A 138222-nucleotide genomic window follows, 5' to 3' on the forward strand; every position below is an offset into this window, starting at 1 on the left:
AGAAGATTCTCCCTCAGTGTCGTGTCCATGATGACGGCCACGGACATCAGGACTGGATCGTTTTCTCATCAGTTGTTTCTTGTGAGATTTGCAGGCTTCACATGTTGGTAACAGGGCATCATTCCTCTGTTGGAAAGGAGCAGCTTTTCTTTTTAAGGACCGAACATCGAGTCCTGGACTGGCAGACGTGCAGATCCTGCACTTTGACAGACATCTGGTGCAAAGTCGCTCCCTCTTGGACACATAAGGGGTAAATGCATTTTCATTGAAACTTCTGCTGAGGCAGCATTCATGGTCAGAGAGGCTTCGGCGATCCACGTTCCCTTTGGGTTTGTACCGCTCTTTTGGCTTGCGATCAGTGGATTGTTCTTTGTACTCCATCTCGAGTTTTCTTCTTCTAGAAGGAACATCTAAACTATAGCTGCTCGGAGGTTTGCTCTGCTTCTTGGGAGTTGGTGGCAACTTGCTACAGTAGTAGACATCGTCAAAGTCAGCTAGCCAGTTGGTTGAAGGCAGGTAGGCAGGCAATGATTCGAATGATGTGTCCTGGTGATCCTGGACATTTGTTTCCCGTCTATGTGGGTTTCTATTTGCCTTCAGAGGGGAATTATCCAACAGCAACAAATAAGGTGCATGAGAGACCTCTGCTGTTTGTGTCAGCTCTGTCATAGGAGTTTCCTCTGCAACATTAGCATCCATGATGGGGCACATATCAGCTTCAGACAACGTCTCACCCACGGGACACTCTGCAGTGGGGACCATGTCCTCGAGTTCATCCTCAGTCAGAGGAGGCATCTCAATCATGGGGAAAACCTCTTCTGTAAGAGCCTCCTCTCTGACCGTCAGCACATCTGTTGAGGGCTCTTCAGCTACAACAGCCAGAGTTTCATCGTGAGAGTCTGTGTGGCCATTTTGGATCAGCGGTTCAGGGGAGGGAATCAAAGTTTCCTCCTCTGACCAGATTGTGGATTCCATCTTCCTCAGCTCATTCAGGTACTTAGGGTCAAAGGGCATGTGAACATCTTTGAGGTGAAAATTCTTGCATGTCATACTCAGATCTTTCTCACTGCTTGTCTCCTGAACATCACCATGAGTCACAAGGTCTGTCTGGTTCCTGGACTCTTCCAAAGCAGGGATCTTCTCACTGCTGTTGGGTGTCCCGACTAACAGGATGTCCGGACAAGCATTGAGTGCCTTCTCTGACTGGTCTGCAGGAAGGCACAGACCCTCATCCTGCAGCACACTGCCCTGGATGGAGCTACACTGGACCATATCTTGGGAGAAGCTGTGGGATACTTCTGTGGTCTCATGAGAGTGCAGGAGTTGTAGTCCCACTGGCGTGGTGCAGCATTCAATCCTCACTTCCTCAGTCTGAATCACATATCTGCCATTTGGTGGTGTCCTGGTAGTGGAAGGGGGCACCATGTCCTTTAGCTCCAGAGAATGATCCCCCTTCTGCACAGCCAAGGCCGGTGAGAGTAGCTGACTGGCGAGGACACTGGGGCTGCTGTTGTTGCTGCTGCTCCTGACTGGAAGGTCACAGGAGGCGTCAACATTGCTGGAACCTGGTGTGCTAGTCCTCTGGGTTGCAGACAGTGGCTCAGTTTGAACCTCGGAGCTGGTCGTTTCTCTGCTCTGGCTGTTGTGCTGGTAGCGGAACCTGCGGGAGTGGTAGGCCATGGTCTGGTAATGCTGAGGGTTGAGCATCCGTCTGTAGTCCATCAAATGGAGGTGGGTATGGGGCATAACAAAGCCTGGTGGCTCCATGTACAGATTCGGCTGATAGCTGGGCATCACTGGCATGCCATAACCTTTAATGGATGAACAAAACAACGACTGCATAATTTCCAAATGTTATTTCAATCAAAGCACAAACCTACTAAACAGTCGCATAATACTACACTACAGTTTTAAAGAGAAACTATATGCAAAATGGGGTCACTGCTGCTGCAAAACAGGATGTAACAATAATAATCTAAGAGACTGGTCTACAGCCACCATTTCAGTTCTGTGAGGCTGTATGTAGGCAGTGTTGATTTTTGTTAGCAGGTGTAATGATCTATGCAACCTGTGTACTTGACACAGTGAAGGTACATAAAGAACATAAATTTCAGCTAATATAATATGTGAAATAAGCAATAGTATTCACATTAGCACTGGCTGCAGGAAGTTGTACATGTTACATAATTAAAGTACTGAACAGAAAGGAAGGATTCAGATGTGTGCAGGTGGGGGATCACCTCACCAGAAACCTGATGCAAATGTGAGCACATTCATATTCATTTAATGTGAAGATTGACAATTGTCCAGAGATACTAACAAGAAATAAAAGTAATACAGAAAAAGAATTACAGAAAAAGCAGAAACCATGGCAGACCTTGGTAAAAAAAAAAAATGTTTCTAGATAACATGTATTATAAGTATTTCCAGGACCAGACGTTGAGGTTTGGGGGTTTTGGGCACTTACCTAAACCCGGGTAGCCACCATAGTATGGGTTGTAGGACACAGGCATGGGCACTGGCACATGCCACTGCAGACTCTGCAGGGGCAGGTACGGCTGTGAGGGCTGTATGTAGAAGAAAGGTTTGTGGTGCTGCTGGTGCTGCTCCTCAGGACGTGAAGCTCCCGAAGGCCCGGTGGCTGGCTGATGGGGCCCCTGGGCCTGCTGAGCTCCATTTGGTGGGTTTGGACCTCGAGGGCCCAGACCACAAGAATGTTGCATGGTAGATGCGGCTGCTTCCATATCTGGCAAAGAGACAAGACCTAAGTTACAGTAACTGTTTTAATCTTTGTTAGCAAATTCACTGCAAGATGCCAGATGGTTTCAGAAAAAACACTTGCTGAACAATTGTACTTACATGCAGAAAGATTACCACTGACAAATGGATCTCAAAGTATGTTTTCAATTGGAAATCAAAGGTGTAGCCTCATGAGACTGCCTAACCTACAAACACTGCACTGATTGGCTAGATTTTGGTTCCAGGTGACCAATTAGAGATTAATGACCTTCTTTTAAAGCCAATGAAAAATGTTTGTTTCTGATTCACTGATTCCCGCCCTCTGTGGTGCATCAGCTCACCTGAGGACAGGCAGACAATACGAAAGTAGTGCCCTGAAGGTAGAGGAGGTAAGAAGCTGATTGGCTGTAATTAAGGACAACAGACCTGCAGCTTGTCAGAATCACTGATACTGGTTTTACATATGTGACTCAAAGCAGCACATGTTTTCGTTTTTAGCATCGTTGTGGAGCTCAAGGCTAATTTTCTTGAGTGTCCCTCATTTGAAGGTTAGCGTCCCTAAACGCAAAACACATATGCACACGGCCTGCGTTGAGATGCAGATTTGACCCCTGAAGAGCCAATTATGAGGTTTGATGATGGCTTGCTTGGTAGCCTGGAGGAGTATTTATTGACTGAAGAATACAACATGCTCTGAGAGACCAATTTGTTGGCTTGACCAGTGAGTTTAGATTAGTACTGCCGTTCAAAGAGGTCGTCTGTGTTTGGATTCTGCTCAGTGTGCTTTCAGGACAAAACATCCCAAAAGAGGTTTTTTACAGTTATGTTCATTAAAATCCTTGATTCCTAAAATCACATCTACTTTTGCTGTCAACAACAGAACATGCTGCAGTTGCATCACTCAGTAGAATATATACCCCTGTCTAACGCAGTACTACCATACATGTGATGCGTAAAGAATAAAATCTGAGGTGGGTAAGCTGTTTGAAACTGAAACCCCTGCCTGGCATTACTCCTCGCTTACACCACATGTAAATCTGAAAACCTGCTGGATTTCAAACAGTGTCAAGATGCATATCACCTGAACAATTCACAAGTCTAAATCTGAGCACAATGTGAACTGTTGCAGGATGTTAGGATGTAAAATGATTCAAAACAAAGCTTAAATGATGACAATACTTTATTGGACTGGCCCCAAACAGTGGCACACCATCTGCAACACAACCTTTCAGCCCATTCACCTGTTTGTGGAATTCATAAATCACGAACTGTGTCACTGCATTAACTTGAGACATTTTTTTTTCTCTCTAACAAAAAGAAGCTTCCTGTGCAGTGCATTTCACCTGGTGCTCTAAATATTATGTATTGGATTATCCTGGAACAATTACACCTTTTGGGGGGGACCTGAGGAGGAAAGCAAACATTTCGTTAAAGTATATTTGCAGAGACAGAAGTTTGAACATACTGCAGAGTGTGTTGCTGTGTGAAATCGATGGAGAGTAATCATCTCGTGCAGTGCTGTGTGTATTTCACCTACAGCTCAACACACTTTGTCCGAAAGTCTTTCCAGGAACATTAACATCTCGGCTCTCCTCTCATCGTAGAACCTGAGAAAGGCCAAACGTTAAATAAAAATGTCAAAGAAATGCGACAGCCGGGTCAGTGTTAACGGTGCTGCAGCAGAAAATCCAATGTTAACCTCTCTCCCAGGGTAACGGTGGCGGCTCGTCGTCATCATTGTCCTCATCTCTTGGCCTGTGGTACATCACTTTCCTCTGAGTGCTCATGTCTGTCCGGCGGATGTGAGTGGAATAAAATACCCGGAGCATAACAGGACATAGCAGGAAATGTAACATGAACAACAAAATAAAACCAAGAGGCAGCGTTATAAAGCCATCACTCACACATTAAATAATTGATTTTCACAAATTACATCCTCTCAGTTCGGATTTTCAGCTGCATTTATCTTAATTTGTGTCCTGTGACATGTTGTAAAAGCAGTTCTCTACACATTTCAAATGCATGTTAATCATTCTGTGGCAGAAATCTCTTCGAATTCAGTCACTTGTGAACTAAATGTGGTGCAGTTGGTACCAAATATGGAGCGACTTTGGACCCTTTTTTGGCTCCTTTGCCAAGATAATCTTTGAAGCTGGGTGTCCTTTATATTGTGTATTGTGCTCCCAACTTTGGACTATGTGGTGCCATCTCAGTTTTTCAGGAACATAAAAGGCGTAAAAAAATTAATTTGGAAAAGAACCGCTCAAACTTGGCTGCAAAATTCTAATTACGCTGCTCAAGCTGTCGGGGCAGATTGATAGAGATGTGAAATGGTCGGCCCTGAAAACTTTGCTGGTGACATGTGAGCAGCTAAACTGAACCTTGTCGTTGCAGGGGGGGTGCTTGTCTCCTCCTGGGAATCACGTCTCCGTCTCCCCACCTGCTTTGATCTGACGTGGTGAGACTGTCTCTGCAGAGTCTTTCTACGAAAGAGTTCAAACCTTCAGTACATATTTCGAACATGACGACACAACTAGAGTAAAAAAGTAGAGAAACACATGAAGTGAGCTGAAGATGGCAGAGACTTACCCTGACATGGTCTGCACTGCAGCTCACTGCTCGTCTCTCCAACCTCACCATCAGCTGGTTCCTGCTTACAGAGATCATGACCCTCCTCCTGGTTCACTGGATCTGAGGGATCCTTGTACTGGCCTCTTTTATACCAGGGCTTTGCAGCGTGTCTCAGGGGGACAGAATGAGGCTTCCTGGGTGCAGAATGCTTCCTAACAACCACTCTGACGGGCTGCTCGCACCCTCTTCCATATCTGCAGTCCTCCTCGGAGTCCCCGGCTTCCTCCCTGTATATCTTGGAGCTGTGGACTTTGCTCCTACTCGTCCCCTTTGCAAGGCTCTTCCCACAGCAGGCGCACATGAACCTCTTTGAACCTGGCAGCCACACTTGCTCTACTTCCTCAGCAGCTTGCGGAGACCCACTTACAACTTCTGCGAGCCTCCTGCCTGCATACACGTGTTTTGGGAAAAGATCCACATCGTCCAGATCTGTGGAGAACATCTCATCTCTGGAGGACAGCTCGTCCAGGGATGGGCTGAGAACGCTCATGCGCTCATGGGTGGTGTGCATGGATAGGTAGTTGTAGCAGTAGGGAGCAGCAGGGGAGGAGAGCTGGCTGGCTTTAGCATCTCCAGGTGTCAAAATGCTCTCAAAGGGCAGCTTGAGGATCTGGTAGTTTTGATCCTCTTTTTGATGTTCTGTCTTGGAGACTTTGTCGCCGCTTTTAGCATCTTTGAGCTCTGGCTGACTGGAGGTGAAGGAACAAGGTGGCATTGATGGCGATGGAGGCAGGACTGGGTCCAGTCTCTGCTTCAGAAGCTCTTCAGCGCCACACGTGGGAACACTTGGCTCGGCCACTGAGGTATCTGACCGGATATCCGTGACCTCTACCTTCCCAAGAGGGAGGAAGTGTTCATCTGCCGCTGGCTGCTCGACCTCGGAACACTCTTCATTAACAGAGGAGCTATCGAGGGGCAGCTCCTCATCCAGTCCTCCTGACCAGCATCGCTGAGGGGTCAGGACATCCAAGCTCCGGTGGCTGGAGTCACCGTCGTACACCGCTGTCGTGGAGTCGCTGAAGGTCACAGGTGGAGAATCCAAATGGCTGCTGTCAGGCGCTGAAGGCAGGCCACAGCTCTGCTCTTCACTTTTCTTCTCTTCTCCTGGAGAAAACATCCCTGAGGACTGCGAGGCAACACCTGAGTCCAGCTCTCTCTCTGCGCCCTGCGCCTCACCACCTTGGATCTTATCCAGGCATTCGATGAGTTTGGTTATGGCATCACTGGGGTCGGTTTGAGCCTCTGAACAGGCCATTTCTCGGCGCCCGTGAGGCTGCGGGTGATACTGCTGCCGAGGCACATCATTCCAGGTAGGAGTGAGGAAGCGGGGTTCAAACATTCGCCTGCAATCCATCGGATATATCGGGGCATGTGGCAAAACAAACCCAGGATACTGCATGTACTGGTAAGGGTGCAGGCAGGGACGGCCAAAGTTAAAACCTGGGAAACATAAATACACACAGGGAGATTTCAGCCAATCAGAGTTGTTTCACAACAACGAAAAAAGAAGGTTTAAATAGCTGGGTACCTCCAGGCAAACCATAGTGAGTGTACGGGTTGTTCATCTGCCAGTGCTGGTAGAGGTAGTAAGGTTGAGACGGTGGCTGGACATAGAAGAAAGGTCTGGGATGGTGAGTTCTCTGCTGTCCGCTCCCAAATGTGTGAGGCTGTTTGCTTCCATCTGCAATTTCAACGTGAAAAATATCATTTTCAAACTAAATTCTCGACTGATAGAGTTCATTAAAAATGTTCCTAAACGAGTGAGATGTTACTAAACTAACATTTGGATATGAAATATAAGGAAATCTTTACCGTCCATTTTCTTTCACGTGTTCGCTCAACCTGTCAGAAATAAAACACCGCAGAGGGACGAAAACGACCAAAAAAAACATCCACCTGCTTCCAACTGTTAAAGCAAGTCAGTTCTCTGATAAACAAACAGAAGCAGAAAGTCTTCACTCTCAGGTCCACAAGACGTCCCACTAACAAAAGCTGCAACATCTCCGCTCATCAGTCAAATAGGAAACACCTGCTGCCTTACCTGCACCTCTGCGCTTACAAGCGGTCAAATTAGTGTTTGGTTTCAAAAGCGTCCGTTTAGGCAGCATAACAAGAAGAATTTGTGTTTGATGTTTTGCAGCAAAACCTTGTGCAACGCCCCAAAGTGCCAAAGTGAAAACGAGAAATAAAGAGAATTGAAATGATTCAGTGAAAAAAATAAATAGCTCAAACTATCTTTTCCTGTCGTCATTTCACCTCGGAGCACACTGTGTGGCTACTTATGAAATGCTGAATGCATGGATTTCAGATTTTAAAAAAAAAACAACAACAAAAAAAACGTCTATAGTTTTATTGTTCTGCCATTTTTAGCGTGAAAAATCCAAACAGCCATATTTTAAAATGACAAACGTGACGTCAAATTTCTTACTTGCATTGCTTACATTAATCAAACCAATACAGGTTTAAGTACAACCTGTGAGTGTGGACAAACTGTACATTATTGACAATTTTGTCTCGTTTTTCTACATTTCCTTGAGTGTTGATATGTTTAGGAACGCAAATACGGTGCAGAAGAGTGATTTATGTAATAAGTGGCCAAAGTGCACACCTGGCAATTTAAATCTAAATAAAAAGCAAAAATATCTAATAATTTTGTTCGGCGGACTCGCGTCTTCATAAACATCCGTGTCTTCTCCATCTGTCCAGCAGGGGTCTCTGTTCCTTTCTGAACCGGGACAGGCTGCTTGGATTGGGCGCATGCGCAGTATCCTCATTTGGCCTCTGGTCTTTCAGGCGCTTATGATGCGCTGAAAGGTTGTCCGCTGCTCAGCGCTTCTACACAACACTTTAATGTCTAAATTCGGCTTGAGGAGCTTACTTGGCACTTTCTGCTGACGAGAAAAGCCATCACGACGGTTCAGTGCGTGGAATCTGCCTACACTTAATGTAAGTAAGCCCGGATTTTTGGTTGTTGAAGTGGTTAACTTAAAGAGTGTCTCATTCAGGTAGCTAGCTTACGTTTATTTAGCTCTTTTAGCACGTAGCCTAGCTATGTTTCTGCTAGCGGCATGACCGCTCTCCAATTTTGGTGCTGCTTAGGTTTGTGCCTATCATATCATTTCTGAAACAGATTGTCCATTGACCTGATGATACCAGACGCTTGTCTTTTTAACAGCCAGCTAGTACACATCAACAGACTGGCTACCTCGTTAGCTAACTATTACGTTAGCCCGGAACTGTGGAGCGCAGAGAAGCTAAAGTTGCTAACTTACCGCGGGTGGCAATCAAGCAAGTGTCGCTACTTGAGCTAGTGTTATAACATTGCATCGAAGCTAGCTGATTAGGTGTATTGGTCATTTGCTCAAAGACAAGAATGGCCACCTCGTTGATTGTGTGCTACAAATAAGCTACAGGGATGATGGTGATGTAAAGGTTTGTCTGTCTGGGTTAGCTAATATCAGCGAGATGTGTGTTTTGCAACAGGCCTGCCTGTCTGTTGTTACTGTGGCATGTTTTAGATAGCCGACGGTTTGTTTTGGATATGGAGGAAAGTGGATTGGTGGTTAAGTTAACGTGCTAACGTAGCTAGCCAGCATCAGGCAAGTCCAAAGAGGGGTAGCAATAAACACTCTTCAATTGCCAGCTTTTACTCTCTGAAATACCCCGTTAGATCGCAGGTTTTTGGGAGTAAATACATCGTAAATGGACTGTCGTTAGCTCACCGTCGTTAGATAGCTGACCAGCTATTTATGCGGGTGCTTTTGAAGTTAATGGCCTAACGTTAGGTGAAGGATGTGCCATGCAATGACCGATGGTGCAAGCTCGCTAACATCTATTTATCTATAACAGTACATCTGTACACATTGTTGGTAAACTACACCCTTAATCACACAATGTAATACCGTAGCCTGACCGGGTAACGAATGTTAACGATTCCATTTGGCATTTATCTCCTTGTGTGTGTGGTTTGTCAGCTCTTAAAATGTGGTATCGCTAACGTTAGCTAATGCTAGCTGTGGTAGCTAAAACGCTAGCTAGCTTCTCGCGCTAACGTTAGACATCAGAGTCAACAGAAATTGAAGATATGCCGAATCTCATGTTGACAGCGGCCACAGGGCGTGTTGACTGCAGAAGTGTCAGGGCGAGAAGACGACACCAAATCAGAGGTCGCTCGGGTGGTCGCCGGTATCAGCACCCAGCAGACCTGGCTCAGTGTGGTAAAATCCACCACAGCCTCCAGTCTGACAAAGATGTTCAGCTGAGCGGTTGATGAAACACTGATGAGATTATTAGTATTTCCTTGTTTTTTCCCCTCAGTGCCGCGTTGAATCAGACTGATATGGCCGACTGTAGTAGGAGTTGTAGTGTCATTGGTGCTGTAGCTTCAGGCTGTGCTGGTTGAAGCTAATGAAGCCATCGGCGGTAATGGTAACGTGGCTTAATGGCTTTGTGTTGTGGTAACCTGCCAAAAAGCCTAAAGTCATTTAGGATGAGCGGTGGAGCTCGAGTCTTACAGCCAAAAGTACGCTGTGTTTTTTTGTCTGTTTGATTGAAACGCTAATTATTTTACTCCTGGCCTGTTAATATCTGCCCACCTTTAGCGCTCCTCTTAAAGTCAGCTGCTTTAGGTCATCGACTGGATTTCATGTTCTCTGCAGCAGAAATTGTCTTAGAAACATTGTTGTCTGTTTGATATAACCTGTAAAAGATCATGATCAGAGAAAGCAGAATTGGTTTAAGAGGGAAAGACTTTTTGGCCCGTTATTGTGAAACAGAAAGATCTGGGCCCAGAGATCACGATCGGCTCACTGAAGGGAAACTGTGGAATAATGTGACGCGAGAGCATCTTTGGTGATGAACCAGGCTCTGCGCTGTGGCAGAAACCAGAGTGTGAATCGAGTAGCTTTTATTCAGCCAATGTGAAAGTGTAAGTTAGATGCCGTCTTATTAAATGTAAGGTCAGTCGACAGATAATTGCAGTCCTTGTAAAACAGTCGTCCAGAGGCAGTTGCCACTTGCATTCAGGCTCTCTTCATGCCAACTGTGGAGCTGTCGGTGCAGTTTCTGGAAGCGAGGCATGAGGGTGGTGGAGGGTGGTGGAGGGAGGGATGGCAGCAGGTGACCTGCAAAGGGAGTGGAAGTGCTGTTTTTGCATCTGAGATGGTTTCAGTATGTTTGCTGCTCTGACACAAACCAGAGTGATAGAGTTTAAGGGTTTAGGAATTAATTTTTCTTTACTGCTGCTTCCTTCGACACTGGGCTCATGATTGTGCTTTTTGTTTTCCTCCTGTTTTCCAGACAAGCGCTGATGTAGCAGTGTTGCGACAGTGGTCGTGCTCTCCCTCTACCTCCGGTTACCCAGTGCCTCACTGCATGACCTCATACAGCAGACAGATCCACGAGGGGAAGCAGCCCCTTCCTCACCCAGGACCCCTGGACTCCTGACTTGACACTCGGTAGCCGCAGCAGCCGACCTTCTCATCTCATCTTTCAGCTCCAGCGGAGGAAACGGTGGGAATCTTTCCACACAGGAGCTGAACACCTCCACTTGGGCCGGTGGAGGTGTTGAAGAGCTGCCCTCCCCTCCCATTCATCCTCAGTCTTGTAAGAATATTTTTTCTCCTGGTTGGCTTGAGTCCGGTTCTGCCGGCCTTGTGACTTTTCAAAACTGGGGCGCGATTCATGGGATGCAACCATGTCGGATCTCAGTGAGCGCAGGCCGGTCAACACGGACTACGCTGTCTCCCTGCTGGAGCAGCTCAAGTTCTTTTACGAACAGAAATTACTGACTGACGTTGTGCTGCTGGTGGAGGACACGGAGTTCCCATGTCACAAGATGGTCCTGGCCACATGTAGCTCCTATTTCAGGTGAGTGCGCCACGCCATTGTCAGAGCAGTGCTGCGGGTGTGGAATAACTGCTGTTGCATGTTGGGGGTTTGTGTTTTTAACGACCTCAGGCTGATTGTGCTTCATGTGGTGTAGCTATTCTGAAATTTTCTCCTACAGTTTCAATAAATAATGCACCGATAACAGGGCCGGCCTTTTGTGTTTAGAGGCAGCAATTACTCCCCTCAGCCTGCTTGTGATGAGGTGTAGGTATGCTGTCATTATGTAGCGCGCTTGTTATGTCTGTGCTCACCTCCTACAGTTAGAATGAATAATGCACCACGTCGTAGAGCGAGCGTTACTCACTCTATACGTGGAGGATGGAAACCAAGGGGATGGTGTTTCCTTGAAAGCTGGAGCTCGAGCTGATATATTTCTCTGCGTATTAAATGAAGCCACCTCTAACCCGTAGCTCTTCAGTCGTATCCCTCACGGCCCCGGGGAGGCCTCATTTGTACGCACAACATTGCATAATGAAGTGTGTGCACTGCGGTGAATGTGACGGAGCAGCAGCAGCAGCAGCAGCAGCCTCGGCTCTGGGAATAGTCCATCTGTGCATGACAGGAGCTCATGCTGCATTTGAACACCCTGTCTGACTCCCCCCCTCAGCACTCCCTCCTTCACTGCACATGCATTCCAAGAAAAGGTCCCGACAACTCGATGCCTCCCTCTCGCCCACCTCTCCGCGATCTTCCCCACTGTTTCCCACGCACTCATTATCTGGTGTGAACACGCAAAGCATTTCCCCTCCAGGGTTCAGAGGTGTCGCAGCGCTTCCTCTGAACTGCTGCTCCCTCCTTCTCCTTCTCTGTCTGCTGCCTCTCCTTCCACCTCACGCCTCGCTTCAGAGGAAAGGGGGGACCGCGAGACTCTGGAGAGAGCTGGTGTTTGGAGGGGAAAGTCTGGTCACGTAGGACTTGGTGAGAGATGGAGAGAAATGGAGGGAAGGCAGGGAGGGGGTGCAGGGGTAGGCCTGCAGGGTTGCGTAATACAGCCTGGCAGGTTTAGCCCCTGCTGCGAGGAACACAGTCACACCCCCAAAACCCTCAAACAGGAAGACAGAGCTGTGCTGCAGAGTTGCAAGTGACAGATATTCCTGTCATTGACTAATCTGCTTTTTATTTCATCGCTTATAAAATCTCACAGCATCTCCAAATTGATTTATTTATTCATTATCGATTAATCTGCAGATTATTTTTATTTTTTTTTTTTTCTAAAAAATGTCAGGAAAAAGTCTCCTATACCAATCAATCTGCATATTTGAATCTGTTTGAGGAGATTACTTGAAACAAACACGTTTAATTCACATGATTGTTCCCATCTCTTCCCTCGGAGCTGTTTACTCAGATAAATGTTTGGCACACAGGAAGTGATGCGTTTGTACATTCCTCAGCAGCAAGTGTGTCTTCTGTGGAATAAACAGAAGAAGAATTGTGTGGAAGTTGGCGTGAGCGGCGATGAGCACCGTAGATGGTGCCACCGACAGAAACTCGGTCAGAAAGTCCAAACACAGACAATGGAAAAGCAGCGTCGCTCCGCCGCTCACGCTGGGTGTTTGACGTGTTGGTGACAGCGCAGCGCAGACGTGAGCATGTGAACCAAAGACATCACCAGAAAACATGCAAATTACCAGTTCAAGCCTGCAGCGGTTCTACAGATGCATAAAATGTGAAACTGAAAGGGGTCAAAGAGGCTCTGACTCACTCTGATGAATGACAACGTGGAAAGGCAGGCGGCCCGCCAAGGCTGCAGCAGCATGGGAGTCAGAGCCGAGAGGAGCCCAGCTGGAGCGAATCTGTGCGCCGTTAGCCACCAGACAGGTGCTCACTGTCGCTTTCTGTCATTCAGCGTGAGGAGCCGCGGCGGTGGACACGCTAATCAGTGTACAACAACTGTCGAGCGTCGAGTCAGAAGCAACATCTGCTCCGAATTAACCAGAGGCTTTCTGTCCGGCTCCGTAAGGCCGAGAAAACGTCCGGCGCTGTGTGCCGTGATAGGCCAGTTTGGACAAAAACAGATGACAATGTCCCCCGTGAACGATGTCAGTGTCGACCCTGATGAACAGTTTCGAAAGGAAGAAAACCTCATGAGAAATCTGGAAATGAAATCCACTGATTCACTTCATTCATAAAATGAAAGCTTTAGAGCCTGAACGATCAACTTGCAGCTTTTGAAGCGATCCTTGAACGTGTCACAATATTCTGATTGATAGAAGAACATGTCTGGTGTCGTGTCACATGAGCTCCTGATGGTTTTAGGAACGTTTTCGTTGGATTTTGCTTTTCTAACGACCTGGAAAATGCAGTCCAGTAGCAGCCAATTACAGGTCCCCTGATTCTGGTTGGTAACTTTGTCTGTTTTTACAGCCACTTTGGCGAGAGGCCAGCTGTCATTAGGAGGCTCTGTTTATTTATTAAAAGAGAAAGTTTGGATAGAAAAACAGCAGGACTGAATTTGGAGTTTATCACCGACTGGACTGGAGAAGTCGACCTGTTTTATGGCTTTATTATGAAGTCAGCTCCTTGTTTACTGGAAAAGGTTGAGCAGAAGCTCCAGATATCTGCAGGGAAGAAGGAATATACTGTGGATTTAATATAAAATGGGGATTTAGTGGTCTTGACATTCAAATACTGTTATTGTTTAGTATTAAAACACTCATTTCTGCTGGTAAAGTACTGTTTATCTTAGCGTCTTTGTCACTGTAGCCTCTATCAGCTCTAATCTGCCGCAGTCATGATTGTGATGATGCTGAAGTTATTAGTTTGCTTTTTGCTGCTGAGTAACTTCATTGAATATGTTTGTCACTAACTTTGCTCCTCTGGCTTTTTCTCCTGAATTCAGAATCTGAAGTGATGTTAAAGTTACTGTGAGTCCAGTTTCAGGTCGAGATCTGACCTGGTTAACTGGTTAATATGACAGCACAGTTCAGGCCGGATGCACCAGGTGTGCAGTAAAAGCCTGCACGTGCTTCTAACGTAGACTGAGCTTGAGTTGCTGGATTTAACTGGATTTTAATCGTTGTCAGATCTTGACGTTCACTTCCTCCCGTGCTGATGCGTCGCTGTCTTTGTTCCTGCAGGGCGATGTTCATGAGCGGCCTCAGCGAGAGCAAGCAGACCCACGTCCACCTGAGGAACGTGGACCCAGCCACGCTGCAGATCATCATCACCTACGCCTACACGGGCAACCTGGCCATCAGCGACAGCACGGTGGAGCCGCTCTACGAGACCGCCTGCTTCCTGCAGGTCTGAGAACCACCTCCTGGCATCCTATAAGAGCCACATTTTACACTGACTGAAGACTAAAACCAACAAATAACAAGTGTTATGTCCATGGAATATTTTGCTCCTCCATGCTGATGAATGTGTATTAATCCACCACAGAAAATAGTCCCCAGCTAATTTCATAATATTATTAGTGTCATAATAATAACTTTATTTTTAAGGGAGCTAAAAACATTTGTCTGACAGACCTCTGACGTTGTCTTGTCCTCTGTCCTCGCTCAGGTGGAGGACGTTTTGCTGCAGTGCAGAGACTATCTGGTGAAGAAGATAAACGCCGAGAACTGCGTCCGCATGCTGAGCATCGGCGACCTGTTCAGTTGTAGCGAGCTAAAGCAGAGCGCGAAGCGCATGGTGGAGCACAAGTTCCCTGTGGTGTACAGGCAGGAGGCCTTCCTCCAGCTCTCCCACGAGCTGTTGATAGACGTCCTGAGCAGCGACAACCTCAATGTGGAGAAGGAGGAGACGGTGCGCGAGGCGGCCATGCTGTGGTTGGAGTATAACATGGAGGCGCGCTCGCAGCACCTGTCCTCCGTGCTCAGTCAGATCCGCATCGACGCGCTGTCGGAGGTGACGCAGCGCGCCTGGTTCCAGGGTCTGCCGCCCAACGACAAGTCCGTGGTGGTCCAGGGCCTCTACAAGTCCATGCCCAAGTTCTTCAAACCGCGGTTAGGTATGACCAAGGAGGAGATGCTGATCTTCATGGAGGCCATGTCGGAAACGCAAGGCGACGGATATGTAATGTCAGGGTCCATGCCTACCGCGGTCGTGTGTTACAGCCCGCAGGCGGAGAAAGTCTACAAGCTCAGCAACCCCCCAGGAGACCTGCAGAAGGTGGGAACCCTCGTGACGCCGGACAATGACGTGTTCATCGCCGGCGGACAGATCCCTCTCAAAAACGCCATCACCAACCACGGCAAGAGTGGGAAGTTACAGGCGGTCTTCCACTCGGTCGATAGCTTCTTTTGGTTTGATGCCCAGCAGAACGCCTGGGTACCCAAAACCCCCATGCTGTGTGCCCGAATCAAGCCCTCGCTGGTCTACTGCGAGGGCTACATCTATGCAATCGGGGGCGATAATGTGGGAGGAGAGCTGAACAAGCGCACGGTGGAGCGCTACGACTGTGAGAAGGACGAGTGGAGCATGATGAGCCCCCTGCCCTTCGCCTGGAACTGGAGCACCTCCGTGGTGGCGCACGACTGCATCTACGTGATGACCCACGACCTGATGTACTGCTACTTCCCCCGGGCCGACACCTGGGTGGAGATGGCCATGCGCAAGACCAGCCGCTGCTTCGCCTCTGCGGCTGCCTTCGGCGACTTCATCTTCTACATCGGCGGCCTCCACGTGGTCAGCAACTCCGGCATCCGCCTGCCCACGAGCACCATCGACGGCTCCTCCGTCACCGTGGAAATCTATGATGTCAACAAGAACGAGTGGCGCCTGGCCGCCAACATCCCCGCCAAGCGCTACTCGGACCCGTGCGTGCGGGCCGTGGTGCTGCTCAACTCACTGTGCATCTTCATGCGCGAAACCCACATGAACGAGCGCGCCAAGTACGCCATCTATCAGTACAACATGGAGCTGGACCGCTGGTACCTGCGGCAGCCCGTGTCCGAACGCGTGCTCTGGGATCTGGGTAAGGACTTCCGCTGCACGGTGGGGAAGCTGTACCCCTCCTGCCTGGAGGAATCCCCCTGGAAACCCCCAACCTACCTCTTCTCCCCCGACGGAGCCGAGGAGTTCGAGGTGGACGGGGAGCTGGTGACCCTCCCTCACGTATAGCTCTTAACCTCTGCTCCCCTACCTCGCTGACTGAAGCAGGAGTCTGTGACGCTGAGGGATGAACATGCAGGGGGGGTGGTTGACGTCATGGGTGTCGTGGGGGGGGGGGGGTGTCTCTGGACTCGCATTAGCTGCAGCTGAAGAACAACGCAGCCCGAAACAAGCTCGGAGAGAAAAAGATGCCCCTCAAAAATACTAGTAATCTGAAAATTTCAATTTTTTGTTTCTTCTTCTTTTGTCAGTTGTGACATCTGTTGGATATTATTACAAGTCTGTCTTACTGTTTCTACAATGTGATAATCTAAACATCAGCAGATTTTTGTGATGATGATGATGAGGGTGATGATGCACTTAACTGGTAAACTTTCTTGGAACGACAATGGCAACTGTACCAAAATCCCCCAGCCCCCCCCACCCCTCCTCCAATCATGTCCCCCCCTCCTCTTCCTCCTCCTCCTCTTTTCTCTCACCACTGATGAAGACAAACTCCGCTGATAATCTGTCATCAGAGTGTCAGAAATCTTCTCTGGGGGCTTGAAGCGAGGCTCTGAAAGGTTTCAGCTGGCTCTTTTGGGGGAGGACGGGGGGGGGCAGATCGGCTTTGATTCACAGCAAAAAGAATACAAAGTGATGTGTAAAAACCTCTAAATGCTCCATTTAGGTGGAGCTTTGGCAGAAAGTTTGGGTTAAAGTGCTGTCGAGTTAATTAGTTGATGGTCTCAGAGTTAACATGTTTCACAAGAAAACACAGATTCTTCATAGTATTTAAATCTTACTTCTGCTCACATGGAGGAATATCAGCGTATTTATTCATTAATGTTTCTGTCAATAAAATGTTAGAAAATGGTCAAAAGAGCCCTTAAAACATCATTAAATAAGTTGATCGATCTGAGCAACAGTCCAGATCCAAAAAGTCTGACGTGGATCTAAAAGAGTGAAAGAATCTGGACCTGGAGAACGTGAAATGGGTTAAATGTAGAAAGAAATCCGTCTCTGGTTCCAGGATTAGATGTTTCCTCTGTCTTTATGGGAGTGTGAGGAGGTTTTGGGCCTTGGTTTGGACTCAGAGCTTAGACTCATTGATCCTGGTGTTGCAGGTTTAGGCCTGCTTCAGTCGTCTCTCTGAGTCTCCATTGATATGAATTCTAATCAGGGGGAATCCAGGTTCACTGCCGTCCTCCACGAGGGAGCCAAGAGCCTTTCAGAGCCGCCGTTAAAGCTCACAGGTGCAGAAGCATTCGACCCTCTGCAGGCGGATTTCAGGGTGTTCCTTTCAAACAGGATCCATGTCTCTCACGCGGCCCCGCGGACGACAGGGACGGAGGCCGCGGTCTGAGGGCTGACGGGGGAACGAGTGAGCGGCGGAGAGGGTCCGAAAGAGGGCGACTGCAGGTCCGGTCACCCGCCACCTCTCCTCCCTCACCGCCCCGTCCTCCACCCGCCTCCACGCTGGCCTCCGCAGCCCGTCCGCACACAGGTCTTCCACACAGCCAGCGGTTCACACCTCACTCCATCCGTCGCCACAGGATCGCCATCCTTTGTGTTTCTTTCCACGAGGGTCTCTGCAGACACACTCTCAACAAACAAACATCGGTTTCAGGCTCATGCATTTTTTTTATTTCCAAGCTGCTGAAATATATATATAATAAAATATATATTTTTCATAACTGTTCTAGTGTGGGGAAAATAACCAGGTCTATTTTGTATTAGTGTCTTTTTTTAATTTAATATCAGACATTACTGTAGTGTGATTGTGGGTAGATATCCATTTTCCTATCAGATTTAATTTTTCTTGCGTGAATATTGAGGAATCTTGCTGCTGATTGGTTGTGAGAGGAGAGGGCTGGCCCACGGCTGTCGCCATGGAAATCGTCTCAGCAACCGCCAGCAGTGGTGGAGAGGGCGGGTTGGGGAGGGATGGGGTCTTCCTCCTACCTTAAAAACATGAGCACAGGTGCTTCATGACAAACCTTACTAGCATGTTTGGCTGCATCATATTCCTTTGGCACTGTATTTTGAATGAACGTTAATTTATTAAAAAACATACCAAAAACGTTCCCGAAACTGACTCCCCGCTTCTGTTTGTGTTGGCTGAAAGGTGGAGGTGTTTGGACTGCAGCCAGGTGTAGTTTTAGGTATGCAGATCAGGTGTTGAATCTCAGGACTTGAAAGGTGGTTTTGAATTTCCGAACGGATTTGTTTTTAAAGTTTGTGCGAAGAGTTTGCTCTCATTGAAAAATGCAATATTTATTTAGACAGTAGAGTTTCAGGAGTTTGGCTGCTTTTATCAAATAAAAAGTTTTCTGGGTTAATTTTATTGTTCATTTTTGCAGAAATCCAGTGAAAAGTCATTGCAGCAGAGTTTGCTCGCAGCCAATTTCCATCTGTTGGCCTCTTCTAGAAAAACATGCTAGTATTTAAATATTTATTTAAGTGTAAGGTGTTGGAAAAATCGTCATATTGGCAGCAATGAAACGACCGCAGTGACAGTTGAGCTTCACAAATAACTCCTGAATCCAGATTTACCTGAAACATCCGCAGCTCTAAAAGATCAATTAAGAGATGATTACTGATTCATTGTTAGGTTGCAGAATTCATATTAATAACTTATTGCTGGACAAAGTTTATTTTTGGTATGAGCATATATTAAAGTACTCATTCACCATTAGCTAGCTGATAATTAGCATGCACATTATTAACATATTGGCTCCTTATTAGTGATTATAAAGTGTTTATTCATGCTATTATTTCTCATAATTACTGCTTATTGATAGTAAGTAAGTTGTCTTACTATCAAGCAGGAAGCTGTCATCCTGTCACATTCTGGGATTTCTCAGTGTTGCAGCTCAGGATGTGAATGAATGAATGAATGAATGAATGAAAGCAGTCGTGGTGGCCGTCGCTCATCACGGCTGTGGATTCCTGCCGGCCTCGGCCTGAGGTCTCCGGGTTCATGCCTCTCTGTGATGCTGCCGCCGAATTGTTTTTGGACAACACATGGGTGCGTTTTTGTCCGGCCACGTGCTCCCGCCACAGCAACAACCCCTCCACACACACACACACACACACTGGCCACCAGTTTGCTTGGCTGACCCACATTCAACAAGACGCAAACCCAGAAAATTGTTCCTAAAAATAAAAAAGTCTGCAGCACTTTTTCATTATTTTTTAATACAGCAATATAGTAGAGTATCACTTTCTTCTCAAATACATTAAAAGCATCTGTCAAGAAAATATTCTGTGAGTTTTAGTTCACAATACATTCATATCTTTTAAATACAAAATGAAAATATATCATCAGAGGATAAAAAAAGAAACCAGGAGCAGCTCTTAACAGCTGGTATTTTCACACTTCATCCACAAATCAAAGGAAATTCCCGTAATGAGACGACAGCAGAAGAAGGTTTGAACGCGTGAAGAACAAAAGATATTTAAAAGACAGAGCGATGACGCTGCTTACAGCTGTAAAACTGCACTGGACAGCATGCTCAGCGGACCACTTTTAATCCAACTGTTGTGGAATATTTGTAGCGTGGAGGGAAACGATCCTGTCAGCACCTCAAAAGTACAGTTACACCAGATCAACAGTCACATAAAGAGAATATTATGGCTGCTTTGTGCAAACACACACAGTGGCCCACAGACTCGCACTTGTTCCAGTGTTGTCATGACAAAACATGGATATTCATGAGATTACAAGTTTATACACGACAAATAAATAAGATTAAACTACCTTCAGATTCACTAAATATACTTCTCCCAATATATACTGTATATTCTGACAGCAAAGTTGGAAAAGGCCCGGGTTAACATCGCCCGGCTGGGTTCAGGTTCCTTCATCGGGGAGGGAGGGTATCACGAAATCAGGCATCAGGTACACAAGGATTGGAGTAATAACACTGTGGTTCTGTTAGTAACAGCATTCATACTCGGTAGTTATACTGTAGTCTACAATAAGCTGTAGCTATAGCATCTTCACTTCAATATTTTAGGAGTTTTGGACGGTTGGTTGCACAATATAAGTGACTTGAAGACATCTGTGGAGCCCAGAAACAGATAATAAAAGGTTATCAGAGAAGTCAAAAATATAACTGAAGGCATCAATAAATAAAACTGTTGGTTAAATCCTTTTACACTTTTAAAAAAAAAAAAGTGTAAAAGGAAAGCTTTAGCTTTTACGTTAAGATCTCTCCAGTTGCTAAAAAAGCAGCAAAAGCTTTTAATTTTCTTTCTTTTACCAGCAAACAGTTGATAAAACTAATTCAAACTTACCTAATTTTACTGTTGCCACATTATTTTATCAATTATTTATCTTTCCTGCCAACATTTCTTATTTTCCTCTTTGTGGCTAGCTAGCTTAACTGAAAACACTGTTAGCTAGCACAGTGTTAGCACAGTGAGCACCAGCTAACGCTAGCTGCATCCCTGAAGCTAACTGCTCTGATAAAACTACAGCAGCCAGTGCCGCTAATGCTACTCATCCATACACTGTACTGCAAATTTTGAAAGTATCACTCTTGTAGTGGTAGCAATAGCATTTTAGCCAGCAAGCTAACGCTAACAAAGCTAGATTGCTAACAGTACAGATCCAACAGCAACGCCTGTCATCATGACATTAACAAGTTTTATTGTTTCATCCTTGATGTTTTGTGAATGTGAATGATTTCTTTTTCTCATAATGTCAAAGAAATTCAACTCTTCAAAGTAGCATTAGCACGCTAATTTTGTTAGCATTAGCCAAAACACTTTAGCTGCTGTTACAAAGAAAAAGTAAAAGTTTTTGCTTTATTTTCATCCAACTGATTGAAGGTTAAAAGTGAACATATGAAGCTTTCTACATCTGTTTACAAAACATTTCATTTATTGATTAGATTTTTGACTTATCTGATTACTTTTACCACATTTTGTCAGTTTCCATCGGCTCCACTGGGTCATGCTACACTGATGGGAAACTGTGAGAGACATTTGTCACCACTTTCTGATGCTTCTTAATAACCTTTAAAAATAGTTGATCAATAATGAAAATAATTGTTTGTTGCACCCTAAATGTGAATTTTTAAACAGTTAAGTCTAAACGAGGACCTGATGCTGTTACCATGATAACCCCAGTGTTACTGCAGAGGCCTCACCGAACATGAGCTGGACTGGTTTAAAATCGGAGCTGTTAAAATCTCTAAAGTGCCACAGATCATGCTGCGACACTTTTTCTTTACATCATTTCTCAGTAAAATAATCGGCTATATAGAGAAACTCTGGAAATATGCAGCAAAGAGTGAACACCGCAAACCCGACGACAGCGTCTTCAGGGTCTCACAGGAAAGCATCCAGCAATGCAAACTGCAGCAGTGACAACAGGCGCTCAGACAGGACGCAGCCGCGGACACTTCTGGGTTTTGATTGGCAGCCTGCGCCTCACAGTGGATATGGGCTGTACAGTTAGTCTGACGGCAGCGCTGACGTCCCGTCCAGAGCGGCGTCCCGCGTTTTATGGTTCAGACTTAACACTCCTTGAGGACGAGGGCCGGTGGGTTTGGTTTCAGGGTTTGACCTCCGCGGCGGGCTCCGGACAGGCCGGCGGGGCGTTTGCAGCAGCGGGCTGGGCCAGCGTGGAGAACCAGGAGGACATGGCCGACTTTGCGCTGGTCAACGCTCCGCCCACTGACTGACCTGAGAGCAGAGGTGAACAATTACCCAATCAACTGACGGACAGTTAATGGACCGCTCATCATCTAAGTCATCGTACCATCAGAAACACCAAACATTTGCTGGTTTCTGCTTCTCAAATTTGAGGATTTGCTGCTTTCCTGTTTTGTGTTGTTGTGTTTTAGAGCATTTTTCACTATTTTCTGAACACAATGACGAACCAACGCATAGAAAAAATAATGAACCATGATGAAAATTACCGACAGCTCTAGATGAGATCACGATAGGAAATCTGTGACTGAAAACCACCAGGAAGTCTTATTTTGAAAAACCTCCCGAGCGTTCTTACCCACGACCTTCCCCGTCTGGACCACGCTGCGGCTGGTGGTGATCATGGCGTTCCCGATCTTCTTCCCTCTCTCGCTGTTCTGCACCGAGCTGCAAAAAAACAAAGGCAGAAGGTTCAGAAGCCTGAGTGCACGCGCTCCCCTCACCTCCCCGTCTCTGCTGGGACATTGTAGGAATTCTTCCTCCTTTCCAGGAAACAAACGACACCAAAGTGGCGTTCCTAAATGTTGCACCGGCATGTTATATTATGTAACAGCAAAGCAGCTGCAGGTGGAGCCTCTGATGATCGCAGCCAATCACATTACGGAGGTATTTTATGGGACCTTTAACGCTAAAATCCAGACTAATGTGCTTTAAAATGTGCCATCGACATTCTCGACAGGCTAACGGTTTCCCTCTGCTTCCAGTCTTTATGCTAAGCTAGGCTAACTGCCTCCTGACTGCAGTCCTGAGAGTGGTGCTCCTCCAAACGTCTTCAAGAAGGAAAATTAGGGTGTTTCTCAAAATGCTGAACTATTCCTTTAGGACAGAGATATTTACTGCTGTCTGTCTCGCTGCTCTGGGATCAGCTTGCTGCACTTTTTGGCTTACAATGCCTGTAAATCCACCATTTTTAAGAGCGCGAGTGGTGGAGGACGCATTCCCACAGCTGGATTTTACATTATGTGACTATTATTTCTATTAGTAGCAGGTGTAGTTGGAGATTTTATATTATTAAACATATTTATTTAGAGCGTTTTCAAACAAAAACAACAAGAAATAACCTAAAAACTGAACACAGAAAAGAGAAAACTGAAGAGTTGCATTCATGACAATCTAAAGGCGAAGCAGCGTCGATGTGAGGAGACCTCCAGCATGTGGAGTCTGTGCATGAAACCGAAAACCAAAGAGAAAGTGAGACGTGCGTGTGTGTGTGTGTGCACAGTCCCACACACAGCAGACAGATACAGTGTTTATCTGACCACAGCATCAACATGACACCGCTCTGTGCACGGCAAGCCGGCCGAGCGTGAACCGCCACCTCGACTGGCCGCCTCAGACGGACGTCCCGCGGCGCCGTCGCTCACGGGACGCCAAGCGGATCCACCAAACAGGCTTCGGTTGCTAGGCGCTTGTTGCTAGGATCGATAATCCAGCAGCTCCGTGGCCGCATGTCCACCAGGAATCTGCCCTCGCTGTGCCAACTTCCTTTTGTCTTTACTTTCAAAGTAAGAGACCGGCTGTTGTGCATTCCCGGCAGGGCTGGGAGGCTTAGCGCGTCAGTTTAGAGCGGCGGTTCTCAAAGCGCGGTCCGCAGGCCACCGGCAGGCCCAGACGCATTCTGAGCGGTCCCTGAACGCAACATGAAATGCATGCAATTCATTTTAGCTGACTGCCTGCATTTAATACACTACTCTAACATGATTCTGCATCAAACTACGCTCACCTCACACACTCAAAAAACATCACTCTATAGCGCCACCAGTGGTCAGAAATTCCATTTAAAAGTACCTTTAAACACATACTGTTAATGTAGAAAGCTACTGAACATCTGAACCAAATTCCCTCACTGAGGTATTTAAATAAGTCAAACAACTAAATCTGCAGTTTATCATGTGTTTGCATCACTGCCTGTAAAACGTGTGTATATATTATGGTTTGATGAGTAAAAAAACACTGATTTACCAACTATAATGCAAACTCTTCCATAAAGCTTCCATATTATTTAGGTAGTTTTGTATTTCTGTTATACTTTAAATTTATTCAATATGATTTTATTGGTCTCGTTCAACATGTATAGTTAAAAGACTCCAGAATAGATCTTAAAGCTTCCACACGTGTGAACTACATGTGCATAAACAATGCAAAACACGTCTAGAATCACGCTTTGCTCCGTGTATCAGTGAGCGTGAGACACTCCAGCATGGAAAAAATGAAGCTGCTGAGGGGAAACGTGGGCGGAATAATGGAAACACTGTGGTGAAATGATCATATTTAAACCTTTTTCAGATGCCACCCAACAATCTCAAGGCAGCAGGGAGGAGAGCGGCGTCTCCCCTGAGCCCGGCGGACTCTCCATCTCGCCGGCTGACCCAGATAAACAGCTCCTCACGCAGCGCCGTGCGCCTCGCCGACAATGAAGAAAGATCCTTGAACAGCCGGAGTCCCCCTGCAGCCCTGCAGCTCGTCACATGACTCTGTTTTCTGAGAACATCTCTGCCACCGGCTGCTCTTTGTCCAACACTGATGACACATGAAAAGGCTCGGCTGTGTTGCCCCCCCACCCCCACCCCCTCGCCCCCGAGTGCTTCCACAATACACATGCAACACAGCACATTCACAAGGAAGTCATGCGTAGGGCCTAGTTTTTATTTTTTCCGGGGGAGTATAAATAGAGGGGAGGTGGCAGGGCAGCAGCAGAGGGACAAAGACTGATGAGCTGAGACTCAGCTTTCCTCTTTTGATTTCTCCACCAGTACATCAAACCAGTCTGTCCCATTAACCCCAGTTTCCCCCCCATCGTCCAGCCTCAGGTTGCAGGAAAGCAGTTTTCCACTGCTCCTGACGGATGAGAAAGCAACAAGGCGACGCTGGGGGGTCAGAGAAACGTCCCAGAACTGATGGAGACGGAGGAAAAAGCCCCAAAGCATCGTAAGCAGATGTGAGAGGAAGGCAGCAGGCGACACGATGGACGTGAACCTGCAGCTACAGAGAGGCCAAAAATATGTTTGAAGTTTGAGATTATCCACCAACAACTTTTCAACGTCTCACAATCTAAAAAACTGAGGAGAAATGAAGGGATGCAGGTTTATGTTCACACAATTCAATGAAATCCCCAAATATATATCAGCTTCAAACATCCAGCGTCAGTCGGAGCTGCACTACAAAGCAGATCTGCTTTACGGTGTGCAAACGGCACCAAAGTCTACAGAGCAGAGCCGTCACACTGAGCTGTGAAGGCTAAAATAAAGCCTTGCTGCACCGCACATTCCTGCCACTCCTCCACGGATCAACAGGTGGCGCTAATGAGCAGCAATGCAACAAAGGTGGGATCTGAGCATCCTTTAGCGGTGTTAGCCTGCGAGGCTCCGAGCTCCTGACAGTCAATAAACACTCGTCTCCGATGTTGAAGACGGAGCTGTTTATCTGCCGCCATGTCCTCACGCCTCCGCTGAGGCAACACGCAAAGGAAAACACACACACAGACACACACACACTTTTCCAGAGCAGCTGACACAAAGCTGAGGCAGGAAATGAGACGTGTTTATTCCTCAGGTGGCAGGAGGCCAAGCTTCCTGCCTGCAGCCCCACGTCACCTCTCAGCACCACCACGCCTGATATATCCAGAGTGTTACAGCGCAGCGGCGGCCGGCGTGACCCTTTAAACCCCCGCCAGCCCACGAACGCACCGACACGACGTGCTCCCACCTTCAAATCCTCTCATACGACCAAGACTCTCATCCCTCCATCACCTGAGATCTGACAGGTGCAGGATGGAAGTCAAGGCTGGATTACAGGTGTGTGCCTCTTTCAGTAGTGACAGTCTGTGTGTTTCCAAGTTAAAGACAACTATTAGTGCTTTTCGGCAGTATTTGGAGGTGATGCTATAGCTGCAATTAACATTTAAATTAGGCTGTGATTATGATAATAATCAATAATAATGACATTTATGATAATAAAGCGCATAAACCAATAATTCTTCCTTTCTTTCCTTCTTTTCTTGTAACATCTTCCATACGTTCTGGCTTTTCATGGTCACATTTCGTCACAGAATTTCTTCATTTCTGGCCTGAACGTCGTACAGACGAGCTGAACTGAACGCAGCCTGAAGTTCCTCCACAGTTAGTTTATTCTGCCAGTTTGTTTACTGAGGATTTACGACAACGTTCACAGCGACCGTGTCACCAAACACCCGGCGGTAAAGTGAGAGCTCCGAGTGTCACAGCCAAGCAGATCCGGCCCGGCCTCACTGTAAGGCTAAGTAAGGGCTGTGTGTGTGTGTGTGTGTGTGTGTGTGTGTGTGTGTGTGTGAGACGTGTAACAGGAGAAGCGGCGCTCCAGCTGTGGACGGAGTCGCCTTTCATCCACTCTCTCCTGGTATGAAACCGGAGCTGGAGCTGAAGGAGTCTCCAGCTCTGTTTTTGAGAATGAAGCTCGCTCATTATTAATGACTTCAGCCAATACGAGCCCCTCGCTGCCCCCCCACCCCCACCCCACCCCCGTCCTATTCACTGCTTTTCTTACTGATGAATGCAGACTTTCTAAACAAGCTTTTTGTCTTTTATTTTGAAATTAGTTGTTCAGGGAGTACGGAGTCAAGAGAAGGACAAAAACCAACTTGTGCTCTTAAACAGCTGAACTCTTGATCTCAGGTTAATACTTTTAACAGATATTTAAGGGTTTAAGAAAAGTTTTTAATGGGCAAATTTAGGAAAAGCACATCCACACACTCTGAGGCTCTTCAAAGTAAAAGCACAGTCACATGTTGGACAGCAAAGCGCTGAGGAAGAGCTGAGCGAAATGTTCTTAAATGACTGAATTCAACTGGATTTAACACTAATTTAGAGGATTGACACTAACTTTTTACAGTGTATTTTTAAAGGAGCGGGACACTGAATTAAAGTTAAAGCCACATTTTGTTTCACTGCTGAGCTTTCAGTCAGTGCTCACTGGCGTCTTGTCACCACTGGGGGGCAGCAACGTGCACGCCTTTAAACACAGCAAAGCACCTGATCCAATGAACTCTGAGACCAAAAAATCAACCGTCACAGCGTGTGAGCTCTTAATGTTTTACAGGGTGTGTTTTCAATGCTCTGTGTGTTTCGTGCTGCAGACGTGTGTCCGAGCACAGATTTCCATCAAAGCAGTCATACAGTTAAGCAGGAAATGAAGGAAAACTCACTGTGAGAGTCGTAGTTTCACATCAGCAACACTGTACTGGCCTGTGAACGGGTGTCTACAACAGAGAGGACAGACCATTAATCAGTAACACACAGAAGTTAACCACAGAGGAGAGGAAGATGACAGCATGTAATGCAGCACTGAGGTGATGCAGTGAAAACTAATCCAACTGATGCACAGTTTAAATGTGTGTTTCTCTGTGCTGTTCACCAGCGAGCGAGCAGGAAGTTGATGAACAAACTTTACTGAAGCACAGAAACACAAACTCAGGTTCATCTAAAGTGTGTGAACTCTCCCTCCAGTGACAGCCAGAGGGGGCTCATATGGAAAACCTGACAGTGAGGGCTGAACGCCGAATTAAGAGATTCACAGGATTAAATGAGATGATGTTTGTTTGTTAAACTCTCCTTCATCGGTTTCATCATCGTAAACACACGCGGGCAGCAGGCTAATCCAGCGAAGGCGTAAAGCAATGATGAAATAACGATCACGCCCTTTGGCTCGTTGATGCCCGACAGCCTCGTTAATCGCTTCGTGTGTGGCAAGACAGAGAGCCTGCGACATGAAAGCCTCTCAGAGTCTTTGGAGGTCTGTCGTTCGCTCTGGGTCCACCTACCCCGGGGTGATGGCGGTCATGGCGGGGTGCTTGTTGCTGTACCACACCCGGTAGTTGTGGGTGATCTTCCAGGCGGCGACGAACAGAGCGCCGTAATCGGCCAGCAGCCTCTCGTTATCTGAAGGGAAAGAGGAGCGAGGAGTCAGCGAAGGTGGCGTCTGGATTTACCATCAGGTAAATGTTTTAGCCCGTCACTCCTTCTTAATGCTGCTTTCAATTCATTTTAATGGCTTCATGGATCACACACAGAGCTCTTAACGAGCGCTCTGGAGCGTCATGCCGTCACCTCTAACTGATGGAACATGAGGCCGTACGTCTCCTCTCGTTCAGCTTCTGTTTACATCCTGTTTCATGGTTAAAAGAAGCCTCATAAAGATGTTTGTTTACTTATTAAATTTAAAATATGCCACACACTGAAGTGCAATGACAGCCAAAACTCATTTTAGCATGAACAAACACATGCATGCACACAGCCTACAGTTTTTTTCTTCTTCTGCTCAGATTATCAGAGGACAGATAAGATTCAAACTGAAGCAGCTTGAGAATTAAACCATCAGCAGCGAACGTCATTATGAGCTAAAGCTCAATGAGACTGTACTTAAAAGGATGCTTAAATGTAGGTCAGGTGTATTTAACAGGCTGCAGATGCTCTGGATTAAACTTAAATTAAAGGGTGAGTAAAATAACCCCTTAATGCAGACGTGAGAGCGACAGGATGAACGTCTTCACCTTGCTGGAGCGCAGAGGACAGTAAGGAGTGGAGGTAGAGGGTGAACTGGGCTCTGATCCACTCGTCTCCGCCCTCCCAGCCCGTCCCGTCCAGGAAGACGTCGTCGCGGTTCTCCGTCACGTGTTTGACCAGGTAGTCTGCGAAGCGCAGGTCTGCCGTGGTCAGGCTCAGGACCTTGCGGAGCTCCGGGTCCTGGATCTGGATGCTGGCTTCGTCCACCTGCGGGACGAAACGCGTGTTCAGTGTTTAACTTTCAGCTCGCAGCGTCTCAACCTTCCCGTCAGCTCCGGTTTGACTCACATCAACGATGGCGTCGCTGAGGTGCCTCTGCTGGCGGAACAGGATGTTGGTCGCACCGGCTACGAAGCCGCGCACCGTCACGTCTGACAGGAGGTGGTGCTGCTGCAGGGCCATGTAGGGCAGACACAGGTAACCCTGGCGACAGAGGGCAAAGGTCACCAGGTGGACAAACACACCGAGGACAAAGGAGAAGCTGTTTGAGCCGATGCTGACTTCACTGATGATTTATAAACTAATATTGATCTTTTAACTGGTGTTAGCTCGTGTAGCTTAGCATGCATGTCTCAGTGGGAGTTACCTTAGTGAAGATGGGGAGCGGCAGGCCGTACTGGTCCTCCTCCAGACCCGACACCAGACCCTGGCTGACGCCTCCCTGACCGCTGACGGCTTGCGGCTGCACGGTGATGGGCGTCCCCGGCTTGGAGTCGAAGGCGTCTGGGAGCTCCGACCCCGTCTCCTTCCCCTCGGCTGCCTCTTTAGGACCACCTTCTTCCAACACGCTGGGGTCCAGAGTCTCCCAGTCGCTCTCGGAGGACTCTGGGGAGGTGCGTGACGGGGGTTTGAGGAGGTGGCTGTCCCCCTCCGTGCTGTTCCCGGAGGACACAGAGTCTGCGGCGGGCTGGGCGGCCTCCACCCCCTCCAGCGTGGTGTTGGCGATGTCGGTGACGGACACGGAGACGAACTCCTCGGCTCCGGAGACGCTCTCCACCAGACTCAGGTCCTCCGACACGCTGCTCTTGGGCCTGTAGTGGGACGAGTCCACCAGGCCGTGCTCCATCATACCTGCACGGATCAGATCAGATCGAACTAAAACTCATCACTTCTGCTGGCTTCCTGTTTGACATGTCGCAACGTTTCTACAGTTCCTGACCTGAACGTGAGACTTTTAAGAAGAAATAAGATTACTGATTGATTTGTCTTTGTCTTTTTTGGAGACGCTGACCTGGAAACAGCGATAAAACTGTCATCAGAGCTCCGACCAGCCTGTTGACAGGAGACACGTAGAACAGGACCTGCAAACACAAGAAACAGCAGCGTCAGCGTCATCGTTCCAAAGCTCTGAGCTGCCTGAAAGGACCACAGACTAACGTTTGTACCTTCTTCTCCAGCAGAATGAGCTTGAAGAGGATGAGAACCTGTGAGGGTGAAATGAAAAGAATGATTTCAGACGACTTTTACACGATCGGCATCGACATCACTGTTCGATCTGTGGTCTTCTACCTTGTGTCTAAAGTGCAGAATCAAATCTCTCGGTGATAACCCTGAAGGAGAAAACAGAGTCAGTTTACTCCGTTACAGACAGCTGAGGCGTGTTGCAAAACACAAGGAAGTGAGCATTTATGTGATATAAGAAGCGACACATGCACTCGAATTTTACTGCAGCCCTTTGCAAAAAAAAACCTGGTAATACTGATAACACTGCACATGCAACGAGAGTTTAACCCACCAAGATAAACCTGCGATCCCTCCAGAGCCGAGCCCCTCAGAGAGCCGTTCATGTGGTCGTACAGCTCCTGCAGCGTCGGGGGAGGAAGCAGGAGGTGAGCGGAGCCGACGGCAGCGAAGCTAAAACGCTAACAGTTCCACGTTCTCACCTTTAAGATGGAGATCTGCGAGAAGTCCTTCTCCTCGAAGTAGGCGTGCGTGATGAGCTGCAGCTTGGCTTGAAGCAGGCCGTAGAGAGGCTGCAGGGCAGAGCAGAAACACCGTCAGCGTGTAGCTCAGCAGCTCCGTCGCGTCTCCTGCTGTCCCTCAGACAACACCAGCTTCTTCCAGCGTTTTCATTTTACGCTACTTTATACTTCACTGCGCTGCACTTCAGAGGGTAATACTGCACTTTTTACTCCACTGCCTTTGTTAGCTACCTTTGGTTACTTTGCACATGGAGGTTTTAAAAGCCCGCGATGAGCTCATGAGATAAAACACTGCAACACATAACTTAAATCATCCAACGGTATAAAAATTAGTCAAATTAGCTCCACTGCAGCCAACAACATGAAAGTGCAACGTTTACTTCCAGCATGAACTCTTCTTCTATGGTCTTATAGTAAGATAGCGCTGACCCACCACTCGGCTGAGGACGCAGACGCTCTTCTGGACCGTCTCCCTGGTGACATCAGCCTGTCTGACCTTTAGGGCCTGAGGAGGGATCAGAAACGTTAAGTTATGTACGTCTTTATATAAGAGCGCAGAGCAGACGCGGTGACTCATCGCTCCGCGGCCGAGCTCCTGAACGCACCACGCTGATGTCACACAGACAGAAAGAGACGATGTCAGAGTGCTTCCTGTTCGCCTCTAATCAAATCAAGAAAGCAGATGAAGAAGAGAGCAGTGTCGCTTTGTGTGAGTACACAGCGTGGCCAAAAGTATGTGGACACCTGAACATTAGTTAAAGCGCAATACAATTACGTGGGCCGTTCTGCATAATGAGTACTTTTACTTCTGGTTGCGTATTTTGATGTGAATGACTGCAACCTTTAGTACTACTTTCACCACTGCTGTCCACAGACTTTTGGCCATGTAGTGCAAATCTCCTAACACAGTCGTTTATTGCGCTAGATGATGAAATCAAAGCTCTGTGGCGCCATAACTAAAGACATAAACGACTGACCTTTGCTTCTATTTGGCGATAGCAGGAGACGCCGTAGACGCACTTCATGTCTCCGTGGCTCAGCGGCGGCAGATGAAAGTACACAGTGTCTGTAAAACATGCAGTATTAATACACAGCATCACGTTTTCCTTCACACACTTTTACTATCCAGCAGCCGTGAGATAAGCTCCACCATGAGAGAGCACAGCTCAGCTTCACTTCACAGAATAAACTCCAGCTGCTGCGAGCGGCTGACGGGAAGACGAGAAGCTTAGAGAGAGGACGGAGCATTCAGCTCAAAGACGACAGCCATCACCGATCACTCCACCACAGCGAGCCTCCAGCGCCGCAGCCTGTCAGCTGCCAAACTGGACGAACTGGACGAAATGACAGATTTTCATTCCCAGCTGTCGACCAGCAGGTTATCTTTCACCTGAAGCATCGCAGACATCAAGTAGAGAAACGAAGGAGATGTTCTGCATGTTTACATCATCAACTGCAACCAGAGCGAGTGCATCTACGCAAGTACACGTGTTTGATGTACTTGTACTTCACTCAGTCCTTTTTCTTCATGCCTCTTTCTACTTGGACTACCACACCTCAGAGGGAAACACAGTTCTTTTTACGTTATGTTATCCAATAACCTGAAACCTGCTTTTATTTGGAAAATGTCTGAATTCACTGATCAAAGTTAAAACCACAGACAGGCTGAAGCTCAGCGAAGGACGCGGCACGGCGACCGGCCTTCCCTCCGTGTGATGAATTTTATAACGCGGTCACGGGTCTCAGAGGTCAGACTGCGGACGTCAGAGATTAACCACAGACGGGTCAGGGGGTCCAGGCTGGGCGGCGACGCGGCCCCTGGACCGAGGCCACGGCTGCAGTTTGTCAGAAAAACAGGCGTCACCTCTCTGAGACCAGGCTGAAATAAAGATATTCATCGTTTGATGCAGGACTGTTCAACCAAGAGGACGTGCGCCTGCTTATAATTCACGTGAGAAAGAAGAGCTTCAGTCCAGCTTCACCTGCGTGGAGTCATATGACGACTCTGTTAATCTTTAGTAATACTCCTGCAGCGCGGACAGCAGAATAAGGCTATTCCTCTGTACTCCCGGTCATATCAGCTGTTTTTACGAGCCGCAGTGCAGAGGGAGTGTTTTTTTAATCAGCCAACAGTCTGCGAGACACACCGGCAAACCATTAGAAAACACACAGCAGGGGTGGTTTCACATCGCCCTCTAAGACTTCTCACATTTACAACTGAGAAAATGGGCACAGAAGCCCACATGAGGGACCCTGCGGTGCTGATTTTGAGGCTGATGCAGAGATCATCAGCTCTCGTGCTTCGTTCTGCATCAGGAAAACCTTTATTTTTCTCTCCTTAGACAAACACTGAGCTGTCCGACAGGAAGCCGCTGACAGAAGCTCTCCCGTCCCGTAACGTCGGTACAGTAACGGCCTCGATGGGCGCAGTTTCAGCTGAAAGTCTGGACGTGAACTCTGACTCAGTTCCTGCTGTTTGCCTTCGCGGGACAGGATGAGCAGCAGCGGTGAACCACAGGACTGTCACATGACGGCAGCCACAACACAAGGACGGCTTGCCAAGAGGACAGCGAGCGTCCTGTCGCTGCAGGGACGGCAGAGTCCAGCTTTCTCTTTACAGCCCACAAACTGCTGTGACACCTGCTTTTACAGCAGCAACAGACCGAAAGTACAAACGATTTTCCATCTTTAACAACTCAATAATGGACTCAAAGTCGGCTTTTTACACCAAACAGAAGCAGAAAACCTTTCAGACGCACTACACAAATACAATTATTACTGTGAACCTACTAAACAGTAAGTCCAGGGCTTTGCCTCACAGGCTCAGTGCAGGCACGGATATTGTTTAAGGCGATTTAAGGTGACGATCCAGAAAGTCCAGTTTGAGAAGCAGATTACTGAACTGAATCACAGACTTGACACAGATTTTACAACAAAAGTTAATCTTTTGTCTGCAAAGTAAACAAACAAACGGCGTTCACGTTACAAAGCGATCTAACAGGAAGGTGCACTTGCATGAATGTGCCGTGTCAACAAACGCAGAGCTCAAGTCGTTGTGAACGAGGCCTTCAAGGACGCCTGCAGACAATAATCAGGGCAAAACAAACGCCGTCCTATCTGCGTTTCTCAGGTAAAAAGCCGATATTCTCTTCAAAAGACACCAGAGTTTAACAGCTCTTCATCACAAAGAGGTAACCAATAACCAGTTTCATTATCTACCAATCATTTTCTCAATTAATCAATTCATTCATGCTCCATAAAATGTCAGGAAATAGCAACAAAGCCCTTCACAGTGTTCATTCATTCACTCATTCATTCATTCATTCATTCCCTCTTAAAGCACACGCGGTGCCGTACCTTCCTGGTAGTTGTGCGCCCCGTCAGGAAGAGCCAGGAAGGGGAGGTACTTCCACTCCTCTGGCAGCAGGTTGCTGTCGTGACCCTCATCTGGCATCAGCGGCGGGTAGGAGAATTCAACCTGATGGACGACGACACAAAGTCAGAAACTTTCACTTCGAATCATTTCATCAGTTAATCCCAAAGGAAATGTGGCTGAATCCAGAGCAGCAGCCCAGAAGCTGGTCAGGAATCAGCGTCTTGCTCGGCGGCACTTCAGCACAGAGTGTGACTCTTGCTGGACGAGCGTGAGGAGCTACATGCTAACGGCTCCATGAGGCCGTTTGTTTGAGCTCCAGTATGTGCTGATGTGCTCACAGGCACCCTGATAACATGCTGATGTTTGGCAGGCGTGTTTACTGTGTTAGCCATCTTAATCTGACGTGTTAGCATGCTAACGTTTGCTAATCAGCTCTAAATACAAAGTAGAGCTGCGGCTGATTTACTGAAGATTCAACCTCATGGTGGCGCTGAAGAAAAAGTCAGAGCATCATCAAAGTCAGCAGGTAAGAGCCTCCGACCAGATTAACTCAAACCTGCAGGCCCTGAACGCCACACACACACACACACACACACACACACACACACACACACACACACACACACAGAAACAATGATTCACTCTTTGAGGATAAACTCCTGTGACTGACTCTGGAGCAGAGATGCTCTGATAGAAACGTGCCCACATCGCTTCAATAAGCTTCCTGCCAGAGAAACAGATGGGAGGCAGGTGAATGAAAAGGAGGTGGGCGGGGGTCCAGGGAGGCATTCAGACTGTAAGAGAAGACGGATTAAAGAGCCGGGAACCCAATCTGATACCCAGCGGGAGACTGCTGACCCCTATCAGATAACCTCCACCTCCAGAAGCAGCAGCCTGAAGCTAACAGTGCACGCCGTCTGCTTTGTCAGCCTCATTTTCAGAGAAAAGATGGTTTTTCAGTGTTCGCCCGGAGCAGCAGCTGCTCGCAGAGCCACTGAGTCGAGTTAAACAGGCCACAGAGAGACCGGCCCTCCATCTTTTAGCAGCAGAGACAGATGGAGAGCAGTGACAACAAGGAGGCACAGTGTTGGCATCATGGCCGCCAGCCCGGCCCGCAAACCCAATGAATTTTAAAGAAGAGGAGGAGATAATTAGACGACGCATTGAAGGCTCTGACGGTGAACTTTCACTAATTAGCAGGTGTGAAACGCTGCAGGAAGACCAACATGTCTGTGACTCTTCACAGAAACACCAGAACCGACATGCGAGATGAGTTTCTGTTCAGTTTGAGCAAAAAGTCACCGAGCAGAGGCAGATGAGTCAGGTCAGTCCTGCCTGGAGGGGCCGCTGTGACGTGACAGCAGATTTTAGACTTCAGAACAAGCGTTTCCTCACAGATTCTTCAGGATTTGAACAGTATTTTTCTAATTTTGTGTTTAATTTGGGCACAGCTGTTGCTCAGCTGCTATGCGAAGTGTATTTGTGTTCACGTGGGCGACGAGTTGCTGCACACAGCTGGCCGAAATAAAGCTGAAAGGAACAAATGTTTCACCAGTTCCAGCTCTAATCACAGCAACAGACATCAGGCAGAAATGCTGCTTTTTTCCTCTGACAAGCGTATGATTTTCTGCACTCATCTGGTGGTTTTCAACTGGAGTCAGGAGATAAACACAAGGTATGGCGAGATGAAACACTCTCTCTGAATGTCTCGCAACAAATCTCTCAAATGAAACCGACGTGTGAGGAGGCGTGGCAGGAATCCATCTTTGTTTTAGGGTGTCACACGCTGAACATCAGGTTTGTTCAATGACACATTCAGGAAGCCTCAATGACACTGAGATCTGTGCTGTGATGGAAACCACAGAACAAATTACTACAGAAGAAAACACATTACAACCAAGTCAGCCAACATGAGATAAGGGCTGCAACTAAAGGCTATTTTAATAATCTAATTATCTTATTTTCTCAATTAGCTGATTAGAAAATAACTGTTGAGATTATTACACTGTTTTAAACTGTCTACAATACAAAACCAACATCCCAAAACACACAGTTGAACTCAGATTAAATGCTGCATTGAAGCACCAAGAGTCCAAAAACAGCCTCGCATTGTTGACATCCGGGTGCTGAATGAGCCAGACAAATTAATAACAGGCAAATTCTGTGCAAAGCAAAGACAAATGCTGCGTCCAGGAGCACGAAAGGCGAGCTGAGGGCTGGAATAAAAACAGTGTTCAATGAACTGAACGAGAAGATGTCCAAGTCGGCAGCAGAGCACATGTTATATAACCCTGAGAGCCCAGAGCCAACAGCTGATGTTAATACAAACTCTCCTCAGTGCATCTCAGCCAGGGAGTGACTATTATGGTCCCTGCAGGGTCATCTGTGCGCTGTCAGGGCCCCGGTTAAAAGGGACAGACGCTGTCAGTCAGCTGGGTGGCAGTACGGAGGCAAACCAAGCGGGAACACGGTGGAAACGGTCCTTTTTTAACAGTCCATTAGGAAGGGCTAGCTAGCAGTTAGCTCCGCCAGCATGAAGCAAAGGTTCACATACCTGACAGCCCTTTTTGTGGTGAAATCCAACCACCACGATATGCAGCACGGGTCCCTTTAGCTCGTCTCTGCCGTGAGAATCCATCCCCCCTGGTTTTCTGGCAGTCCTGCGCTGATTTTAACTCGGGGGTCGGATGTAAACACAGCAAACAACGGCGATTTTCTCCCCCCTGAATCGATACCGTCCGCTGCGGACAGACAGGCACGAGCGCAGCAGCACCACCGCGGAGACGATTTCTCTTCCGCTTCGTCCCGCTGTGCCAGAGGAGGGAGCGCGCGAGAGAATTCACCGCGGCGCACTTCCGCCTTCGTCATCAAGACGTGCGCAGTGTGACAGCTCCTCAAAGCTTTGTGAGGCATATTTCTAAAATGATCTGGTGGAAAAAAGTACGGCGGATGGTGTAAAATACAATGAATCATTGTTCTTATTCAATTGCGCAAATATACAATTTTATTGATTTATTTATTTATTACTTTATCAAAATTATAATTAACAAAATTATGTGTGTGTATACAACTAAACTGAATGTGCAAGAGATAAAGCCAGTGTATAAATAGATAGTTCTAGACTGAATAAACAAATACATAACAAAACAAATGCGTGTGATACCTTACACCGATATTATTCATCATAACACGCATGAGTTAATGTCAGTTAGGGGATGTAGCTCAGTGGTAGAGCGCATGCTTTGCATGTATGAGGCCCCGGGTTCAATCCCCGGCATCTCCAGGCAATTTTAATGTTGATTGTTACTGTCCAGGAAAAAATAACAGACTGCAGGCAGCAACCGCTGAGGTCAATGTACATGAAACTGATTAAATATACAGGACAAATTAATCAGCCGTGATAGTACTTGTCCCTAATTTCCTCTGTGACTGTTAATAAACTCTTCTCTTATCTTACTCATTAGGCAATAGCAAGGCCCCGATTTTCATAACTGATGGTAGTTAAATCTGTAACAATTTGTTCGATTTTATGAGTATTTTTTTATGATTTTATTTATTTTATGTGAAAAGCGTTAGAAAATCGAAACATCTAACTGAGACCACTGAACCTGGCAGCCTACAGAAACTGTGGTATGAATAATCTTGACCTTGTCTCTATTCTCTTTGTTACAGTAAAAGAATGACGTCATGATTTTGCAGCACAACCAGCGCCATCATGTGGAAATAGATTGATTGAATAACATAGTTTCATGTTGGAGCTGTTCCATGTCTGTTTTGTCTCTTCAGTTATGTCTTCTGTTCAGTTACTTAATGTATTTACTCCGTAGCTTTCTGATAAACGCTCAAATGCACACCACACTGTGATAATTGCGGCTCCCGAAAATCGATCGATTGCTTTAGCCTGGCCTCTGACGTTCTTCTGTCGATTGCTTCTGACTGTGCGCGGAGTCCATTGATTAAACATGGCGGCTACTCCGGCAACAAATCCGTCACAGCTGCTTCCACTCGGTTTGTAAACGCTAAATAATTTTGAGTTACCGTTTTTGATAGCTATTAATTGACTACTACTAAATCTCAGAGTGCGGTGGTTAAACCTCGAGACGGTAGTTCAGATATTTGTGATGTTTCGTTAGCTAGTTAACGTTAGCATCATGCTTTCAGGTACATACGCGTGAGGGACCTCATTACGAGCTGATGTCTTTTCTAACAGCGTTATGACCATAATTAGTAAAGTTAACCGTCTTATTTAGTTGTTTAACTGATATATAGTTGAATTCCTTAAATTCATATTTTATAAGGCACATTCAGTAGTATCAGTGCGTTACGGTTTACTGAAAAGTTTGCAAGCATTTACCAAATAAAAACTAAAAAATCTACAATTTTGTGTCCAGTTGAAGATTATCCGTTGATCTGTGATTTTCTCAGTTCATTTACTCTATAAAATGCTAGTAAATAGTGAAATAAAACGCACATTATGTCCAACAGTCCAAAGCCTGAAGATATGAAGTCTGCTGACATGTATGAGAAATTATTTAAAAACGATGCACTCAGCAAACGTCTTTGCTTGAGAAATGTCTGAAATTATTTATCCAGAAAGAAACTAGAGTCAGCTTTAATACAGACAGGGTTGCCTAACGAAAGGTCCAATTAAGAAACTGAATATTGTCCAAAATAGGAGCCAATAGGAAGCTGGCGCATGTCTAACGTCACGTTGTTTTCCACCTTTCAGAGCTTGTGGACAAATGTATCGGCTCCCGAATTCACATCGTCATGAAAACCGACAAAGAAATCGTCGGCACCCTGCTGGGTTTCGATGACTTCGTCAGTATCCTTTCCGGGTTAAAATCCATGAACAAACCCGTGTTCTTGTGTCTCCTGTTTGCTCTGAATATTGTCCCAGATCTCGTCCTTAACGCTGTGTTTTAGATATGGTCCTGGAGGACGTGACAGAATTGTAAGTAAGCTTCATGTTTTTGCATTAAGTACACTTAAACCCGTAAACCTGTGTGTTGAATCAGTTCATTCTTTCATCTGTGTCTCAGTGAAATCACACCAGAGGGAAGGAGGATAACCAAACTGGACCAGATCCTCCTCAATGGCAACAACATCACCATGGTGTGTAAACATCCTGCGTTTGGTCCATTTATTTCACTTTACAGCCTCACAGGTCGTCTTTATATCCACGTTTTTTCTTCTCTGCAGCTCATACCTGGAGGAGAAGGTCCTGAAGTGTGAGCGTCGTTGCTGACAGCTGACACAGTTTTGTGTTGTGGATACGAGCCTTTTCCTGTGTTGTGTTCCTGAGTTGATTATTACGTTATTGTCGTTAATGGATTGTTCCTTTTTGATCCTGAGGGAAAATATTTTTGTAAGATTCCTAATTAAATGTTTGTTTGAAAAAAAAAAAGTTAAATTAGAAGTGTGTCAGGAATCAGACCATTTTTTAACAAATAAATGAGAAACAGTTTGAAAAAACAAGCTTTTCTTTATTTTTTTTATCACTTTTACAACTTAAATATCCATTGTGAAGGACTTAGTGGCATCTAGTGGTGAGTTTGCAGATTGCAACTGACTGCACACCAGTGTTTGGTTTATCCTTTCTGGTCTACTGCAGAAACATGGTGGACTCTGGAAGAGGACCTGCTCCCTCTCGAGATATAAAGAGCTCGTTGTAAAGCAGTTTTAAGGTAATAATACACTGCTGAAAACATAAGTGTGAATTTTCCATTTCTGCCAGTAGATCCCTCTAAATCCTTCACACTGGACCTTTTCCATTTAGTGCAAATGGTGGTACACAACCAAAGTGTCATCACACGGCAGCAGTGGCAAATCCTGGATCCAGTCGTTGTTTTATGTTTGAGAAGAAAAAGCAGAATTGAAAACTGATTCAGATGAACATGCAGTGACTGAGCGGACCGACGGAGCACCAGAGGCTCGTACAATCAGCTCCACCTCCTCTCCCTCCTCTTCAGTACATGGAAGGTTTCTCCTCTCCTTTCGGGTTGGTCACCTTCTCCAGATTCTTGCTGATGATGTCGTAAAACTCGGTCTAAGGCAAACAGGCAGATTTTAGTTTTCCTCAGTGTCACAATGGTGATAAAAACAGTTCGACTCGGATCGGTCAGACTTACGTAGAAGCCGCGAATGTCGAGAACAATCACTCTGATCTCAGAGTAGATGGCCTCGTCCTTCTCATGGACGAGCGAGCGGTAGTCCATCTGCAGGTGGAGAACACAGAGAAGCTATTTCTAGTAGTTATCAAAGCTGTTATTCTACATTTTTCTTATTGTTAACAAATCCCATGAAAGCACCCAAAGCAACAGTGTGTTCATCTGTTGGATAACAGTCACATCATAGCTGGATTTGGTCTTTTCATGGGATTTTGTTGATGCTCAGAAAATGTAGAAAATCAAGCTTATCCTTCAATAAACACATGAACACTCACCACATGAGTCTCTTTGGAGGCTTTTGCAACAGCGTCTCCCCTCTCTGTGAAGTACCTGGATGATACAACAGGAAGAGGATTTTTAAGTCGCAGCCAGGAAAAGATAAAAGATTCAGACTGTTTCTGATTTAAGAAAGAGTCTAAAAATACTGCACTCGTAATAAAACCACTGTTAACTCTGTTGTTAGCTGTTAAACCCTAACCCTAACCCTGTCTGGAGGGAAAATGGTGGAACTTTACACCATTACTTTAACACAGGCAACATTTATATCCATCCTACTTATTGATGTTGGTCTGAAAACCATCCACTTTGGTCCTCACTGCGGTGATCCTCTCCAGGATCTTCTCCTGTGGTGAAAAAGTAGTTTGAAAGTCATTAAAACTTTGCACAATTCCACCAAAGTGTCACCATGCACGAACAGGATGAACAGGAAAACGTACCTGGATGGCAACACCGAAGTCATTTCCGTCTTCTATCTTTGGGACGAGGTGCTGAATCCAGCAGGAGGCCTGCAGCGACAGAGGGGTTTAAACCAGGTCGAATCCAGGAGCTTAATTCTGTGTTTTAGGCTCAAAATGCATCTTCGCAGTCGAAGTGATTCACTTACAGTGATGATGGCCTCTCTCAGAGCCACGATCTCTGGCTTCACCTTCTCCAGAAGCAGCATGATCTTCTCATTGCCCTTGATGAAGCCACATTTTGGAGCTGCAGGACGAAGAGCGGAAATGAGGCATTTTTACCGTCACAGACATTTTGCTTTTGCACAGATGCCTCAAAAAAGAAAACACTTCACCTTTCTTCTTTTTCTTCTCATCCTCTTCGTTCTTATCCGTCTCCATTTCCTGTGGGATCAGGTGGACACAAAGGGACGATGATTAAAGAGGAAGCCATCTCTCAGACTGGCCTGCTGATACGTTCTCATGGCGTATAAAGCTAGCTGCCGTATCAGGCCATCCTGTCTTTATATGCTCAGAGATCACTGACATGTTCTCATGGTATATTAAAGGTAAGTCCAGTGCGACGAGGATGGGATTCGAACCCACGTGTGCAGAGCACAATGGATTAGCAGTCCATCGCCTTAACCACTCGGCCACCTCGTCATTGATGTGCAGTGCTGGTGACGAACACTCAGCCTGTCAGCAAACTCTGGATCTGGATGTTTGTCACTGTGATAGCAGGAGTTCACAGGGGAACGAGGCCGCAAGTAGGAAACAGGATCAAATCCCCACAAGTCTTAAGCTCCTCTCTTCAGTTGAGGACATAAGACAATAAATACATGAGAAAAAGTAACATGCGGGGCAGGGAAGACATTAGCGGATGGTCGGGCATCCGCAGCCAGAGGACTCTGATTACCTGCAGCAGCAACACCAACAACTTCCTGTCTAAAGCTAGCTGCCGTACCCTGCAGGATCAGAGACCGTCTCGTGGGACCGGCCGTCTTGCCTGCCTGCTTTGTACTCTCATAGAGATCGCTGACATGTTATCATGGCAGCGATGTTATGTCATGGGTTAGGGTTATTAAAGGTAAGCCTACTGCGACGAGGATGGGATTCGAACCCACAGCACAATGGATTAGCAGTCCATCGCCTTAAAAGACTTGGCATGCTGTGCACGCTGCCTCTTTGTCCTGCAGGGCCTCATGGGAGGCTGTCGGTGTGTGCTGTTGGAGCTACAGCAGGGCAGACAGTGGAGGATGGTTGGGCCTCCGCACTGCCTGTACCCTCATAGAGATCACTGACACATTAAAGGTAAGTGCACCACGACGAGGATGGGATTCGAACCCACGCGTGCAGAGCACAATGGATTAGCAGTCCATCGCCTTAACCACTCGGCCACCTCGTCGCTGGTGTGTGGTCTCTGTGGGGACTGAAACCGAACTGAACCTGACTCACCTTCTGTTGAACTGAAATTAACTCGCTGTGGATCTACTCACAGTGTTGTTAGTGCTTCACAGTACTTTCTGAGCCAGTGATTGGTTCACAGGGCGTCACACGTATATTTCCATTTTTGGTCATTAATAATAGACAGCTTCCTCCATGGTCCAGGCGAGCAGGGCCCGTGATGGCGAGAGGCTGCCTTCATTGGATGTCAAAGATAAGGTAACCACGACGAGGATGGGATTCGAACCCACGCGTGCAGAGCACAATGGATTAGCAGTCCATCGCCTTAACCACTCGGCCACCTCGTCGTTGGTGTGTGGTTTCCATGACGACCACTCAGCGTGTCAGTATCAACAGTGATAAACTGGACCTGACTGAGTGTTTGTCACTGTGATAGCAGGAGTTCACAGGAACAAGGCCGCAAGCAGGAAACAGGATCAAATCCCCACAAAATCTTAAGCACCTCTCTTCAGTTGAGGACGTAAGACATTAATTACTTGAAAAGACTTAACATGTTGGGCAGGGCAGACAGTAGCAGATGGTTGGGCCTCTGCAGCACCAAGGAAGCCTTCTTGTCTAAAGCTAGCTGCCGTACCCTGCAGGATCAGAGACCGTCTCGTGGGACCGGCTGTCTTGCCTGCCTGCTTTGTACTCTCATAGAGATCGCTGACATGTTCTCATGGCATATTAAAGGTAAGCCTGCTGCGACGAGGATGGGATTCGAACCCACGCGTGCAGAGCACAATGGATTAGCAGTCCATCGCCTTAACCACTCGGCCACCTCGTCGTTGGTGTGAGGTTTCCGTGGCAACCAGTCAGAGCATCAGCATCAAAAGTGAAAAAAAACAAAAACTGGACCTGACTGTCGCTGTGATAGCAGGAGTTCAGCAGGGAACGAGCTCAAAGGGTAAGAGCTCTCGTTCAAAGAGAAGCTGCGAGAGGGAGACTGCAGGCGTGAGCTTCTCCCCCCTGCAGTACCAACCTGTCCTCACATCCACCTACTCCCATTATTTAGAGCTAGCTGACATATCAAAGCTCGTAGCTCTGTACTCCCATAGAGATCACTGACATGTTCTCATGGCATATTAAAGGTAAGCCCACTGCGACGAGGATGGGATTCGAACCCACGCGTGCAGAGCACAATGGATTAGCAGTCCATCGCCTTAACCACTCGGCCACCTCGTCGTTGGTGAGTGGGTTCCATGGCAACCAGTCAGAGTGGCAGCATCAAAAGAGAAAAAAACTGAACCTTACCAAGCGTTTGTCGCTGTGACAGCAGGAGTTCAGCGGGGAACAAGCTCAAAGGGTAAGAGCTCTCATTTAAAGAGTGACTGCAGGCGTGAGCTTCTCCCAACTGCTGTGGAGCTGCAGCTACCTGCAGTACCAACCTGTCCTCACCTCCACCAATTCCATTATTTAAAACTAGCTGACATATCAAAGCAAGCTTTACACTCTCATAGAGATCGCTGACACATTCTCATGGCATATTAAAGATAAGCCCACTGCGACGAGGATGGGATTCGAACCCACGCGTGCAGAGCACAATGGATTAGCAGTCCATCGCCTTAACCACTCGGCCACCTCGTCGTTGGTATGTGGTTTCCATGACGACCACTCAGCATGTCAGTATCAACAGTGATAAACTGGACCTGACTGAGTGTTTGTCACTGTGATAGCAGGAGTTCACGGGAACAAGGCCGCAAGCAGGAAACAGGATCAGATCCCCACAAAATCTTAAGCACCTCTCTTCAGTTGAGGACGTAAGACATTAAACACATGAAAAGACTTGGCATGCTGTGCATGCTGCCTCTTTGTCCTGCAGGGCCTCATGGGAGGCTGTCGGTGTGTGCTGTTGGAGCAACAGCAGGGCAGACAGTGGAGGATGGTTGGGCCTCCGCACTGCCTGTACCCTCATAGAGATCACTGACACATTAAAGGTAAGTGCACCACGACGAGGATGGGATTCGAACCCACGCGTGCAGAGCACAATGGATTAGCAGTCCATCGCCTTAACCACTCGGCCACCTCGTCGCTGGTGTGAGGTCTCCGTGGGGACTGAAACCGAACTGAACCTGACTCACCTTCTGTTGAACTGAAATTAACTCGCTGTGGATCTACTCACAATGTTGTTAGTGCTTCACAGTACTTTCTGAGCCAGTGATTGGTTCACAGGGCGTCACACGTATATTTCCATTTTTGGTCATTAATAATAGACAGCTTCCTCCATGGTCCAGGCGAGCAGGGCCCGTGATGGCGAGAGGCTGCCTTCATTGGATGTCAAAGATAAGGTAACCACGACGAGGATGGGATTCGAACCCACGCGTGCAGAGCACAATGGATTAGCAGTCCATCGCCTTAACCACTCGGCCACCTCGTCTCCTGCATGGTATTTTTTTCTTTTTCTCAGCTGCTGATAGCAATCAAACTGAACACATTTCAACCCCATTGTTGCCCCCCCCCAGCATGCATGCCGCCCCACCTCCCTTTTTATACAGAACAAACTTGTCAGCAAATAACCCTCTCCCACCCCCAGCTCTGTGAAAACTCTCTGTTAAAGAGGTGCTGCGTTAGGACTGATGGACGGATGGAACCGGTCTCACCTCGTCCTCTGGGGACGGGGGGTCAGGTACGGGGATGTCCAGAGGAGCCCGCAGCGAGGTCATGTCTGTGACACTGAAGCCTTCATCCTGAAAACACAGACAGGAGGAGGAGAATGACGACATGGGTTAAAGGTCACAGAGCTGGTGTGTTCAATGAGTTCAAGCTGCTGACCCTGAGCAGAGCGTCCAGCTGTGCGATCTTCAGGGGGATGTAGCTGGAGAACAAATTCTCCGCCTGAAAAGCGTAAAAACACACAGAGATCAACAGTGAAGCCGCTTTCTTTGAATAAACGCGTCATTTAACATCATGAAAACAACAGAAAAACAAACGTGTGGCTCGACACACCTCGTGGTACAGAGACTGGCGGAAGATTTCCACCTGTGGGAAACAGAAAACAGGACAAAGTGAAGGAGAGCTGCATACTTCTGCTGACTCATGTTATCATTTACTTTCGCTTTCCTCTCAGGAGGGGACTTTCCGTTTCTCAGCCGAGCGAACCGGCTCTCTTCTCCACCATGTCAGTGCTTAACAAAGACTATCTGAATCCTCATGAACTGTTCGCGTTTAAGTCTTTCAGCATTTAGCCCCCGCGCGCAGCCTGCTGCACCTGAACGCAACACCGCCGCGGACCCACTCACCTTCTGCGCGCTCGCGCTGCTGATCTTCAGAGTGGATGTTTTTGACATGACGGAGCAAAAAAAATTCAGCTAAGACAGAAATAAATAACGTCTGTGGAAGTTTTCAAGTCCAGTCAGAGGTGTGCAGGTGCCGGAGGGACAATATGTCTCCCGAATGAGACTTTTTATTTCCTCATTCAGATTACTTTCGATTTCGGGCGGATGATGCATTTGCGCCTCCCTCCGTCTCCTCCTCCTACTCCTCCTCCTCAGAGCCCAAAGTGACTCCTCCACAGTTTGTTCAGTCCCAAATATAAAATACAACATTTTCCTCTGAAAGGAGTAGAAGAAAGAAAAGGTAGGACTCGACTAACGTACAAATACTTCAAATGTGTGTGATTATAGTAGAGTGTATAATACACACAATGTGTACAATGACAGGAACTATTCTGCTGCGTAATGAGTGCTTTTACTTTTGATACTTTGACTGCTTGTTTTTGCCATTACTTTTGTACTTTTATTTGAAATTTCAATGCAGGACTTTTACTTGGTGTTTTACAGTGTTTGTTGTACTTTTACTCAATGGTGGACATACATTTGCTCAAGTACTGTACCTACATATAAATTTAAGTGTCTTGTAGCCTACTTTACTTGAATATATCCATTTTACATACTTCTACTGCACTACATCTCAGAGGTAAAAAATTCTACTTTTGTCTCCACTACATTTGTCTGACAGCTTTAGTTACTAGTTACTTTACAAATTACAAATTTTCATTCCCCTCCTGTCTGATGAAAACCATGTACCTCCAGATTTTCTGACACACTGAACGATGAAGTGTTTTTTAAGGTTGAGAAAATTCTCCTCTCTTTTTGCTTTTCATATTTTAAATTAAATGTGCTGATCGCACCTACATCATTTTACTAATGTAAGCTTTTGAATGCATGTTTTTTACTTGTAGGAGTACACTCATGGTGTGGTATCAGTACTTTTACCTGGGTTTGATGTCTTGTTACTGTGACTGCATGTCTGTCTCTCTGTCTCTGTCTCTCTCTCTCTCTCTCTCTCTCTCTCTCTCTCTCTGACTGCTTTTCTGTCTGTCTGTCTGTCTGTCTGTCTGTCTGTCTGTCTGTCTGTCTCACTCTCCCTCTCTTGCTCTCCCTCTCTCACCCAACCGGTCGAGGCAGATGGCCGCCCACCCAGAGTCTGGTTCTGCTCGAGGTTTCTGCCTGTTAAAAGGAAGTTTTTCCTCGCCACTGTCGCCAAGTGCTTGCTCATGGGGGAATTGTTGGTTTCTTTGTAGATAAAAGAGCTTGGTCTGTACCAGCTCTATATGGAAAGTGTCCTGAGACAACTTCTGTTGTGATTTGGCGCTATACAAATAAAATTGAATTGAATTGAATTGAATTGAATTGAATTGAATTGAATTGAATTGAATTGAATTGAATTGAATTGAATTGAATTAGTCCATCATTTATTTTTCTTAATTAAAGTTAGGTCTGCATACTTCGTCTACAATTGTTCATTTTAAGCGGAGATTTGAAATTTCCGGTTTTATTTTGGAAAAAGAAACCTGACAGGAAGTAGAGCCGGAAGTTGAAACGTCAAACCAGAGTTCCGCATTTAAAGCTAGCTTCAGAGAGTCGCAGACGCTACAAACCCAGTCCAGGTGAGGTTTTAAACGCGGATACGAACAAACGATATTTTTTTAATTAATGGCGACTTAAAACCTTTCCAGCTTCACCCGGAAGGACGGAATAACCGCCGAGACTCGTGAGGACGATAACTTAAGTGAGCAGGTTTGTGGCTGTTTCGCCGTTTTTCAGTTACTTAAAGTTTCGGTTCGTCCTGTTGTTGTTGTCTGGGTTTGTTTGCTAGCATGAGCTTCAGCGCTCACACCTGACACCTGTGACTGGTCCTGGGTGAGACGTCGCGGAGGAGGAACGTCGCTAACGGTGTTGTCTGCTCGTGTTTTCGGTCTGATGATCGGCTGGTTTCTGGTTTGTCTCTGCACCGTCAGAGAAAGACGAGATTAGCCTGGACTTTCCTCAAGTTGTCATGCGGTGAATTAAAAGTGAAATTGTTGAGGAAACTTTGTCCTGAAGAAACTCTGCTTTGCTGACAACTGATCCTAAAATAAACGGACGATCTTTACGTTAAAACGTGTGTGTATGTGATTAAAAACCACCTCAAATGTCTTAAATTACTCTTTTATAAATATTACTTAAACACATAACTGCATTAAGTTGTACATGTATTTGCTTTTATTTGGGTATATCAGTATTTGTTGTGTCTTGGTTGGAGAGTGGAGAATGAAAATTACTGTTCATTGATTGATTATTGGCTCCTCAGTTGATGGACTTATCAGTAAAGTACAATGCCAGAAATTTAAACTTGGATGTGATACTAGTATACAAAAACAATACCTGATACCTCTTTCCATATAAAGAAAAACAGTCTTAGACACACATAATATATATTTTTTGGCTTTTTATTGACACAAACCAACACGTCGGTTATCATTTTAATAGGACTGGTTTCCGATCAGTTGATTTTCTTCCTTGTTTTTTAATCTGTGCATCCTGAGATTTAAATGTAATTGTAGATCATTGATCGACAGGTTGTTTTACTGATGTCTTCTGATCTGCTGTTGCAGGATACAGAATAAACACAGTCACTCATAACTGCTTTGACCATAAGGTTTAATGTGAGAGCAGCTTTTGTTCTGGGATTTATTGATAATCACAACCTTCCCCTCTCTGACAGCGATGAGCGGCAGCCCTGCGTCCGTCCAGATGGACGAGGTCCGGAGGAGATCCCAGTCCCTCCTGTCCTTCTCGGGTTCGGCCCAGGACGTGAAGGCCGAGGTCCAGACCATGGCCGGCATCCCTCTGCCTCTGTCGGAGAAGTACCGGCACCTCGGAGCGGAGGCCATGCTGAGGGAGAACACGGCCGGCCGCGACAGACAGGAGGTGAACATACAGTGTAAAATATGCTGAATATTTCGGCAAACTGTGAAGAGGAAAATGTCTTGAATCCGTTTGTCCACGGTGTGAAGATCTTTATTGAAAGCTGAGTGGTGTCAAACCACCAGGGGGCAGAAAAACCCAAAATAACACAAAGCCTCAGCTACACAGACAGACTGATGTGGGGCTGGAAAAGGTGTTTTCTGCTTTTTCAGACTGTAATTTCTTCTATTTTATTTTATTTTGGTGAAATGAAGGAAAGCTCAGTCTGATGAATACGTGTCAGGTAGCTGATCTCCTGGTCTGCAGGGTAAATATCAGCTGATCAGTGACAGACTCGTTGGTGGAACTTGGATTTTGGATTGAAGTCACTCCTGACTGATCGCACTGATTGTACCTTCAGGTTCTGGAGTCTTTGAGTCGCCTGGTCAAGGCCTTGAGCATCCTGGAGAAGTACGGCTGCAACCTGACCAGTCCCACCAGGCCCCGGTACTGGAGGAGCGTCAAACACAACAACCCCGTCTTCAGGACCACGGTGGACGCCATCAAGGTGAGCAAGAACCGGACAGGTGAGACGGTTCTGCAGCTTGGTGCAGGTTTCCCTTTTCACGTGGGTTTTTCCACCCGCAGTGATGTTTCAAGATCTCTTTCTTGTCCACAGGGAGGCCGGAGAGTCCTCTACCTGTACGGCTACACCAACCAGCAGATCGACGGCCTCAGCTTCCCCGATGACGTCGCCGAACCGGACACTGAAAAGGTCGCCGCCGTGACACTGGAGGTCATGATCTTACGCACGGAGGTGGACACGCTCATCAAGGTTCGTATGCGTTTGTCAGCAGGTTTTTTATTTCAGCTGCGTTTCATGAAGGAAGCTCGCCATCATTCGTTTGTTATGTCTCTGTTTGTGTAGGGCACCCATCCTCACATAGAACACTTCAAAGACGTCATCCCATTCATCACCCAGCAGGTCTGTACCAACACATCCGCTGTCTGGATGCTCAAATCAGCCTGAAAATGCTTCGTTAAACTGAGAGTGTCTACCAATGAAAGCTGGTTCATATGCACTTCTGCGTCTGGTGCTTTGTCGAAAAGTCAAAGTACCAGACGGAAATCTGATTTAAATTGTGTGTCCAGAAGAAAATGAGATCAAATACATCTTTCAGCGTTGATGTCCTCTCATCGTCCGTCCTCACGCAGTTATTACTGCATGTTTGAGCTGTGAAGTGCTGACAGTGACGCTGCTTTCTGCAGGACAAGCTGGTGAGCGACACTGCGGTGATCCTGCCTGGAGACGAGCCGCAGGGGGACCAAGTCCAGCCTCTGTCTCCTCCGCCTAAACCCACCCAGGGCCCCGGAGGACAACCCCTGAAGCCATCGACAGGTGAGCTGCCAGCACACCTCACAGCCCACTGTGGTCACTTTCCATTATTTTCTTTATCTGTCATTTATAAAACATCATTAGTTTAGAGTTTAGATGTTTATTGTCCTGTTGAACGCATCTTTAGCGTGACGTGACGTCTTCTGTCTTTGTGTCCAGGCTCTCCTGCAGCGAGCGACTGCAATTTGTGTGGCGGTCCTTCGTCTCTGGTGTGCCCCTCATGTGACAGTCAGCCTCTCTGTGACGCCTGCGATGACCTCTTCCACCGCCACCCCTCCAGAGCCAATCACAAGAGAGACAAGATACAGAAAAGCAAACAGGGTAAAAGCTCTGAAACAGGAACTCATCACCACCAGCGGTAAAAGATGAAACGTTGGTTTTGATGCTGTCTTGTTTTCTGTGTGTGTGTGTGTGTGTGTGTGTGTGTGTGTGTGTGTGTGTGTGTGTGTGTGTGTGTGTGTGTGTGTGTGTGTGTGTGTGTGTGTGTGTGTGTGTGTGTGTGTAGACACCTGCAGCATCTGTGGGATCTCCTCCGTCTACGCTCAGTGCTCCACTTGCGTCCAGCGTTTGTGTCTGAACTGCGACAAGCTTTTCCACTCTCACCCGGACCGCAAAGGACACAACAGGACTATTTTTAGCCCGGCCAAAACATCCAGGTGAGGCGAACAGGAAGTTTAAACCGGCTCACCGCCAGCTTCACTTCCTCATTTGGTGGCGCCGTGGTCTGACGATCGGTGCCGCGGTGAGACCAAAACCATTCGTCCTGTCAGGCTGATTAATGAAAGAGCTCCAGCTACATAAACGTTATCTTGAACCTTTTATCTCCCAAACTCCATCTCTAATGTAAATTAGGACATTCATCTGGGAGACATTGTCCAAGTCCAGAGAAGAGCTCTCTGTATTGAGCCTGTGTTGATATGAACGATCTGCAGCAGCACGTTTCAGCGCGGTGCCTGGACTCGAGCGTTAACGTGACTTCTTTGCTTGCAGTCCGTCTTTGTCGCCTTGGGAATGTGCTCACTGCACGACGGTGAACGAGATGCGAGCCGTCCTCTGCACGACCTGCGAGCGGCCTCGGCTCGCCACGGCTGCGTCCACCGTTCAGGAGAGCCCGATGTCGCCCAACACCGGTGAGACGTGTAGATAATAACAAGCTTTATTTAACAGAGCCGTTCAGAACAATGTCAACAAGTCATTTAAAAGGGAAAAGTCAGCACCACTGAGTACAGGAAATGAAAAGCATCACTACGTGTGCTGTGATCTCATGTTATTGCAGCGTATTTCAGCACGATTTTAAACAATGAGCAGTGAACCTGCTGGATGTAACAGTATGAAGACAAACTGTGGTGAAGCAGAGTCTCTGCATGAAGCCGTGCAGCGGTCTTAACGTCTGTTTGGCCCTCAGAGTGGCAGTGTAAGAGCTGCACCGTGGTGAATCAAGGCAGCAGCATCCTGTGTGAGGTGTGTGAGCGCCCCCGTCTGGCCACTCGCCCGCCCGTCGCTCCGGCGCTGTCCAGCCCAGGATCGCTGTCCGACTGCGGATCGAAGGTAAAGAGCCAGAAAAAACAACTGCTGGATGTGAAAATATGTGAATTTAAATGGTGATTATATGTCAATGCTGTGTTCACAGCTTGTTTCTGCTTCCCCCTAGTGGCCATAAAAGGTTATTACAGCTTTAAAGACAAACTTGGACTGTTTCCTGACATTTTATAGACTAAATGATTATTAGATTAGTGAAAAACTGCTCCTCCAGAGTGACAGAAGACAATCATACCACTGTCTTCAGACGTCCCTTTATGAGCGTCCTTTTCTGTCTCCTGTCACAGTGGATTTGCCAGTTCTGCACCTACGTGAACACCAAGCCCACTCTGGTGTGTGAGATGTGCAACTTGTCAGGTAAAGACTCTGCGGGAGTTTCTCTGCCTCAGTCCCTCCAGCAGACGCCGTCCAGCGCCAAAGATCCGCCCCAGTCGGGCGGGAGGCCCCAGCCGAAGCCCAGAGTCAACCTGGACCTGAGAAGACAGAAGACGATGAGGGAAGACGGCCTCGTCCTCATCCACCAGATCAGAGTAGGTCGACGATGATGAATCTCGCAAAGCCCCTTCTGATTGGTCCAAACACAATAATTGTAATTTATCAAGCAGAACTTTCTCATAAATGTGAGAATTTGCTGCTTTTTTCAGTTTTATATGATTGTAAATTAGTATATTTGGGTTTTCTACAGATTAATTAGACCTTATTTATTTGCAGTGGTCAGCTCGGAGGATATATTTTGGGTTCATCCGCTAACAGGAACTCATTTCGACCTAACGATTGATTGATTGATTAAAAGAAATAAAAGGAGTTTAAACTAATCTTTGCTCTGCAGGTTGCAGCCCTAGAAGTAAATAATTTAACTTCAGTCAGACGTAAGGCTTTAACTAATTATTGATTAATTGTCCAGTTTATGAAATGTCCTAAAACAGTGAATCTCGTCTCCTTCGCAGGAAGCGGAGAAGTGCGGCATCAGTCCTGAGGAGGTGTACGCCGCCATCCTGTGCTGCGGCAGCAACACCAAACCCTGCGATTGGCTGTCGTCGGAGCTGCCTCACCGGCTGGATGAGATCTGCGCCATTGCGGCTTCCGTCCAGCTAAACTACAAAGCGGGGGATTCTGGGATAGAAGCCGTGGTGGAGAGAGATGGCGAGGAGCAGAGCGAGCCTCGCCTCGCCGGTGAAGGAGCCAAGCTGTCCAGAGCCGAGGCCAAGCTGGCCTGGCTGGCCGCGGGAGGAGACACTGACAGAGCTGTGAGACAGGTGCTGAGGGACAGACAGGCCAAGGTAGGAGGACGAAAACACGTTCTTTACTGCTTTTATTCTCCCAAAGTCCAAGTCTAACCCTACCCTAACCCTAACCCAAAGATGTTCAACTTATAATGCTAGAAAACAAAAAAATACCACAATTTGAGAATGAACAGAGTTCGTTTGGGAAACAGATTTCCAAATAAAACCAAGTTTCCCATCATGGAAAAAACAAATGAGAGAAAAACTCATATATCCTGTAAACTTTTGTGTCGTCCTGCTCAATAAAGTAAAAAGTCTCCTGTTTTCCGGAGAGTGATCCGCTGGGCGCACAGATAACACCTGAAAGGCTCCGTTCAGCGTCGTATCAGACAGTGTTTGGCAGCATTTTATCTCGACAAACAGCTAAAACTGTTCATTCAGTTTACAGTTCATGTAAAGATAAAGAGCTGCAGCAGCTGCAGACTGATGTGAAACGACCCTTTCTGACTGTTATTGCTGCTGTTGGGTCACGGCGGCTCACCTGGGGGAGCTGAGGTGTCAGCTGAGGTGAGGCCGATAAGCAGATACTACAGGTGAAATAAATACGTGAGAAAACAGGACGTCTCCTGACCGTCTGACCTTGAGAGATAGCAGCGAACAAAGACGTCCTGTGGCACGTTAGCAGCGATATGGAGGAGTGTCAAGGGATCCTCTTGACCCCGGTTTATGAGTGAAGGGAAGAAAGTCCAAACTGCTCTGAGGAACAAAGGAAGCTTTCAGCCTGAGGGTCGGAAAGACGAACACGTTCACGTCACCAGCTGAAGCTGAGAGGGTTAACTGTGCATCATAAGCCTTTGAGGAATGCTCTGTTATTATTGGCTGTATCAAGATATAAATGCATCCAAACAAAGCTTCATGTTTGGGTTCTTGTTAGCAGAGGTCGTCATGCTAAAAGTGCAAATAAACTCCCATGATTCCTGAAAATAATGCGTACTGTAGAGGTTAATCTGTTAGTGAGGACATTTATGTTCCAGCATTCCTTTTAGCTTTGTGCCACTGTTATTCTAATATCCTCAAATGATTATAATTATAAAATAAAGAGAGTTTAATGTGGATCTGTTCGTGTCTGTACCCCCTTTTTTGTGTTATTGCTCCTGAAGTAACGTAAAGATAAGACTTTATTGACCCCTCGCTCGGCGTGTCGCTCATTCGCCGCCTGTCGTCTGTGTGCAGATGAAGGAGCTGCACTCTCTGGGCTTCAGGGACGCCTCCCAGTGCGAGGAGGCTCTGCGGCTGAGCGGAGGAGAGGTGAAGGGGGCTCTGTCTCTGCTGCAGCGCCCCCTCCTGGAGCCCTTCCACCAGCGGATCTGGAGCGAGCAGCTGGAGCCGCAGATTGATCCCAAACACCCGGACAAACAGGTTACACTGCTCAGCCAATCGCCTGAGGGCTCACAGCGTGCACACCTGCTACCTGTGCTGCCATGGGAATAACATGCTTTTGTGTCATCAAAGGAAGCTTCCCTGTTCATATTTAGGCGTGGTGTCTTTTCCTTGTCCTGGTTTGCTCTCTGCAGAGGACGTGTAGGCGTCTGCTGGCGCTCTACGACCTGCCCAGCTGGGGGCGCTGCGAGCTCGTGCTGTCGCTGCTTCAAGAGCCGGACGTCAGCTACTCTCTGGAGGACGTCGTGCAGGCGGTGAAAGAGTCGCACGACAAGGATTTCATCCGGCGTCTCCTCAACAACGAGTGTCCCTGCTGTCTGTGCATCTTCCCCCGCAGCAAGGTGGGTCAGGCACTCACCTTTACACACCTTTACACACCTTTACACACCTTTACACACCTTTACACACCTTTACACACCTTTACACCCTTATGCTTACTTCTTCTTCTCTCCGTGCTGCAGATGCAGTCTCTGACTTCCTGTCAGTGCTCCGTGTGCCATGAGTGCTTCAGGCAGCACTTCACCATCGCCGTGAGGGACAAGCACATCAGAGACATGGTGTGTCCCGTCTGCAGCGAGCCGGACATCAACGACCAGGAGCAGCTGGACAGCTACTTCTCCACGCTGGACATACAGGTGTGCAGAGAGAAACGCTTCTGATTGGCTGCTCAACAGAATCGTGCCCTCTTGAATTGGTCTCTTTTCTTATGTCCAGCTGAGGGACTGCCTGGAGACGGACGTGTACGAGCTGTTTCATAAAAAACTGACCGAGCACGCTCTGATGAAGGACCCGAAGTTCCTGTGGTGCTATCACGTGAGTCCTTCAGTCCGCTTGTCGTTCCCTGTCGCTCCGTCAGCCCTTACAATCTGATTTCCTCCACCTGCAGTTTGCATACTCTGCTTTTCATACCGACTTCCCTGATGTTAGTTCTGCTTGTTTCACTTCAGTGGACGTTTTTCACGCTGTGGCTGTACGCTGCATAGATGACAGACAGTCAACGAGCTGAGGAGGAAAAACATTAAATATATTGTCTTTGTGCTGTTTTCAGTTGAGTTTATGTCAGTGGCGATTAGCAGGTTATCACATGCTGTTTTGTTTATGTTTCACACAGCGTCAAATCAGGGTTGTAACAGAAGACACCAGAATACTTGAATTAGATATAGACATATAATACAGCACATGGTGTAACATTAATATAGTACAATGTAGCACAGTACAACATAACATTGTAGCGAACTGTAGCAAAGTAGTCTAACATAACATATAATAAAGTACAGAAATAAAACATAGAATCTAGAATATCTAAAATATAAGAAACAGTATATATGTCCACCTGACAGATGCACGTTAGCATAAAGTCTGGTCTAAAGGATGAAATGTCTTCCTCAGTGCACCTGTGGGTTTATCAACGATGGAGACCAGCTGAAGATCACCTGCCCGTCCTGTCGCAAGAGTTTTTGTGCTCAGTGTAAAAAATCTGTGAGTAAAAGTACTGCGCGTTTCCTTCCATCCCCACATTTCGAAGTCATACGACCTCCCGTCAGATAAGACATTCAGCCTTGAAACTTCAGCTGGTGAACTGACCCGTTAACTCCCTCTCTGGGCTCAGTGGGAGCCTCAGCACCAGGATCTGTCCTGCGAGCAATTCCAGCAGTGGAAGAGGGAGAACGACCCCGAGTACCAGAGGCAGGGCCTGGCCGGCTACCTGAGAGACAACGGCATCAGTGAGGCCACACGTCTCCTTTCACTTCTTTCAGTCCTCTTTTCAGTTTGTAATTGTGCAAAGAAATGATGAATGAAAGCTGCAGTCGGCAGTGGTGGAAAGTTACTTGGTACATTTACTCAAGTACTGCACTCGGGTACAATTGTAGGTATTTGTACTTGAGTATTTCCATTTTATTACACATACATGATGGAACGTGATGCACTGACTGTATATTCAGAGTATATAACTGCATCGCTGCATCTCGACTAGTACAACTAAATTGCTGCTTTCATCTATAACAATGAAACAGTTATATAATTATATTTGATCTTAATCAGTCAGCTGATCGGCAGGAAAATCATCTGTTTTGATCATCTTTTTATCATTAAAGTCAAACTTCCAGCTTGTAATAAAGCATTTCTCTGTGATAATGAACTAAATATCTGCAGGTTTTGGACTTTTAGTGGAACACAACAAGCAACTTAGGAAACGATGCGTTTAAGTGTTGCTTGGAATTAGTGGCTTCAGCGGGATGTGTCGTCTCTTGCAGCTTGTCCTCACTGCAGGTTCCAGTACGCTCTGACGAAAGGCGGCTGCATGCACTTCAGCTGCTCCCAGTGCAGGTACCAGTTCTGCAGTGGCTGCAATAACCCCTACCACAAGGTGAGACCAGGACACAAGAGAAAGGACACAGTTTGAGAGTCCAGAGGACCAAAATACATGTTTTTGCAGTACTCTTGCTTCTGGATTCTTGAGTGGACTTCTTCCTCGTGTGTTCATACTGTACTTGTTGTCTTTGCAGACGGCCTGTAAGACGCCTCACTGCAGTTACACCGGTCTACACGCTCATCACCCCCGAGACTGTCTCTTCTATCTCAGAGACTGGGAGCCGCCCAGACTGCAGGCCCTGCTGCTGGTACAGATCCTGCTGCTTTTAAACGCTACGCTGTCGTTACAATGATGGGAGGAAATTTGCCTCCAGTAATTGTATAACTAAAAATAGACTAGTTCACCTCATTTAGCACATTGTGCATTTGAGTAATGTTGTTTTGCTAAAAAATTTTAATCATTATTCATTATTGTATAATTATTGTTTTTGCTTTCAGAATACTCGACATCGCAATAACATGAAACTGTAGAAATCAGCTACAGTAATATATATATATATATATATATATATATTTATTTATTTTATTTTTTTTTTTAAATGCCCCAAATTACTCAAAAATAATTTAAAACCTGTCAAAATAACTGATTGGTGAATGTAATGTAGCATCGTTTCTACATTTTTTCTAAGTGAAAGATTCGACGGCATACTTGGCTAACATTGGTAGCATGCTAGCGGTAACATACAGTGTATGCACAGTGGTTCATATACTTTAAAAAAAATAAATAAAAAAAATTGTTGGCCGCACAGCTGGCAGGCTTACCTTCATGTGCATATTCTTTCGGATTAGAGGGCGAAAAACAAACAACAAACCAAAAAAAAAACCCACATTTGCGCTGGAGTTTCTATCCATCCATAAAAGAAATGTATTTTCTCACACTGAACACTAGGGGGCAGACTCTGCACATTACACGGAATTGCAAAACTGCGGAAACCAGGTTTTATGCTTTGAATAAAGTGTTTTCGCTTCGTAACTCTGCTCTGGATTTACCAGCTGATGCTCCGGAAATTCTAAAACTACGTTTTCAGGCTGTTAACGAAAAAATCTCCAGCAAACCAACTCTTTGTTTCAGGTTGTTGAAAACTTAAATTCAATTAAAGACCAGACAAACATTTAAATAAATACAATGAAACTGTAGGAACGTCAGTGAATGGGATGTTTCTGAACTTTCTTTTCTCCTCTCAGAGGAACGGCGTGGACTTCAACACGGATCCTTCGACTGGAACTCAAACTGGTAAAATGGCTCAACTGGTTCATCAGCTGAAAACATGTTTCCTTCTCGTCTTACTCTCTCGTCGTGTTCAGGAAGTAAAGAAACACAAAATGTGTCTCCTTCCTCCATCCTGGAATTCCTGGAATTCCTGGAATCTGAACAAAAGTTGCAGTAAACAAAAACAAAAATGAACCTTTTCATCTGTAAGGCAGCGAATGTTTCCTTTCTAACATCTGTTCTTCATTCATGTATGAACCTAAAACAACACGAGCATCAGATGTGTCACTGACTTCGCTCCTCCTCTGTGACTCAGACGCTTGCTGTGTGATGGAGCAGAAAGATGAAGGAGGTCAGCAGATCGATTCACCGTGTGGCCTCCAGACGCAGCCGGGACAAGCCGGACTCTGCGAGTGAGTATCTGACCTGAGAGCAGCTACAGTCCAGTGAACGCCAGTCTGGGTTAGCTTTGTCTCACGTACACAGAAATGTGTCCACACGTGGTTTTAGCGCTGCAGAAGGAAAACACAGGAAACGCTCTGCCTTCGTTATATTTCCTTAAACCAATCACAGTCGCCTCAGGCGTCCCAGCAGAACATCGTCTCTGCTGTTAAAACGGCTAAATCTTCAAAGGAAAAGCTAACAGCTGCTAGCTGGTTTGTGTTATGTTAGCGACCAGGTTAGCATTAGGCTAAGTTGCCATTTTCAGCTAGATCAGCCTGCAGGTTACCTGCTCAGAGGTTGTTGTTGTTGAAACCAACAGACAGTGGAAGGACCTGTGATTGGCTGCCTCCAATAATCAGCTGGTGGCGGTCTTATACCCACAGTCTGCATCCAGTGAGTCACGCTAATGTTAGCCTGCTGGACAAGGTCCGGGGCAATAAACACAGGTGTCTGAGATCATGACGTACAGTCCACTCTCCTCTGGAGCGAACCTGGAAACATAAAGCTCTGATGTTTTACCAATACTAGTGTTTCATGGCAGTAGATTTTCTTTATTGGTCCCTAATAAAAAAACATACAGAAAATACAAAAAAATATGACCTCTTATCTCCTCTGTGCTCAGGATGAGAAGGTCACTGTCCCTTAACTTTGGCTCTTACTGTGTTAAAGTCACAGCTGCTCATTGACCCTCAGTTCTTTCTTGGTACGAACCCAAGTGTGTCTGCAGCATCGACTGCACAAACTGTCACGTACCAAAGCTGATAAAGGCTTGTTTACTTGTCCTCTGATCAGATAGTGAGAGTGATGCAGAAGCTGCATCTGAACTAGTATCAACAACAACACTAGAGTTCCTCAGTGGTTCTTCTCATCCTGAGCACAGAGGAGATAAGAGGTCATATTTTTTGTACCTTCTTCGTGATCGCAGTGTGTGTTCAGGGACCAATAAAGAAAATCTACTGCCATGAAACACTAGTATTGATAAAACATCAGAGCTTTATGTTTCCAGGTTCGCTCCAGAGGAGAGTGGACTGTACGTCATGATCTCTGACACCTGTGTTTATAGCCCTGGACCTTGTCCAGCAGGCTAACGTTAGCGTGACTCACTGGATGCAGACTGTGGGTATAAGACTGCCACCAGCTATTGGAGGCAGCCAATCACAGGTCCTTCCACTGTCTGTTGGTTTTAACAATGACGACCTCTGAGCAGGTAACCTGCAGGCTGATCTATGCTGAAAATGGCAACTTAGCCTAATGCTAACCTGGTCGCTAACATAACACAAACCAGCTAGCAGCTGTTAGCTTTTCCTTTGCAGATTTAGCCATTGTAACAGCAGAGACGATGATCTGCAGGGACGTCTGAGACGACTGTGATTGGTTTAAAGAAATATTAAGAAGCAGAAAAGGAGTTAAGAAGGCTGCAGAATGAAAACTGTGCCGTTAGATAACATTTGTGGCCGAGAAGGAAGGAACAGAGCTGTCTCTGGGGGACCCTGCGCTGCTGACGTTGGCTGCTGTCTCTTGGACTAAAAACAAACGCATTCTTTCCTCGTTGGGTCACTTTGGGTTTCAGACTTTAGGTTTAAAGTTGTGCTGCCTCTTTGATGTGGCTTTAGTTTGTTAAGGAGATCCTGTGTTGAATTAAGTCTGTCTGAACGAACCCTAACATGTCTGAGTCCAGGCCTGAAGTGACATGTTGTGGATATTTCATATTATACTCGGTGCACAACAATAACAGCACAGTGAGCACAATGACTGCAAACAGCCCATAATAAATATCCCAAATATGTCCTGTGTGTGTTCTGCAGGAAGCACTACAGGGAGTACCTGGTGAGCCTGATAAACGCTCACTCTCTGGACCCGGCTCTGCTCTACGACGCCCACGAGCTGATCCGGGCCTGCGAGAGATACCAGGTGGACACGCAGCGAGGGGAGAACGAGGAGGACAACGCTTACCACGCTCGACTGCTCAAGGTGAGATGCATCTGCTCGCAGCGTCATTCAGCCCAAACGTCTGCACAGAAAGAGGACGGATGAGACTGAGAGAGGCTGAAGGTCACCGGATTAAAAAGCTCTGTGGATACGTTCATCTGTGTTTTAAGATAAAAACATGACGTGTGTGTTTTTGCCTCACAGAAACTGATGGAGGTCCCTCTGGGAGAAAAAGTTCCTCGTAACAAATGAAGGTTCCTCAGCAGAACGTCACCAGCCACCATGTTTTTCCTGTTTCTGTCATGAAGTTAACCTTTTCTTTCTGTCGGTCGTCACAAAAAACTGATCATCTGTTTCGTCTCAGTTTCACAAATGTCTGTTTTGAGAGTTGGGTCTTGTATGAATGTGACAGTTTGATGTTTTATCTTTTGCACTTGAAATAACTTTTATGTTGAAGATTTCTATCTGAACAATGTAGCAATAATGCACAAAACGGCCTGAAAACACAGAAATGAAACACATCCTCCATCTGAATGTCAACACTTTGTCAAAGACTCTTTCTGCTGTCTGAGTTTTTCTGTGATGGATGAATAAAACTCAATAAATACATAATACGAATACTCTGAAATGTGGATTTATTGATGCGCTTAAAGCAGAAGTAATAATAAGTGAAGCAGCACTACTCTAAATCATTTAATGTCAGATTGTTTATGTCACACTTAAATACGTATGCTTAATACTAATACTTAAATACTCTGTGTAGTCTTTATACTGCATGAACAGTGGTGGAATGTAAGTATTTTTGACTTTAAGTGCTTCTTCCATTTTCTCCTCCTTACACTTCAACATAGTTTAGCCTGAGTTGTACTTTGCACTTCTGTTTGTAAATCAAATCAAACAAATCTTTACTTTTTTATCAGAAGGCTCATGGCCTTTATAATTAAACAAAAAGGGCATTTGAGGATTTTTATCAAAACCACTTCAATGTAAATAAGTAATAGACTGTAAGATCTTGGATAAATGAATGTATTCTCACGTTAATAATCCTGTGATTAAGGCACAAAAGGCGTTTAAAATCCCATAAATGCTTGAGCTCAGAGGAGTAAATCCCTCAGAAACATATTACACAACATGAACATAAGATTGTAAGTGAAAACTATAAAATAATGAATGAATTGAGGACTTAATGAGGACGTCAGCCTGCTCTGGTCGTGTAGATGTAATTGGCCTGTGTGCTCTCTGTCGCCCCTGGCGGCGGCGCGCGGACAGTTTCCGTAAAGTCACGTGATTTCTGGGAAAAGGAGCGTCTGCTGAGAGGCTGCAGAGTCCGGAGCGCAGAGCCGGAGAGCAGACAGCACAGTCCGCACGCATCACGGAGGAAACGCAACCGAGGTAAACGAAACTCAGCTCGACTTCCTTAATTCAACACCTTCACGTCTATATTTGATTAACCTATAAATATGACCAACGGGTGAGCGCGGGGTGATTTGTTGTCCTAAACCAGACTGCCTTTAAAAACCTGCTGATTTTAGAAACAGAGTTTTTGCGTAACAGTAGTTTGTTTGACGTCTCGGAAGCATCAAACTAAAACTGTGAGTTTAAATCCGATAATCACATGAAAACAAGTCGACGTTTAAACGCTTTTTCTTCTTCTCACTGTTGTTTTTTAATGTTAGTGATGAAGAAAGTGTGATGAAGGAGGCAGAGGAGGGACGTGTTGTGACACGCAGCTGATGGTGCTTGTTTGTTGTTGTCTGTTTGTCTTTGTGTTGGTAGTTTTTTAAGAGTCATGGCAGCAGGGAGAACGCGCTCCACGCGCAGACTGCGCTCCTGGATCGTCGAACAGGTGTGTGTGTGTTGGGGATGAGGGAGGGGGTGAGGAAGAGAGAGAGGGAGGGGGAGAAGGAAAGGGAAAGAGAGAGAAGGGATGGCCTCCAGCTCTACGCTGCTCATCAGGGGTGAAACGATGCATTCACATCCTCCACTGCAGTAAAAGTACTCGCACCACACTGAAAATACTGCTGTAAAAATGTATTCAAAGTAAAAGTACTCAGAGGACAACCCTGTTACACACGACATCATCAGATCATCACGTTAAAGCAGGATTTTATATATATATTTTTTTTTATACTCTGGATGAATCTGATTATTATTTTCTATATTTGTCGATTTAAGAAGAACTCTAAGGATTATCAGAGGAGTTTTAATTGATGCATCAGTTAACTGTCATTTGATTGGCTAATCGTCCCTGCACTTGAACATTTTTATGTTTTGTGTGCAAACGTCTGTAAAGTATCTGCAGCTGTGGTTGAGTGTGGAGGAGTGGAGTATGTCCCTCTGAAACGTGGTGACTGGAGAGGAAAACACCAACAGAAATCTGAAGTAGATGAAACGTGAGGATGGTCGTCAGCCCTGGACGCCGTCTCTCAGGCGGGACGGTGAAGACACTGTTCAGATTTGTGTTTTGTTGCAGGTCAGCAGCGGGAAGTATCCTGGTCTGGTGTGGGACGACGAGGCCAAGACCATGTTCCGCATCCCGTGGAAACACGCGGGGAAACAGGACTTCCGTAAGGACGAGGACGCCGCCATTTTCAAGGTCACGATGCACCTCTCGCCGAACTCCCACAAGACGACACATCCGCATAGCTAAGACTCTCTGAAACGACCGTCTTTCTGTCCCCTGCAGGCGTGGGCAGAGTTCAAAGGGAAGCTGACCGACGGGGTTCAGGACAACCCGGCGTCCTGGAAGACCCGCCTGCGCTGCGCCCTCAACAAGAGTCCGGAGTTTTCGGAGGTGATGGATCGAGCCCAGCTGGACATCTCGGAGCCCTACAAGGTCTACCGGCTGGTCCCCATCAGCGAGCAGGGTGAGACTCCGCCACATCCACCCAACACACTGCAGTCAGGTGTAAAGACGTCCGACACGGAGCTTTCCTGAACTCTTCACGCAAGCAGAAGAGCTCTTACTGAAACATTATCACATTAAAAATTTGCAATTGGCAGCAAACGTTTGGCTGGAAAAACACAGAATCTTCATACAATAACACCTCCAAGTCAAATATTAGGTAAAACCAACAAAAACAACAGTATCGTGCTGCGTTTAAGAGCCGACAGAAAGCTCCGACATCTGAGATCCAGCGAAGTCAGCTTGTATCTGAATGTGGCTGAACTCAGTCTGTTTAAAGACACAAGCAGGAAGTGAGTTCCTCATGAACGGCATTTCAAAATAAAGCAAACTCAACCCGAAACCCGACTCCAGCAAACACACACTCAGTCTGCAGAGCCTCACATTTCACAGTTAAAAGCCCACAGGCTGTACGGCACTGTGGTTTCATCACGCGTTTGCAGCTAATACACGTTCACTCGGAGGTCCGTCAGCATCTCTGCTGCAGTATTAAACTAATCGTCATTTATTTCCTGCGTTTGTGATGAAGAACGAGCGGCGGTTTCCACAGACGCCCTGACATATTCTGATAAGTCTATCAGCAGCAGCAGGAGGATTTAAACGCAGCACAGAGCCAAAGAGACGCCTCGATGTTCGACGGCGGCTCAGTATTAATCAGATATCACAAATTGTAACATTGTGCTGCACGTGTAACATTTGTAACAGTGTAACAAACATGTGCAACATATCGCAGTAAAATGGTGTTTTAACTGCGTCTCGGGAGACAAACCTCAGCAACCTTTCAGTGCTTTGTTTCTGCTGCACTGTATCATCTGACTGTGTCAGCCTGGCTGATGTCAGCTGGGAAGTATTCACAGGCTTTGCTCTCTGATCGCAGTATTTCACTGTTCCTGGATACTAGAATCACTATTACAGTACTGTGACTGAGTGTAACTCCTGTCTGAGGCTTTCAAACCCGGTTTACTGTGTGCAGGACTTACATAACGAGCCCAGCCTTAATGTAGACGCTGACCCAGTGAGACGAGGCCAAAGTGCAGCTCTGACACAACAGATCAACACACAACAGTACATTCACTGCTTTGAAAGTACATGTAGTGCAATGAAAGTACATGCACTGATGAAATACTGTGATGTAAGTACATGTACCGCGGTGGGAGCGGCCCTTCCTGCGTCACGGATCAGCGTGTGTTGCGTCTGCTCAGGTGTGTTGATTCCTGAGAAGAAGTGCAGAGTAAAAGCCACCAAGAGGTCGAAGAGGAGGAGGAGGAGGAGCAGCAGCAGCAGCGACTCAGAGAGCGACGAAGACGTCAGCCAGGTGAAGCAGATAAAGACAGAGGAGGTGACGTCACAGCTGGTGAGTTTGTGGTCACATGACCGAGGGGAGGGGCTAAAAGAGATCAGACTTTTGGGGGCTCACTCAAAAACCTTCGTCCCCTCAGAGCGCCGAGGACACTCTGCTGTGGAGCAGCGCCCCCGCCCTGACCGAAGACCCGCCTCACTTCACCGCCACCATCCACGCCGACGGTGAGTTCGACCCCTGCAGCGGTTTTCCCGCTGAACCCGGTCTGATTTAACCAATCACATGATCCCAAAACAATCAGCTGATCTGTGGCTCTTCTCCCTCCGTCTGTCGCTCCGCAGCGGTCGATGAGATCACGCTGGACGTGCGGATCGAGGAGAGCGTCCCCGCTCCGACGGAAGGTAATAAACTCAGCTCGTTATTTCTTATTAAACTGAGCTTTTATTTTGAAAGGTCAAGCACCTGTTTGCCTCTTCCTGCTTTGATCCTCTGTGTGTCCGTGCCTCCAGCCCAGGACTCCTTCAGCGTGGTGGTTCATTATTTAGGCCAGGAGGTTCTGCGGCGTCAGATCCAGGGCGCAGACGTCAGGATAACGTACCTGCCCTCCTCCCTCGTCCCGCCGACGCCGGCCGTCCTGAAGGGCAGGTTCCCTCGTATCCCGCTGCCGGAGCCGTCCTCCACGCTGCCGGCCGGCCCCGAGCTGCAGGCCCTCTTCACCCTGCTGCCCTTCATGGAGAAAGGGGTGGTGCTGACCTCCACGCCGCAGGGCGTGTACGGCAAACGCTTCTGCCAAGGGCGGGTCTTCTGGACGGGGCCGCACACGACCACGCAGGGGCTGCACAAGATGGAGAGGAACACGGAGCCGGTGCTGCTCTTCAGCAAAGACGTCTTCAAGCAGCGTGAGTCCACTCGCTGTGCATCGATTAATCCGCTCAGTCCATCAGTGATGGTGTGTTAAAGCGTCTGTTTCAACCGAAGTTTGGACAAATGCATGAAACACTGTCCACGTTTTTAGTGCTCATATATGATCAGAAACTAATATATTTATGGTTTTGAAATATTGATTAGCTAAAACAAGGGATTTGATGACCCCGTCTTTTAAATTGGAATATTAAGTTGAAAGCTCATCTTCAGCCCTGCTCAGTTTGTCCATATCAGACATCAAACCAGCGAGATTTGACTCACTTTCAGCTGTTTCAGTCTGAGTTTGAGTATTTTTCTGTTCCTCGCCATCAGAACTGGATCACTTCCGGACAAACGGCGGCGAGCCTCCCCAGTGCGGCATCACGCTGTGTTTCGGAGAAGAGCTGAGCAACACTGAAGACCCGTCCAGGAAGCTCATCATTGTCCAGGTGAATGCTCTTTATGTACGAAACATCTGCACCGTCGCTGTTTCAGACCAGCGTTCCAGTTATCTGAATACTTTAATTACTCAGTCAATTAGTGATTGATCAAAACTTTGATTTAAAGGTCCAGTGTGAAGGATTGAGGTGGATCTAATTCCAGAAATGTAAGTAAAATATTCATGATCCTCTGAAAATAAGAATATCGGAGTTTTCGTTAGCTTAGCGTGAGCTGTCCTCCATGTTTCTACAGTAGCTCAGAAAGGACAAACCAAACTCTGTGGAGGGACGTCAGCACACGATTGACAAGTGAGGAATGAGCTGGGTGCAGTCTGCAGCCTCACCACTAGATGCCACTAAATCCCACACTGGACCTTTAAGATACTAAACGTGACCCTAAAAGACCCACATGTGGGTTTTTTTGAGCCGTTCGGATCCTCAACGCATCTGTTCCCCGTAAAGAATAAGAACATTACCTCCACCTGTCCCCCCCCCCACAGATCGGTCTACCGTGGGCAGAGCAGCAGGTCCAGAACGCTCAGTCCATGTTCGAGTCCATCAGCATCCTCCAGTCTCTGGCCAGTCAGTCTCCGCTGGGAGAAATCACTCTGAACCTGGTCACCGTGGCCGCACCCACGACCGAGAGCGCCGCCTGTGGGTCCGCCTGAGCGCCGGCGGGACGGGGTTTCGTTCCAAAATCAAAGACACGCCCACTTTACAACCAGTCTCACAGAGTGAGAGCAGACAGGGCTGAGGGCAAGCTTAGCACATTTCACAGTAAAAGCATCATCTGAGGTGAGTTTTTGGACCAAATTAAAACCACTGACTTTGATAAATAGATGTCAAAATAAGAGCCTGTAGTTTGTGTGGTAGTTTTATTTTTCCTCATGGCTCAGCCCTGACAGACAGCTCAAAACTGAGAGACCGATGACAAAAACAAGCAAAACACCAAACAGGAAATGAAAATATTGGACATTTATTTGCCCTGAAAATGGATGCAGAGATTTGCTTGAAGCACTACACGTAAACCAACACTGAGGTCGTCTTCAGAGTCATCTTCTTTTATGTGTCATGTGACAGGAAGTTTATCTCGTGGTTAGTGCATATTTCACCTGTTTGTACATTTTATATGAACGTACCGATTGATTGATTGATTGTTAGCTGCAGCTCGAGTTGTGTTTCTGTTGGTTCTCTAGAAACGTGATGTTGTCTGTTTTACTGTAAGCCGGTGGTTCCCAACCTGTGGGTCGAGACCCCCAGGCGGGGTCGCAAGTTACATCTGAGGGGCCATCAGTTGTGGATTCCTGGATCATTGTGTGGATTTTTAGATTTTTTTAAGAATTCAAATGAAAGAAAGGAGTCACTTTGGGATAAACCGGTTCTGGGCAGCTGGTGATGATTGTGCTTCCACTGCAGCGCTATAAAAACCACGATGCTGCACTTAACTCCGAGTAGATCAGTAGAGTAGTTGTCGTCGTGAGCAAAGATTTATCTCATAAAATCAGGTTTGCAGCCGTGAATCCTCAGAGAGCGAGCGCAGACTGATTCTGACACAGAACGCTTCAGCGCGAACGTCCTGCGGTAAAAATACTCAATGCTGAAGCTCAGAATATTCGGGTTTTGTTGAGGCATTTACACGATTTGATGCTCATTATCTTTAAGTTTGGCGTGGCTGCTCCTCGTTAACTGTTTCTGGACATTTCTTCTTGACGAACAACGTCAGTTTTGTCAAGTTTGCTACTAACGCACCAGCAATTCAGGCTGGGAATACTGAAAATTAGAAAACACAGCAACACAATGAAGTTATTTTAACAGCAAAAAGTCGGTTTTCAAGGCAAAATAAAAAGTGGCTCAATGTCTCTAAACGCTGCAAAACAAACAGTGTTCAGCAAAAGAGTCGATTGTAGTGACAAACACATTCACAGCTTGACTTTAACCTCCGTACTCTGCATCAACAAACACTGTGAACATGTCATAGGCTGCTTATAACACACTATAATGAAGCTGGATGCATGTTGATAAACTGCTTAGAAGTCCTCAACTATTACTTTTGGCATCTTCTGAACAACACAGACAAAAACACACTGAACCTTTCGGGCTTCAACATATTTGTATTTACTGCAGGACATTTGTGTTGGAAGGTGTTTCTGTTATTTTGTCCACCCCTACATTGGAATGACAGTGATACAGTAGCACAGGACGAAGAGAGAGCAGGAACAGCTCGGGTGTGCTGCAGTAATGGTCGAAGGTGTTTTTAAGGTGGATTTTCTGTTGAACTCAGCGGAGTGTTGGGCTGAACCACAATGCACACGCTGGGGGGGGCGGGATCTACCAAACTGTAAATATTTTGTTATTTATGCATGTTCTATGTTATATCTCTGCCCACTTGAGAGAAAGCATTAAAATAAATGTATTCCTGGAGCGTGTGCTTGTGTGTGTACATGATTGATGACGTCGGCTCAGAACATAAATAAACTCGTACAAACTGACGCCGCGCCTCCCGCTACATGCTCCCGTTGGCCGGCGAGGCCAGCTCTGCTATCTTGGTGTTCAGTTTCTGATTGGTCCAGTCCTTTGTAATGTCGTCCAAGTGGCTGTCAAAATCCACCAATAGCGAGTGATCGCCGGACTCCAGCATCTGACTGGCTATCGCCCGGGTCTCCTCCCACTGCCTCAGCATGATCCTGCAGAGGAGAAGGACAGTCTGTCAGTGGACGCTCCACAAACCCGCAACTATTCAACTACTGGACAAAAAGACAGGTTTGAGTGAATCTGTCACGGCCGACCAATCGGCAGCAGATCGTGGACGACAGTCAGGCATCAAACCCGTGCAGCGTGACATGCTAACGACTAGCATCTGGGACACCCCGGCAAAAAATTAGCATGTCAGAATTTTTTGTCTTCCCAGAATGTGTTCCTTAGCGTCGACCAATCAGGTGCTTTCTCCAGAGAGCAGTAAGGTCACCGTGGTGAAGAGGAGGGACGCTGCTGTTATGCTGCTGGACAGCGTCCACACTGTCGTCCCACGAGCGCATCATTTGTTTTGTTTATTTCACTGCACAAGAGCGTCAGCATCGCACACAAAGCTTCTGTCACTGTGACGGACAACTGCTTCACCCGCCTCCCTAACCTTTGAACTTGTGCATGATCGTGAAAAAAGACGTGCTGTGATTGGTTGGAGTCTTACGCGTCGTGAGACTCGTGAAAAATAAGAACCCTGTGTAGTCTGCTGCCGACATTACGCGGAAATAAAAACATTTCATCTTCATCTGTAATGAATCTGTGCGCCTGTAAAGCACAAGTGACGTTCTGAAAGATCACGAATAACCAGTCAGACTACAGACAGACAGCTGGGGGGGACTGCAGACAGGAAGGTGTGTTTAGAGCCTTCAGTCAACTCACGTATGTTTGTCTTTGAGCACCCATCTTGAATCTTTGCGCTCGTACATCACGATAGGAGGAACCCGATACTCTGGAGACATCTTACTGCCGTCAAGCTGTGAAGTTAAACAGAGAAATGCATCCAGTGAATTCATGAAACTGATTGTTTTCTCCTTTATGAAACAACAACAGAGACAAAAAGAGAAATGCACTGTGCAGGTTGTGTTAAGAGGATGGCATTAAAACAAAGGGCATTAGTTCTTACCATTAACAAAACAGCGTTGTCAAACTGCTCAGAAATCTTATCGGCTATCTTCAGTGCACACGGTGTCGGGCTGCCGGGTTCAGAGGATGAAAACAGATTAAATGGAAAGCTGGAAAACGCTGCATCTTTCTGTGATTAGCACTGTCGTGTGTGTTCTGTGAGGCATCAGGCAGGAAACTCACCTACTATCTGATACGCAGGCATTAGCTTGATAGTATCCCACAATCCTCTGCTGAGTCTGTGAGCACCACACATCCACCTGAGACAGGAGAACAGACACCTTGAAACATCATTTACATCAAATGCAAAACTTCCTCTGCAGGAAGTCAGATTCATCAGCAAGTGATGTGAAATATTAACGCACTAGCTTGTCTCAGTTTAGGCTGACATTCGGGCAGATACAGGTTTGTTTCCTGGGCTTTTTATGATTTGCCATTTGTGGCAGCAGAGATTTGCTCTGCAGAGGACAGAACAACGTCCAGCTGCCTGGACAGTCTGTCGTCTTTTGGGTTGACACACGCTAGCAGCTAATTACACGTACGCATTTAGACTTTGACTGTGAAGATACCAAACTTTGCACTACACCTGTCAGCAGGTGCCTTACCTGTGTGAGGGCCAGCTGAGTGATGGGAGCCAGGGGCAGGTGCGAATGGAGCAGCGGTACGCAGTCCGTCACACACACAGCGCCGCCTGTCGGGCTGGACGACAACAGCAGCCCGTTGATGCTGCACCGCGGAAAGAGACAGGCGTGCAGGTACATCTTCACATAAGCCCGACAGGACAGCTCCACCTCGCCCATGATGACTACTGAGAGGACAAGAGGAGACAAAGCACTGACATATGGCTTCCAAAGAGCCCAGAGGAGGCTAAATGTACCGAAGTAACACATATGAACTACAACAGTGACTTTCCCAAACAGAAGAACCAGCAGTCCTCTCAGCGCAAATCTTTACACAAAACCAGAATAAATCTTCCCCCGTGGTTGTGTTTTATCAGCTGAATGTGGCGAACTAGCGTTAGTTAACTGACTGTTAGCTCGATAGTCCAGCTAGCCGGCTGCTGTTGCTAGAATATGTATTAGCATTAGCGTACTAGCAAACCAAGCAGAGCTAAATCACGTCTTACCTCAAAAAGAATATAACGCAGTAACCGTAGTGTCAAACAAAATGCGTATTTTCCGATTTTCAAAGATATCGGTTCATCTAGGTTTCTATGGTTTTTTTTTCCCAACAGCGAACTATTTCACTGGACGGCTAAATAAACAGCGTCTGAACGGCTACTTCTGGTCCAGCCCGGAAAAGCGAATTTCAATTATCTGATTGGTGGAGACGCCACAAATCTGTCATTCAATTGGAGCAACAAGGTGCCAATCATTTTCCCTACCTTCTTCAGCTGTTGTACAATGCTCACGTTCGACAGCAGTACTCCATCTAGCGGTCAGGATGTATAATGGAAAATCAGGTCTGAGTGTAAAGCAGGGTGGTCAAACTCACTGCCCTCAAAGAGCCGGATGTAACTATAAGAATATAAATATAACGGCTCCTTAACATATTGTTAAACAACTGTTTTCTGGATTTGATTATTCAAGTGTACAGATATTGTAGATGCATTTACAGAAAAGTAATATATGTAAGCACATGCTTGTGTTACAACAAATCCCTTTAATTTATCAGGTTAAGTAAGTCACAAATTCTACTCCATCACAAGACATAGCAGCTTTTCTCCTTGAAGCACAAACATGTATTTGTTTTGCTTTCCCATTTTTCATTAAATCATCTTCCCTCTGCATCAATTTCTCTTTGATCCTTTTCAACTCCATCACTTGTTAGAAAACCACTTTAAACACCAATATGGAAAAACTGCACTCTAGTGGCAGGTTGTCATTTTGCTGTTGGACAACTTGCCTCAAGAATTATGCTTGCAAACCCTTAGATCAAAGATGGTTGACATTTTATATTCAAGTTTGTCCCAAACCTGTCCTTAAAGATGCACTTGTAATGAGCTCTTGGAAAACAGGAAGATTTCCTGACCAAGTCTACTTTGTACCTACTGTTCAAAGTCATTTAACTTCACCCTCAGTAGGTAAAACTACTTTAAGTCTAACACGGTGCATCAGAGCATCTCCTCAGCCCATTTTTGACTTGGAATAAAGTTCTGGCAAATGAATGTCAAGATAGAATGTATAGAAATTAATTAAATGCTGCATTACACAGAATTGCTGCATGATTAAACATCCCCATGAACAGACCCAGTGGTCTGACATTCAGAAACATCAAGACGTCAGAATTCAAGGTTAATTTATTGATTTTCAAGTCAATACAACAGCTCAGTTGAAAATAGTCTTTGAAGAATCTTGACTGCTGGGCCTGAAACAAACAGGATTAAGGTCAGACAATGGGAAAAAGCTAAATCAGTTGTCAGCCAAGTTTAAGTACATACCCTGCCCATTGCACCCCTGGGTTTGACTGAAGTCCATAGCCATATCCATAAACAGCAGGAGCATTGTACCTGGAAGAAATTCAAGTAGCTAATTTATTCACTGATGTGAACAATGTTTATGAATGTGCCAGTGATGACTGCTTACCTATTTGAAGCCATCTGGGGACCAGCACCATGGGCAAAAGTTGGATAATCATGTGGCTGGTCAGAAACTTGATACCACTGAGGCTGGTAGTTGGGCTGTTGGGGCCTCTTGGATGGGTAGCTGGGCTGCTGGGGCACCTGTGGCTGTTGGGGCCTCTGGGATAGGTAACCAGGCTGCTGGGGCCTCTTTGATGGGTAGCCAGGCCGCTGGGGCACCTGTGGCTGCTGGGGCACCTGTGGCTGCTGGGGCCTCTTGGATGGGTAGCCAGGCTGTTGCTTGGGAGGGTAGCCGGGCTGCTGGGGCACCTGGGGCTGTTGGGGCCTCTTGGATGGGTAGCCAGGCTGCTGGGGCACCTGTGGCCGCTGCTTGGATGGGTAGCCGGGCTGCTGGGGCACCTGTGGCCGCTGCTTGGATGGGTAGCCGGGCTGCTGGGGCACCTGTGGCCGCTGCTTGGATGGGTAGCCGGGCTGCTGGGGCACCTGTGGCCGCTGCTTGGATGGGTAGCTGGGCTGCTGGGGCACCTGTGGCTGTTGGGGCCTCTGGGATAGGTAACCAGGCTGCTGGGGCCTCTTTGATGGGTAGCCAGGCCGCTGGGGCACCTGTGGCTGCTGGGGCCTCTTGGATGGGTAGCCAGGCTGTTGCTTGGGAGGGTAGCCGGGCTGCTGGGGCACCTGGGGCTGTTGGGGCCTCTTGGATGGGTAGCCGGGCTGCTGGGGCACCTGTGGCCGCTGCTTGGATGGGTAGCCGGGCTGCTGGGGCACCTGTGGCCGCTGCTTGGATGGGTAGCCGGGCTGCTGGGGCACCTGTGGCCGCTGCTTGGATGGGTAGCCGGGCTGCTGGGGCACCTGTGGCCGCTGCTTGGATGGGTAGCCGGGCTGCTGGGGCACCTGTGGCCGCTGCTTGGATGGGTAGCCGGGCTGCTGGGGCACCTGTGGCCGCTGCTTGGATGGGTAGCCGGGCTGCTGGGGCACCTGTGGCCGCTGCTTGGATGGGTAGCCGGGCTGCTGGGGCACCTGTGGCCGCTGCTTGGATGGGTAGCCGGGCTGCTGGGGCACCTGTGGCCGCTGCTTGGATGGGTAGCCGGGCTGCTGGGGCACCTGTGGCTGCTGGGGCCTCTTGGATGGGTAGCCGGGCTGCTGGGGCACCTGTGGCTGCTGGGGCCTCTTGGATGGGTAGCCAGGCTGTTGCTTGGGAGGGTAGCCGGGCTGCTTGGGCACCTGTGGCTGTTGGGGCCTCTTGGATGGGTAGCCGGGCTGCTGGGGCACCTGGGGCTGTTGGTGCCGCTTGGATGGGTAGCCGGGCTGCTGGGGCACCTGTGGCCGCTGCTTGGATGGGTAGCCGGGCTGCTGGGGCACCTGTGGCCGCTGCTTGGATGGGTAGCCGGGCTGCTGGGGCACCTGTGGCCGCTGCTTGGATGGGTAGCCGGGCTGCTGGGGCACCTGTGGCCGCTGCTTGGATGGGTAGCCGGGCTGCTGGGGCACCTGTGGCAGCTGCTTGGATGGAAAGCTTGGCTGCTGGGGCACCTGTGGCAGCAGCTGGGATGGGAAGCTAGGCTGCTGTGGCAGCTGCTGGGATGGGAAACTAGGCTGCTGGGGCACCTGTGGCAGCTGCTGGGATGGGAAGCTAGGCTGCTGGGGCACCTGTGGCAGCTGCTTGGATGGGAAGCTAGGCTGCTGGGGCACCTGTGGCAGTGGCTTGGACGGGAAGCTAGGCTGCTGGGGCACCTGTGGCAGCTGCTTAGATGGGAAGCTAGGCTGCTGGGGAACCTGTGGCAGCTGCTTGGATGGGAAGCTAGGCTGCTGGGGAACCTGTGGCAGTTGCTTGGATGGGAAGCTTGGCTGCTGGGGCACCTGTGGCAGCTGCTGGGATGGGAAGCTGGGCTGCTGGGGCACCTGTGGCAGCTGCTGGGGTGGGAAGCTAGGCTGCTGAGGCACCTGTGGCAGCTGCTGGGGTGGGAAGCTGGGCTGCTGAGGCACCTGTGGCAGCTGCTGGGATGGGAAGCTAGGCTGCTGGGGCACCTGTGGCAGTGGCTTGGATGGGAAGCTAGGCTGCTGGGGCACCTGTGGCAGCTGCTGGGGTGGGAAGCTGGGCTGCTGAGGCACCTGTGGCAGCTGCTGGGGTGGGAAGCTGGGCTGCTGAGGCACCTGTGGCAGCTGCTGGGATGGGAAGCTAGGCTGCTGGGGCACCTGTGGCAGTGGCTTGGATGGGAAGCTAGGCTGCTGGGACACCTGTGGCAGCTGCTTGGATGGGAAGCTCGGCTGCTGGGGCACTTGTGGCAGTTGCTTGGATGGGAAGCTTGGCTGCTGGGGCACCTGTGGCAGTGGCTGGGATGGGAAGCTAGGCTGCTGGGGCACCTGTGGCAGTGGCTGGGATGGGAAGCTGGGCTGCTGAGGCACCTGTGGCAGCTGCTGGGGTGGGAAGCTGGGCTGCTGAGGCACCTGTGGCAGTGGCTGGGATGGGAAGCTAGGCTGCTGGGGCACCTGTGGCAGTGGCTTGGATGGGAAGCTAGGCTGCTGGGACACCTGTGGCAGCTGCTTGGATGGGAAGCTCGGCTGCTGGGGCACCTGTGGCAGTGGCTGGGATGGGAAGCTAGGCTGCTGGGGCACCTGTGGCTGATGAACTGTTTCCACTACCTGTAGGGGTGGATGTATTAAATATTGCAATTCTTTTAACAACATTCAACTGTGGTTCCTTTTACTCAGTTTCAGTCTGATAACTTGGTATCAGTAGCTACTTGCCTTATTTGCATTTGGGATTGAATCACCACCAAGTGGCCCAGTGCTCCATGAAGATTCAACTCCAGTGTTAGAGCCACTTGAAACTGGTTGAAAGCCTACAGCTGGCACACCAGTATCTCCATAGTTCTTAGATCCAATACTCAAAGCTGTTGAGAAAGTATTTTAGTCTATGTATATTATCAACTAAGAAGCTCCACAATTTGACTAAACTTACCATTTGCTTGATGTCTTCCAACAACTAGCAAGGACAACAGCAACCATCTAAAAAAGACATCCAAGTTACTGCATGCTTCAGTAATGAGTTCAACAAACACATAAACACATTCAAAACTTACCTTAAGAGAAACCCCATGGCTTCAGCCACAGTTGTAGGCCAATGAAGCAGCAAACACACGTCTGGCAGCACCTACCAAACCACACAACTGAGCCAGTATGAGAACAATAAGTCAGTGAGAGTCCACTGGAGCTCTTTATAAGCCGTCCTCTCCTAATTTGCTGATTAACTGAACACAGGTGCCAGTAGTTCAATTGGAGCAACAAGGTGCCAATAATTTTCCCTACCTTCTTCAGCTGCTGTATAATGCTCGCGTTCGACAGCAGTACTCCATCTAGCGGTAAGGATGTATAATGGCAAATCAGGTCTGACAGTGTGAAGCAGGGTGGTCAAACTCACTGCCCTCAAAGGGCCAGTTGTATGTAAGACTGTATAAATATAACAGCTCCTTAACATATTGTTAAACATCTGTTTTCTGGATTTCATTACTCAAGTGTACAAATATTGTAGATGCAATTACAGAAAATTGCAATTACAGAAAAGTAAGAATATATGTTATAACAAATCGCTTTAATTTATCAGGTTAAGTAAGTTACATATAATTACATAAATTCTACTCCTTCATCACTGACACTGGCTCATCCATTCATTTTCTATACCGCAAGAGGCGGGGTACACCCTGGACCGGTCACCAGTTGATCGCAGGGCAACATACAAGACAAACAACCATTCACACACACACTCACACCTAGGGGCAATTAGAGTTGCCAATTAACCTAATGAGCATGTTTTTGGTCTGTGGGAGGAAGCCAGAGTACCTGGAGAGAACCCACGCATGCACAGGAAGAACATGCAAACTTCACACAGAAAGGCCCGGCCCGGGATCGAACCGGCAACCTTCTTGCTGTGAGGCACGCACACTACCTGCTGCGCCACTGTGCTGCCCCTTTTAAAAATAATTTAAGGTAAAACATGCAATTTACTTTAGATCAAATAGAACTGTGCTGTGCAGAAGAGGGTGCCATAAAGTCTATAGTGCCCTACAATCACATGTCCTGTTGTAATCAGGAAATCTAAGTTGGTGTGAAACAGGCTGGTGTGTTATGTTGGACAACTTGCCTCAAGAATTATGCTTGCAAACCCTTAGATCAAAGATGGTTGACATTTTATACCCATGTTCTCAGAACTCCTCCACTCCCTGCATGTCCCAAACCTGTCCTTAAAGATGTACTTGTAATGAGCTCTAAGAAAACAGGAAGATTTCCTGACCAAGTCTACTTTGTACCTACTGTTCAGAGTCATTTAACTTCACCCTCAGTAGGTAAAACTACTTTAAATCTAACATGGTGCATCAGAGTATCTTCTCAGCTCATTTTTGCCTTGGAATAAAGTTCTGCCAAATGAATGTCAAGATAAAATGTATAGAAATTAATTAAATGCTGCTCTACTGGATGACACACTGACAAGTATGCAGGTGGACACCCCCTAGTGTCCTGGATTGTGGACTACCTGACTGGCAGACCACAGTATGTGCGCCTGCAACACTGTGTGTCAGACATTGTGGTCAGCAACACTGGGGCCCCACAGGGGACCGTTCTCTCTCCCTTCCTCTTCACCCTCTACACCAGAGACTTCAACTATTGCACAGAGACCTGCCACCTCCAGAGGTTTTCTGATGACTCTGCAATAGTTGGATGTATCAGCAAGGGTGATGATACAGGGCTGCTGTGGACAACTTTGTCACATGGTGTGAGCAGAACCATCTCCAACTAAATGTGGCAAAGACCAAGGAACTGGTAGTGGACCTGAGGAAAACCAAGGCACCGGTGACCCCTGTTTCCATCCAGGGGTCCCGTGTTGACATTGGAGGATAACAAGTACCTGGGGGTACATATTGAAAATAAACTGGACTGGGCAACGAACACTGACACTCTCTACAGGAAGGGCCAGATTCACCTCTATTTTCCTGAGGTGACTGAGGTCCTTCAACATCTGCCAGACTATGCTCAGAATTTTCTATGAGTCTGTGGCAGCTAGTGCTATTCTCTATGCTGTTGTGTGCTGGGGCAGCAGGCTGAGGATGGCAGTCACCAACAGATCTGCAAGGCCAGTGACATTGTGGGGATGTAATGTGAAAGGAGAAGGCTGAATAAGCTACAGACTATCTTGGACATCTCACACCCACCTCATGATGTGCTGGTCAGGCACAAGAGTTCTTTCAGTGAGAGACTCATCCCACCAAAACTCAGGACCAAATGCTACAGAAAAGAATTCCTGCCTGTGGCAGGAACCTGTACAACTCCTCTCTGAATGGCCCTTGCACTTTCAATGCCTCCAATACATTTTCCATTTTCACACCCAATCTTCAGTATGTGTATTTTTTGTATATTTTGTGTTATATACATATATTCTTAGTATAAATATCTTGTATGGAGCACTGCTACAAAAACAATTTCACCTCAGGGATCAATAAAGCAATCCTGAATTTAACAGAATTGTTGCAAGATTAAACTGATCCCCATGAACAGAAAATACTTTGTGTAAACCCAGTGGTCTGACATTCAGAAACATCAAGACATCAGAATTCAAGGTTAATTTATTGATTTTCAAGTCAATACAACAGCTCAGTTGAAAACAGTCTTTGAAGAATCTTGACTGCTGGGCCTGAAACAAACAGGATTAAGGTCAGACAGTATGAAAATGCTAAATCAGTTGTCAACCAAGTTTAAGTACATACCCTGCCCATTGCACCCCTGGGTTTGACTGAAGTCCATAGCCATATCCATAAACAGCAGGAGCATTGTCCCTGGAAGAAATTCAAGGAGCTAAATTATTCACTGATGTGAACAATGTTTATGAATGTGCCAGTGATGACTGCTTACCTATTTGAAGCCATCTGGGGACCAGCACCATGGGCAAAAGTTGGATAATCATGTGGCTGGTCAGAAACTTGAAACCACTGAGGCTGGTAGCTGGGCTGTTGGGACCTCTTGGATGGGTAGGCGGGCTGCTGGGGCACCTGTGGCTGTTGGGGCACCTGTGGCTGTTGGGGCCTCTTGGATGGGTAGCTGGGCTGCTGGGGCACCTGTGGCTGTTGGGGCCTCTTGGATGGGTAGCCGGGTTGCTGGGGCACCTGCGGCTGCTTGGATGGGTAGCTGGGCCGCTGGGGCCTCTGGGATGGGTAGCCAGGATGTTGCTTGGGAGGGTACCTGGGCTGCTGGGGCACCTGTGGCTGCTGCTTGGATGGGTAGCCAGGCTGCTGGGGCACCTGTGGCCTCTGCTTGGATGGGTAGCCGGGCTGTTGGGGCCTCTTGGATGGGTAGCCGGGCTGCTGGGGCACCTGTGGCCGCTGGGGCCTCTTGGATGGGTAGCCAGGCTGTTGCTTGGGAGGGTACCTGGGCTGCTGGGGCACCTGTGGCTGCTGCTTGGATGGGTAGCCAGGCTGCTGGGGCACCTGTGGCCTCTGCTTGGATGGGTAGCCAGGCTGCTGGGGCACCTGTGGCTGTTGGGGCCTCTTGGATGGGTAGCCAGGCTGTTGCTTTGGAGGGTAGCTGGGCTGCTGGGGCACCTGTGGCCGCTGCTTGGATGGGTAGCTGGGCCGCTGGGGCACCTGTGGCTGTTGGGGCCTCTTGGATGGGTAGCCGGGCTGCTGGGGCACCTGTGGCCGCTGCTTGGATGGGAAGCTAGGCTGCTGGGGCACCTGTGGCCGCTGCTTGGATGGGAAGCTAGGCTGCTGGGGCACCTGTGGCCGCTGCTTGGATGGGAAGCTAGGCTGCTGGGGCACCTGTGGCCGCTGCTTGGATGGGAAGCTAGGCTGCTGGGGCACCTGTGGCCGCTGCTTGGATGGGAAGCTAGGCTGCTGGGGCACCTGTGGCAGCTGCTTGGATGGGAAGCTAGGCTGCTGGGGCACCTGTGGCCGCGGCTTGGATGGGTAGCCAGGCCGCTGGGGCACCCGGGATGGGTAGCCAGACTGTTGCTTGGGAGGGTAGCTTGGCTGCTGGGGCACCTGTGGCAGCGGCTGGGATGGGAAGCTGGGCTGCTGGGGCACCTGTGGCAGCGGCTGGGATGGGAAACTAGGCTGCTGGGGCACCTGTGGCAGCGGCTGGGATGGGAAACTAGGCTGCTGGGGCACCTGTGGCAGCTGCTTGGATGGGAAGCTTGGCTGCTGGGGCACCTGTGGCAGCGGCTTGGATGGGAAGCTGGGCTGCTGGGGCACCTGTGGCAGCTGCTTGGATGGGAAGCTAGGCTGCTGGGGCACCTGTGGCAGCTGCTTGGATGGGAAGCTAGGCTGCTGGGGCACCTGTGGCAGCTGCTTGGATGGGAAGCTAGGCTGCTGGGGCACCTGTGGCAGCTGCTTGGATGGGAAGCTAGGCTGCTGGGGCACCTGTGGCAGCTGCTTGGATGGGAAGCTAGGCTGCTGGGGCACCTGTGGCAGCTGCTTGGATGGGAAGCTAGGCTGCTGGGGCACCTGTGGCAGCTGCTTGGATGGGAAGCTAGGCTGCTGGGGCACCTGTGGCAGCTGCTTGGATGGGAAGCTAGGCTGCTGGGGCACCTGTGGCAGCTGCTTGGATGGGAAGCTAGGCTGCTGGGGCACCTGTGGCAGCTGCTTGGATGGGAAGCTAGGCTGCTGGGGCACCTGTGGCAGCTGCTTGGATGGGAAGCTAGGCTGCTGGGGCACCTGTGGCAGCTGCTTGGATGGGAAGCTAGGCTGCTGGGGCACCTGTGGCAGCTGCTTGGATGGGAAGCTGGGCTGCTGGGGCACCTGTGGCAGCTGCTTGGATGGGAAGCTGGGCTGCTGGGGCACCTGTGGCAGCTGCTTGGATGGGAAGCTGGGCTGCTGGGGCACCTGTGGCAGCTGCTTGGATGGGAAGCTGGGCTGCTGGGGCACCTGTGGCAGCTGCTTGGATGGGAAGCTGGGCTGCTGGGGCACCTGTGGCAGCTGCTTGGATGGGAAGCTGGGCTGCTGGGGCACCTGTGGCAGCTGCTGGGATGGGAAGCTGGGCTGCTGGGGCACCTGTGGCAGCTGCTGGGATGGGAAGCTGGGCTGCTGGGGCACCTGTGGCAGTGGCTGGGATGGGAAGCTTGGCTGCTGAGGCACCTGTGGCAGTGGCTTGGATGGGAAACTAGGCTGCTGGGGCACCTGTGGCAGCGGCTTGGATGGGAAACTAGGCTGCTGGGGCACCTGTGGCAGTTGCTTGGATGGGAAGCTTGGCTGCTGGGGCATCTGTGGCAGTGGCTTGGATGGGAAGCTAGGCTGCTGGGGCACCTGTGGCAGTGGCTGGGATGGGAAGCTCGGCTGCTGGGGCACCTGTGGCAGTGGCTGGGATGGGAAGCTAGGCTGCTGGGGCACCTGTGGCTGATGAACTGTTTCCACTACCTGTAGGGGTGGATGTATTAAATATTGCAATTCTTTTAACAACATTCAACTGTGGTTCCTTTTACTCAGTTTCAGTCTGATAACTTGGTATCAGTAGCTACTTGCCTTATTTGCATTTGGGATTGAATCATCACCACCAAGTGGCCCAGTGCTCCATGAAGATTGAACTCCAGTGTTAGAGCCACTTGAAACTGGTTGAAAGCCTACAGCTGGCACACCAGTATCTCCATAGTTCTTAGATCCAATACTCAAAGCTGTTGAGAAAGTATTTTAGTCTATGTATATTATCAACTAAGAAGCTCCACAATTTGACTAAACTTACCATTTGCTTGATGTCTTCCAACAACTAGCAAGGACAACAGCAACCATCTAGAAAAGACATCCAAGTTACTGCATGCTTCAGTAATGAGTTCAACAAACACATAAACACATTCAAAACTTACCTTAAGAGAAACCCCATGGCTTCAGCCACAGTTGTAGGCCAATGAAGCGGCAAACGCACGTCTGGCAGCACCTACCAAACCACACAACTGAGCCAGTATGAGAACAATAAGTCAGTGAGAGTCCACTGGAGCTCTTTATAAGCCGTCCTCTCCTAATTTGCTGATTAACTGAACACAGGTGCCAGTAGTTGAAGGCAGGTGTGGCTAATTATCAGATAGGAGAGGTCCACTGCAGTATAGGGACTAGAAAATGCCAGTTCAGAGGCTTTCAGAAACTTCTAGATCTCTCTTGTTAGGTGTGTCCTTTTCACTGACCTACAGTCAGAAAGAGCATCTGTTCAGGTCCATCATCATGGCTTATTTCAGCCACTTTATAGAATATGATGGATTTTGAGTTCATGAGTTTTACCATAATTTAAAATATGTGATTCAGTAAATATCAAGAAGAGGGCAGAATAAACTCAGGGTGCAGAGAAACTGAACTTTCTACTTGATTGGGTTAGTGTCACTTAAACTAGTTTATTTTTCTCTGTTAAATACACAAGCATGAAAAATAAATCAGACAGATAAAGAAAGATATGTTGTCTGGCTTTAAATTATATATTACTCGACAGTTGGTGGACTTTCAACGAATCAAATAGTGTAAGAATAAACATACTGTTTATAAAATGATTTAATGTTTTGTATCAAGCTAAGAGAAGTCAACAAGTGTAGAACATGTGAACCGTTTACACCAGAAAAAAATAGTAAATATTGACACTTATATGTAGCAATACTGTGTAACATAATATAACGAATTGTATTATATGAGTATCGTAAATTATGCCGTATAATATGTGATAAAACATATGATTATTATGAAATTATCTTCCTTAATAAAAATATTTAAAATTATTTCATGAACGACGTTACGTGAACCAAAGAATGAGTTTTTTAGGCTGGTTTTCTAGTTATACGCGTTGACGTTTTAAGAACTACATTTCCCGTCAGAAGCCACGTTACGCAATCCAAACTCTACTTCCTGGATTTAAATTTCAAAATAAGACGTGATCGCGTGTTGTTCGCGATCGCTGCCGTGAGAGAGACTGAAGACCTAAAACCCAGTTAGTATTTTGAAATCAGGGTCATTCCTCCATGTTTCGTCGATCCCTGGCGGAGCCACCTATCGCCTGGGACCGGGGGAGTGGGATCCCATATGAGCGGTAAGCTCTGTGCAGGTACGGCGCCGCGATGAGGCTCCGTTTGGCCGGGGCCGTGCTGCTGTCGGCGGCCGCCTACTACGTTTACCTGCCGCTGCCGAGCGGCGTGAGCGAGCCGTGGAAGCTGATGCTGCTGGACGCGCTGTTCCGGAGCTTCATGCAGGCGGTGAGAGCTGAGGGATGCGCCGACAGGAGGGGAGAGGAGGACAGGTTGACGTGAGGGAAAACCGGGAGCTGGCAGGGTCAGAAAATGAGAGAAAAAACGAGAAATACAGAGGATTTAGACATTTACAGGCGGACAGAGCCAGAGCGGAATGTGCGTGAATGCATCAAGACAGGTGACAAAATATCAACAACGACTTCAAACAGGTGACACGAGGAAACACGTAATGATCAGCGCAGCATTTACCTGTAGGACAGCGTCACGTGGTCGGCCTATAGCTGAGGATATGTGACAGGACAGATTCACATTTTACAGGATTTGAAAATCATTGGATTCACAACATATAAGAGAAGAAGAAATTAGAGTAAAAGTCAAAACAGATTCAATGAGAACAAACATCTGAGTGTAGAATGAATGAATGAATGAATGAATGAATGAATGAATGAATGAATGTAACAGCTGAGACTGATTACAATAATACTCTGTATTAAACTGTAAAGCACTTCCTGTATGAAAGGTGCTTTACAAATAAAGTTTATCATTATTACACAGTAAGCAGGATACTGTACGATATACTGCACTCCAGTAACTTATAGTAGCTCAGAGCAGAGAATGCAGTATCATAGTAATAATAATGTTCAGTGAAGTACATGTATCTGTAAATTCTGTGATACTTTTTGATGAATTGAAGGATTATCTTCTACTTAATCATCCAAATACACCGAGATACTCGGTTTTCGTAGGACGGGACCTTTGAGCCTACATATGGAGGCGGTGTAACCAGCATGTGACCTCGGCCTCGTGCACATGCGACCTCATCCTCGTGCACGTGCGGCACAGCTCCTCTGTAATGATGAGCTCTAACTGAAGCTGCCGTTCACACACCCAGCTCTTCATCTCTGAAACGAGTTTGTCACACGCACTCGGTGAGCGGGACGGGTTTTCACGCCCTGCTCAGTTTCTGCCAGTTCTCCGCCTTAGTTCAGTGTTTTATAACCGACATGGTGGCAGGGCGAGAGTCCACAGGTCTGACGGTCTGGGGTGAACCCAGTGTGCATCCATTATCTCCTTTTGCTGCTGCTGTGTATTTGTACTCCACCGCAGCTCAGAGGCAAACGTTGTACTTTCTACTCCACTGCATTTATTAACAGTACAAAACACATCAACAGGTAAATGATAATGTAATATTATAGATCAAGATAAAGCTTTATTGATCCCTGAGGAGAAATTTAAAGATAAAGAACAGAAAGTCATTAAAATCAGCTTCGCCTTTCAGAGCTAAAGCGATGAACACATGAACGCATCACATGTTGTGAAACAGGCCATTCTGCATAATGAATGCTTTAACTCTGTGGTGTACTTTGTATTGTATGCTCATACTTTTGTACTTTTACTAGTAACAGAGTATTTCTACTCTGTGGTATTGCTGCTTTTCCTAAAGATCTCAGTGCTTCTTTCACCTCTGATTGAAGCATTGGTGCAGCCAGGAGACGCTCAGGAACGTTTCCTCAGGTTGCTTTGACACCTGAAGGCTTCATTCTGTCAATAAAGTTTTGATTTCAGCGCCTCTCTTCAGCCAGCAGAGCGTGTTTTACCTGACAGGTGTGTGTTTGTGCTTCCAGAGCGACGTGGCTCACGCGCTGGGCGTGTGCCACCGGGTGCACCTGTTGAACCAGGTGGTGTCCTGGGTGGAGGTGATCGAGGCTCGCTCCTGCCCTGCCGTGCACGTGACCGACTCCACGCTGGGTGGCGTGCCCGCCCGAGTCTTCCAGCCGAAGGGGGGGAAGCAGCTGAGGAGGGGGGTGTTGTACTTCCACGGTGGGGGCTGGGCCCTCGGCAGCGGACGTGAGTGCTGATTTCAAAACTCTGCAGAAAAGGAGGATTTTTGAGTTTCACGTCCACATTTAATGACGTCATGATGTCTCATCACTCGCCACAGGGATGCGATCCTATGACCTGCTCTGTCGGAAAATGGCAAAGGACCTGGACGCTGTCGTCATGTCTGTCGAGTAAGTTCTGTCACATCAGCAGGTAGATTAACCACCAACACTTTCCATGTAATGCAGCCGTTTCTCTTCGTGTCCTCTGGCTTCAGTTACCGTCTCGCTCCGGAGGCGGTGTTCCCAGACCAGTACCACGATGCGTTGGCAGCGTCACGGTCTCTCCTGTCCTCTCAGGTGTTAGAGCGCTACGGCATCGACCCAGAGAGGGTGTGTGTGTCCGGGGACAGCGCCGGGGGAAACCTGGCTGCCGCTGTGGCACAGGAGGTAGAAACACACACATTAACACACAAATATACACACACACAATCCAAATATCCAGTGAGCTGAGGTCTTAACCCTGAGTGTGTCCACAGCTCAGCTCTGACCGCAGCCTGACGGCGAGCTTCAAGTTGCAGGCGCTGATCTACCCCGTGCTGCAGGCGCTCGACTTCTACACGCCGTCCTACCAGCAGAACCAGGGCGTGCCCATCCTCTACCGGCCCGTCATGGCTCGCTTCTGGCTGCAGTACCTGGGCGCCGACGCCTCACTGGAGCCCCTGCTGCTCGCCAACAACCACAGCTCACTGGACCAGCCGGCCGTCAGCGCCAGCACCCGCTCCAAGCTGGACTGGACCACTCTGCTCCCAGCCGAACGCAGGAAGCGCTTCCGGCCAGTCGTCAAAGAAACGGGATCACCGGGGGTGATGGGCGAGGTGCCGGAGCTGATGGACGTGAGGGCGGCGCCGCTGCTGGCGGAGCCGGGGGTTCTGGGCAGGACGCCCAAAGCGTACGTGATGACCTGTGAGTTTGACGTGCTGAGGGACGACGGGCTGATGTACGTCAGACGCCTGCGGGACGCCGGCGTCACGGTGACCAGTGACCACTACGAGGACGGCTTCCATGGCTGCATGGTGTTCGCCTTCCCGCCGGTGATGTCCAGCGTTGGACAGAGGAGCATGAACAGCTACATCCGCTGGCTGGACCAGAACCTGTAGACAACCAAAGCAATGCAGATCCTCTTGGAGCAGGTTTGTGGCCCCAGACCCGTCCCGGAGCCGAGAGTCTGGTCCTCTGGAGCTCCTCGGTGGACCTGCAGGGAGGACCCGTCTTTGGACCTGTGACCCGGAAGGTCGCAGGTTTGATCTGCTGCTGCAGCCTGAGCGAGACATCAGTCAGAGGAGGTGTTGAATTTAAAAACACGGACGGCTCCTCGTGTACCTGCTTCTACACACCTCACCTGTGTGCTGGAGGACTCAGACTGACGTCCACCAGGGGGCAAGCCAGAGCCGGATCAAGAAAGCCTCCTTGAGCTTCTGCAGTGTAACATCACAAACAGTGAGACGAAGCAGCAGCACCATCGTTTCACCTCCGAGTCTGCTGCTGACGTTACTCCACTTCCTCATTTAAAGGCAGAATGAGTCGAGCAAGTTGTCTGTCTCAGCGTCTCCTCTTGGTCTCGTCCACATGAACTCGGGAATTTTCTGAACGCAACTTTTCCTGTGAGTTCTGGCGTTTCGTCCACACACAGACGCAGTTTTAGGTCCTGCAAAACTGCCTTTTTTTTGGAGACATTCAGAAACTCCTGTCCTCTGCTTGCAGGTAGCACACAGGTAATAGCTTTTTTCAGGCTTCTGATTGGCCAACGTGGTTTTTCAGTTTTTCAGTTTTTTTTGTGTGTACAGGATTTTTGAGACCAAAGGTTGAAAAACCCTGGATTAGAAACACCTGTGAACCTGTGGACCAGGTGTTGGAGGCTCGAACACACGAAGTCAGAAATTATTATTTTATTTTGAGGAAAATCGACTCGTTCTGCCTTTGAAAATCACAAAGCCGCCTCACTGAAAAACCAAAACATTTCCGATCAAGTGCCACCAAAGAAGGATTCACACTCACGTCAAAGCCCGTAAATCCAGTTTGTGTCCGAGCCGGCGAGGTGAGCGCTCAGCGTGTCTTTGACTGGACCTTCGACTCCACAGACAACATGTACAAGTACACAGAAGTACACAAGACGCTCTCCAATAATACTAATTTATATCAGTGAGAGCATTCAGGAAAAAAAAACAACCTGTGATTTTGCTTTTTTTGTTTTGATTTTACAAATTTTTTACAGAAGCTGATTGTAGGAAATAAGTTTGCTGGAGCTCCACTTATTTTAAAACCGTGAATCAAACGCGTCAGAAGGTCAAACTGTCCTGAACAAGAGACGAATTTACAGCCGGCGACGAATCCCACGTCAGAACTCTCAGCAGAAAAACCTTTATTTAAAACATCCAACGCTGGGCTGTGATTGGTCCGCTTCACCAGCTTTTCCTCTGAGCTGCCCTTCGTGCTGAAAACTGAAACAGGAGGAGCAACTTTTAGGGAAATAAATTCCCATAAAGCAACGAAAAGACGCTCCAGCAGCCTGATTGGACCAGTCTGAGAGGCCGAGGTCGCTCTTCCTGTTATCTTCAGCTTTTGTTCCTCTATGATGCAACGAGACACTGAATCTGTGCGCTGAACACACAGAACAGGCCAGTCAAGGCTGCAGCGTGTGTGTGTGTGTGTGTGTGTGTGTGTGTGTGTGTGTGTGTGTGTGTGTGTGTGTGTGTGTGTGTGTGTGTGTGTGTGTGTGTGTGTGTGTGCGCGCTAAAAGTATGCCAGAGTTCACATCTGTGTATACTCACTGGATTGTGCAATATTGTATGTTTGACAGTATCCCTCTCGCTCTGAACCCCCCCCCCCCGATGCCTTCGCAGGGCCATCGCAGTGATGACGATGATGAAGATAGCTGTGAAATTCATGTGAGAACACATGACCCCCCCATGCTGGTTCAGTCCTGTGGATTCCTCTCTCTCCTTTTCTAAACTTTCTAGGAACAAGCGATGGCGTTTTGATTCGCAGGATTGTGAAATAAGTAAATGGGAAATGTGGGTTTTAAGATTCGATTAGGACTCTGGACAAAGACTGAGTGTCAGTGCTGGCATTTTAATGCTATGTGGAATTACACATTAAATGGTTTTATATTGTTTAAATAAGATTTAATTATGGTCATGTAACGGGAGGTTTCAGCAGAGCTAATTCACCAAACTGGCCCCACATGCACCCCCACAGAGCCAGAAATTTGATAATGTCCATTGTTTTTTGTTTCACTGTGACAGCTCAGCAGTGCTGTTGCGCAGCAGCGCCTGTAGAGGGCGATCTCTGGACGTCCTCGGCTTCTCACAGACTGACGCTTTAAACAAGAACGTCTGATCTGCTGTTTGCTGCCGCAGATCAACTCATCTGAAGAGTCAGCACAACTAAAACTCTTAAACATCAATCATATATTTTCTGCAAATGGAAACATTTATTTATGACGCAAAGAGCAGAAAAGATTCATTAATGAACTGATTTCATGAACTGCTTTTCTGCTTTTCTCTGTTTGTTCTGTAAAATCACTGTGAAGATAAGATGAGATAAGATAAGATAAGATAAGGTGTATTAATCCCACGCCGGGGAAATTAAATGAACTGAATATCTTTGAGTTTTGGGCTGTTGGGCAGAAAAAATAAGACATCTGAAAACACCATTTTTCTAACATTCATAGATCACATGGATTATTATTAATTATTGATTAATTGAGGAAATTATAATTTGTGCAAAGGCAGCAGTGAGCTCCTCTTTGCTGTATTCGACTCACTGAGAGTGTGTGTGTGTGTGTGTGTGTGTGTGTGTGTGCTGTGATGAGGTTTAAAGGGTCACCTGCTGTAAAATGTGCACTGTTTTAAGGAAATAAACAAATTAATATCCCTGATTAACAGTCTGAGTGGATTCTGTGAAAAACTTTAACTCATTGACGTCGTTAATTAAACTCATTAGTTATCACAGCTGTTACAAACGGATTAATTCCTTCAAAAATATAGTTATGCTCATTTTTAAATTACAGTTTTTTGGTTACTAATGTTATTAATGTCTCCACTGTTTATATTTGTAATAAATGACATAATAAAAGTATTTACTTTAAGAAATATATATTTTAATTTATCATAAGGTATTAAAAATATAGTTTAGAACTATTTACAATATGACAGAAATTTGAATAGAGTGCAGTTAATTTACTCTGTTAATACTGATTATGATCACTAAAGTTTAGTTATTGATTTCTTAGTTCAAGTTAATTTTACTTATTGATTATTCCAAATATTACAAATAGAGTAATTCTATATAAAACAGTTTTTGATTCTAGTTTTTTCAGTCATCATTTGTTTTTATTTGTTATTTTCATAGATATTAAAAACACAGCATTTCTTTAACAAACACAATGATTATTCTGACTGGATTATTAAAGGAGGCAAAGATCACAGACTGTTTCCGCGTCGTACCTTCAGAATAAAGGTCTGCCATGGGAGGCGCTCCTCCTCCTCCTCCTCCTCCTCCTCCTCCTCCTCCTGGTTGAAACCTCAACGCTCCATCAGTAAATCACATGTTATAAATAAGTGTAGATGTCAGTTATCACATGAATCACCGGCTCCTTTTGTTCTTCATTTTTACGTCAGATTTATGAACTTCATGGAACTTTTTCTGTGATGGATTTGCATTTGGGTGCTTTTTTTTTTAAATCCCTGCCTTTTGATTTATGAGGTCCTGCGATAAAAACAAGGCCAGAGCTACAGATCTGCACCAGACTCTCCATCTGTCCTCCCGGTGAAGAAGAGATTTCCCTCTCAGCTCGGTTTCCTCACCTCTCGCTGGATATCAAAGAAACCTCGCCGCCTCTGACTCTCTGCGTCCTTCACTTCCTGCCTCTTCCTCGCACAAGTCAAAGCCTGCAGAGACAGAAACCAAACCCATCAGATGCTCGCTTGACAGAACGCAACACGCCCGTCGACAGCAGCTCCTGACAAACAGGTTTGTGTGTGTTTGCGTGCCATCGCAGCCAAACCTGCATCAGCAGACCTGCATGTGGAGGCTGTGATCGAACACGCTTTGATCAGCGCCCACTGGGCCTCGATTACCCAACGACTGCATGTTTGGGCGATGGATCAGTGAAGCCAGTCAGCCTGCAACACTGCAGCCTTCTGCCAGCGTGGCCGCGCCACCGAGCATCCACGCTGCCATTGTTTTCCAGAACCACTTAATCCCATTTGGAGTCACAACAGAGGAGGGAGCTTTTCCCAGCACGCACTTCAGCCTGAGATCAGAGGGAGGATCCTTCAGAGCCCATGACTCAAGATGAAACGAGTCACGAGAGGTCAACGAGTCACATGTTACAGAGTCTCTGCGAGTTTAGAGAAAACAGCTGGTTCTTCCTCAGCATCCCACAATCCACTGTGCGCGTTCACGGGTGCACTTCATGAAGTGTTTCGATGCTTTGCTTGAGTAAAAGTACGAACGCCACAGTGTGAAAACGCTGCGTGGCTCTAAGTGTCACTTCCTGTGACAGACTGCAGCTCTGGCAGGGCAGCGAGTGCCTGCAGGAAAACAAAACTGAGGCTTTCTTCCACATTGTGGTTCCTTTGAGGATGACGGATGTGCAGCTGGCAGATCTGACACAAAAACATGAATTCCAGCATTAACAGCATCGCTGCTGCCGCTGCATTAACCCCGCAGTGAACGACCTCTGTCACCGGGAGACTCAGGACGACTCGGACCGTCAACAGCAGGGACAGTCGAACTGAGACAGCCGCTCTGTCCTGCGCTGAAATGTTCCTGAAGTATCATCAGGAAAATGTGCTTCAAGCATTGGAAGTAAAAGTACTGAGTGCAGTCAAATGTCCCTGTGACTGTTCTGCTGTATGACTCATGCATTCATGTTAGTTTTCCTGTTGTAATGATCATTAAGTTGCACCTGCTTCACATAAAAAGACAGAACGAACAAAAAAAAAATAGGGAAATGAAAGAAAAGAAAGGAATCAAAATAATTAAAAGGAGAAGCAGCAAAAAATGAACTGAATGATTAACAAAGTTGTTTTTTTCTGTCACTAATTGATTGTTTCCACTTTTACATTTTCATGTTTTCTTTTGTTTTTATTCGTAAAGTAACTTTATAATGAAGGAAAGAGTCCAACAGTAGGAAGAAGAAAATACCTGAAATGTGTACTTTGAGTACAGAACTTGAGTAAAAGTACTCAGAGTTCACGCCGGAAGATGACAAACAAACAGCTCGATTTCTGAGCGTGCTGTTGCTCATCGATGTCGCGCAAACAGGAAACAGCTGCAAAAGATCAGAGTAGCCGGGCGATGGTGGTGAGACGGAAGCATCCAGAAAACAAAGAGAAAGTGTTAAATTATTGGGAAAACGTTTTTCTGTCTCTGCGTGAAGCCTGTTTGCTTGACTTCCTTTGGCACACATGCTGCATCGCTTACTGTTGACTTGTCTTTGTCGGCTAATGACAAACAGCGCGTTTTGACAAGTAGTGTTTTACATACCAGAGGCGTGGACAAGTCACGTGACCTGACTCGAGTCACAGATCTGAAGACTCGACTCGGACTTCTGTCGCAGCCTTTTGACCTGAAAATGTCTGACTGGCCAAAGACTGAAGGGTGTCGTTGAAAAGGCGCGTCAGGAGTCAGTTCAGCTAACGCTAACGTCACTCGACCAGCGAACGCTCCACGAGGCGCTCACGCTGCGCTGCTGAGCTCCAGCTGGAAACAATGACACCAAAGATCGTTTTGTTTTGTCCAAAAACTGACAACAAAACAATTTTCAGGAAGAAAAAAGTTCAGACAGAGATGCCAGAGCGTCCAACTTCATTAGCATCAGCGGAGCCGAGGTCCTGCTGTTAAAGCTGCGCTACACGTGCTGAAGAGCACATCCTGACGTGTTTGGGACTCCGGGTCAAAATTCAGGACTTGTTGCTGTTGAATTGGGACTCGAGACTTGAAACCAGATGCTAACATGCATGTCGACTGGAAGCAGCGTTAAAGTCCCGTGAGGGTTGAAAAAGCATCTCATCCTGACCCGTGTGGACTCGCCATCACGGCCATCGATCCACCAGGAGAATGATCAACACTGAAAAGAATAGTTAGGAGCAGAAGAAACTAACAAAACTGCTGCTTTGACTGTAAACTATCATCAGTTTTTATGCTTCATAAAGAAACCTGGATGGAGTCACCTGACACGCAGGTGAGGCTCCACACAGGAGGCCTGTTCGTCCTCTGGAGCACCAGCCGTGATGAAGGCGACTTGTGTCCTCTGTACCCCACGCTCGTTGGAAATGACAGCACATACAGTCCGGAGGGGGGGCGGTTTGGGGGCTCATAGCTCATGTTTGCCTCGGGGCCCCCTTTCGGCGTAACCCGGCCCTGCCTGTGGGCCTCATTTGTGGACATTTCAGCAGAAAACTTGGTGCAGCGTTTCACACTGATTTAAATGCGACTGTGAGAAGACGAAAACGGCGATGAGACGTCCTCAGCTGCAGCGTGGACACACGTTTAATGCATGTATGTGTGTGTGTGACCCCATGCAGGCCCCCCCTCGTTAATCTCCGGGTGCCGAGATGATCATTTCTTAAAAAAACAGAGGCGCCGGGAGCGAAAACAAACCAGAATGTGAAAGGAAAGCCGGAGCGGCGCGGAATTCATGAGGGAGAATGTTATCGCTGCAGCTAAAGGTCATATTGTTCACGTCTTCCTGACAGAGAGGGAGAGGAGGGAGCGTAAAGCAATTTGGAAAGAGGTGGAGGGGGCGAGCGAGGGAGGGCCAGACTGCAGAAAGGGGAGAGAGAGGGAGGGAGGACAGAGAGAGATGGGAGGGGAGGAGGAGAAAAGCACCATGTGGGCCTCAAACGCTCTGCAGGCTGCACACACAAAGACACACACACGAAACCACACACGCTCACACGACATGGCCAGAAGTATGCGGACACCTCAGCATCCCACCATGTGTGTCGCTGCTACACCAGCCTCCACCCTCCAGGCTCTCCACCACATTTTAAGAGCCCGGCTGCAGAGATTTGATGGCGCTCAGACAGAAGAGCGTCAGATCAGAGGTGGTCTCCCATGACGCTGATGAAGAGCTGCAGAGTTTGACATCTGCGGGACCATCGTCGCCATCCCTCAAAGATCACACAGCACTGTGTCAAACAGACAAAAGCTGCAGTGTAACCACATCTGTCCCTCCAGGATCAACATGAATCCAGATCAGAGAGATCCAGCGATCAGGCGAGAAGGGAACCTGCGTCCATACTGGACGATTTGACCCCTCAGACTGACTGAGGGCCAGCGTTCAGGGTGTAGCTTCTCTGCAGCAGCAGCAGCTGATTGGCTGCGCTGGTATTGAGCTTCAGGTGATGGTCAAAGCTCTCTGTCAGTCCACTGGAAAACAGTCTCTAAGTGAAGACAGCTTGGACATTTCTCACTGGAATCTTCCATTTCAGCAGAAAACACACTTTTATTAAACTCCTTCAGAGTCTTCACAGAGTCGGATGTGAGCTGCAGCCTGACCGGCCGGTGCAGCCGCTCGTTTACGAGCGTATTTCATATTTAGAGGAGTTTTATATGAGTGTACCTTCATTCTGTTACGTGTGAACAGATTTATGTCCTCACAGCGTGAGTAAAACACGTCCACGTATTAGTCATCGTATCTGGAGGGGTCCCTCTGCCTCTCCTCGCCCTCCTCGATCGATCGTCGCCTCCCTCTGAACTCTTGATTCCTGAAATGAAGTGAAGCAGCGAGTGAGCAACCGTCACACACACACACACACACACACACACACACACACACACACACACACACACACACACACACACACGTCAACATAAAATTCTGACATAAGCAAGTGGAGACAAAAAAAAAAAGTTTGGAGACTTTGGAAAGTCCCCAAAAGTTTCCTGTTTGCTCATTGGTCAGCTTGGTTGTCCCACCTCTCTCTTCCCGAGGTGTGTGTGTGTGTGTGTGTGCGTGCCAGATATCAGTGATATTGTTCAGCTCTGTGTTCTCTCTAATGGGAGGGACAAAATTAATACAGTGTGTGTGTGTGCGTGTGTGTGTGTGTGTGTGTGTGTGTGTGTGTGTGTTAGCAGGGTGTTTACCTTGGCCAGCACTCATAGAGGGAGATTTCCACTCTGAGCATGTTAGTTTTCACTTACTGTCTCAATAGTTCCTGTTTGTGTTAATAATGGTCCATTTCTACCTGAACGCACCTTTAAAGAACACAATTATTTACCTTGTGAGGACCTTTTTAGTCAAAATCCCTGCATGTTTAAACACATTTTGCACCCCCCAGCATGATTAATACACACATTTATGGGCCTTAAGCAGGATAAAGTTCTTTCATTTCCCTTTCTTGCTTCATTAGTTTCACTGCTTTGGCAATAATCGTTTCTGTGACTGAAACTGAGTCAGACGGAGGATTTTCTATTTTAAAAAGTGTCCTCGATGCCAGGACTCGACCGCGACACGTCATTAAACAAGGTCATAATCTCAGAAAAACAACAACAGAGAGTAAATAAAACCGTAGGGCTCAGACAGCTCGAGGGCGGCGCTGGAAGCGAGCTCAGGCCGCCCTGACGAAGGCAGCAAGTCCGGACAGCTTCCAATCAGCAGGCGGCACCTTCATCACGTCAGGATCCACCGGTGACACCGTGTGATCGCTCTGTCCCACAAAAGACTCCCGACACACCTGGGATGCAGGTGCTTCTGGAGAAAACCCCATAAATAACACAGATTCATACATTCTGAATCATTACGCGCACAAAAAGCCGAGTTTCCATCCAAAAGCAGTGAAAACTGGCGGGGAAACACTAACTTATGAGCTCCAGTCAAACCTCAAACGACGAGGAAATAATGTGGAAACCATGATGGAAATATGGCATTTATGCTTGTTTCCTGTATCAACGTGAGGAGGCATACAGTGTCTTCATCACCGCACATGGATCTGATGTCTCATCTCCTCGAGGAACTCACAAACTTCATGATTGATGCACCAAGAAGCTTGAAAAAGTACTTTTTTTGTAGTATTTGATGCACAGCTTGAAAACATACAAATGGATGAAATGCAGCTTCCTCAGCAGCAAACGTGAGGACAAGAGGCCGGACGGGAGACAAAGAAAGAGGCAGACGGACACAAAGAGAGCGGGAGACAGCGTTTGGGAGGCGACTGAGGCGGAGAGGGAGTCGACTTTGCGGGGGAGTCGGTCAGTTCTCCTCCTCGCATCAAAACTTGGCCGCCGTTCAGGAACACACTCAAGGCTGTGTGTTCGAGGCCGCATTAATCACAGCGTGGGCTGAAATCCGTCCACAATGCGGGGCCTTCACTTCGTTTCTGGACAAAAAGCTCGTCCAGAGACGGGAAGGATTCACGGTCGGGGTCAGACGTGTGGTGGCTCTGGTTGAGGCGAGGCTGCAGCTCCAGGGATCTGCGAAAGGCTCTCCGGCTCGTCCTGAGGATGCTCCCATGGACGGTCTTGACCCTCACATATTGTCTGCGCTCTTCGTCTCACACACACTCGCAGCTCGCAGACTCGGTTACCCCCAGCAGGCCCTGCAGGCGCAGCGCTGGAGCACAGTGAAACCTAAGTGGAGAGCGTCTCCCCGGGGACGGCGGGGCGTAGGAGCCTGATTGAGGCCAGATGTTGCAGATGCAGGAACGAGCAGACGGGGACCAGGTTCCATTTATAGGCTCAGCCCGCCTCAGCGCTCTCCAACACGCTGATAACCAAGCAACCGAAGCTGTCGGAGGCCCCGCCAGGCGCGCTGAACGTCGGGGAGGAAACCTTTACTGCTCGCATTGTGTTCATGACTGATTGTTGCTTGGCCTCAGAGAGATTTTTGCTCTGAAAACGCCTGAATGTCTAAAAATAAAGCCACTTTTTCCAAAGCTGTAAGAAGCTGTTGAGACACAACAGCTTTCACAACGTTTCACTGGAAAGCAGCAACAAATTCAGCTTTTCGAGGTTCTAAAGAAGTTTTTAAGAGACAAAAATGTGTGAAAAAAAGGGATATTAGTGGAGATATGCAAGATGTTAACAGCAAGAGACACAGAAGCGTTTCAGGTTTTTAGTGCTGAAAGTAAAAAATGGTACGCAGGTGTGCAAAGAGAAATTTATGTTTTCAGACATTTTCATGCTTTTATTTTGCTGAAGTTGCAACCTGCTGAGTTCACTGTTCAGCGTCTGAGAGGTCTTTTCCAGGTGGTCGTAAACAGAAGAAGAAGAAGAGCAAGCAAGTATCGCAATAAAGAGAGATGAAGAGGTTTCTTTCTCTTCAGTAGTCGTTCAGGTCCTGATTCGCGGCCCCACTGATGCTGATAGAAACGTGTTGGGAAAGTGAATCTAAAGCATTAAATGGAAGAATCGTCCCACTGAGCCGTCACTCCTCTGCAGAGTTCAGGTGGAAAGAACAGAGACTTCTGAGAAGCGTTTCATCACGTCGATGATGCTAAAAACACACAAAAGAACGACGTTCCTGGAATTCAATTCTGGCCCAACACGTCGATTCAGAGTGTGATTTACAACAAGGTCCAGAAGACCTCAAACTACCCTGATTCCAAAGACGTCCGGACGCCGTGAAGAACATAAATCAGACAGAAAGTGATCATTAGCTCTTCTTTGAAGACATAAAGTCAAGTGAAAACAGCACGAAGTCAATCTGATGCAACACGTTTCAAAGTGTGGGAGAGAAAACACCTGTTGGCCCGTTCCACAGGTAAACAGGTTCATTGGTAACAGGTGAGAGGATCGTGATTGGGTGTGAAAGGGGCGTCCGGGAAAGGCTCAGTCGATCACAGCGAGGTTCACCACTTTGTGAACACATGATTGGATGAAGGAGATGAACACATGGGCTCAGAGACTCTTCAGAAAACTGCTGTCAGTGAACAGTTTGATTATTGATGATTGATTCTGGTTTGATTTCTGTTTCAGTCCAGACTGCAGAGTTGAAATGAGTTGCATCACAGTGGAAACTGAGCAGAAATCTGTCTGCAGACACATTTCTGTAATCTGTGTGTCTGAGCTCCGTCTTTGACATGAGACCTCTCTCCTGATTGGTCCATCTGAAGCTTTAGAAGCAGCTAACGGTGAGACAGAGGTCAGCGAGTTAATTTAACAAGCTGAAGGTCCAAAATGTTTCGTTTTGCTGGTGTTTTCTCACCACTGACGGACAGAAAACCTGAACTTTCATTTTATCTTAAAGACCAAAGTTGAAGATCAAAAACGTGAGGCCATGTGGAAAACTGAGGAGCAAATGTTTTGTCTCGCTGACCTCATCACACCTCATCATCTAACCTCGAAATTCTTTCCAGTGCGCTCTATCCTTCAGCGGGGTGGCAATGCCGTCGAGCAAGAAGAGAACATCATGTTTTTGTTATCTGATAAAGACGAGAAACCATCAGCTTCCAAGAAATCTCCCATCATCCACCAGTCTCCTCCTCAGACATCCGACCACAGAGGAAACATGAGACCAGCACCAGCTAACCATCCCATCGCTGCGGTGAACACACGTGATCGTAGTCTGTCCTTCAAAACCTTTTCCTGAACATACTGAACATGTGAGCGAACAGCTGTGCAGGTGTGTATTATGGGATGGGATAAAACATGGAGATCTAGAACCAAAGCGGATGAAATCAGGAAAAAAATGCCAAGAACATCCAGAAAACCTTTTTAAGAAGCCTGACATCTTGGTTACACGTGGTCTGAGGAAGCATGTGGTAGCAAAGAAGTCAGGTTTGAAGGCTGAAGAAAAGCCTGATTTATGGTTTTCTCCTGAATCGGTGCGCTGCTCTTCACCGGAGCAGAAAACAGGAGTTCACGTTTGATTTGGAGGTTTAACATCAAGCGGCTGAAACTTTTGGTGAGTTTAAACATCATAAAAGTCACGTACGTGCCAGCTGCTGGGCCTCTCTGTGCGTGTTTTAAAGCTTTATCTCTGATCATATTCTGAAGGAAAATGTGTTTTCTCCTGTAAAGCTCAGTGCAGAGATCAGCTGTAAAGATACGGCCGCTCACAATAAACTCTGAGGCTATCTGTGTTTGTCCAGCGCACAAATGAAACAATAATCTCTCCAGGAGAAATTCATAGAGGGAAAAGCTCTTGTTCTGCAGGCCGGCCCCGCCTCCTCCTCCTCCTCCTCCTGCTTGCAGGGGACGGGGAGGGTAGGAGTTAAGGACACAGCGCTCTGCCATTGTTCTTGTTCTGGAAGTCTGAGAGCGACGGGACGACGCTGGTCGGGTACCGGACGGCGGGTCTGTCGTTATGACGGGCTCCGGTCCGAAGCTCGGGGTCCTCCTGCTGCTGGCGGTCCTGCTGCAGACTGTGGTCGTCACCATCACCGTGCTGCACTTCACCACTGCTCTAAATTCGGTAAGGAAAAAGCAAAAGTTCGGCTAGACGAACCGGAGGCGCGCGGCGGCTTTTACGCATCGCCAAGCAGTGCGCACCGCGAGGTGGGCGCGAAGTCCTCTGCCTGTGAACGCAGCTGCATGAAAACTAGACTTTTTGTTGACCTTGAACACTTGACTGAACTCTTTACAAACTTTAGCCCTGAGTTTAGTGTTGACAGCCTTTAGATAAACACTCTGAAGCCGTTTTTACGCGCTCTGGTTCTGTCGCTGCGCTCAACAGCAGAAACAATCCAGGACGCGTCCGATTCCTTTTCGGTTTTGCTCAATGCAGGCCACATATATGGCTTTCACAGTAAAACTGCTGTGCTTTGCAGAATGCAGCCTCATGCAAAGGCACACACCTTCATCCTCTCTGCATTTGCAAACTCGAAAACAGGACGAGGAAGTAACGAGCTCTGGCAGGACTGCAGCCTTTTCTCTGATGAGCTGCGATAATTAGGACGCGTTTTACAGCGCTGCGTGCACGCGCGCGTGCTGGACTCACTCTGCTTGTTTTGATGAAGCCAGAGTCCTTTGGTTACCTGGATGCGGGCCAGTCCAGCTCTCAGGCTGTGTTTACAGGAGTGAATCATTAACCCAGATGAGATGGAGCAGCAGTATATGAGGAAATGAAACCCAAACAGAAGAAGAAGAAGAAGAAGAAGAAGGAAATAATGTTGACTCAGGAGAAAGTTTACGACAGTCGTAGTGACACTGGAGGTACCTGTGGGTGCGAATGGTGCCTCATCATTATTATCTTTGTTCTTCTGTTACAGCTTTAGTGTTTACCGACAAACAGAAGTGAAGAAGTGAAGTGAGTCTTCCTCAGGTGTGTGTGATGAGGAGTTAAATTAACTGTTCTTCTTGGCATTCTCACAGATGAAGGAGACGTTTGCCAGGAGCAGCGTTTCCTGCCTGACGGGCGCCGACCTGCAGAGCATCACGGCCGCTCGGGGGGATCCGTGCTGGCAGGTCACGCAGCAGCTCCACCTGCTCATTGAGAAGGTATGACGACCGCGGCGGTGACCCCAAACGCTGACCCCCACCCTCCAAACACTGACCCCCACGCTTCAAACCCTGAAGCTGAACCTCACAGCCTGATTGTGACCCTCAGCGTCGAGCATGGCTTCGCGGCTCCAGCACAAAACGACCTTCACGGTTCAGTGTTTGTCCATCAGTATTGATGACTCAGTGATTATTTGGCCAGCTGCTGAGAGTTTTTCTGTGGCCTGCTCTGGATCAGAAAGCCCCCACCCACTGGAGACATTACTAACCTCCCCACACTTCAGCTGCAAAGGCCAACAAAGCAAACGATACAGCAGATTCATGACCGGTTTTATGTTGTCATACTTTTTAGAGCTGGGACTGAGACACACGCAGGTTTCGACACTGAGGAAACTGAAAAACGAGGCACATTGCTTCATTTATGCTCTTTTGGAGACAGTTCAGGTCTGCCAGCGTGACACGTTTTCAGAGTTTTAATCCATTTAGAGCCACGAGAATCAGCTCATTTAACCGTTAGCTGATAGAAATGTTCTCTGCAGCTATTTTTCTAACAGTTTCAGACAAATCTGAAGCAAAAGTGATAAAAACTCTCAGCTTCCAGCTCCTCAAATGTGAGCATTTACTTGAATTTGCGTTTTGCAGCTCATACGCCTGCACTGAAAAAACTCTGATCTAACCCTGTAAGACTGGACGCACCTTTTTTCACACATTCACTGTAACTGGTGGAATTTTAATTTCAGATTTCACATCCTGACAAACACGACGACACGAGCAGGGCGTCGCGGCATCGTTTCTTCCTTCCATCACAGAGTCGCATCACATGAAACTGCTGATAAATCTACTTTACTGCTCGCTGGAGAGATCAGAGGGGTTATATACATGTTCCTGCCTGAAAACGGGAATTTATGCTGCTCGGTTTGAGACTTTTCTTCTTCTTTGGACTTGTTAACGATATGGAGAAAGTAGAAAAACACCAGCTTCGCTTTTTAAAACTGAAAGAAGTGAGAAGCAGCAATGTGACCGTCCGTCCCTCTGAGCTCAGTGTAGTGCAGAAATCACAGTTATTATCTTTATTATGATCATTACCATCATTATTATGATCACTGCCATCATTATTATGATCATTACCATCATTATTATGATCACTGCCATCATTATTATGATCATTACCATCATTATTATGATCACTGCCATCATTATTATGATCATTACCATCATTATTCGGGGCTTCCCGCGCTGCTGATCTGAGCTCTGAACAGAAGAAAAAGGCTGAAATGATCCAAATCACTGTCTGCAGACGCACAATGAGCTCCTTCATAGCTGGAGATGTGATGTGATCCTGTGAGGTTTAATCAGCACAGGAATGCCTTCACCTGCCTGCTCACACACACACACACACACACACACTATTGCTTCTCCTTTCCTTTCTGCTTGGTCGTACTGTTTGTCTTTGCTCTCCTCTCCTGATTCTCCTCCTCTTACTCTTCAATAACAGTCTGTATTTTGTGACTGGGCCGCTTGATTAAATTTAGTTCAGAATATAAACAAAATGCTCGGACAGTCTGAGCCAGAGTGCCGCTGTTAACTCGGGACGCAGAGCGAGTAAATGTCTGAAACGTTTGCTTCAGTTGCTGCTCGGTTTTGCAAACAAACTTTTAAACAAACTGCTTTATTAAAATCAACGTGCTCGTTTTTAGTCTGCAGCTCTAATTTTAAGATAACTGTGGAGACTAGATGTTTAAAGCTGCTTTAAAAGAATTTTAAAAAGTGAAATTTTCCTGTTCTGTTGCAGATAATTTTGCTTATTTTCAGTAACATTTCCAACGTTTTACTGCCTGTTTTTTGAGAGCAGTGAGGGATGTAGACTGAATATAAAACCGAACTTTATAAAGGAGTCTGCAGTCATGCTAGCAGCTCTGTGAGGCTAAATGCTAATCTGAGAATGCTAGCCATGATGCTAACATGCTCACAATGACAGCGCTAACATGCTGATGTTTAGCATGTTAGCAAATACTAATTAGCACTAAACATAAAATGCAGCCGAGGCTGATGGGAACGACTTTAATTTTGGCTTTGCGTGTTTTTGGTTGTTAACAAAAATATGCTAAAAATATCTGCCTCATGGTGGCGCTAGAGGAAAAGTCAGAGGATCAGCGAAACAGGAGGATTCATGAATGTTTACACAAATGTTCTGACAATCCGTCCAATACTGTTAGCCCGACGTAACGACGGAAAACGTCTGAAAACATCGCAGATGAAATCTCTTTTGTTTTCTAACCGTTCCTGCATCACGAGCCAAAGACGAGGAGAAACAGATCTGGCTGTAAATCAGAGCTAATGACTTCAGAAACACACCCAACATGTTTGACCATTAGGGCTGAATTTTAGCACATGTGAACAAACTTCTGAGGACTGGCAGTGCTCACAAAAGGCAGACACATGCAGATAGACTTGGGTTTTATGTCGGGATGATGGAGTCTGTGCAGCATTTCGACTTGAACGCCGTCCAGCGCCGTGCTCGTGCATGCTGAAGCCTCTGGAGGAGCAGGACCACCACATTTGGATGAGCTTTCCTGTTTAGCGTCATGCATTTGTGGGCTGATGGATAAATCCCACAGAAACCTGCAGATCTCCCTTTGAAGCTTCCCTCTAAATGAAGTCTTGCTGGAGTCAAACTTCAAGGGAAGATTACAGTCTGAGGCTCATTATATGGCTCTTTTAGCCATAAAACATGGTTCCTGCTGACTGACTGCAGGTAAACTCAACTCATAAATGAGTGGTTTTCTTTCAGCTTCCTCTCAGTCCTTACTGGAGCTGTAAAAATATGTTTAAATTGGAAATCATTAACCTTGGAAAGCTCCACTGGCACCATCAGGACATGCAGCAGCGCTGGTGGAGCCGTCTCCTCCGGCACAGCGTATTTATCATAATGAACGTATGATATTATGGAAAACACTCCTTTATACTATAACCTCTTTCCCCTCCTTCCTCGTGCCTTCACAATGCCTTTTTCACCATGTTTTTCCAATTTCTTTTATGTTTTTGGAAACAAACTCTTCTGAAATAAACACGTCCAGAGTCCACTACAGCTCAGAAAATCGTTTTCATCAGTTTGGCAGGAGGCGCATCTTTTCGGGCCAAATCGTTGGGCAAAGGAACGTAAAACACGGGGGGGGGGGGCCTCGATTCGATTACCAGAGACGGATCTGTTACCGACCTGAACATGAAGGCTCCTTTTTATTTGGCGGAGCAAACCCCCTGATCCTGAAGTCAGCACAGTTTCGGGCTCGACCTGTGGAGCGAGCTGGTGGCTCGTCCTGGCAGATGAAGAGTTTAGAAATCAGTCTTTAGTTTTATGTTCTGGAGGCTTTTTGTTTGCTTTTTAGCTTGAATCTGTTCTTCACAATCCTGATTCATGCGGTTAATGTCACCAGTAATTCATTAAAGGCGCATTCATGCGTCATTTAAAAGCTGTTTTCTGTGTTTTCCCTGCAGTCTCTGTCTCAGCGTTACCAGAGGCAGATTTCATCGGCAGTCAGAGGTGAGAAAACTGAACCACGGAGATGAATGTTTATGACCTGATGCGGTTCAGGAGCATCGTGCAGCTAAAACACGTCAGCTTCCTTCAAAAACTTGAATTATCCTCCTGTTATTTATTTCCTCCTTAGATGAAGTGTCTCGGGTGCTGCCCTCACTTGTGATGGTGGACCGGGCTTCGCCTCGCCCCAAAGTCGCGGCCCATGTCACCGGCAGCTTTGTGCCCAAACTGGAGCGCGAGGGAGGAGGTGAGCGTGCCGGCGTTTAAGCGTGAATCTGCTTTATTCTGTGTCTCTGAAGTGTCACACTGTGACTTGGATCAGGCTGCACCAGACTCCATTTAAACTTTAGCCGTTTTAATTTGGCCTGCCGCTCTTTCTTTTCTCTTTCTGTGGATTTGTACAGAACTCGCAGAAGGCCGGCAGATGGCCTTTATGACTTCTGAGATGTACTTCCTGTGGTGCAACACCAAGTAAATCAGTAAAAAGGGATGGATTATCGGTTCCTCCGATATTTTAACGAGGTTTTCAAAGATTAGCTGCCAAAAGTTATATGGCCTTGCAAGACTTGTACCAGACCTGGTCGGGTCTAGACCGTCTACCCTCAGGCCGATGAAGCCTGTGTGCGATCTTCCCGTCGACAAATGGAGGATGAGTTCAATCTTTCGGGTGACTTTCTGCCAAACTGCATCTGGAATTTGTTCATTTAAGTCGAGGATGTGTTGATCGAGAAGGTTGTAAATCCTGCCTGTAATCTGCTGCGTGTTTGTCCTCAATTTAAAATCCACGTGGGAGGACATAAAGCCAAGCAAGCACAGCGTGAGGCTGCGGAGGTCTGCCACTGCAAATATCTATAAAACTGAGACGTGGGGATGTCAGATTTACTCAAGTTACTGCCCACATAGAGGTCTGGAAATGAAGTTGTCCCGCTCTGAAGCCAGATGTCAAAGATGTTCAGAGTTTTCTGTGTCACTCACTGCCGTGATAAGGAACGTGTTAGTCTGAATTTCTGTAAATTAGACTCGCGGTCATCTGTGGCCTGGTCACTGTGCAGAGTGCAGCCGTGCAGTGAAGGACGATCCCATCAGAGAGATGTTTCACAGGGAAAAGGACACTGAATGATGAATGATGAATATAAAAGTACTGATGGTAAAACGCTGCGTTTCTGTAGTGAGTGACGTTTTTAACTTCTTACTATCTCATAATAATATTGAGGGACAGAAAATCCAAATTTAGACTTTGTAAATATCAGAATTTTCACTCAAGATCTCAAAATCTGGCCTGACAAAGTCACAAATTTAATGTTAAAGGTCGTATTTCGTGATCTTATTCTGAACTGCTTGTTCCCAGCAGCTCCGGTCTCGGCCGGCCGTCGAGTGCAGGGACAGAAGATTTCGTGGTGGGAGGGGCAGAAGGGGCTGGCCTTCCTGCAGGACGTCCAGCTGGTGGACGGGGAGCTGGTGGTGCCGCAGCCCGGCCTCTACTACGTCTACGCCCAGACCTACTTCAGACACACGCACTCCCTGCAGGAGGAGGGCGAGGACGGCGAGGAGGTGGAGGACAGAGGGAGACCGCTGCTGCAGTACGTCTACAAAAAGGTGAGGTGTCAGATAAATGTGGTGGAGTAAAACCAGAGAGACAGAAGAAGAAAAGAGAGGTGAGGACGGTGAAGCCTCCAGCCAGAGACGAACGCTTTAGCCCTCAACAGACGGACTCGGGGTGGTCTCCTGTGAGTCTCACTCACTGAATCCTTTGATGAATCCAGACAGTGAGCGCGTGATGCATCACAGCATGGCGAGCGTCCCACACCCAGCTCTACCTGACACTCAGACAGTTTGGTAGAGACTGCTGTAAATTTATATGGATGATTAGATTTAATTCTCACCAGCGTGTCAAAAAACAACGCTGAGAGAAATTTAAGCGTAAAATTGAGGGAATTAGATTCTGGATGTTTTCTGCTGTTGTAAAACGTGCTGAAGGACGTTCAGTCCAGATTCTGAGCTTTGAATCTTCTGTGCATTTGGCCGGCAGATGTTTGCCTTTAAGGAATTCATCACAAGTCTCAACAAAAACCAAATGTGATGTTTTCACAGAGCAAACACGATGATTTGTGAAACTGTTCAAACTGGCCACATATTGACTAACGCTGTCCTCGGGCTGAAGTCTCGGCTGCCCTCAGATCCATCAAACCGCCGTCTGCACGAGACACGTTTGAACAAATGTTGGGAATTAAATTATGGCCTTTCCTTTATCTGATCAGATCAGACCTAATCTGATCGGCCTTTATTGGCTCCCCGAGGAGAAATCTGTCTCTGCGTTCGACAGACAGTTAAGATGAATACCGCTGACTAACGTTTTTAAGGACAAATAAAATGTGGTTAAAGTCATCCAGTTTCTTCAGACCTCGGCTCAGAGCACACAGCCGGCTCTGCTTTTCTCTGAACTGGGGTCATTAATAAAGATATTGTCATAGTTTTCAGCATAAATGATGACAAATGCCCTCTGATTAATGGCCGATCTTAGCCGGTAGCTGTGAATTCCCACCCACAAAGTCAGCCTGAACGCCTCATTCCATCCAGCTCCGCCCCCTCACTCACCTGTCCTTCCTCTGCCAGGTGAGCTCGTACCCGGTGCCCATCCTGCTGATGAAGACGAGCCGGACCTCTTGCTGGTCCCGGGGCTCCCAGTTCTCCCTCCACTCCGCCCACCAGGGGGGGCTGTTCCCGCTCAGCAGCGGCGACCGCTTGTTCGTCACGGTGACCAACGCCTCCGCCGTGGACATGGACGAGAAGAGCAGCTTCTTCGGGGCGTTTCTCATCAGCTAGGCGATGAGGACTCGGGATCGTGGGTCGGTCTGAGAGGAGCCGGATCGGCCTGTTTTTGGTGTTTGCGATGAACGAATCAGATCGAGACTTTTCCCGCTAACGAGCCCAGAAAATGGAAAACTGCTGCAGCGACTGGCAGACGAGTGTGTCTCTGTTTTAAGATCACAAACCAAAAGAATTTGACTGCATTGGTTTCATGGAGACAGAGGGATTCGAGGCTGTGTGTGTGTGAGCTACACAAACTCAACAAATACTTGGATTTGCATTGCTCACGAGCAAAGCATGATGGTTGTTTTGTGCACACCGACATTGAGTTCAGATGTGGCCGGCCTGGTTGTGCCTCTGACCCCTGACTAATCGCTGGTTTTCGTCCATTTGTCATCTGCTGTTGGGACTTTTTGACTTTTTTTCACAGAAAATCATTGAAGCAGTTGTGCAAAAAACATAAATTAATGCTAAAACCTCAAGCCCTTCCATTGTGCTACGTTCAAGGTCAATCTGGTGTCTGAATTTCCAAACATTTGATTTCTTTGCGATTGTCCGTTGAACCCGCAGCGTGAAATAAACCGGTAGCTTCCTGTTAATCCAGTCATAATCTGCCATAACTGGACTGGATTTTTAAAAACTGGCTCCAAACTCGAAACATTAACAGCCTTCAGATTCTCCACACGGGGGCGCTGTGTTGATTATAATCTTACACATGCACATGCTGACCTGCGCCACCTCCTCCTCCTTTGCTGCCTTTAAGATCCGTTTGTTTGAACGTGAAGCGATAATCTGACTTCGGTGACACTCTGGATGTGTGTTTGTGTAAAGATGTACATTTTTTTGTGTTTGTGTGTTTCTCTGTGAACTCTGCTCTTCATCGTCAGATTGAGCTTCGCAGGCCGTCACAGTAAATGTTAAAAGCCCGCTGCCGGCGAATCAGACCCTGCGCTGTGTTTCTGTTGGCCGCAGCGCCGCAGCCTCTCCTCCTGCTGTCCGTCTTCCAGCGCGTTGGCTCGTCTGTCGTTGCTGTTCTCCAAACGGTGCATTTAAGGCTCCCTAATGGTTGGTATTCTTGGGCATTCATGACATGCTGGATTAACTGCAGATGTGACGTCCACACTCCGTTCACATCAGCATCCCAACAGTAGAAATGTGGGATTATTTTTCTGGAGCTCATCTGTCTTTCATGTGATTGTGGCTGCAAATCCACCGATGCTCAAGGACACGTAAACCAAAATTATAAGTTAGATCTGACTAAAGGAAAGCTGGATGAAACGGGGAATATAACAAAGCTCGAAGGTCCATACTTGATTTAGGGAATAATAGCTTGACAAAAAATTCTTCCTTTAGGGTCCATTGACCAGATTTCTACTGGGACAAACGCTCGTACTGAAGTCGGACCTCAGACGCAGAAAAAGTCGTTCAGTTTCCAGCAAACGTCAGCCTGCTGCAGGCGTCCATGTTTCACAGAGGCGTGGACGGCAGCGTGAGACCTAAATGAAGCTGACGCAGCAGCTTCAAAATCCTGCTGTTCCTCGAATGGCCATTCGAGGCTGGTTCCAAAAGCGAGTAGTCCCCATAGACCTCCATATTAAAATGCTCAACTCAGCTAATTTCCCCGTTTGTGACGACTGAATTTTAACGTAACTCAGTCCTTTAAATCATATTGAGGCTTAAAGTTCAGCTGACTGCTTGGTTTCATTCGGCCACCTCAGCTCCACCCACGCTCCACCTCTTTGCTCACTGCCAATGACGGAGGCGGCCGCAGCCACGTCCATCACCACGTGGCCATGTCGCGAGACGGGCAGCTGCTGAAGTCCATGAGATGCGGCTGAAAGCTAATACTAATATTTCCAGGCGGGAATTAACCCTCAAAAGCTCAGTAAGATTCACGGATTCATCCTGATTTAGCAGCTGAACATCAGCGTTGTTTTTTCCAATATGACATTGAATGCAGCGTTCACTGTAGCACTTATGTAGAAACACAACACTTTTGCCTTTTTTCACCTTAATGTCTTGTCTTTGCTCTGAATGGGGGGGGGGGCATTGTATGTGTATGACACTCCAGGACCGATGATGATGATGATGATGATGATGGGTGGCGGTGGTTTAAAGGTCTTATTTGTGCTCCTCGATCTCATTATGAATGCACTGACTCAGCTTACTACTTGTGAGGTGGCTGTTGAGACACTGATGTGAATGCTGACTGTACCTCGAGTTCAGCCTCCACATGGAAGAACTGGAAACATCCAGCAGTCGGTCATCTGCGCCTTGAACACCTGGAAGGCATCAGCAAGCACACACCTGAACACACACCAGGTTCTCAACAATGAAACTAAATTTATACCGTTTGCCAGATTGACCAAAAACTGAATGTGAATGTAAATAAGCAGGAGTTTCTGTCTGTAAATATGTGAAATAAAGACGCTGGAAAAGGAACTTGTGACACCTCTGATAGTGTTTGGTTGCAGTGCAGTACGAGAAGACGCCGCCTTCAGCACCAGACATCATCAGGCTGCAGAGAAGTACTAATACCACACTGTGAAAATACTCAGTACAAGTAAAAGTCCTGCACTAGTACTCACAGGGCAGTACAATGTTCCCTGTCAGCATGTTACTATGTCTGATACTGCTGTGTTTTACTGCTGCAGATGTTTGAGCTCATTTGAAGTACTTCATATACTGTGACTTTACATAATGCATCATATTCTATAAGATGAATAAAGCGCAGTGTACTGAGGAGATTTAAAGCTTGAAAAGGTCTGATGACAGCAGCGGGAGTCCTGTCTGTAAGCGCCTGGCTTCTTCTAAATGAAACCAAAATGATAGGGATCAGCCCTCCATCTGATCTAAATCACTTCACTGAGGCTGCGCCAAGCTTTGCCTTGACTCGAAATTAAATCACAACTCTAGTTTGTGCGAGTAATTGCGGATGTACGGCTGATTATTTTGGCCCAGTTGAGTCTTTTTATTTAATTAAGTCACTGAAAATAAAAAAAAACAAAGTGCAGCCGCAAGAAGCCAAAAGTGCAGATAAACAGAAGCAACCTGTGCAGCTGAGGGAGGCCTCTGATTGGTCCTCATCACGGGGTTTGATGCACGTTATTGGACGGTCACGTGGGTGTTCTGTCCGCAGCACAGTGAAGCTCCATGCTGCCCTCTAGTGTTCAACCTGAAACCAACACTTCCAGCTCGGAGTGAGCGGACAAATAAATACACAAGACTGAGTAAGTTTTTGATTTTCTTTCTTTTTGTGGAAATATGTTACAGTTATATTACAGGTATTTAAATGCCCCGAGGGAGAACAAAAACCGTTTGGAGACACCAGAAAACTAACACTAAGAAGGAGACAGCAACTTAACTGAGACAGAAGTCCAGACCGGGTCGACAGAGCGGGCGAACTGGTGCCCAACATGTAACTTATGTTAGGAGACGTCCAATAAATACTGCAAATGTTGTTAACGCAACAAAAACATAACAGGAGAGGAGGAAAACAGGCGCGTTCTCCTTCTTGAGTCCTTTGTGGTATTTAGCAGCATGTGTGTAGCTTCCAGAACCCAAACACTTGTGAACAACAGTGTGCGGGGTCTGCAATCAACCAGAGTTTTTAACACAAGCGACAACAGAAGAAAACATCGTTTTTTTAGCTGAGTGTGGACAGAGTGAAGAAGTGCTTCGACTCGCGTCCTCGGCCCGTCAAACAGCAAACCGGGGACGCGAGTTTTGTCCTCCACCAGCCACAACGGTCGACTGACTCAGCATTTGATCGCTTTAATGATTTTTAGTACACAAGAAACATGAGATGAACGTCTGGGTGTCTCACAGGGTAAACATGGACAGACAGACAGACAGACAGACAGACTGAACGTTTGGCTGGTGGTGTTAATTCACATCCTGGTTCTCGCAGCAGATCATATCAAAAATTGCATCATTGAGAATGTTTTGAACTCAGAGCGGTCGCGTTCTTCATCAGTCATCCTCTCTATCCCGTGTTGGATTTAGTGGTTTGGCAGAGTTTACAAAATACAATCGACCTTTTACCTGTGTGAAAATATTCTGGTTGAATGCAGCTCTGCCCCTGCACCAGCTTCCATTGTTTTTTTTAATGTAACTTACAAAAAATATCATAAAATGTCTTCAGAAATGAAAACCGATGAGTCCATGTACAAAAACTTCTCTCTTTTATATAAATTACACCAGTCTCTGATGATGATGATGATGTCGCCTCTGTTCCTGCTAATAAGGTTCATCTCCAAACCAAACCGTTCCCTCACATGCACACTCACATGCACGCGCACACGCACACACACGCGCACACAGACAGGTGTGTGACCGTAGTCGACACTCCAAACGTAGCTACACAACATGCTCTACTCGTTTCCCCTCGTAGAGAACAGAACACACAGACCTCTGTCCTCGCTGAAATGAAATCTCTGCACAGACAGTAACGCTACATCTCCTCTCCTCCCTCTCTTCCACACGTCCTCTGAAAGCAAGACCACGAGCATGGTGCAGTTTCGGGCGATGGACGGAGGGTGACTCCTCAGCGTCGCTGAAGACCCTCGCGATCGCCCGTCACTGTAGCTGCCTTGTTCTGGCTCCGCCGCCGCAGGTCCCTGGCACGCCTGGGTGGATAACGCCCAGTTGGCGGGGCGGGGAATGTGCGTAACGACTGACCGGGGGAGGGGCGGGACCTCAGCAGTCAAACCGCATCTCCAGTGAATCATCGTAGCCCCTGTTGTCGTGCCCCGCCCCCGACAGGAAGGTGGCGGTGACGGGGGCCCCTGTTGCGGTGGTGACGTTGAGGAGGGCGTTGCCAGGGGAGCTGGTGGCCGGGCTACGGAGGGCCGCCGCGGTGATACTGGTGAGGTTGATGCCCAGCGTGAGGCGAGTCTGTTCCAGAGCTTTCTCCGGCACGGCGAAGGCCTCCAGCTTCTTCTCTCCGTTGGCCATGTAGGAGTTCTGGCAGCCGCGGCAGATACAGTCCAGACACGCCTGAGAAGAACACACATAATCAATAACAACAGCATCCAATCGATCACGACAACAACACGACAGATCGCACAAAGCCTGAACCATAAGAGGAGGCGAAACAGCCAAAACAGCCGTCCAGGAGCTCAGATCGACGCCTACAGTCATTAAAACTGAGCAGACTGCACCTGCTGACGCTGTCATGTGGTCGAAAGCCGTCAGTGAGCCCTGAGCTGAGCTCATGTTGTTTAAAGAAAGGTTAAAGGTTCAAACTCACAGTGTGTTTGACTGGAGACAGACAAGAAACCAACACTGCTACTACTACTACTACTACTACTACTGCTACTGCTACTGCTGCTGCTGCTACTGCTGCTGCCACTACTCACAGTTAACAGATCCTTAAAAATTTCCATCAGCTATAAAATACATGTGTCACTGCTGCAAAGCAGAAAGGAGCAATTTCACCATTAATTATTAACTTTGTGATAGAGCAGTTGTTCCCAAAGGGGATGCGACTGCAGCTCGGTGTGCGATGACATTAACGTCACCGTGTAAAAAAACCAGGCGACATTTTCATGAAAAATATCTTTTACCAGCTGCACACTCCAGTTTGAGTTAGATGTTTGTCCACAAAAGTGCAAAGCAACACAGTTAACAGGCCAATACGTCTTAATTCTGCTGTTAGCTATAGCAGTGTCGCTCTGAGCTGAAAAGGCCGTCATAAAGAGAAAATCTCTCTGAAAGGTGCTCGGGTTTAAAAACAAGTCTGGGAGCCGCTGCTTGAAATGTCAAACTTCCCCAATTGCGAAATCTCTTTATGACTGTGTCAACAATAATTCAACTCCGTGCATGAACCCCAGAGAAACAAATTAGCCATAAAACCACAGCGCACGTAAACAAACAGGAGCGATCAGTTCAGTGTAACGAGCCCTTCGGCGTTTGTTAGCAGATGTGCTGTGAGTCATTCAGACGGATTTCCAAACATTAGCCGGTCTGGAGCTGACAGCAGCATCAGCAGCGACACCGGGTGACACAGCAGACTGTGAAGGTGGGGACGTGTTGTAATTAAAGCTGGGAACACCGTCAGCACTGTTCTCACCTTGCGGTTGGAGTAACAGGGGCAGCGCTGCCCCCTACAGGTCAACACCGAGGGGTTCTGCGTCGCTCGGCCGCACTTGCAGCCCTTCTTCTCTACGGGCTTCTTATACAGTGGCTTCGAGGGGCTAGGCGGGTGTGTCAGGGGGTGCGCGTGGGGGTGCGGAGGTACTCTGTCACGGGGTTGTGCACGGGGCTTAGGGGCCCCCTGCCTGGCCTTGGTGTAAGCCTTCTTGGGGCCCCCGTGGTGTTCCACAGTCTTTTTCAGTGCCTTGTTGGAGACCAACACAGTCTTGCCCACCTTGGGGGGACCGCCGTTAGGCACCGGCGCCAGGTGTGGATGGGGCGTGGCTGCAGGGAACTTAGGCTCTTGTTTGGTGGTGGCACCGGGGTTCGGGTGATGGGGGGAACTGTTGGCACCGAGCGGAGGCCCTCGTAACAGGCTGGATATGGGGAGGGGCTGCAACTTCTCACTGTCGCTTTCTGAGCGGGAGCGCTTGCGATGGTACCGAGGGGGGACGTGGGGGATGACTGTGGAGGGCTGAGGGGGAGGCTGCACAGAGGGCTGCGGGTGAGGCTGTAGGGGGCGGGGGCTGTTTTCTGAGGGGAGGGAGGGGATGAGGCGGGAGGAGTCAGGGCCAGATGGGCAGTGAGGCCCATTGAGGCTGGACTGATGTATGGAGGGGGTGCAGTCCAGCTGGGGGTTCGGCTCAGGGGTGGGGTCGGGGTCAGTGTCCGTCTCCAGAGTCCTCAGCACCTCCTCAACACTCAACAACAACGGCCCCCCGCCATGTTTCAGGTCATCCCCGAAAGTGCTGATGTCACAAAGCCCGGCCTCCCCGCTCCCCGCGACGCTCACGCACACCGGGATCTCCTCCGAGAAGCCCTCCTGCTTTGAGACACCTCCACCTGTCTCTATGCTGATGGGCTGCAGAGTGTCCGAGCTGACCAGGCCGTTACAATCATGCAGCCCATTTACGCTGATGGGACCCGGCTCCTCCACCTTGGGCTCCTTCGTAGGCGGAGCTTCATCGAGCTTGACCAGCTCAGAGCTGGAGGCCATCTGCAACAGGCCGGCTGAGTCTGAAACGTCCTCCGCCTCCGGCTCGCTCTCGGCCAGCGTGAGGCCCTCGTTGAGGATCGCCTGGAGGTCCGGTGAGTCGCTGGCGGCGCTGGCTATGTGCGGGGCGAGCGGAGACTGGGTGATGTAGAGACAGAGCTTCCTGTAACAGTGGACCAGCAGGGACAGCTGCCTGTTCTCCTCAAAGCGGGAATAGTCCTTACACCAACTACAGGACGGCTTCAGCTGCATCCTCTGACCTTTACAGCCTCGACAGACGTAGTGCTGACATGACGAGTCGGTGGGGGCGATGGGGTCCTGCAGCAGGTTACCTGATAGAGGACAGAGCAAATATAGCAAACAAGCATGTCACATAAGTCTTCTCACAAGCCCACCATCACGTGTTAAGTGTGTTTAAAATATCTGGCTGGACAAACGTTGGCATCCTGATTCGCTGTGTTTTGAAAGCTTCCTCAACTGACACGTATTTGTAAACCTGAGGGGTGTCTGGCAACCTGCCAGACTGGATGACAACCGCCCTTTGAGAGGGGCTTCCTTAGCAACGCTGGTCGCTAGGCAGTGCAGCTGCAGATAGGAAAAAGGATGAAGGTGCATTCATGGGAAACAACCGACCTTACACACTCTGCGCTGGCTGTCTGATAAATCCCACTTACACTGAGGAAAGTCTATATTTAATGCATCATATGGACTGTTCTCATATCGATCTATTATTTATACAGTGGAGGTGGAAGACCAATCAATGTGAGTCTAATGAAGCTGCTCTTCTTTTCAATACCCTCACAATCACAGTGACACAAACGCCTCCTTCACGGGAGGCGTGTGTCCACTCACATGGTGATGGGAGAGTTAATGTATTATGTATGAGCAGTGAAAAATGTGCATTAACTGAAGCAGCAAAATAAATCAAACATGACGTCTGTTTACATCCAAACACAAGCAGACCAACCACAGAAGCTTGAATTCCAGTCTGTTTTATCTCGTCCAGTAACAGCCACTGATATTAGAAGCTGTGCAGAGACACTTTTCCTCTTTTTCTCCACTTTTATTCCGTCCATATATTTCACTGTGATGTATTTTGGGTTGAAGAGGGCGAGAAAGAGATTAGAAGCACAATATCCAGAATGTGTAAGGGCTGTTTTTCAGCAGATAAACAGAGAAACGCCCCGATGCTGCCGAACAGCACACAGAGGGGGGTGTGTCATAATGGGTGTCGCTGTGAATTATGATGCGTTCACTGCACCTCAGATTTCATAAACTCCACTTGATTCCAACGGTCCAAACCTTTATTCTATGAATGTCTGACCTCGGAAATTCATTTATCAATCACAAATATGAGGCATGCAGAATGGCTCATTTCAAGATACTTTTGTCTATATGCCATTAGATAATAATGTAGAGAATAATTACTTTGTGTATTATTTTTATATGTTACATAAGCTGTCATACTATCAAGCTGTTTGGTCAATTATATCTTTAACATCATGTTTTGTCACAAATTTCAACTTCACCCAGAAGTTTATTGTTCAAATACGTATAATTTCCAAATTTCAATATTTTTATGATATTCGTCTCTCAGGTTTATTCTACCGAACCCTCACACATTGCTTTCACTGGATTGTATTTCACAGAGCTGAAATATTTTGGCTTTAATTTTACCAAATAAAGAATGTCTTAGTTTCATTTTATAAAGTAGAACATATAAGTTTATTCTTAATATTGTAATACTTATCATTTTACAAATACCATATGCTTTGCAATGGTAACTCAGTAACTAGTAGCAATGACTCCCACACACAGGTAGTAGAAAAAAAAGTACAATAATTCTCTATTAAGTATTATAGAGCTACAGTATAAAGTTGTATGATTTGTAATTATTCAAGTAAAGGTACCTCAAGTTCAGCACTTGACTAAATGTACTTATTTACTTCCCACCACCGCTGATTACTCTGGCCATTGGTCATTTATAGCCCCAGTTTAAATATTTCCGACTGTCCTTGAAAGCAGCATTTTTTAAAGGCTCGCTCCCATTGCGAGCACAGCTGACAACAACGCACCTCACCGCACACACCATCCAGTCCAGCCCTTTACAGACATACTGACTGATTCAAATAAAAATGACACGCGCACACACACTCACCGCAGACCAAGCAGGACAGGGACTGGCGGAAAAACGGCAGCAGCTTGCAGAGCTCCGCGAGGGCCCGGGGGTCTCGGGGGTCGCACTGCAGCACCGAACGGCTCGCGGACACGTAGAGAGAGGTCGCATTGACCGGGTTCATCTCAGCTGCCTGTCCCGGGGCTCCAGTCCGGTCCGGTCCGTTAAGATGTATTAATACGTTAAAACACCAAAGTCACACAATAACACAAACAAACTACCCGATCGAGGCAGCGGCGCGCCTGCAACTCTCGAGCTCTGCGAGGTAAAATCACTGTTTTTGTCAAAGGAGTCTGGTGGCTTTGAAGAGAGCATAGATGGATGTCACGGCGTCAGTTCCCCGTCGGTAAATCCCACATATACAGCAGCCTGCGCAGGGAGCAATCGAGGCTACTCATCCCAAGTCACATCCAATCCATCCTCACTGTGAAGTCCCAGCTCTGAACGCACAGCTGCTTTTCCTCGGAGAGATTATTAGCGCGTTCACACGGAGGCCGAGCATGCATATAAACGGGAGTCCATCCGAGTCGGTTCGGTTTGTTTCCATACAATCTGGGAGTTATGATTAGACAAAGCACCGTGTGGCGCTCTTTCCTCCGGCCGTGGCCTTTTAACGCTACTTACAGCTGGTTAGCTAGCAGCTCCAAAATTCACACACAAGCTTTCCCGACAAACTGCTCCGGTTTGCAAAGGTTTCCCACCATAAATCCATAACGTCAGTCCACATGCATGCTCGTCCCGGGGCTTCACGTCCATACCAGAGCTGGTATCACACAATGCATTTATTATCTCACGCCGAGGCTTCCGCGGCTCCTCTTTCTCGGCAGTGCAGCCCCAGCAGGCTCGTTATGGTTGTGTTATTGTTCGCGGAGATTCAAGGCGGCTCGAAAACAAAACAGGCCGCCCCGGCTCGAAAAGCTCCTCTTTGGGAAGAAACGCCGACGGCTGCACGTCGATAGGAGGGGAAACGGGTGGTGGGGGGCTGTGGTAATTAAAACAAAAATTATTCCGAAGTTCCGACGCTGCTGTTGGTGTAAGAAAAATAAACCAGCGTAAGCACCGGGCTCTGGTGACAGTGCTAGCCGCCTGAGCTGCACCGGGAAGTCGGCTACAAAAGCAGGCCGCTTCCCTCTTCTCGGGATTAGCGGGACTCTTGTTCCCGCCTCGGTGGGAATGTAGCAGGAAAACCGAGGGTTTTGGCGAAATTATGTCCTCCTGCAGCTTCCAGTGGACCTCTCGAGTGTCAGTGACGACCGAAAGTGAATTAAATCCCTATTTGTGCACCTTGCTATCGTTAGCCGCGGAGTATTCCTCATACCTCCCGTCGTTTTTCCACACACAAACAAGGGGGCGCTGTTGCTCGGATCTCGCGAGAACTCACGTAACGCGGTTAATTCAAAAAAACAATGAACTGGAGCTCTGAAGGATTTAACGTTAGATCTGCACACAAGTTTTATTTTTTTACACACACAAAGTCTGAGATAAAACCAACAACACGTTTCAAAGAAATAAAGCACTAATAAGTATATATCCTGTGTATTTTGTGATAAGAGCTGGAAGGATTTTGTGTGTTCCCTCATTTTAGTGTCTGATCTGTTAGGATTTAATGCTTTTCTGTGTCTGATGCTACAGCAAACTGAATACTTCCAGGTTTTATAGTGTTGGTCAGACAAAACTAGTAATATCATGGCACCACTGTGGACTTTAGGAAATTGTGATTTTCACAATTTTTTTAATATTTTATTGACCAAATGATTAATTGGTTAATCATGGAGAAAATCAGCAGATTGGTTGAGAATGAATAACAATTACTAGCTGCAACTTATCTGGGTTAATACTGAAATATTGAATCAGAGAAAAGAGACGTATTATTTATGGCTATTAGAGGGTTTTTTAAAATCTTCCTACCTTAAATTAAGTTTGCAAATGATCACAAAGAAATTCAAACATACAATGTACACATTATTTTGAAGAACTACAGGACTGAAAAATATAATAAACTTATTATTATCATTATTATTATTACATCTTCAATGTCATATTTATGTGGCCCTGTTCTCTTATCTTCACTTTTTATTGCTTAAATAGCTTCATTAAAACTCCTGTTTGTGTGAATAAACAATGTTCCTGAAATGACTGAAAGCCACACTTTAACTGCCTTTTCTTGTACTATTACACAATAACTTTCATGTAGAAATACTGGCACACACTCATTTATGAATGCAATATGACAAATTCCTCAGTCACTGTTTTCACTGACTTCTTCAATATCAGATTAAACCAGTTTCGCAACCGTCAGAGTGCTGATTCAGTTGACAGTTCAACACCCATTTAAAGCTAAGATGGAAAAAAGAAACACACCCAAAGTCATTATTCATGCATTGAGTTTGAACTGAATTAGAAAATGAAATAATGAGAAATAAAACAGAAATAAACAAGCCTTTGGTTAAAGTACAGCTGGTGTTAAACAGCTGCATATGTGCACTGTTTCTATTAGTAAAAACACTGATGATGGCTCTGTTCTATTCAGGCGTTTCAGGAAGGCAGCACCAACAATACCAGGACCCTGAAACTGAAGCAGCTAAATGGAATACAGCCATCACTAACTTTATTATATACTCTGCTGTGACGTGCCAACATCTTCTGCACGAAAGGTCTATTCATGAAGGCTAATTTCAATTTAAAGCGTCTGTTTTGATTATTCTGTGACGCAGAATGTTTTCAGTGCTGCGTTTGAGTTCAGGACACCAGTCTGGCTGTACAAGACACCAAGCACAGCCTGTAAAATCCTCTGAGTACTTAAAGAAATCACAGTATGGGGCGTCTTATCTCTTCCTTTAACTGCTGGTTATGTTTTCTATGAGTTTTATCTCTACACATGACGGTCTAGTGCTGTCTAATAGGTTGTTAGCGGTCATGTGACACTGTGAAGGCTGTTGCTCGTAACTATTACTTTAAATCTATCACCATAGATTTGAAACTTTATCTAATGTTACACCATCGCAGATGGAAGTGTGTCCTATGCAGAAAATCACCCCTGACCAACCACCTGCAGCTCACGCCACAACAACAAAAGAGCGATGTGACGGCACGTGAAAACAGCCTGTTCTGGGTGAGAATACTAAAATCCTCTAAGTTCAGTCGGGGCTGAAGAAATTAGATTCAGCCTTCAAACACAGCATGTCTCATGTATATGTGTATAATCATATAATGTGAACTCATTATTAAGCCCTCATATTTCCAGGAAAATGCCAGAAGGCGTGACCTTGATGTGTTCGGTGGCACAGTCCTGAGTGGTCCTGTCTGTGGTGATACTGTGGTGGCAGCAGGGTGAAGAAAGGAGGCAGAAAAATAAACTCAAGTCTTTGGCAACTTCTGTTTCTCTGTAAAACACACACACCCATTGAAAGACATGCAGAGAGGAAAGGTGACACACCAGTGTGATGCAAACACTGATAGCATCGATCAATGCGCCCGCCTCGCCCTTATCTCCCTTTTCTTCCTCTTTCTTGTTTTCTTTAACTCTGGTCACACATGGAGACTTGAGCCTGCTGACCAGCGGGGACTTTCCACTTTGAGGTTGTATTTGAGGAATAAAAAAACCTCACATTTTCAACTCTGTGTTGCATTCAATTACAGCTGCAACAATAAGTCGGTTAATTAATTGAGTGAAAAAAAATCAAATGATTAATAGTTTCAGACGTTTTTAAAACAAAAAGCTGAATACTCTACTGAATACTTGCTTTTCTTTGTTATATTTGATACTAAATATAATGTTTTAGACTGTTGGCCGGACAAAACAAGCAAACTGAAGGCATGAACGTGGGCTTGGAGAAAGCGCAAAAAATCAGCGTTCTCATTGTATATGCTACTAATTTGGTTTCATTTAATCACACTGAGCTAATTAATTAGATCGAGTTTGCAGAAAAAAATCCCAGCAGCGCTAACAAAGTTTTTGAAGGTGCTCAGACTCTGCAGTGACCGTCAGGACTCTTTTGATGCAATCAAAGCACCAACTTTAAAGATCTCTCGTTTTGGTCACTTTCTTGCAGCCACTGGACATAAATGGCATCCTGAGCAGAATTTTAAATAAAGTTATGGGAGTTCAAATCATGTGTGGTTGTACAAAATCACTCTAATCACACAGCAGCACACACATGCTAAAAGTTATCAGAGTTCATGTTTAAACTGCCATCAGAAACATGGACTTTTATGTGTTATCGTGCGAGTTTTGATAGCAGAAAAACATGCACACATTTCAAAGCTCTGTGAGAAACTGTGACAGTCAGCTCCATGTGCCGATGAAGACCATGAGACGTGGAAAAAGTCAGTCAGTCGACCTTTGAGTTGAGGCTCTGTCACACACTCTGTGACATACTGCGAGTTTGAAGGCACTGAAATGTAGTTGGAGTACTTCGGATGCAGCTGCATTCCATGCATGTGAGCAATTCCTCTTTTATGGTTTTCAGCAGCGTCTCACGCCAATATGACTGTTTTTGAGGTTATTATGGTAACTGCGGCTGCTAAGAATAGCTGGTCTGTCAGTCTATGAGGATTATTCATCGTGCGTCTCTGAGAAGGTCCATGACTTTGAGTGATTCCCCTTTTCTTGTTCACACCAAATACCAAGAAGAGTGGAGCTGCTCTGACGCCCTGCCCACCGAGGTAATTAATGTTATCAGTTAGGTAACGACAGCCTATTTAATTAGAATTAAAACACATAATTCTACATATTTTTAACAGTTAAAATGACATTGTTCTGGTGTGTTCTGTGAAGCAACAGTGACAACTGCAACATAAACAAAGGCCATGTAATTAATTAATTGTCCCCAGAGGACAAACGGCCATCAGACGATTGCGATGGGCTCCAGGATTGCACAAAACGTTTTCATGCATGTACACGAAAACCCAGATCAAACAGGATGGTGGGGTTAGTGACTGTGAAACTCTCACCTGCACCATGCTGGAGGAGGATGTAATGGCTTCAGTGGTCTCATCATCATCATCATCATCATCATCATCATCATCATCGTCAGCAGCAGCAGCAGCAGCAGCAAACAGGCTGAACTGAAAAGTTGTGGAAAAGAAAGTTGAAAGAAACATCAACATTTTAAAAAATCACTCATTTAAATGATTTTGTGCTGCTGACACCTGAAATATTCATGACTGCTTAATTTGGGGCAAAAAGAAACGCACAACCATTGTGAGGAGACACAAATATGATTATCAGGTGTCAATGTGACCTGGTGTATGAGCTCTGTATTCTTTAGTCTTAGTGTCTTTGAATCACTCATGAGCACGAGCATCTCTACCTACAACGTTTGAACGACTTAAACTTCATCTGTGAGCGTCTCTCCGGATCGCGCTCCAACATTTCTGGCTATCATTCTGGTTTTGAACTCACTGAAGCTGTACTCACTGGATCAGAAGTAGACAAAAGTATGTGGACCAAGGTGCACTGATGTGGCCGTACAGTCTATGTCATGATGTTGTTTGAGTCGTTGCAGGTGAGTTTGGACTTGAGAATCAGTGAAATGTGTCAGGTAACAGCAGCTTCACCACTGAAGAAGATGAATCCTGCTACAATAAACACGGAACCTGGACATATATGGACATTATGGACAGACTCTACTACCTATGTGCGAGTCTCTGTCCCCGTCTTGTCATCGCAGCACGGTTATTTCCATCCTAGCAACACTGCTCATGACAGCAGCGCTTCCTCTTTTGGCGTGAAGCTGCAGTATATAAGATGGCACCTCTGTGCTTCATTCATCATTGGACTGTGTGGAGTCGAGCGGTCAGTAGCTGAACAGCGAAGCCATTTACAGCTGAGGTCCGGTCAGTTCTGTCGCCGTGCAGCCTTTGAAGATGTGGCCGACTCGCTCTGCCAGCTGCTGGATGTGCCTGCTCGTCCTGGCTGTGGTGATGCTCTTCTCTGCATCTCAAGGTAAACCTGAGCTGGCGTCGCTGGATGTTGAGAAATGTGTGCAGACTCCAGCTTGATTAGACCATCTTAAAGATTAGATCTGTGATGCTTTATGAGGATCAGTATTATGTCACACTTTGAGAAAATGCTGGAAACTGACAGACTGATTCAGGCCTCAGAAAGCAGCTCTAGCAGTGATTCAGGGGGAACTTTGGCTGAAGTGTCTCAGAGTAATAACACTTCATGGGCGTCTCCCAGTGTGTAACAGCTCGCTCTCCCTTTATGGACGACTGAATAACCAGCGACGTGAAGCTGAATAATGAGTGTTTCCTCTCTGGTGTTGCAGTGGATTCCTACGATCCAGTTGTGGGTCTACCCTGCTGTCGCGGTGTCAGCTCCAGGAGGATTCAGCGAGTCAAAGCGTGTTACGAGCAGACGCCACGAGAGGGCTGCAACAAGCACGCCTTCCTGTAAGCACGCCACGCATCAACCCGTCCTCCACTGCTGGCTTCATCACAGAGGAAAGACGGGCTGTGAAATGACTGTTTTGTGTCTGCTTGCAGGGTCATATCCAAGAGGAACAAACAATGGTGCATCAATCCAGCTGCAGCGTGGCTCAAAGACAAGATAGCGAAGGTGAGAGTCACACATGAGCTCAGTCAGTCAGTCTGTGTTCACGTGTTAAAACCAGAGCAGCTGAAGTCCTGGTTCATCATGCTCTGCTGAATTTACGCGTCTGGACAGTGAAATCTGTTGGAAACTAAACTCTGCAGTAGTTTTACTTGCAGTGTGAATCTTAATAAATGTAAAAACACATCAAAGTGCAAACGTTCCCACTAAAGTCTACAAACACAGACTATTAAACCCAAATCACTTCAGTAGCTTGTAAACAAGTACATTTACTCACGTAACTTAAGTACAATTCTGAGGTACTTGTACTCCATAATATTTACATGCTGGCTTCAGGTGTAAGTGACTTTGCAGAGTCACATTTTAAATACAAAACACCATTTTAATGAATGAAATGTTTGGTGTTTTACACATTAAACTAGAAATTAACTCTGGACACTTGAAGTTCACACTGCTGATTCTGAGTGTTTTCACACAGTGGTACTACTTCTTTAAGTATCTAAGTGTTAAACTAGAAGCCATCCTCTGAGCCTCATTTCCTGTTCTCTGCTTAAACTTTCCATCTCCTTGTCCAAACAGGGACAACTGGACTGTCCTCCTGATCTGGCGTTAATACATGCAGTCCTGGAGCTTGAGGAGGTGTGATGGAAACGTCCCAGCGAGGCAGCTACTCAGAACACTTTCTGCAGATTTACTATTTATTCCTTTTACAAAGTCTATTTAAAAAGAAGTTATTTTTGTATTAGATTTTATAAAGCTAAGAAAACAGAATTTTGTGGCATTATTTTGTAAAGCTGTCATTAACTGTAACGGCACTGTTGATCTTTTTGAACCTGGAACCAAAAGTAAAGCCTGTTAAACTGACTTAAACCTGTCTGACTCTTGTTTTTCTACGTGTCTGACGTCTGTGTGGATTTCTCTTCTGACTCTGTGTCACATTTAAAATGACAGAAGTAAATGCATTAATTCAGTCAGACTGTGGATGGACATATTACCCACAATCGTAACTGATGCGGCTTCTGGTAATTTAAGAAACAATACACTATATGGCCAAAAGTATGTGGACAGTGGGACATCAGGCCCGTATGTGACATGTCATTCAGACACAGTGGACATTAATCTGCTGCCACATCTGCCTCCACTCTTCAAACTGGACTGCGGGTGGAGACACAGGCTCTGACACTGGGTGATGTCGAGCTTCGGATGGGGTTACATGCGCAGGCCAGTCAAGTTCTTCCACACCGAGCTGGGAAAACCATTTCTTTATGGTGCTGCTTCGTGCACGGGGTCCCTGTCTGGTTGAAACAGGAAGTTCACTGTTGAACTACAAACGGATGAGGTGTTCACGTGCTTTTTTTGTGGTTCATCATGTGTATTATCATGCTAGTGATCTCTGGTGCGAGATAAACAACAAACCTGAACATATATGGACATGGTCGACAGACTCCACCATCCTCTGGGGGTTGCGTTGAGGTGGGGCAGAGTCCCTCCAGAACCGCTGCTCATGACATCAGCGCTTCCTCTTTCTGCGACAAGCTGCAGTATGTAAGATCGCACCTCCCTGGTTCAGCCATCGTCGAGCAGTTCGTACCTGAACCACGACGCTGTTCACAGCTGAGATCCGGTCACTCTGAAGATGTGGGCGAGTGTCTCTGCCAGCCGCTGGACCTGTCTGCTCGCCCTGATGCTCTTCTCTGCATCGCAAGGTTCAGCTCTCTGCGTTTTGATTACAGAGTAAACGCGTGAAGTGTGATGTTGTTTTAAATTATATGAAGAACACGAACAATGAGCCGACCTTCAGATCGACTGCTGCTCCTCTGAGCTGCTATGAACTTTTACTACCATTTGATGGTTATATTGTGCTTGTGCTGTATGATGTTGATAATATCCGTCCGTGATGATGAGTAAAACACATGAATGGATTTCTAATGACAGAATCTCTCTCTCTGTAATCGTCTGGTCCAGTCGATTCAATGATACTCGGTCTACCCTGCTGCAAAGGAGGCCGATCCAGAGAGATTCATGACGTCCAGCAGTGTTTCGAACAGAAACCGCGGAGCGACTGCTCTTACCACGCCTTTGTGTGAGTACGGCTCTTTGAAAACGTCTTTAAACAGACTGAAGCCTGAAACAAACGTCTGCATTGGCCTCTCTAATGTCCCTGCACTGTGCTGAAAAGCTAGCTGAGACGCACCTCAAGACACCAGAAGCCCGCTCAGCGACGGCCTCTGCCATGTCTTCCTTCACTGCGCTCTGCATCCTGAAATGGAAATACGCTGTTATCCCACAATAAATCAAGGTTATTTCAGGATGGGCTGTCTTACTGGATACTTGAGGTTCATTCAGAAGAGCCGCTGTGGGACCGATGTTTCATGAGACTTCTAGAAATAAGCATCAGCCAAAAGACAAAACATTCAGTCAAAAACGAAAACGTCTAACTGTTTGATTTCCCTGTTTTCGGTTTCTAGGATTATAACCAGCAGCAACAAAAAGATCTGTGTGAAAGGAACTTCCCCGTGGCTCAAAAAACGTCTCAGCAAGGTAAGAACTGGGAAATCAAACTGGGCTCAGTCACAGTTTGGATGGATGAAGGCGATGTGTTGCATTCAGGAGCTCTGAAGAACGTCAGTGCGACTGTTCGTGAGCTTTGATTGAGACCGCAGCGAACCACTGAAACCTCTCAGCTGAGGTTTGCTTCACGCTCACAGTAAGAGACAAAGCAACACCGTTTCTCATCATTTCCTCACTAGTTTCCATCTGTTTGTAGTGTGTGTGTGTGTATATGCTTGCTTTAATTGTATTAATTCAACGGACGTTTACCAAATCAGTACAATCTCAATTTTTCCAAATGATTAATACTAAATTACACAGTACTTCGAAATCACCAGCGAGCTACAGAGCTGTGAAATAAAGTAATACCAAACAAATACTCCATCTGAAGAGCAGTGCATCTGAAACCAGAGCAATTAATGTTGTAACCAACGCTCAAGTATAAGAACTAACTGCCACATGAGAGCACTCACACAGCTTCAGGAAGTAATCTGTACCACTAGCCAGTCACCCCAGAGGGCCAGAGCTGTTCTCAAAGTGGAGACCATCTGTTTATTGTTTGTTTTTCTGGAGAATTTTGGCTAAGAAAGTTGCGATTGAGCCACAGCAGCAGAAGTGCCAGCCTGAACACACAGGTGGCACAAAAGACGGGAGCTGGTGAGGTGGAAACTTTGAGTCATTTTCATGTCGAGTGCTTTAAAACAGTCAAGCAGCACAAGTGAGCACTAAGACAAATCCATGAGGATATCATGAACTTCACGTCTTCTCATCTTCTCATTTTCTGCACCTCAGGGAGAAGTAAACTGTCCTCCAGAGATCCTGATCGATGGAAGATTTGTGGTCTTGGATGAAGATGATGTGGAATAGCGAAAACAGTTAAGCAGAGCAGGCGCTGGGAACAGTTTCTGCTGATTTACTTCTTATTGCTTTTAAAATTAAACAGCATTTTTATTGCATTTTTTTTTTTAATAAAAGTTGTAAAAACAATGATGGCAGAGATTTTCTTTTTTGGAAATGAACCTGGAAACAAACAGAAATGCTATTAAAAGGCTTTGAAATGTGACTGAATCTGTTTGTTTAAGGTCTCGGTGCAGCGGTATTGTGCAGCACTGGCACTTCATGAATGGGGATTTCTGTGCTGAGTATGTGCAATAAAAATGGAAACATGAATGGAATTGATGAATAATGGTCAGTGAGGGGTTTTCTCAGCTGTCTGGACCTCTGCGACCACATGTGCTCTGAATGCATCTGAGTGTGTGTTTGCAGTTACTCACACACACACACACACACACACACACACACACACACACACACACACACACACACACACACACACACACACACACACACACACACGTTTTCTCAGTGGTGTCATGAAGTGAAGCACTGAAGCTTTGGGCTCTTCCTTCCTTACTCTGCATTATCTCATAACTCAAACAACAGCCAATAATTTGACATTGTTTACAAGAACATTCAAGAATAATCTACATTTTTATGATAGTTCATCAAGTGAAGACATCAGAGCTGTGTGACCATGTGACAGGAAGCAGACAGACACAGCCTGTCCGTCAGATATCTCCCTCAGGAGTCGACAGAGACCAAAAACAGCAAACAGACAGTGAACACTGGACATCAGGCGGCCTGAAACTAAATGAACGACTCGACGAATGATGATGTCACTCCATTAACCGCTGGATGAGAAAACAGGTTCACTACAACAACTTAAAAGATGATCTGTCAATGTGTTCACAACTTGCTGGTGCCTCCAAGAGGCGAAAAAAGGAACTGCAGATCTAAATATCCTGGATGCAGATGACTCCGGCTGGAGTCACATGGATGAGAAAATGTGATTGCTCTAAACATGTGCATATATGTTTATTTATGGTTATTTCCTGGTTATTCAACGATTCCATTATTTGTAATGACTTCCTGGTTTATATGAAGTGACTGCTGGGAAATATTCAAAGTTTCCAGCAGCTACCTTTTTAATCAGGTGGTGATCAGATGTGCTCTCCACAGATGATGACTGTTTTTTATGTTGAGACTCAGACTGGCCTCGTGATACCTTAAATAAAACTGATTCTCATAAGTTTACTGCAGGGAGGCACACAGAGCGCAGCATCAGGAATTTGTGATTCGCTATTTTCTGGTCTTCTGCAGATCAGGGTTAGGGGGCTTGGAAGTAGAGATTTTCATGAAGTGCCACGAATGGAACTTTTGTGCAAATTAGCTTGAATGATAGTTTATAGTTCTATTCTTCAGTTAGAACATGTGTACATACAGTACAATGATGAAGGTCTTTCAGGTTAAATAACGCAACGCATTGTGAAGCAATACGACGCAGCAACATGAAATCACATGTCACTCCCTCAGTTTATCTGTAATCACGATCTGAGATGAAACAAAGACCTTCTGCATCCTCACAACAGTCTCATGCTGAGGTGTCTTCAGAGAACCCACAGAACACCTTATCATGGTGATGGGACAGATGGAGCAACAACAAAGCAAGAAAGAGGAAGCAGCGTTTCTGGCCAAAACCCAAAGCGTCATGTTCAAAAAGGTATTTGCTTCACATTAACATTTGCTGTCAACCCAGAATGCTAATCAATAACCTTTGACAGCCACTGCAAACGAGCACAAAGTCCACCACCAGCCAGGAAATCTCCACAGGAAAGGAGAACAAGTCCAAAGAGACTTTAAACACAGTGCCGTCACAGGACGCCGTCTTTAGTTTCACCAGCAGGGGGAGCCAAAGCATCACAGGGCTCATACATAAATACATCACAGGCTCGGAGTGAAAACGTATCGGGTCAAACCAGCCGGATGTACTAAGATTCAGATTTTTTCCAGATAACAATACAGTAAACAGAGATGGTACAAACAAGGTTCAAACAAAACTCTTTTTCCTCCTCGCTCCTCATATATCACTCTGAAACTGTGCAATGCAATGCGAGCAACCTGCTGCTTCGATTTAAGACATTAAAATTCAGAAGAGCCAAATGACATATAAAGCCACAGAACGCAGCTACAGCTCAGTGCATCACATGATCCCCTCTAAATAACATGTATCAGTGAGAAAGCTGATGCATGTAATTTATTGTTACCAGTGACTTCAATGTATCTCCTAAAAGTCAACAAAAAAAGAATAACAGAAAATGACTTCATAAGAAAAACGACTGAATTTATGGGCTCAAAACTCCAAAACATGGGGAAACTTTCACTCAGCAGGAATTATGTTTCTTCAGGCTTCTCCACTCAAAATGTCAAAAGGGAGGACTCATGAAATTCATCAAAACGTGAATTTCCTACACAGCAACACACCAACAAATATTCCATATTTTAGCTAATCCTTGAAAATAAATAATTAAGCCTGCAGTGATGAACCTCCAGAGAGTGATCCCGTGAATCTGCAGCTCCTCCGCGGAGCTTAAAAACACAGCTAACAGAGGGTGAAAACTGGACTTACACTCATCAGGTGACACGAACACGTTCACCATATCAACTGAAAAGGTGTGATATGTCACTGCAGCGTTCTCAAGGCTGTGGTTGGGTCTTGGTGGGCCCATTCAGTCCACCTGGAGCGCAGGACCAGCCAATCACAACACTATCTCAGTCTGAGATCTTTCTCTGAATCTGAAGTGTCTGCAGCGTCAGCATCGCTGCTGAGGGCGCAGCTGTTGCGGTTCAAGTCTTTTCATTTTGATTCTTATCATCTGCACGTACTGGCTTCTAACTGCAGAGAGAAGAAGAAGACAGCAGCGCGAGTGAACATCACGGCTGCTTCACGCCCACCATGTCGCCTGGAATCTGTGAGCTTCAGAAAACACATGTAACCCACAAACAAGTCAGGTCCGAAAGGACAAAGAGGGAAAATGAAGTTCATTCCCGACCCTGGAAATCAAGGTCCACTTACTGTTTTTTTTCCATAGCTTTCAATTAGATCACACTGTCTTCATCATGGCTGAAGTTTACGTCAACACATCTCAGAAAACCCATCCGCTGGTGAAGACCTTGTGATTCGGTTAAGAGCTCTGAAAAAAGCTGGCGAGGGTCTCGAGGGGGGACGGTTTTATCAGACTCATTCAATATAAACTGTATCTTGTCCTTTTCCGCACTGAATAAAAAGAAAAATGGAGTACGGAGGAAATTTCTTACACAGATACTGTCTTACATGCTGATGCACACTCTTATTTGCTGTGCAGGGAACTCATCTACCGGCCATACTGACCACATCCTGGAACTATTTACACAACTTAACCTGCCGCAGACAGCATGTCTTCAAATGATCTGCTGGTGTGTTGCGAGCGAGAGACTGACCGTCATTTAATCACATCCTGTGAAACACAGGTCTGATGAGCATGACGCAGCATCAGGCCTGCTCTGGTGAATGATACTGCCTTTTGTACCGTAAGTATTAGTAAGACACTGAATGCTGACATCAACATTAAGCTCTGTGGAACGGAGGCATGATTAGTGGAGCACATGAGCCAGTCATCCAGTCATATTTGGAGGAATTACTTCCCTTTTCTGCTGCTCTTTTTACAACTTAAAGCAGATATTGAATGAAGGGCAGGAAGCAATCGAGCGGTTTCAAGAAAACACTGTCCTTCCTGGTATGTGGAAACCGTGAAGCCACATATTTTCCACTGTAAAATGACATTTCTTCAAAAGCTTTGATGTAAATCTGGATTCATCATTCTGGTGGTCTGACCATGACTAATAATCTATGAAAGACCTGGATGCTGACATGGAAAAGAGAGCGAATCGTATATCTTATCAAACCTGTTAAGTTATTTTTTCACCTCTGGCTTCAGATTTGATCAACAGTTCAACAAACAGACAGATGTGGATGTACTTCAGACACAGAAACTGTGGGTGTCTGGACCCAGCAGAGACTCTAAAGCTCAGACTCAATGGATGGAAGAACACAAAATACACTTCTCAGAAGAGAAACTTCTTTTAAGTACTTTCATATCTTTATCTATCACTTTCAGTCACTACCCAGGGTTCATGAGCTCAGGTGACAGAGATTAAACTTCCTGCCGTGCTCTCTGCTCACCACTAAGCCTGTAGCCCTGTAGAAACCCTGACTTACAGGGACCACCTCACTGACCTTCATCAGAGGGATACAGTGAGTATGGCTTCCCTGGAGTCCACCTGCTCTGTGCAGGGTGTGTTAGCCAGGTTAGGAGGACAGCAGCCCGGTAAGGTCCTGTGTCCCCACCCTGAGGCGTGGGACAGTTTGACAGACCCTCCATGGCCTGCGCAAAATCCTCCCACGCCCAAGTTTTACTTTCACAACCAGAGAAGCTGCTGTCATTCCAGCTTTCCAATAACTACTGACCAACTACTGATTCAGGCTTCTGCTGACTTGGGGATGGCACTGAACTGATCGCTGACACATTAACACATTCATATCAGCTCCACACACGGTGATGTGTGAATATATATGTGACAGGAAAGGAAACGTCTGCGTGCATTCAGGTTTAAAATGGTCTCTGAGAGCTGCAGTCAGCCTGACATCTTCAAATGCTCCCAGACAGTCACTGAGCCCTTGCATTGATTAAAAAGAGAAGGGGAAGTGGTTCATGATTTCATTCAGAGGATGCAAGTTGTTGAAAAGAGGAAAGACAGGTTTGAAAAGTCTGTGAATAAGGTAGAACTCTTGAGAAGAAATCCTTTCAGCTCATCTCACGCTTCAAGTCTCTCAAGGTGAACAGAGCTGTTCATGCTTCTTCAACTCGGGTTTGGCTCAGAGAGGCAAGAGAGAAAGAAGGAGCATATGTGAAACATGGATCTCAAAGACAGTGAAAAATAATCAGACCGTATTATATTTAGCCAATAAACTCACTTTAATTTGTGTCCACATGACTGAGTTGTTTGAAATAGTGTCAAACTTCAGGCTCCACAGTCCTTCAAAGCCGCTGATGTCAAACATGTCATGTTGAAAAAGTCTGACCTAACACTGATGAAGCACACATCATTGAAAAGGACGCTGCTGAAAAATGCAGCTCCTCTTTGGTTGCACAACATGAAATTTTTTTACATAGGTTTGTTTTAGAAATGGACTGAGAAACGAAGTACGGGCTACATTTTCTTTCCAAAAGAGTTATTTTTACTGGGAAACTCTCAGCAAGTTGGAAATAATCCAATCTGCATGTGAAAAACATCCCTTATGATGCAACTGCGAATGAGAAGTGCGGCGAAAGGAAAGTAGGAAGGAAGTTTGGTTTATTTTAATCTGCCAACCATGAACACAAAGCTAAGTGACAGCTTAAGCTCAGCTCATCTCCTCCACCTGCCTGCTAAGCTGCAAATTCAACTGTGAAGCCCAACATACTGCACATCCCTGCTGGGAAAATGGAAACTCGTGTTCTGTGCAGAAATGTGAAAAGCTTGCACTGTTGTAGCCTTTAAGTGCATTCATTTTAGGATGTTAAGTACTGAAGACAATCACAACCTTTAGACCTCTAGACGGATTCTCGAACCAGCTGCAGGCCTGATTTACACGCCGCCTCATGCTTTTATTTTGCTTTATATCTACCTACCTGATATTTAGCTCTAAATCACTGGAAAAATGGACGCTGCTTCCACAAGGCCAGTTATCTTTCTCAGGGCAACATGACGTGGGCATCGTGGAGACAGTCGTCTACCACAGAGCTGTCAGCTTCAAGATGTGCGACACCGCCCACCTCGTCCCCACAAACACTTACTTCTCAGAAAGTCCTGACACTAAAATCACACGTGGTCCTAGCACCTTGTGCAGAGACGGTGATGATCAATAGTTTGAATGTCTTGGAAAGACATGATGACAACAAGAGCTTCTGGCAGCACATTAATCAGCGACTGACAGACACCACACCCACAGTGGCTGCTCATAGCGAATGCAGCTCCTCTCCTGCAGCAAAAACATCCGAAACTTGAAGCACCTTTAAGGACGTGTCAGGAAGGCAGCCGCTTGGTCCAAACTGGACGAAAACATCAGCCTCAGCGGTCAGCGAGGCTTTCAGACTCTTCAGTTTTGGTTCGAGTAAAAAGAAAGTGCGCCCAAAGATGCTTTTACTTTTACATTTAGACATTACGAGAACACAACAAACTGAAAGTGTGCACAGTGGAAGGTTCTGTTTTTGCTCTGATGCCATTCTCTGTCACTTCCTGTCGCCCTGATTACACTTTGGTTGAATGAGTTGCATGTTTCCAGTTGTTTGGGTGCACATGTTTCAGTATACGTATGTGTCAGTTGTGTTCAGAGTGGCATCTGGCTCTGGTCTGGGTGTCTGCAGTCGCTGCTCTGCTTCATAGTTTTAAAGTCATACATGGATATTTTTCTTGTTCTGTCGATGCTAGCTTTAACCCCAGTGGCCTTAAAAGCAGCCACATGCAGTGAAGGAACATGAGGTGACAGAACATTTCTGCTTGTTGTTCCATTAAACTCTGTGATGCTTGTTGGAGGCACCATGCTAACAGCTACTACTTAAGCAAAACACACATGGGTGGAATGGCCATCAGAGGCCGTGGCCCACACACCAGTCATGTGGTGGAAGGTGACAAAAATGCTGCTGTTACGAGGAAACGGCAGGAAATACAAGACAATAGTCAAGTTTCCATCCAAATGTAAACGAATTTCCAGAAAACTCACCACGTCTAACCACTTTCATTTGCAACAACTCTTTTTCCCCCCAAATTTCCAGCATTTCCAGTCCAGCTTCAGACTTTGATTTGGACTCTTTGTTGGACCACTGACCATTGACTCAAAGACAAACTCGACACTAAAGGCTGCAGAGTGTCAGATAATCAGTTTGTGAACACAACCCTGATCTTTAAGAGCTGGGACTCTCCTGTGAGCGACTGAGCCTCTCCAGGACGCCCCCTTCATACCTGATCATGGTACTGTCACCTGTTACCAGTGAACCTGTTTACCTGTGGAACGTTCCAAACAGTGTTTTTGGAGCGTTCCACATCTTTCTCAGTCTTTTGTCCCGACTCGTGTCAAACGTGAACGCAGCCTGACTCTGCTGCTGGAGGCTCAGACGACCATGTTGTGACATGTCTGCGATGACCGCACGCTGCAGTAAGTCCTGACCTAAACCATTACTCAACTGTTTGTCACATAAATGCCACAACAGCGACTTCCTCATTATCAATAAAGCTTCACCTTGAAGAAAATCGTCTTTCCTCACGTCTTTTGACACAGACAGAAAATGCGGTCGTTGCTGGCAGCTTCAGATTTTCATGATCTTGAAATGAGGCAGAGTTACACTCAGCAGGGGCCAGTTTGCTTCAGGTTTGCTGATTGTTTCTTAACTTTTTCTCCATTAATGCTTTAATAAATGGAGCGATAGCAGGTGACCTCTGGCCTGTGAGGGATCCCTAACGCCCCCGCCATCAGACACTCAGGAGAAAATGATGATTTTCTTTTCCAAACGAAACATATGATGAAAGTGCTTCCTGTTGGTAAATCGGTCACTTGATGGAAACCACCGTAAATCGGCGGCTCATTCATTCAGATGAAGAGAGAGGACTGACAGAAAAAATGGAGGATGACTAACCACACGGATCACTTCTGCTTTCTCAGGCTTTAAGTATCTGATGCGTCCAGTCGGCCGTCACTTCACCGAGCTCTCTGCAGAAGAAAGACCAGCAGAGATACTTTATTCAGTATTTATCCTTTTCATCTCACATTTAATACAAACTCTTGTGAAAATGCTGAAGTGTGGAAGCCTGCTGAAGATTGCGCTGCTCGCCATGGTCCTGGTGACTTTGATTGTGTCTGGATCAGCAGGTAAGATTCAGCTTTGGATACACAAGACAAGATCTTACAGAAGCTATTTAAATGCACTTTTTAACTGTTTCCTGGATCTGTTGTTTCAGCTGAGAAGCTGGCGTCCTGCTGTAAGACAGTCACCAGACAGGAGATAACTGATCCAATCACAGGATACATGGTGCAGAAAGCGAACCTCCCGTGTGTCCGAGCTGTCATGTAAGTCAGAGGAAAAATGCTGCATGTTAAAAAGTGAAGATCTGACCTTCACAACGTGGACCTCTGAATCCTCCCGCCTGTTTAATGAACTGATGACTTCACGTTTCATCTTTGTTTCTGTGTATCTGCTCTGAGCTGACGTATCTACAGCATGTTGAAACGTTTCATTTAAGACACTCGTGTTGCATTTGTTCGTCCTTCCTGCAGCTTCCAAACAGAAAAAGGTCTTTTCTGCAGTCAGGTCAACGCTCCCTGGGTCCACCGCAAGATCGTGGCATTCGAGTGAGTTTCTTCAGACTGTTGATCCACTCACACGTTCACTCGGCCTCTTCTCACTCGCTCCTCATTCAATCCCAAACTTGTGCTCTCAAATACTTTTGTCTTTTATTCTCGTTCTCACAGAAAAGCAAAGGCTCAGGCCAGACTGTCGTCTGCGCTCCCCTCATCAACCGCCTCCCTGCTCTCCATCATCACATCCACTGCCTCCACCACTTCCTCATCCTCCCCTGCTCCTTCCTCCTCATCTCCTCCTCCTCCTTCCTCCTCCTCTCTTCCTCCTTCATCCTCCCCTGTTCCTTCCTCCTCATCTCCTCCTCCTTCATCCTCATCTCCTCCTCCCTCCTCATCCTCTCTTCCTCCCTCCTCATCCTCTCTTCCCTCCTTCCCCTCCACATCTGAGATGCCTGCTGATGAAACCTTCTCAGAAAACGATGAAGAGTAGGCCTGCATCTTCTCCACCTCCAGCCAATGAAGACAAAGACTGAATCCATCAGGAAGTGAACGATTATGGACTCAACACTGAAACTAATGTTTGAAAAAGCATTGAAGAACATGATGATGTTAAATTATTGTTTTATGAGTATTTAGTTTCTTTAAATGCCTCCTTCTCACAATGAGTGACATTATTTATTAGTTTAATTTAATTGATCAGTCCTGATAGAAGTTTTCATGTATTTATTACCAAGTGTATTTATGAATGTTTACAAGTTACAGTCTAGAACTTAATGATCAACGTAATGATTTTATCATTACCATTGAGCTTAAATCTATGAAACCATTTTGAGATATTTTATTTGTCTGGAAGCTTGTGGGAACTTTTCATCTAAAATAAACATTTCACATGTGATATTGCTTCCAGTTTTTAGGTGTTTGGCTGCTCGTCTGTGTCTTTTCTGGCTTCTTTATGATATGAAAATAGAAGAAGCTGTAAGGGCTTCAGACCTTTATCAAGATAAGGACCAAAGATGAAAGATGCCCTCTGACAGCTGTGGTTAACAGTTAGCAGGGATGGAAGGAATGCGGGTACATTATACTCAAGTCAAAGTAAAAGTACTTCTGTGAGTACATACTTGAATAAAAGCACTGAAAAATGTTACTGCGTTACAGTTTTTTTTTTGAGGGGGGATATTAAATGATGATATATGATGTTAAGGCCACAAAACAAATTGCATTTGATGTCAAAGTATTCAACAGTGGAACAACGTCACAGCACGGAGCCCTGATGTGGAAACCAACAATGAATCCACGTCGACAGACAGCACTTTGCAGCTGACTGTTGAATAAATATACAGTCGCCTTCCTCTGTGTAACCCGACGGGAATAAACTAGAAAAAACCCACAAAAGTCAGAGGATTAAAAAGAAAATGAGCAAAAATGAATGAAACGTCTATGGACACCACAGAGGGAGCAACAATCAGCACGAAGCCTCATAAATTTAAAGATCTCCTCGAGAAAATCTTCGAGATGTATGTAAAACACAGTACTTTGACTTATGATGTGTCTCTGATAGACTTTTCCCACAAAACAAGTTCGATTATGTGTTTAAAATCCTGAAAAGACATCCACTCCTTCTCCCTCATTAAAAAACCCTCGATCTATGACTATGCAAAAGCTTTCACTTCAAAAGCTGAACTGCGTCACATCTGCTTCACTGACGAGTCATTTCTCAGTGTTTGTGCGCTGTGGGCTTCAGGTCTCCACATCACACTTTGAGTTGAACACTGGACCAGGACGAGCCGTCCTATAAACACGCTCCATGAAGGACTGTTCAGCGAACGGTTCATGGCTCTGTAACGCAGCCTGACTCTGCTGCTGGAGGCTCAGACGACCATGTTGTGACATGTCTGCGATGACCGCACGCTGCAGTAAGTCCTGACCTAAACCATTACTCAACTGTTTGTCACATAAATGCCACAACAGCGACTTCCTCATTATCAATAAAGCTTCACCTTGAAGAAAATCGTCTTTCCTCACGTCTTTTGACACAGACAGAAAATGCGGTCGTTGCTGGCAGCTTCAGATTTTCATGATCTTGAAATGAGGCAGAGTTACACTCAGCAGGGGCCAGTTTGCTTCAGGTTTGCTGATTGTTTCTTAACTTTTTCTCCATTAATGCTTTAATAAATGGAGCGATAGCAGGTGACCTCTGGCCTGTGAGGGATCCCTAACGCCCCCGCCATCAGACACTCAGGAGAAAATGATGATTTTCTTTTCCAAACGAAACATATGATGAAAGTGCTTCCTGTTGGTAAATCGGTCACTTGATGGAAACCACCGTAAATCGGCGGCTCATTCATTCAGATGAAGAGAGAGGACTGACAGAAAAAATGGAGGATGACTAACCACACGGATCACTTCTGCTTTCTCAGGCTTTAAGTATCTGATGCGTCCAGTCGGCCGTCACTTCACCGAGCTCTCTGCAGAAGAAAGACCAGCAGAGATACTTTATTCAGTATTTATCCTTTTCATCTCACATTTAATACAAACTCTTAAGAAAATGCTGAAGTGTGGAAGCCTGTTGAAGACTGCGCTGCTCGCCATGGTCCTGGTGACTTTGATTGTGTCTGGATCAGCAGGTAAGATTCAGCTTTGGATACACAAGACAAGATCTTACAGAAGCTATTTAAATGCACTTTTTAACTGTTTCCCGGATCTGTTGTTTCAGCTGAGAAGCTGGCGTCCTGCTGTAAGACAGTCACCAGACAGGAGATAACTGATCCAATCACAGGATACATGGTGCAGAAAGCGAACCTCCCGTGTGTCCGAGCTGTCATGTAAGTCAGAGGAAAAATGCTGCATGTTAAAAAGTGAAGATCTGACCTTCACAACGTGGACCTCTGAATCCTCCCGCCTGTTTAATGAACTGATGACTTCACGTTTCATCTTTGTTTCTGTGTATCTGCTCTGAGCTGACGTATCTACAGCATGTTGAAATGTTTCATTTAAGACACTCGTGTTGCATTTGTTCGTCCTTCCTGCAGCTTCCAAACAGAAAAAGGTCTTTTCTGCAGTCAGGTCAACGCTCCCTGGGTCCACCGCAAGATCGTGGCATTCGAGTGAGTTTCTTCAGACTGTTGATCCACTCACACGTTCACTCGGCCTCTTCTCACTCGCTCCTCATTCAATCCCAAACTTGTGCTCTCAAATACTTTTGTCTTTTATTCTCGTTCTCACAGAAAAGCAAAGGCTCAGGCCAGACTGTCGTCTGCGCTCCCCTCATCGACCGCCTCCCTGCTCTCCATCATCACATCCACTGCCTCCACCACTCCCTCATCCTCCCCTGCCCCTTCCTCCTCATCTCCTCCTCCCTCCTCATCCTCTCTTCCTCCCTCCTCATCCTCTCTTCCCTCCTTCCCCTCCACATCTGAGATGCCTGCTGATGAAACCTTCTCAGAAAACGATGAAGAGTAGGCCTGCATCTTCTCCACCTCCAGCCAATGAAGACAAAGACTGAATCCATCAGGAAGTGAACGATTATGGACTCAACACTGAAACTAATGTTTGAAAAAGCATTGAAGAACATGATGATGTTAAATTATTGTTTTATGAGTATTTAGTTTCTTTAAATGCCTTCTTCTCACAATGAGTGACATTATTTATTAGTTTAATTTAATTGATCAGTCCTGATAGAAGTATTCATGTATTTATTATCAAGTGTATTTATGAATGTTTACATGTTAGAAGACAGAATTTTTGTTGTTTCTCACAGTTTAACATTCATGAAGTTGTTCTGAGAAAATGTTCTGAGATATTTATTTATTTGAAAGCTTGTGATAACTTTTCATCATAAAACATTGGTCAGAAATAAACATTCCTCGTGTGATGCTGCATCCAGTGTTTATGTGTTTGACTGTCCATTAGCATCTTATCTGACATGAAAAAGCACGACGCTGTCAGGGCTGCAGACCTTCATCGAGATAAGGATCAAACCTGAAACATGTGGCAGCTGTGGTTAGTGGCTGGCAGGGAAGGAAAGAGCAGTAGAATATTATACTAAGGTAAAAGTACTTAGATAAATGAACGTAGAAATATCTTTGATAGAGGTAGTAAAATAGATACACACACACTGAGATGTAAACACGTAACCTGGTAAGTAAGCAGCTGGAGCTTGTAAAGTAGAACACAGTATGTATGTCAGTACTGCTCAGTATATCAGAAGTACGGCAGTAAAGTAGTAAAGTGACGTCCATGTATAAATACAGTTTGAGTGAAGTGACATGGTGATGAGCTCAACAGCTCCAGTGTTCAACTCTCTTATGGCCCGTGGGATGAAGCTGTCCCTGAGCCTCGTGGTGCGGGACCAGACCCTGTGAGACTAGTGTCCTGGCACCAAGATGTCAGGGCTCAGACTTCTTCTCTGCAGGCCATCTTATCATCGCCAGTGATCAGACCAACGGCAGCTGTGTCATCAGCAAACTGACGGTGCTGGAGCTTTGAGTGGCCACACAGGGAGTACAGGAAAGGGCTGAACATGCAGCCCGGAGGGGCCCTGGCACTGAGAGACAGGGTGGGGGATGTGGTGGTCTCACGCGGCCTTGGGTCTGCCCATGAGGAAGGTCAGCATCCAGTCAGGATTGAGTCCCAGGTGTCGGAGCTTGACGACAAGCTTGGAGGGCACGGTGGTCTTTATGAAACATGTGGGGACAACAGACGAGCAGTGAGGGGGTGACAAGTCTGTCAAGATATCCACTGGTTGACCTGCACACACACTGAGGACCCTGCAGGGGAGACCATCAGGTCCAGGTGCCCCGTGTGGGTGAATCCTTCTGAAGGAAACATCAGCCCTGGATCGTATTAGCGGGCCGGGGGCTGCACCTTCTCTACCTCAGCAGCAGGGACGTTGTTCTTGAAGAGAACAGGGTGCACTCAGTTCATCTGCAGAGATGTGGACATTATCTCAGCACTGCTGGTCTTCTTTAAGTAGTTTGTGATAGTTCTTAGCTGGACAGTGGTAGTTAGATTACAATCTGTCCTTGTATTGTCTCGTGGCACTGCTAACAGCACTAAGCAGTGACGGAGGGCTGTGTCTGACTGGTCAGACCAGCGCTGAATGGTGCATGCCATCATTGTGACTTTCTTGAGTTTCGCCTGATGATGGTCTAAGAATGACCTCCGGCCCGTGAGGAATTCCCAACACCCCGAAAAAAACGAAACATATGATGAAAGTGCTTCCTTTGGTAAGCTGTCAGGTGACTTCATGGAAATTCCGTAAACCGGCAGCTCATTCATTCGGATGAAGAGAGGAGGGACAAAGACAAAAAAAGGAACTTGACTGACCTCACTTCTGCTTTCTCAGGCTTTAAGTATCTGATGCGTCCAGTCGGCCGTCACTTCACCGAGCTCTCTGCAGAAGAAAGACCAGCAGAGATACTTTATTCAGTATTTATCCTTTTCATCTCACATTTAAAACAAACTCTTGTGAAAATGCTGAAGTGTGGAAGCCTGTTGAAGACTGCGCTGCTCGCCATGGTCCTGGTGGCTGTGATTCACTCTGGATCAGCAGGTAAGATTCAGCTTTAGACAAACAAAGACTGCTTTTCCTCCTGTGAGCAATTCAATAATTCTTTTTAATGGACTCTTCTTTGTTTGTATCCACCTTCAGCTGAGAAGCTGGCGTCCTGCTGTAAGACAGTCACCAGACAGGAGATAACTGATCCAATCACAGGATACATGGTGCAGAAAGCGAACCTCCCGTGTGTCCGAGCTGTCATGTAAGTCAGAGGAAAAATGCTGCATGTTAAAAAGTGAAGATCTGACCTTCACAACGTGGACCTCTGAATCCTCCCGCCTGTTTAATGAACTGATGACTTCACGTTTCATCTTTGTTTCTGTGTATCTGCTCTGAGCTGACGTATCTACAGCATGTTGAAACGTTTCATTTAAGACACTCGTGTTGCATTTGTTCGTCCTTCCTGCAGCTTCCAAACAGAAAAAGGTCTTTTCTGCAGTCAGGTCAACGCTCCCTGGGTCCACCGCAAGATCGTGGCATTCGAGTGAGTTTCTTCAGACTGTTGATCCACTCACACGTTCACTCGGCCTCTTCTCACTCGCTCCTCATTCAATCCCAA

At 46.8% G+C, this 138222-nt stretch overlaps 11 protein-coding genes and 9 non-coding genes across 22 annotated transcripts; 7 read left to right on the top strand and 13 right to left on the bottom strand.

Moving 5' to 3' along the window:
* The first annotated feature begins 8146 nt into the window (after positions 1-8146).
* On the top strand, positions 8147-18383 carry kbtbd2 (kelch repeat and BTB (POZ) domain containing 2). Its single transcript, XM_070985850.1, has 4 exons — positions 8147-8316; positions 10669-11238; positions 14337-14502; positions 14764-18383. Exons 2-4 carry the CDS (start codon positions 11066-11068, stop codon positions 16321-16323), a joined length of 1899 nt encoding a protein of 632 aa, XP_070841951.1. The 5' UTR covers positions 8147-8316; positions 10669-11065; the 3' UTR covers positions 16324-18383.
* A 1091-nt stretch (positions 18384-19474) lies between these two features.
* On the bottom strand, positions 19475-36663 carry avl9 (AVL9 homolog (S. cerevisiase)). Its single transcript, XM_070985849.1, has 16 exons — positions 36406-36663; positions 33833-33953; positions 31453-31541; positions 30909-30980; positions 30437-30526; positions 30289-30355; positions 30063-30103; positions 29939-29977; positions 29785-29854; positions 29140-29624; positions 28842-28976; positions 28541-28760; positions 27812-27929; positions 27197-27250; positions 22316-22404; positions 19475-21990 (listed from the first exon to the last, which is right to left on the bottom strand). The coding sequence occupies exons 1-16, from the start codon at positions 36487-36489 to the stop codon at positions 21860-21862; spliced, it is 1905 nt and encodes a 634-aa protein (XP_070841950.1). The 5' UTR covers positions 36490-36663; the 3' UTR covers positions 19475-21859.
* Positions 36664-37062: 399 nt separating this feature from the next.
* Positions 37063-37134, top strand: trnaa-ugc (transfer RNA alanine (anticodon UGC)). Its single transcript has one exon. It is a non-coding gene; the product is annotated as a tRNA-Ala (tRNA).
* Positions 37135-37705: 571 nt separating this feature from the next.
* On the top strand, positions 37706-39320 carry lsm5 (LSM5 homolog, U6 small nuclear RNA and mRNA degradation associated). The gene is made up of 5 exons (XM_070985810.1): positions 37706-37859; positions 38581-38676; positions 38778-38805; positions 38894-38966; positions 39054-39320. Exons 1-5 carry the CDS (start codon positions 37814-37816, stop codon positions 39084-39086), a joined length of 276 nt encoding a protein of 91 aa, XP_070841911.1. The 5' UTR covers positions 37706-37813; the 3' UTR covers positions 39087-39320.
* psme2 (proteasome activator subunit 2) lies at positions 39319-45594 on the bottom strand. Its single transcript, XM_070985809.1, has 11 exons — positions 45417-45594; positions 45124-45156; positions 44950-45012; positions 44778-44864; positions 41091-41139; positions 40905-41002; positions 40738-40806; positions 40577-40644; positions 40297-40351; positions 39983-40069; positions 39319-39900 (listed from the first exon to the last, which is right to left on the bottom strand). The coding sequence occupies exons 1-11, from the start codon at positions 45462-45464 to the stop codon at positions 39820-39822; spliced, it is 738 nt and encodes a 245-aa protein (XP_070841910.1). The 5' UTR covers positions 45465-45594; the 3' UTR covers positions 39319-39819.
* On the bottom strand, positions 41316-41397 carry trnas-gcu (transfer RNA serine (anticodon GCU)). Its single transcript has one exon. It is a non-coding gene; the product is annotated as a tRNA-Ser (tRNA).
* trnas-gcu (transfer RNA serine (anticodon GCU)) lies at positions 42058-42139 on the bottom strand. The gene has a single exon. It is a non-coding gene; the product is annotated as a tRNA-Ser (tRNA).
* trnas-gcu (transfer RNA serine (anticodon GCU)) lies at positions 42404-42485 on the bottom strand. The gene has a single exon. It is a non-coding gene; the product is annotated as a tRNA-Ser (tRNA).
* trnas-gcu (transfer RNA serine (anticodon GCU)) lies at positions 42883-42964 on the bottom strand. The gene has a single exon. It is a non-coding gene; the product is annotated as a tRNA-Ser (tRNA).
* Positions 43281-43362, bottom strand: trnas-gcu (transfer RNA serine (anticodon GCU)). Its single transcript has one exon. It is a non-coding gene; the product is annotated as a tRNA-Ser (tRNA).
* Positions 43683-43764, bottom strand: trnas-gcu (transfer RNA serine (anticodon GCU)). Its single transcript has one exon. It is a non-coding gene; the product is annotated as a tRNA-Ser (tRNA).
* trnas-gcu (transfer RNA serine (anticodon GCU)) lies at positions 44127-44208 on the bottom strand. Its single transcript has one exon. It is a non-coding gene; the product is annotated as a tRNA-Ser (tRNA).
* Positions 44473-44554, bottom strand: trnas-gcu (transfer RNA serine (anticodon GCU)). The gene has a single exon. It is a non-coding gene; the product is annotated as a tRNA-Ser (tRNA).
* A 1408-nt stretch (positions 45595-47002) lies between the features above and the next one.
* On the top strand, positions 47003-67791 carry LOC139346594 (E3 ubiquitin-protein ligase RNF31-like). The gene is made up of 34 exons (XM_070985753.1): positions 47003-47195; positions 48163-48368; positions 48766-48912; positions 49024-49179; positions 49273-49329; positions 49614-49743; positions 49900-50061; positions 50246-50396; positions 50731-50870; positions 51146-51288; positions 51567-51809; positions 52227-52559; positions 53736-53921; positions 54077-54283; positions 54404-54577; positions 54657-54755; positions 55332-55421; positions 55552-55666; positions 56198-56310; positions 56450-56563; positions 57501-57549; positions 57842-57938; positions 59775-59940; positions 60103-60139; positions 61200-61290; positions 61675-61744; positions 62372-62494; positions 62585-62765; positions 64006-64157; positions 64243-64327; positions 64445-64504; positions 64613-65002; positions 65340-65455; positions 65947-67791. Exons 2-34 carry the CDS (start codon positions 48165-48167, stop codon positions 66112-66114), a joined length of 4749 nt encoding a protein of 1582 aa, XP_070841854.1. The 5' UTR covers positions 47003-47195; positions 48163-48164; the 3' UTR covers positions 66115-67791.
* A 70-nt stretch (positions 67792-67861) lies between these two features.
* emc9 (ER membrane protein complex subunit 9) lies at positions 67862-70394 on the bottom strand. Of its 2 annotated transcripts, none has more exons than XM_070985725.1 (6): positions 70218-70394; positions 69697-69899; positions 69275-69351; positions 69093-69162; positions 68849-68943; positions 67862-68130 (listed from the first exon to the last, which is right to left on the bottom strand). In XM_070985725.1, exons 2-6 carry the CDS (start codon positions 69889-69891, stop codon positions 67950-67952), a joined length of 618 nt encoding a protein of 205 aa, XP_070841826.1. In that variant the 5' UTR covers positions 69892-69899; positions 70218-70394; the 3' UTR covers positions 67862-67949. The 2 variants fall into 2 exon arrangements, with proteins under 2 accessions (XP_070841826.1, XP_070841828.1); XM_070985727.1 differs by having other exon boundaries at positions 69697-69896; positions 70218-70370.
* Positions 70395-77403: 7009 nt separating this feature from the next.
* LOC139346596 (adhesive plaque matrix protein-like) lies at positions 77404-80295 on the bottom strand. Its single transcript, XM_070985754.1, has 4 exons — positions 80284-80295; positions 79703-80065; positions 77571-79459; positions 77404-77494 (listed from the first exon to the last, which is right to left on the bottom strand). The coding sequence occupies exons 1-4, from the start codon at positions 80293-80295 to the stop codon at positions 77404-77406; spliced, it is 2355 nt and encodes a 784-aa protein (XP_070841855.1).
* A 1229-nt stretch (positions 80296-81524) lies between these two features.
* On the top strand, positions 81525-87629 carry LOC139346776 (neutral cholesterol ester hydrolase 1-like). The gene is made up of 5 exons (XM_070986049.1): positions 81525-81873; positions 83493-83715; positions 83810-83879; positions 83966-84137; positions 84227-87629. The coding sequence occupies exons 1-5, from the start codon at positions 81739-81741 to the stop codon at positions 84845-84847; spliced, it is 1221 nt and encodes a 406-aa protein (XP_070842150.1). The 5' UTR covers positions 81525-81738; the 3' UTR covers positions 84848-87629.
* A 9303-nt stretch (positions 87630-96932) lies between these two features.
* Positions 96933-106924, top strand: tnfsf10 (TNF superfamily member 10). 2 transcript variants are annotated; one of them, XM_070986106.1, is made up of 6 exons: positions 96933-97113; positions 98013-98138; positions 101634-101679; positions 101807-101923; positions 103028-103272; positions 104290-106924. In XM_070986106.1, the coding sequence occupies exons 1-6, from the start codon at positions 97006-97008 to the stop codon at positions 104497-104499; spliced, it is 852 nt and encodes a 283-aa protein (XP_070842207.1). In that variant the 5' UTR covers positions 96933-97005; the 3' UTR covers positions 104500-106924. The 2 variants fall into 2 exon arrangements, with proteins under 2 accessions (XP_070842207.1, XP_070842206.1); XM_070986105.1 differs by having other exon boundaries at positions 96971-97113; positions 103025-103272; positions 104290-106918.
* Positions 106925-107740: 816 nt separating this feature from the next.
* On the bottom strand, positions 107741-115132 carry LOC139347050 (E3 ubiquitin-protein ligase MSL2-like). The gene is made up of 3 exons (XM_070986479.1): positions 113772-115132; positions 110558-111945; positions 107741-109482 (listed from the first exon to the last, which is right to left on the bottom strand). The coding sequence occupies exons 1-3, from the start codon at positions 113911-113913 to the stop codon at positions 109183-109185; spliced, it is 1830 nt and encodes a 609-aa protein (XP_070842580.1). The 5' UTR covers positions 113914-115132; the 3' UTR covers positions 107741-109182.
* A 16466-nt stretch (positions 115133-131598) lies between these two features.
* On the top strand, positions 131599-132756 carry LOC139346683 (mucin-5AC-like). Its single transcript, XM_070985897.1, has 4 exons — positions 131599-131677; positions 131767-131875; positions 132083-132157; positions 132278-132756. The coding sequence occupies exons 1-4, from the start codon at positions 131599-131601 to the stop codon at positions 132594-132596; spliced, it is 582 nt and encodes a 193-aa protein (XP_070841998.1). The 3' UTR covers positions 132597-132756.
* The last annotated feature ends 5466 nt before the right edge of the window (positions 132757-138222 follow it).

Source organism: Chaetodon trifascialis, chromosome 18 (genome assembly GCF_039877785.1).
Source record: "Chaetodon trifascialis isolate fChaTrf1 chromosome 18, fChaTrf1.hap1, whole genome shotgun sequence".
NCBI lineage: Eukaryota > Metazoa > Chordata > Actinopteri > Chaetodontiformes > Chaetodontidae > Chaetodon > Chaetodon trifascialis.

Excerpts from the sequence above, each read along its gene's own strand:
- kbtbd2 (XM_070985850.1), top strand. The coding sequence starts at position 11,066 with ATGTCGGATCTCAGTGAGCGCAGGCCGGTCAACACGGACTACGCTGTC. Across the intron at positions 11,239-14,336 it reads ACATGTAGCTCCTATTTCAG|GGCGATGTTCATGAGCGGCC; the intron begins GTGAGTGCGCCA and ends TTGTTCCTGCAG. Across the intron at positions 14,503-14,763 it reads AGACCGCCTGCTTCCTGCAG|GTGGAGGACGTTTTGCTGCA; the intron begins GTCTGAGAACCA and ends GTCCTCGCTCAG.
- avl9 (XM_070985849.1), bottom strand. The coding sequence starts at position 36,489 with ATGGATTCTCACGGCAGAGACGAGCTAAAGGGACCCGTGCTGCATATC. Across the intron at positions 28,761-28,841 it reads TCAGCGACGCCATCGTTGAT|GTGGACGAAGCCAGCATCCA; the intron begins GTGAGTCAAACC and ends TTCGTCCCGCAG. Across the intron at positions 27,930-28,540 it reads GTCCTCTGCGCTCCAGCAAG|ATAACGAGAGGCTGCTGGCC; the intron begins GTGAAGACGTTC and ends CTTTCCCTTCAG.
- lsm5 (XM_070985810.1), top strand. The coding sequence starts at position 37,814 with ATGGCGGCTACTCCGGCAACAAATCCGTCACAGCTGCTTCCACTCG. Across the intron at positions 38,677-38,777 it reads GGGTTTCGATGACTTCGTCA|ATATGGTCCTGGAGGACGTG; the intron begins GTATCCTTTCCG and ends GCTGTGTTTTAG. Across the intron at positions 38,806-38,893 it reads CTGGAGGACGTGACAGAATT|TGAAATCACACCAGAGGGAA; the intron begins GTAAGTAAGCTT and ends TCTGTGTCTCAG.
- psme2 (XM_070985809.1), bottom strand. The coding sequence starts at position 45,464 with ATGTCAAAAACATCCACTCTGAAGATCAGCAGCGCGAGCGCGCAGAAG. Across the intron at positions 40,352-40,576 it reads TTTCAGACCAACATCAATAA|GTACTTCACAGAGAGGGGAG; the intron begins GTAGGATGGATA and ends TGTATCATCCAG. Across the intron at positions 40,070-40,296 it reads CCTCCAAAGAGACTCATGTG|ATGGACTACCGCTCGCTCGT; the intron begins GTGAGTGTTCAT and ends CTCCACCTGCAG.
- LOC139346594 (XM_070985753.1), top strand. The coding sequence starts at position 48,165 with ATGAGCGGCAGCCCTGCGTCCGTCCAGATGGACGAGGTCCGGAGGAGA. Across the intron at positions 54,578-54,656 it reads TCTCCACGCTGGACATACAG|CTGAGGGACTGCCTGGAGAC; the intron begins GTGTGCAGAGAG and ends TCTTATGTCCAG. Across the intron at positions 61,745-62,371 it reads GCTCCTGGATCGTCGAACAG|GTCAGCAGCGGGAAGTATCC; the intron begins GTGTGTGTGTGT and ends GTTTTGTTGCAG.
- emc9 (XM_070985725.1), bottom strand. The coding sequence starts at position 69,891 with ATGGGCGAGGTGGAGCTGTCCTGTCGGGCTTATGTGAAGATGTACCTG. Across the intron at positions 69,352-69,696 it reads CTCAGCTGGCCCTCACACAG|GTGGATGTGTGGTGCTCACA; the intron begins GTAAGGCACCTG and ends CTCCTGTCTCAG. Across the intron at positions 68,131-68,848 it reads GTGCTCAAAGACAAACATAC|GATCATGCTGAGGCAGTGGG; the intron begins GTGAGTTGACTG and ends TCTCCTCTGCAG.
- LOC139346596 (XM_070985754.1), bottom strand. Across the intron at positions 79,460-79,702 it reads CATCCCAGCAGCTGCCACAG|CTGCCACAGGTGCCCCAGCA; the intron begins GTGCCCCAGCAG and ends CCATCCAAGCAG. Across the intron at positions 77,495-77,570 it reads CCCCAGATGGCTTCAAATAG|GGACAATGCTCCTGCTGTTT; the intron begins GTAAGCAGTCAT and ends AATTTCTTCCAG.
- LOC139346776 (XM_070986049.1), top strand. The coding sequence starts at position 81,739 with ATGAGGCTCCGTTTGGCCGGGGCCGTGCTGCTGTCGGCGGCCGCCTAC. Across the intron at positions 83,716-83,809 it reads CTGGGCCCTCGGCAGCGGAC|GGATGCGATCCTATGACCTG; the intron begins GTGAGTGCTGAT and ends CACTCGCCACAG. Across the intron at positions 83,880-83,965 it reads GCTGTCGTCATGTCTGTCGA|TTACCGTCTCGCTCCGGAGG; the intron begins GTAAGTTCTGTC and ends CTCTGGCTTCAG.
- tnfsf10 (XM_070986105.1), top strand. The coding sequence starts at position 97,006 with ATGACGGGCTCCGGTCCGAAGCTCGGGGTCCTCCTGCTGCTGGCGGTC. Across the intron at positions 97,114-98,012 it reads TCACCACTGCTCTAAATTCG|ATGAAGGAGACGTTTGCCAG; the intron begins GTAAGGAAAAAG and ends GCATTCTCACAG. Across the intron at positions 101,680-101,806 it reads GATTTCATCGGCAGTCAGAG|ATGAAGTGTCTCGGGTGCTG; the intron begins GTGAGAAAACTG and ends TTTCCTCCTTAG.
- LOC139347050 (XM_070986479.1), bottom strand. The coding sequence starts at position 113,913 with ATGAACCCGGTCAATGCGACCTCTCTCTACGTGTCCGCGAGCCGTTCG. Across the intron at positions 111,946-113,771 it reads CCTGTCCTGCTTGGTCTGCG|GTAACCTGCTGCAGGACCCC; the intron begins GTGAGTGTGTGT and ends GTCCTCTATCAG. Across the intron at positions 109,483-110,557 it reads CCTGTTACTCCAACCGCAAG|GCGTGTCTGGACTGTATCTG; the intron begins GTGAGAACAGTG and ends TGTTCTTCTCAG.
- LOC139346683 (XM_070985897.1), top strand. The coding sequence starts at position 131,599 with ATGCTGAAGTGTGGAAGCCTGCTGAAGATTGCGCTGCTCGCCATGGTC. Across the intron at positions 131,678-131,766 it reads GATTGTGTCTGGATCAGCAG|CTGAGAAGCTGGCGTCCTGC; the intron begins GTAAGATTCAGC and ends CTGTTGTTTCAG. Across the intron at positions 132,158-132,277 it reads CGCAAGATCGTGGCATTCGA|AAAAGCAAAGGCTCAGGCCA; the intron begins GTGAGTTTCTTC and ends TCGTTCTCACAG.